The sequence below is a fragment of the Phalacrocorax carbo genome, chromosome 18, assembly GCF_963921805.1.
Source record: "Phalacrocorax carbo chromosome 18, bPhaCar2.1, whole genome shotgun sequence".
NCBI lineage: Eukaryota > Metazoa > Chordata > Aves > Suliformes > Phalacrocoracidae > Phalacrocorax > Phalacrocorax carbo.
Window position 1 is genome coordinate 489,687 of NC_087530.1, and position 144,179 is coordinate 633,865.

The window sequence follows — 144,179 nt, forward strand, 5'->3', positions numbered from 1 at the left end:
GGTTTTTGCACACCACTAAGGTGTCAGGAAAGATCAAGGGAATGCACTGGGTTCACTGGGAGCACTTCTGCTCACTGCTTATCAGCAGCTCCTTATCAATGTTAATCTGACAACACAGGTGTGAGGGAATGCCCCAGCTGGGACAGATCACTGGTAATCTGATCAGGAGTAACCCATTGTGTTCTGCTGGACACCGGTTTACTTGTAACCAGTTGAACAAAGGAACAAATTAAGCAAGCCTGATTAAGCAGTGTTGGTAACAAGGGAGGTGTGGTGGCGAGAGCTGCATGTCTCGGCTGTCTGTGGGTGTGCAGCTAATAACCATTACACAACACCCACAGACACGCTCCCTCAGGGGGAGAGGGCATGGTAATTGTAGAATGGGTGTTTAGAAGGAAAAGACATTTCATATCCCATGTTCCTCATTTTAATAATACAGAGTGCTGCGTTGTGAAACATCTTTCTTAGACAAGCGTTAAGCGCTGAGACCCACGTCCTCACTGAGCCCGCGCAGCTGCGTGCACTTCTACGCTCTACCTGGGGAAAGGTCCCGTCCCGCCTGGTGGGACTTGTCCCCAGGGCTGGGTTCGGCAAGGCCGCGGCTGAAAGGGTCAGGCTCTGGCTGGGTAACAAAGCAGAGGGCTGTTCTTCCCACGGCACTCCCCAAACGCCTCGTACAGAGGCAGACATCAGTGTAGTGTAGGGCGTGCTCTGCAGGCCCTGCCTCCGTCGCCCTCCTCACCCTCACCCCAGCTCCCCCAGGGGTCCCGCACGTGCCCCCGCGCCCCGCCGCCCCAAGGGAGGGGGCAGCACATGGGCCCTGCCCGAGGCGCCAGCTCTGCCCGGGTCCCGCCCGCTGCCGGCAGCCGCCCGGGGTCTCCTCCGCCGCCGCTTTTGTCCAGAGCAGCCGCTGCTGGCATGTCCGGGCCTCTGCTGGGAGCCTGACGGATGCTGCCGCTCCACCGAGCCCTCGCGGGCTGAGAAAGGGGTGGGCGGCCCACGTGCGTGGTCTTGTGGGCAACTGCACAAAGCCAGGCGGCATGTCTGGCTGCGCAGGGCCAGAGGACCAGACGGCATCCTCACCGTGTGCGGCAAGTCACTGCAGGTCTCCAGCGTCCTGGCCGCTGTCCTTGTGACGCCGCGTTGTTTGGCCACTACCATTACCCAGCTTCTCAACTTCATTTTGTCACCTCTGTCTCTTCACAGTTCACAAAACGACGTCTTGAACACTGAACTGAAGCAGCAGAAGAGATGAAGAGCGTATTTTGGGGAAGAACTGCATTGAGGCTGTGTCATGGTCCTGATACTGCAGAGGGAGGTTGATTGTTTATGCAGGAAATAATATTTCAGGTAGAAAGCTGTAAGAAATCCTTCAGCGACTTACCCTTTTCTACAGTAATTTGTACGGAAAATGGCTCAGCTTTGACAAAACCACTTGAATTCTGAATAAGCCTTTTTAGAAGTGAAATATCACCGTGTACGGAAAAGCGTTCCATTTTTGGAAGGGGAGGGACAGACAAGCACAAGACAATGAGAAAAATCTGTGTGTCGCTGACAGACAACACGAAGTGGTTTGAGCACTGGAGCCAGGCTTCTGGGCTCTGCTCACAGCTCCGGCCTGTTGCTCTCGGTGTCAGCTAGCAAATGGTTGTCATAGAAGCATTGCTTTTATCTGCCTGTCTTCCAAAAGCCTTCTTCCTTTGGACATTGACTATGCCAGGGTCCAGTCAAACCTTCACTAGCTGCTGCTGCTAGGAGTGGATCTGATATTCACTGACAGTTAACCGGTGGCTGGCTGGCACAAGTGGTGAGCAGGAGGGTTGCTGAGCGAGGAGATGTGTTAGTCGCCTTCATATTTCCTTGTGGCCACACTATCCAAAAGGCATACAAAAATATCACTCCATTTCCTCTTTTCGGCTAAAGACGAGAGAATGCGATGCCCTCTTACTAACTAGAGGTCAAAAGTTTATCAGTTAATGTAAACCCAGAGGGTAGAGAAGAGCAAAAGGGTAACTCCAGCGGGTAGAGAAGAGCAAATACTGCACCAAGAGCCAGCTAAATGTGCGTTGCTCTAATTCATGTTGTGTTTTACGTAATTCTCTGCTCAGTAGTATTGTCTCACCTCTGCAGTTTGGGGCGCAGCTCTGGTTGTGTCTGGTATCATGTCTTGCTCACCATGTGAGGCTCAGAGAGCCTGTGCTCTGCAGAAGCAGTGGTGCCAAACCCTGGGGCTCAGCGCAGCGCGCTGACGAGCTGACAGTGAAGAGTGAGTCCAGCCCCAGCCGCCATCGGAGGGACCTGTCAGCCCCAGGTGAGGACCTGCGGGCCGAGGAGATGGATATGTGCAGATCATTTCTGAATTTAAGGTCTTCCACAAGTACAGCCAATGGTGTGCTTTCGCTTCAACCAAGTGATTCATATTTAGTTCTCAAAGTATGAGAAAAAAACAGCTTGAGAACGTAAATGGTGGCTGTTGCTTTGATAAATACTACAACCTAAATTCATTAGTGGGCTTTCAAAGAGAATTGTTTTGTTTTCCCATCATAAGTAAACAAAGAAATAGCATTCTCTATCATCTCTCTCATTTCAGAACGTACCTGCTGGTTCTAGTGCTAATTACCACGTTCCTTCTGTGATGGAAAATAGCCCCACAGCATCTTAACTGCAAAATCTGGTTTTCAGGAAAGAACGGTTTTCTGAGAATGTAAAAATGTGTTTCATTCTTGCTGAGTAATTTGTTTATATTTGAATATAAATAAATGAGAAGCAAGTATGCTATTTATTTAATAGCATTTAATGTACAATCATTTTATACGGTGGGGCCATACTCATAATGTTTCTTTTATGTTATTGAAAATATTGATAAACCACTAGATATTCATTCGTTACACCATTTCCAAGTGCACAGAAGGATGAACAAATGTGTTTTCATTATAAGAGGTAATAATAATTAAGAGTGACAGCACCTTATCCTCAGGATCTGCCTCCCAGCAGCAGTTTGGCTGATAAAAAACCAGAAGTTAAGATAAGGCAGCAATTATTAAGACAAATCTTTTGAAGGGCTGTTTGAACTCCTGTGTCCAGCAGATAATCTGATTTTACAAGGTGCTCCGAGGGGGGGTAGGCTGCATGGGAAGCAGTACCCAGGTGCAGGCCTTTAGCCCTTTGCACCGGCATTTTTACCTCTAGCCATTTCCCTGGTCGCTTCTTCTTTTGTTTGCTACAGCTGTGGCGTATAAATCAGTCTTCATTCTGTCTCGCTGACACCAAAGAGAAACGCAGCACAAACAATGCAGAACACCAAGCCCCAAATGTATTAATCATCTTTTTTTTTTTTTTTTTTTTGCTGATCCCTTTCACCTATCTTTTTTTGGGAGATTCAGAAATGGCTATGGGCAACTCAGTAATTCTTCCTTCATAAATATTAGATGCACGCAGAGCATGAATATTTGAGTAGCTAACTCTGACTTAGGTGAAACCAATTGCTAATGGCAATTCATTTTTCCTTAGTGACATTCCACCAATAACAAGCGTGAGAGGGGACAGGATGATGCAATTTGGAGCTGGACAGCAAAAGGGAAAGGTGCCGACTGGGAACAAAGATGCTTTATTGATCAGACCTTCAGGTCGAGCTCTGGGCTATGTATCCTCCCTTACCTTGGAGAGAGTCTCAGGAGAGGGATTCATGCTCAGCAGTTAGGTGCCTATCCTTAGGAACGAAATACTGAAAAAAAGTTTTAAACATGACCTATTTTTGTTGTGTCTTTGGGCTCTTGACGTATTGTGCCCTGCATGATGTTGCATGCATGATGAGCGAACTGCAGTGGGAAAGACCAGGCGGTTCTCTGACAGCCTCCACCTGGGCTGCACCACATCCCCACTGGAAAAACTGTGGCTTGCCATGGGAAAGGGCAGCTGGGGCTCCTGCAGCCCAGCCCCAGTTCCTCGGTGCATTCCTTTTCTCCCACTGACCCTTGCAGCCTTGTACTTACAGCATAAGTCAGTCTAAGCAGCTGTTCCAGGGGAAGACACTGTCATTTTGGTCCTTAATGGACTTTCTCAAGCCCGATGAACTCACCCTGCCGCATAAGGGCTGCAAAGGATGTGCTGAAGCAGTGTGGCTGGCAGCGGGGGCTGGAAACAGGGCTGCCCCTTTTGGTGATATCAGGTTAGCTGTAAAACTGTATGTTCTGATTTTTTAATAAAAATTAGAAATTGTGAGTTTATGCCTGAGGCATAGAAGAGAAAGGTAGTGCTTCTGGACCTGGGGAATGGCAATGGGTAATCAGATATGACCAGTTCAAACCTCAGCTGAAGTTCACGTTCATGTTTACATGGCCCAGGAGACACCAACATGTATCTATCATTTTATATTGGTCTCAGATTTGCCATTACTAGAGGAATACTTTATAATCCATTGGCAATACTTACACACATCAGTCTATTTAGGCATGCAGCGCCCCTTGCACGCGTTTTGCCCCAGGAGAAGATCCTGTTAGCTCTCTCTGAAATCACCACAGCTGCCACACGCCGTTTTGCCAGGGCTTCTCCCGCATCAGCCGGCGCCGGGGCAGTGCTGGCGGCGGCGCGGGCACAGCAGATGCTCCAGGCCCTGCAGCGGGGCCCGGCCGGCGCCGGGCTGGCCCGCCTGCCCGCGCACACACGCGCTGCCCGCAGCCCTCGCCTGGCCAGGCTGGCAGGCCGCGCCGCCCGGCTCCAGCGTCAGTCCGCTTCCCGCTCCAGACCTGCCGCGGTTCAGTCGCCAGAGACACCAAGTACCGCCTCAGCAGGAGCCTGTACGGCAGCACATGGGGAGAGCATCATTTCGGAGGCACGCAAATACAACATGTGCCCCTTTGGCCATCGGAGGTGACTCGCTGGGGCTGCTGGCTGCACTCCTGCCGTCCGTCCTGGCGAGCCCCCCGACCTCACGGGCCTGCTGACACGCCAGGCAAGCCAGGGCGCTCAGGGACCCGCAGGGGCCCGGTCCTTGGGCAGGGCTCTAACACGAGCGTGGTCCGTGTGCTGCCTACACAGAAACACCTGGCAGCAGAGACGACTTTCTGAGCCCAACCGCCGAGGATACGGGCATTCAGTTTTCCAGTGCGACCGCGCTGCGGCCGGGCCCAGCAGAGAAGCACAGCTGCTCAGCCAAGGCAGGCTGTTTGGGTTGGCTCCGTGTCCCCCCGCGAAGCCAGCCTGAGGGGCAGGCCCTGCTGAGCAGGGGCCCAGCGCACCGGGCCGCGGCGAGGTGGGCGGCCAGGCTGTCCTCCTTCCCCCGCAGCTCTGCGCCTCCTCCTGCGCTGCTCCCCCAAGTCAGCAATACCACTGGCATTTCACTTAAGGATACATGGCGTTGGTTAAGATAATAGAATAATAACCACACACCCACTTCTCTGTCACTTAAGCGAGAAAAAGTGGTTAAAAACTTTGGCCCCGCTTATCTGGCTGCCTAGTTCTGGAGCTGGTTCACTTTCCACACCTGCGTTTGCTCTGCTTTTCTTCCTTTTAGAGAATATCTCTTTCAGAAAATGTTTTTTTCTCACAGTGTCTGTTGAAAACCTAGCAAGTTTTGATCAGAAATTTTCCATTTGAGACATTTTATTTCCATTTAAAAAAAAATAATCAAAATTTTGCTCTGGAAAATTAAGCATATGCTTTCTGTAGGCGAAAACCAGCTTTTAGCTGGAAATCGTATTTCTCAGCTTAAAAATAGTTTTAATGGCAAACTTTCAAGAGACCCTATTAACAATGTCTAACTTGCCTTACAACGAAAGTGGACTGACAGGAGCAGACCACGTCTCACCGGGCGCGGACCTCCTCTCTGGCTGTGGCCGGCGACGCCGCGCAGGGCGCGGGCGCTGCTCAGGGCGCGGGCGCAGCCGGGTGCCGAGTCAGCCTTTCCGTGCCAGACCACTGAGCCCTGGCAAACAGCAGGACCGTCGGAGGCTGCTCACCCGCGCTGCCGCTGCCAAGAGCAGCAAGCAGCCCTTGCCTGCCCAAGCTCACCTAGCTCTCGGACACCCCCGCAGCAGACGGAGGCAATGAGTACTGAGGTCTTCCCCTGAAGCAGTTCACACACCATCCGAAACACTGCTCATCCTCCAGACCCCTGCTACATAACGGGTGAAGCAGAGGGCCAGAGAGTTCTGTGTTCGTGGTGTAAGCTGTTTGCTGTAACGAACAGACATTTCCCTGGTTTCTTCTATAGCTGTGCCTGTTGCCAGTGGCTGAGGAGTGCTGCCCCCATGCTTGTCGTGACCCCGGGCGTGCCCGAAATGCTACTGGGCTTCTTGCAGTTGACCAGTCGTAGCCATGTGCTTCAGCATAAGCCCTCCTGTCGCTGCCAGGAACAAGTAGGACCTGCCCCATGCACATCTTGGCCCTGACAGAGCTCCATCTGAGTGGCTGGTCTGGTTGCACCATCCTTAATTCCTACAGACTTCTCCTGTCCTAAACTAGTCCCTGCAAAAATGGCTGAGGGCCGTGGAGTGTAAAAGACTGTCCCTATCCCTACAGAGGAGCTCTCAACCTGCAGAGGGCAAAGACCAGTGTGGAAGGAGGCCCTGCCATTGCCCTTGCCATGTCTGCCCTTGGAAGAAAGAAGGGCACCCACCCAGCAGCCTGGGCTACTGTTCCACACCACCCAGTGTGGGCTGCCACAGCCCCCGGCCTTCCTGCGCGCGAGAGCAGCGGTGCCATCCCCGGCATACAGGGAACACACTTTCAGTCTGCAAAAGCAAAGAAAGAACTGCACACTGAAAGAAAATCCTGCTTTGTTTACAGGTTGCTTTTATTTACAAATATACTGAAGTGTAATCTCTCTCTTTTTTTTTCTTTTTCTGTTTTTGTTTAGTGTGTGTGTGTGCGCGCGCACGCACGTGCACATGGGAAGGAGCATAATGTATGAGAAAGTCATGTATCTTAGCTGCCAGGCAATGGTGGCAGGAAAAAAAATGCAGTGAAATGAAATTTAAAAACACTAATAAATAATTTAACAATGACAAGTAATTAAATAAAAAAAAAAATCCGATCTACATACATTATGGTGGTTTGTTACCAACACAGAGGGAAAGGAGCAGAGAATCTACAGTGAGAGGCAGCTGGTTAAGTACGAGAGAGCATAGTCATATTTTTTACAAGTTAAACAAATTGTAACAGACAGCTACAAAATACTACATTTTGATAACATAAATACAGAATATATAAATATACAAGTAATACAGCCATACACAGCTAAAAAATAGGGTGTTCACTTAAAAACAGAGTTCCCAATGCAAAGTATCTGGCAGTCCCTTCACAGTCACTGCTGGGCAGAAACAGGGTGTGCAGAACCAAGGGGACCCGGCTGCATCCTTGAGGAGGGCAAATGGTTGTCAGTTTATTCAGATAGGCCTCAAATGAGCAAGACTGTGCCTAAATCCCACCAAAGCCAAAAGACTTCAGGTACCTGCCAAGAGGTAAGCAAGCGCCCAAGTACCCCCTAAGCGGAGAGAGCAGACGCCAGAAGCCCTGGCCACGCTGCTGCGGGTGCGGCGGTCGGCTGTCCCGTGCCACCGGGGCGAGGAGGGCAGGCTGGAGACGGACCCGCACGCACAGGGAGCGTCTGCTGCTCGGGAGCGCGTGGTGTGGTTGGGGCGTGGGATTGCGTAAAGCACTATCCTGAGCACTTGAGACTCTGGGTACCGTGGCTCCAGCTCCCATGGCTTTGATGTGCTTCAGAAGCCTCTCTGTCCTTTCACTGCTGTGACCAAGCTCCAGGCTTGCAAGAACCCCTTCCTTCCTCCTGGATTCTGCTGTCAATTTCTAGTGACTTTTGGGGACAACCAGAATTATTATGCCACGCTTCAACGAGGTGCTCTCGCAAACCTCAGCCTGCAGCGTCCCTAGCAGCATCACAGAGCCGGGTTCCCCGGCGCGCCTGGGGCGGCGGCTTGGGACATACTTCTGATCCTTAAGGAAACTGGGAGTCCTGAGCACAGTAGGAAGAGGTAAGTGGGTTCACATCATCCCTGGAAGGTTTGCCGGCATGAAGGACCATCTCCATGCAATGATGGCGCAGCGGGGTGGCTGAGCTGCTGCTGACAGCGCGGCAATGACCCCCTGAAAGGACCTGGCAATACCCATCCGACTCGTGCGGGGCGGGTCTGAGAAATCCACTCAGCGGCCATCGTGAGACTCTCGCGAGCCACACCTCAGGCACGGTTAGCAGCAACTGAGCCAAGCGGTCTGGATATTTTTGATGACAGAGTTTAAAGAAGAAAAGGAGATCAGAATGCCTAGGATGGCGTCTCAATCTTAGTGAGTGCGACTACCGCACTTCACTTACAGCAACGTAATTGTCTTCCACGTCGTGACTGTGAAACGCATTTACCACCGGCCCCTAACTGCTGACGATACAGGGTTTAACCCACAGTGCCGTGGTAAATGGGGGGCTGAGAGCAGCACTGCGTGGCAGGAATCGTCCCCTCGACAGTCAACCGTGCTGCTGCCCAGCCGAGCACCCAGCAGCGGGATCGAGGGCCACGCTGCTCCGAAACCTTTTCTGAATGCCGGGAAATCTCTACGTGCCAGCGCTACGACAGTCGGTAACTGCGCAATAAAGACCTCTGAGGAAGCTAGTACCTAGCATATTAATTCTGATCTCACAATCATCTTTTTTAAACGTTATTGAGCAAACACTGAAACCTAATCAATCATCTTTTACTTAATTGCATCTTGTCACCACTTTAGCTTAACATGTATTCCTTGCTTAGCCAAAGCAACATGATTGAAACTCCGTGAAGAGCTCACTTGATGCATTTATATTAGAGAGGGGTTAATTTCCTAGGGAAAACGATCACTGTAAGGTGCATGTAATAAACTGCTGTCATGACCTCTAGCCTTGAAGCTCCCATATGTGCAATCACTGTTTGTGGTTTCCGTGGAAGTGCCAGATGCTAAGAATTTTTGGCAAGAGTTTATCAATTTGACTCAGTGTAAGATATTACTGTGATACGGCCCATTAAACATTTTACTTTCACCTGATCGGTGACGTTCCCTTGACAATAGAAGAGTAAAGCAGAAATCAAAAAGGTCAGAGGTTGCTGTATAATCTTTTACTGCAGGTCCCAGGTTAAAACCACAATGATCACACTCCAGTAGGGTAATTCATTCCACAAAAAAAAAGTGACATTTATTTTGCTTTAATGAACTTTGGCCTTTGCCAGCTATAACGGGTCCACTGGCAGTCATTGGCTATGCATTCCTTCCCTTGACCAGCAGCAACCCACAGTGGCACGGGAGACATTACGCTTGCCAGAGGGCTTGACTGCATCGTGCACGTGGCACCAGAGATGGTAGAATACGGTGAACAAACAGCTAAGGCATCATCATACAACACACCAAGGGAAGAGGAGATGGTATGTACAAGAAATGGGGAAAAAAAAAAAAAAAGTGGCAAATAGTCCTCCAAAAAAAATCAGCAAAAGACTATGGTTACTTCAGCTGTAAAATGGGATATCTGATTCTTTCCTTAAAAATGGATTGGGTTTTTTCAACATCCAGCCCAGAAGCAGAGGTAGAGTTGGGACAAGGCAGTTCTCCAAACTATAGATCACATTATAGTTCTCACATAAATCCCTGTAAACACTAAAAATGCCATTTTGATCCTGCCAGTAATGAGGGATGAAGCAAGGTTGTGCCTATGTATAGAGTCTATAAACCCAGTATGTTCGATATGGTAAAGACGCTTTTCTACGACTCTAAAGCAGCAGAAGGGCGAGGAGGAAAACTTGATGAATCCATTGGGATTGGTGGTGACAAATGTTTATAATGTGCCATATGAAATCTGCTTCCCTTCTGCCCCGCAAGCAGTAAGGATCACCTGAGTTCGTTATAGATGTTCGCTATTATGCAGAGAGAAAGGAAATTGTTATTTGATACATGAGAGAAAAATAATTGAAGGGGGTGGGTATAAACAGAAAATTCTTCCAATTTCAAAACACATCCAGGGACTCACAGCCTTCAACCGAAAATTCACTCCCCTGTCAGAAAAAGTGAGAGAACGGTCGCTAGCAAAAGCGTATGGCTGCGACGGAGCCACCTCCGTGGGCGCAGCAGCCTGCAGCTCGGGCTGCCACCATGGAGGGAGGCGATGGGAACCTGCAGGGAGGGGAGCGTCGCCCCGGCATCTCTCAGAGGCATCGCGCCCTTCGCTCGGGAAGGGCTGCGTGTGTAGCAGGCAGCGCGTCCGCCACCGCACAGCAGCGGGAAGGGTTTGCCTTGGGTCTGCGCTTTGCGCTCCTGCACTGCGCACACACGGTCTCCTCCCCCGACGCCTTCCTCGCCTCCAGAGAATGGGAATGCACGCGCTTATCTTGCAGATAAAACTTTGCTTTCTCAAGAAGCCTCTAACACGCTTAGTCCACGTTTCTATGCTGGGGAGGGATGCGATCTTATTTTTTTCCCGCAGACCTATCACCTGATTCTTGCCATCCACCCTTCCGGGACGCGAGCAGGACCTCTCCCGATCCGCAAAGGGGTGGGCAGCTGCCTGCGGGGGTCCCCAGCAGGACCCCCAGCTGCGGCCATGGTGCCCCCTGCCCTCGGCGGGGCTGAGGCTGCAGGAGCCCCGCGCTGGCCCCACGACGGGAGTCCCGGAGAGTCCCGCGGCCCTGCAGAAGGTGCTGAGCCCCACGGGAGACTCTGCAGTGCTGGCCTGGTACCAGTCCTCAGCCTGGAGGAGTCAGATTAACCAACGCTTTGGACTTGTTTTCAGCTATTATGGTCAATATATTAAAGGTATTTATTTAAGAAAGTGCCTATCCTGCCAATCTTTCCCCATGAGCTCTATTTTGAACACACCCTATAATTACTGATATTACCCTGGCAAATTTTCCCCATGAAGTCTTCTCCACTAAGAGCCATGACCGTACTTGTCTGCCTCTCCACATTATAATTATCACCAGGCAATATTTATAACTATACTATTATTTATGATATTTTATGCCCTACAAAAACCTATATGACATATGCTCAAACTTCAGCATCCGAGACATTCAGACTTCAGCTGGGACATTCCCTTCAATTTGTGTACTTGTTCTTCTTACATTTGCACTGACAGGTTAGTTGGAGCACTTACTGTAAATAGTGGAGTCCCATCAGCGCGAGACCTGCAGGACTTGGGTCGGACTCCAGCTCAACATAGCTAAACCTCCCATTGTGATCTCTTTCATACTTTTTTTCCCCAGTTGGTGCACATTTCAGGACTTCTGATGGTTCAGGCTAGAACTGTATATCATAGATTCTTGCTGAGGCGAGATAATTAACTAAAGGAGTGCTTAATTATTCCAGATGGACAATGGAACATAGCACATTTATGCCTCATGCAAAACATAAACAAACAGAACAGAATGAACAACACATGCTTGCCAATCATGGTCTAGACTTGAAATTTGGCACTGTAATACTTACAAACAAAAGTAAATGTTTTATTCTCACACTTCAAAAAAAATTTAAATAAAACTCTGTCTTATAAGCACCTTTCGCTTTAATTATTTAAGATCAATACTAACCTAAATGCCTCTGTCCCTAACATGCATCTCCGTTCCAGGGTCATAGACCTTTCTTATTATGAAATCACTGGCTTTCTCCACAAATAGTACTGTTAACCAGTTTCCTCAGTATCATATGCATAAGGGCTATAAACTAATGAGCAGATCTAGGTTATGTAGAAAAAGTGTAGAAAGGAAACAAATGTTGGACGTCACATTTACATTAACTTCTCACAGTTCAAATGGCAATTTATCCACAACATAGTATGAATCATGCAGTAAGAAAAGGGAGGAATCTCCAGTTTCTTTTGATTTATTTGTCATATGGTCGACTGATGTCAGTATCAGTGGCTTTTAAAAAAAAAAAAAGTTTAAACATCCAAAAGAAAGGAAGAGAGAAAGGAGGAAAAGGTCTAGCTTTCCGCAAAATCCATTTCCTTTACAACGATGAGCTCAAACCAAACCAAAGGCTGCTGACGAGCAGGGTCTTCTGTTCCTTCCGTGCTTGTCTCGTGGTCTGGTGCAAGCTGGGAATCAAGGGTATGGGACTGGTGGATGCGTTTTGTTTATATATTATATATGTATGTATGTATGTAGGTAGGTATTAATATATATATACATACATACACATATATGCACACAGATATAGTCTTCCTAAAAATGCTCTTTGCAGTCCAGAGGCAGCAGGAGTCACTGTGAAGGAAGAGCTGGGCAACATATGGCTGTAGAGTCTGCACTGGAAAAAGTCACTGGCTAAATACACGCCGGCTGTTTGTTTTCTTTTATTTTCATGAGGCGAAATACGAGCTCTGCATAGAGTACAGCCTGTCAATGGGGTTTCCTACTCTAGCCTGCATGGAGTTAACTTCGGAAGAGGCAAGAAAACAGTCGCTCAAGCTAGTTAAAGAGGTATCACTGTCGATATCATGAAAAATGGAGTCGTTTCCTGCAAATGAAACGTATACGTTAAGCTGGATTCTGTGCAGCCAGAGGAGGACACAGTACACATGGATGCCCATACGTTGCACGCTGCAGCAAAAGGGAATGCTGCTGGCTTTGTTTTTACATGTTAACGTGATTTTGCTCTAAGGGTCTGACCTACAAAGAGGAAGGCTAGCACCAATTCCCAGCATTCAACTGGCAGCGGTGCCACTGAAACCTGCCAGGATTTAATTTATACTTCAGTCAGCAGCACAAAAGAGAGTCTTGGCTGACGACGGGAGCAAACAGTGCTGGGGAAGAGCAGGTCCCTGGCTCTCCGTGAGCTGGCATCCAGCACTCGCGGCACCGGGGCCACCGAGGAAGGTGGGACCAGGCACCGAGTGTCCGCGGCAGGGAAAAGCTCTCTGCGAGCCATAACCTGTAACGGTCTTCATTTACACACAAGGTAAAAGACAGATCTATGAATGCGACAGGACGCAGGAGGAGACTCAGCTTCCCTGGCCTCAATGGACTTAGAGTTGCAAACACACCTTTGTTTCAGAAAATTCCACTCTTTTGGGGCTGGTTTGGAACAGCACCTTTATTTCCCTTAGCAGCTAAGATTTCTGCTTACTTCAGCTCTTAAGGTACCCGCAAGAGCTCTAGCTCAAGTCCTGTGAGCACTAAGAAAGCGTTAGCCCGACTCTTTTTCCTCACACCCTCGTTTGAAATGGCTTTGTGCTACCTCCTGCACTGGTTTTGGAGTGCAGAACCTGCCTCCCAAGGAGTTTTGCCTAGAAAGCCAAACAAATTGTCAGCAACAAGATCAGAAGCCACCTAATGCTCACGGGCGCTTCAGATGTCCTCAGCTCATTACAGGATTTACCAAACTGCCTGGTGTGTATCAGTGGGAAAAGGACCACCACAGCCCCAGAGCAAATTTCTTGCTGGCCTGTGCACGCCGTGCTCATGCAAGTGACGTGCACGGGGACCTCCACACCGAAGCGCTCCTGGTCAGCGGGAAACAGCCTGACGTAACAGGCCCTTGGGGGCTACAGCAAGGCCAACAGGCACAGTTTGAGAAATCCTCTTAAATTTTATTTAAATGCCACACTGCAATGGTCCAGAATCAATTATTAGGCATTTAATGCTCGTGATGCATTTGGGGTACCTACCCACTTGATGGTGTGTGGTCAGGAAATCGTGAAAGCAAGCCACCGTCTTGATTTTGGGCAGAGAATAAAATTACTCAGGAGAAATGCCCTGTGGTGACACACCTCTTAGTAGCTCAGAACTGTTCTTTAACAAATCCATGCATCCAGTCTGAGGGATCTTAGAGAGGTGCTTATTCATTTTGGAACGAATAGATTAGTTCTCTTTATTAGACCACTTTTCAAGGCACTTTTTTCCCAAAGCTTCTAAGAAAAAGGAAAAACTTGTGAGGGAGCTAGAATTTGGTACCATTTATTTTTCAGTTTCTTGGGTAGTGGTTTAAAAAAGCGGAGCTGGAGATGTGATGTTCTTTGTTTTATCATTTATCAGAATTATACTGTGAAATAGTTCTGAAGGGTGTCCGGAGCCTCACGTGAGCTCTCTTCTACGTCCTTATCTGTACATGAAAATATACACACAAAACTGACTGGTGCAAGTTCCCTGGTACAAATCCCATAAAAGATATAAAAGCAAGTAACTCTACTGAACCTTTGGCATGTGAACTAGCATACGAACCCTGCTACTGCTGATGCGGCAGAATGATGCATGCCTTACCATAAGGGTTCATGTGGTCGCCTGGCATTTGTGGAGGGGTAAGACCCTGCTGAAATGGGTCTGTGCCATAACTGCTTTGATCCATTGCTACAATCTGCTGCTGTGGCGGTGCAAGTGGCGTGTAAGATGTCATCATCCCTTCCATTCGGTTGGACATCACTTCTGCAAAGCAAACAGGGCACAGTCACTGCTTGGGAAGGAGGAGGCAGCAGGGAGTAGCATCGGTGGCAATACTGAACCCGCGTGCGAGTGAACAGAGCTAGGTTTGTCCTCTTGATTAGAGCAGCCTTCCAAATTTTGCCTGAGAGTACAACCCTTAGCAGTAACTTGAAAGACTTTTAATTTCTGACTGTCATTCCTGGAGCTCCTGGGTGCTGGACAGTATCTTCCCAAAGTCTGTCCTGTCCGTGACATAGCCCTGTTATTCTCTAACTTCTGTTGGTACCAGTTTTTCTGTCTCTGTGTAAAGAGGATGATTTGAGGCTGCAAGGCTTTGGGAGTTGGAGAAGCTCAAGAGCATCCACAGAGCAGCAGGGCAAGCCCTGGTGCCTCTGTGCAGCTCCTGCCCCAGCCGCTGGGGCACAGGAGGGGCTCCCTGCGCCTCGGCTGCGGCAGCGATGCTGATGCCCTTGCAAGCAGCCTGCAGAGGCCGAGCTGAACATGGCCCTCCTTCAGGAGAAATGAACTGGAGAATCTACCTGAAGTGAGGCTCCTGGAGACTCCCTCCAGTGAACATGCCTCTGTACCGCACACCACTTCTAGAAAGCAGGTAACAGCTTCTGTGTAACACCTCCAGGTCTGGCCCCACGCGGGAACCGCGGACAAGCTGGGCTGGGCGCTCAGACGCAGCACCTCTGTCTGCTCCCACTGAGGGTGGCACGCAGTACCCACAGACCTGTGCATGCCCTGTATGGCTGTACTTAAGACGTTATGTGGGAACGGCACATGAAGAAACCTTGCAGATTCTTTTCCCCTTGCTTTGCCTTCATCACAAATCCCCTACCTTGCCCTAGTCGCTGCGAGTTCTGCTGCTCCTGCTGCTGCTGGTGCCTTCGTGCCAGTTTTTTCATCTGAATAAAAGAGGAAGAACAGAACAATCTCATGGCTCTGAATGCAGCAATTTTGTTTCCTTTCAAAACCCTCTGCAAACATCGAATCAATTAATACAGACCATTTATATTCATGCACACACCACTGTGGGTTCAGTTTCATTTCTAAGCTTAAACATTTCAGTTTCCAGCTCATATTTGCATGCAAAATTTACTCCCAACATCATGTTGTTTTGAGCACACAATCTTAATGTCTTTGTTTGAAAGTTGCCTTTCTTGTATGGATGCAGACAGCAGTGCGTGCAAAACACGTACAGCTCAGTCCCTAGGAGCTCCGTGGTATGCGCTACATGCAGGGGGAGGGGGAAGTCTCTGTTGGAGGGCAATTTGCATTTTGCTTTTGAGAACTCGACAATCAACCTACCTTTGCTCTTTGGTTTTGAAACCAGACCTGGACAACTCGCACACTGAGTCCTGTTTCAGCTGCTAGTGTTTCTCTGACCTACAGGAAGAAATGTTTAATGATGTCATTTTTTATATTTAAAAAAAACCCCAAAACTGCTCAGTTAAGTTAGGAGGAACATGCCTGTACTTACAATAAAAACTGCATGTACAAAATTACTTTTAAAAATTCCTTGTATTTTTGCATAGTTTTTTCGAGTTCTGCCCTTCATGTCACTACCACTTTCATAAGTACTGAACAAATAGTCTGAGCGGTGTAAAATGACACTAAGTCATTTCATGATTTTTATTTTACCCATAAAACAGTTCTGTGCAAGAAGATACAAACTTGGCTATGAACTTTTTTTAATATTGCTAAGGTACAATTTCATATTTTAAAATGGCAAAAAGGCACACTGCACTGTCTCACAAGACATACGTGTATGTCAGCAGGAGAATGTCGCTTGTTGCAAAAACAACAGCTTTCAGGATGCAACCCTATTTTTTTTTCCCAATCAAACTTAGGAGGAAACAGTTACCTGGGTTGGTTTTCACCTAGATTTGATTTTCACCAGCTTCATCAGTGAAACGATACCGCAGACCCTTCCCTAGCTGCTATAAACAAGATCAATGGCAGGGTTGTTCCATAGAAAAGCCAGCCCGGAAGGCCAAGCAGCGGGACCAGAGCTGAGCACCCATCTCGCTAGAGAGCGACTCCCTCTGTGCTGGGAAGGAGAAGGGCAAAAGCCGCTTGTTTACCTGGGCTCTGACAGTCAAAGACTGCTTCATGGTTTATAAGCACCAAATATTGCTCTTCAGCAGGAATCAGTCATGGAGCTGCTCCACCTGCTGTGGGTGAATGTCCAGAAGTACCAATGAGCTGGTCCTAAGCTGCTGATTGCTCCTGGCTGAGATGGTATTTGGGTGAGCATCGCCCTTTGCTGGCCTGGTTCTGCATTCACTCCAAGGCACCCGCTGCTGCCCTGGGAAGGGGCAGGGGGCTACCTGGGGCTGTGGCCTGACCCCGCCACCCCCGTGGCCTGGTGTCAGAGCCGACCTCAGGTCCCTGATGAAGCACCTACCTTCCTACAGGGCTTGGAAGACACTTCAAAGGACGCTTTGAATGCTCGTCTCTGCTGCGTAGTAAGTATTGTCCTTGGCCGTTTAGGTCTTCTTGGGTCCTTCCCATCATCACTTCCTTTTCCTTGGGTGACTTGTCCTTTGGTGGGCTTAACGTCTCCGTCTTCATCATCGCTTTTAACTGGTGAAAAATAAACACGATATAAAATTGTACTTGTTCCAAGATAACAGGGTGTTTCAGAACTGCTCTTCAGCTGCCAAATGAGCCAACAGGTTCAACTATTACCCCGTGTTTATTTGAATACCTAAAGTAACTACGGGCAGGCAGAGATACCTCAGATTTGTGTGCACTGCCTAAATCAAATGCCACAAAAGCATAAAAATGTCTTTAAGTTTTAACTGATGGCCTGGGACTGATCAGGAGATGGAAATTCAGAATACGCTTCAAAATTTCCAGGAATCGGGACAGAGAGATTTTGTGCCCTTCGAGCATCGCTCGGTCCCATGTGCTCACCTGCCGCAGCCACGCTGACCGACACACGCTCTTCCCTTCACAGCAGAGCGGCACCTTCTCCCGAAGCATTACCTGCAGACAGGTACTACTGCCCGCACCGCTACGGCAGCAAAACAGTGTGAATGCAAATAGCACAGAAGTACCTCAAAGTCTGTTTAGCTACATATAGATTGCAATTATAGTTCTGAATATTTGGAAGCTCTAGAGATGACATTAAATATAATCTTTGCCATCTCATTTCCACGCTCCACAGGAAACATCGGCATCCTCTCTCTGTGTATTTCAGGTGTCTCTATGTGCACGCACGGATTTTTCTTTCTTGCTAAATACGTACAAGTACATACGTGCTTGTGTGGGCCAAATCGATTACTTGTGTTTTGTACAGTTAAATTCTGAGGATTCATACAATCTGGTGATATTACGTGTGTTAGTCCATTGTACTGGGAAATCTCAATCGCCGTGGCGAAGGTTGGAGAGTAAGTACAGATTTTGTTGTGAAAAACAACTTCCCAACTCAGCATATTTTGTTTCGCCATACTACTGATTTTTCTTCCAGAAAACATTATTATTATAGCGACTTCAACATGAAGAAACACACTGCAATTTTTATATACTCAAAGATTACGTTTGGGGAATTAACAAATTAGACTTTAATTCATTTTAGGGTCTGATTATTACACACCTAGCAATCTAATCACCTTTTACTTTAATAAGCATATTTTGCCTAATGATTAAAGAGAAGTTCAGTCATTTTAATAACCATGACATTATTAACTTTCCCGCACGCCATTTCTAAGGAAAGGTTTGTGAGGATTAATATTGCTCATTGGAGAGCTACTTTTGTGTCCAGTGGATAAATATTTGATTGGAGAAGGACACACTCTCAGCCAGGGCTGTGTGAAATCATTTGCTCTCACACAGGCATCTGGGAGATCTGTGTTTACAATGTATTAGACAATGGGACACAAAACATCCCATTTAATTTGTCAACTTGTTTTTCAGGTTTGGGTTTGGCTAACAGAGAATAACGAGGGGGGAAAAAAGCATCTCCAGGAGTAAGAAACTACCCCTTAATGCCAAGGGGAAATGAAATTGAAACCAAGATTGTTTTGTGCTGTGCCGCCACGGTAGCTTAGTGCTGATCACAAACTATGAAATCTGGTCCTGAAGGAGAGCCCACCCGTGCCCGAAGCAGCCCTCCAACGCAGCCGGCTGGCAACGAGCGGCAGTGCCTGCGCGGCGAGGGGGGAGGCAGGGGAGGAGGATCCCCACGTCCATCGCCGCAGCGTGGGGACGCCCAGCTTCTCGAAGGGGGTTTGTCCGGACGCAGGCAGGCGGGCAGCAGGACGCCGAGGTTGGCGATGAGAGGATGACACGCTGCAGGGCAAGGAGGAAACCCGCGTGCCTCGGGCAAATTCACAAACAGCCCAAACCCTACCACATGAGATTTACAGAGCACAGCACTCGAGGTCCTGCGAATACAGTATGGCAATAAATAACATGCTGCTCCAAGGAAGGCCCTGGTCCCGCACGTCCTGCTGAGTCAGCAGTGACCTTTGTCTTGCAGCATTCCTGACACGAAAATATAAATTTCAGCAATGTGGAGAATATGGCTCTCAGATTAGAGATTAAAGATAATTACTGTTCCTAGCTAAATTAGAATAATGCATTTTCCCATAAACCAAAGGCAAACATTCATGTCATTTGTACGCTTAATGGAATGGTAATTGTTGATTTTCTTAGATATTTTCTTGGGAAACAAGTACGCAATTATGATGGCTGGCAGCAATTTGTGTGCATGCTGTCTCTAGCATGGGATCAGCCAGGGCACACCGGCAGCAGGATGTTTCCAGTCTCCTTGAGTGCATAAGGCACAGGCAGGAGGCATCCTGTCTCTCCTGGAAGTGCCTGAGAACCTCAAAGCCAGCCCTCGCCGTAACCACTGCTGGATCGCCTGGGGTTTGGTCTGCAGAACCCAAACCCTGTGCAGTGCTGTGTTTCCAGCCCTGGACAGACAGCAAGCAGCTCTTACTCACTCTCTTTTAAAACCTCCCCTAGGAAACGGGTGGAGGAAAGGACGTCTCCATCTCTCCATCACTGTGAAGAACTCGGGGAAGACGCCCATCGGTTGCTATCAGGTGTGAGGGCTGCACTGTCACCTTCTGGAGAAGGCAAAAGCTCTGGTCACAGAATGGGGACCCCCCGCCTTAACTCCCAGGCCAAGCGGTGCAGACTCGTGCAGTCATACTGTTGAAGCCCCAGCACCCTCTCAAGAGAGAGGTCACACTGCAGAGTAGTGCATTTTAGTAAGATCTTGAGCCTGTCCTCCCTTGATCCTGAACAGTTTGCATTCATCAGGAACAGCACAGTACCTCACGGACACTTCTGCAAACTTCGCATGTCCCACTTCCGTACTGCGCGTAGCATGCAAACCATAGGGGAGCTATCCTTGGGACCACGCAGAGATCGTCTCCTAGGTTGACACCAGAATGGGGCTCGGACACAAAATAGCAGGTAGGCAACAGAGATGGTCAGAAACTAGAGCCTTAGTAGCACAAAGGAGACGTACTGCCAACGGAGAAGCCTGGATGGAAGTCAGGAGAGCCAAGCGTTGTACCTGGCCTGAAAGCATCCAGAGACAGACTCCCCTAAACTCATTCAGGTTACTGCTTTTTGGTCTTGTGCGAGCCCTCCTGCCTGCCTTAATGGGAGCGGATACGCAGGCGGCTGCCCCGGCTGCCCGCACCGCCCGTGCCATGGCTGCAGCACAAACCCGCTTCTCGCTGTCTTCCAGATTCTCCTCAATGCTTCTGTGTCGTACTTGTAGTTTTTCCTGAAGTTACCATTTCTGATTGGCAGACGGAATACTCCTGAAAATCATATTACTACTTTGCTCTTTTTCCTAGCTCAGTGCTGAAAGTGTGTGTGCAGAAGAGGCCCTGAAAAATACGTTAAGTGGATGGAAAAATGCCTATGGAAAAGAGCACGCTTTGAACGAGGCCTCGGGTAACTGAAGTCAGCCTGATTCACGTTTTGTGATCTTACAGAAAGAATACCTTGATGAAAACAACAAGTTTTTGCCCTTTGCTAATCAGCAAGTTAAGGAAGGGAGACAAGTGAGGGAGAACTGATTGCGAGCAGGGATTTTTCTAGCTGTCCCTCCTAATTTGCATGCGCATACAGATACAGTGGATGTGTAAAGGGATATACTTTTCTATAAGAAAGCTCTACAAACCCTCGTGGCTTTTCCAGTCGGAGCAGGTGTGGGAAAAGCTCACCTGAGTCTGAGTCGTCTGGGCTGACTGAGCTCAACAAGTCTTTCTCTTTTTCATAGTCACTTTTGCAGAGCAACTGCCCTTCCTTAAGAACAAATTCGTCCCCTTTCCTCAGCTGTCGTTCGCAAACACAGCAGCAGAAGCAGCTTAAGTGGTAAACACACTCCAGGGCTCTCATGACGAATTCTGTTGGGGCGATCTTCTCCATGCAGCCACTGCACTTAGCAGCAAACAGCCTGTAAGAAAGAGAGGCAGGGAAGTCAGAGAGAATGTCAGATCATACACTGCATCAATTTAAATACAGCAAATTCTTTAATTTAACTACAGATCAGCTTGGCTCATGCTTTTGCACACCGGGAGACTTGCATCCTTAGTCTTGGAAACATCACAGGCATGCAGTTTATTCAAATCTCAATCCCTTTGGTCTAGAGATTCCCAAATCACCTTTGCTGGATAAAAACCACTAAGATTTGTCCTTATCTCACTGTTTTGTTCCTCTTCAAAAAGAGAAACAAAAAGAAGCTCTCAGAGTTTGGATAACTTGTTCAAAACCAAATTGACTTAAATTCACCTTTTAGAGGAAGGGCCAATTCACGCTCTGTTTTATACAGGCTCTCTGGTTTCAGCACTTAAACCCTACTCTGAATGGATTTCATGACTTTCCATTTTTGGTATTGTCTGTCTCTGAGGAGGCTGACAAATGAACACAGAAACAAGCACGAAAACTTAGTGCTATTGCTGAGGAGAAGACGACACACACACACACGCAATCGCACACATGCAATTGATAAAGAGAGGAGTGAAATAACACGGCTTTTCTTTGGATGTTGAGTTATTCCAGAACAACCTGTCTCTGAAGGGAGTACTGTGCATTTTAAATGGTGTGAAACATCCTTTGGCAGAGAACAGCAGTGATACAATCTGCTAAATTACCACTATAATCACAGGCTCTAGAATATACACTGTATTCCAGACTAGTTCTTATTAAACCTTCATAAACCCCCTCTTTCATCCATCGTTAATTTTCTAAGATAAAGTTAGAATGATTTAGATTAATTTTATTTTGCTTTTCTAATGGCAGCTGGGAATATCCCTAAGTGAGCTTTTAGGAAGAGGGTTGCTTCAAATAAAGATGAATAGCTAAGTGACGTCCCTGTATCACTCAGTGGGCTTGGGGATTTGAAATTCAGTGTCTTTTATGGCAATGCATCAAAGTGCAAGGTGCATTAATATTTAGATTTTGGCAATCAAATTAACACGACTGCACCCATGTGTTCACAGGAAAAAAAAAAAGGAGATTCTGCCTTTTAGGATGGAGTACGATGATTTTTTTCCATCCTCAAAATTACCTCTTTTTTTATAAAAGGTGATTATCTGATTTTAGAAGGCACAGGCTGTGGCAGTAACTGCTTCCCCCAAAGCCTCCATTTTGTCTGAGCTGAGAAGTACAGCAAAATGGCAGTCGCCAGCTCCTCAGCAAAACGATGGACTCACGGAGTGGGCAGGAGGGAACAGAAAACGTAAATACATTTGCATGAGGCACCCAAAGAGAGGCTGAGCGCCCAACAACTCGTGGGGTTTCCCCATCTGTATCTTTTGATCTAATAAGAGATCTACGCTATTAACCTCGCTGGCTCGGTGCGTACCTTTGCACGACCACAGCCACGAGGTAACAGCTGTGCGTTGTACAAGGCACACGAGGTGGGCTCGGTGGCTCTTTTTTGGGTACATAATGAATTAAATCTATTAAAGGGACACTGATGCCATGCAGGACCCATGGCCACCGCTAGTAAATAGGCCCTCTTATTTCATTGAGTCTATTGGGTTTGTCCGCAAGGTTTTTCTTCTGTTAGGTGCAAACTTTAACAGAAAGAAAGAAATATGACTTTGCGTTCTGACTAGTAAACATCACAAAAATATGACAACGCTTTAGCTAGCAAATTCCTAAGCAGGAAATATTTTTACATAGACACAATAACATATCTGAAAGGATTAAAACACAAAGGGGAAAGAAGAGCAAACAGACTTTAAGTTGTTTCTATTTAACTGCTTAAACCTATTTGACTCAGTTTAATTAAGCTTGTATCTTTTGTCTGAAGACTGTTGTTACGATGGAGCGCACTTAAAGACCGAAGATTAGCAAATGTGGTGTGAAGGCATCCGGCTCCCCTAACCGGCACCGGCTCCCCTGCAGCAGCGCGGCAGCCGGCCCGCGGACACTCGACGGCCTCCAGGAGCGACGGGACAGAGCCCGGCACCAGCTCCGACGGCTCCAGACGTAACAGCCCGGCCGGGAAACGCGGCCGCCGGCTCTGCAGCCTCCCCGTCCCGGCTGCATCCCGCATCAGTGCTGCTGCCCCGCGAAGTGCGGAGAGAGGCGCTCCGGAGGGCGGCGGCGGTCCCCGCCGCTACGGGCACCGCGACCCGGCCGCAGACCTTTGCAACGCCGCTGCAACAGCCACGGTGACGCCCCCGCGCCGGGGTCGCGTCGGAGGGGGCTCCGCGGGGGGCTGCGGGCTCCCGGGAAGGGGCAGCCGGGGGGCATGCCTGCTGCAGCTGCCCGCGGGTCCGTCCTGCGGAGCCGAGCCGTCCCCGCGGGCAGGCGGCCGAACCTGCGCGCAGCTCCGCGCAGGCAGCGCGGGGCGCGGACGGCCGGGCAGCCGCGGGAGCAGCCGCGGGCAGCATCGCCGGGCATCGCCGGGCATCCCCGGGCAGCACCCGCGGGCAGCACCCCCGGGCATCGCCGGGCAGCACCCGCGGGCAGCACCCCCGGGCATCGCCGGGCAGCACCCGCGGGCAGCACCCCCGGGCATCGCCGGGCATCGCCGGGCAGCACCCGCGGGCAGCATCCCCGGGCATCGCCGGGCATCGCCGGGCAGCACCCGCGGGCAGCATCCCCGGGCAGCACCCGCGGGCAGCACCCGCGGGCAGCACCCCCGGGCATCGCCGGGCATCGCCGGGCAGCACCCGCGGGCAGCATCCCCGGGCATCGCCGGGCAGCCGCGGGAGCAGCCGCGGGCAGCATCCCCGGGCATCGCCGGGCATCGCCGGGCAGCACCCGCGGGCAGCACCCCCGGGCATCGCCGGGCAGCACCCGCGGGCAGCACCCCCGGGCATCGCCGGGCAGCACCCGCGGGCATCGCCGGGCAGCACCCGCGGGCAGCACCCCCGGGCAGCCGCCGCCCACCTCCGCACCCCAGGCGGGAGCGGCCCGGCAGCCTCCGGGCGCAGCCGGGGCCCCGCAGGCCCGGCGCGGCGGCGAGGGGAGGGGAGGGGAGGGGAGGGATGCGCTGCGCTGCCCCCGGCTTTCTGCAGGGCAAACCACAAAATGTGCCCCCGTCCAGTGACAGTGGAATCACAAACGTTATGCGGTTCACGAGTAACTGTAAGTAGGAAGGCATGCACCCCCCTTCACATTTCTCCTAACGGGGACACAAAAATATCCCGCCTTCTCCTCGGCCTTGTGCTGCCCAGCGTCCTGTCTACCTGCGCGGCACCTTCGTGTCACGCTGCTTTCCTGAGCGTTCGCTTTCTTTTTCTTCAAAATAAAAGGTTTCTAACCCATACACAGAAAATATGTTGTGTTACTTATCGGCAGTTGACTATTGCCAGAAAGACGGTGCTTTCACAGCAATATTTCCAAAGACAGACTTTTAGTTATAACCAGTTACATTGTTGTCTCGCAGTATTAGCTCATTCAAATTAACATCAAATTGGCCTGACAATGCTGCACGGACTTCACATCTTTAATTTGCCCATCATCAACACAAGAAAACGCCACACTCCGTACTCGGGTACTCTCTGCATTACGACACGCGCTCACACAAATGCACACTGCACCATGTTGGATGAGATTCTGAGATTACAAAATCTTCATTAAATCTATCTTATAAAGTATTTATAGGTATTCCTTCAGTTTCCAGAGAGTAACCCAAGGTTATGCACTTTTTTTGCACAAGGCAATCTCACAACAGGAAACTAATCTTGACAAATGACCAGACTTTGATATCTGTGATCTAAAACACTGCTCATTAGACTGTTCATTTTATAAACGAATGGTAATAAACCTGTTGAGAAGTGTAGGATAGCAGGAATACTTTACAGATCACCCCTTTACAGGTTTCAATCAAAGCCATAAATTTGAAGGGGAGCACGCAGATATTCTGTGCCGAGACAAAGGCTGTCCCACACCAACCACATTTAAAGACGTTATTTCTTTTGCTTTCTATACATTTTACAAATAATTTGCATAACTCTGACTTTTTACCCCATGGCTGATTATCTCCAGCTCTCTTAAGTTAATGTCAAACCTCAAAGTCCTTGGACTTGTTAAAGTATGTGGAGAGTGGAAATCAAATGCCTTTATTAGAAGCCCCAGGAAATCTCCGACTCCTAAGCACAACGAAAACATTCCAAAGAAAATTGTTCAAAGAGGACAAAGCAGAAAAGCAGAACAAGAAAACCTTGTTTTGAATCAATGATTGCAAGAGTTTTATAAATAAATTCTGTTGCCTGGACAATTTTGAAAGACAACTCAATAGGTTTAGGAGTTTTTAAGTGTGTTTGCCTCTATGCCTGAAACACTTGGGGGATTCAGCCGAGCTAAAGCTTGGAACAATGGCCTGTCTGTCCATCTGAGTATTTGTAATAATCGCTGTGAAGCAACTTTACAGTAGTAGAGAGTTAAAAAATCTTCAACAGCTAAAACTGGGTGAATTCAACAAATTAATTTTGCATATATATTAGGGGCAATGAAAACGCTAAGACATGTGGTCCTGTCTTTAAACAGTAGATGAAAATGTTCACCAGCGGAAGAGGCCATAAAGATTTTATTTGTTAGGATATCCCTGTGAAGTCAGGCTGAATCAGTAATCCTTAGAAACAACCACAGTTACATGATCCATTGTGCCTTCCTGCATGGGCACAACCATCTGGTGTTTAATACGGACTACTGATTTATTATCTCTCGCGCAGTTATCTTGCAGTAAGTTTGACCCTGCTATGCTCCTGAGAATCACGGTTCTGCTGTTTACTCTTCTGATGTCCTGACAACCCACCCTTTACCTTTCTATTGCTCACCCAGGTCCTTCATTTCCTCCCGTCTGTGGGCAAATAGATTTTAATTGTTTTATTATAACTAATTTAATCTGTGCTGAGAGATTTCCGTGTGCAGTGTGAAATTTGCTGTTCATATTAAGTGTGGTTCAAGAGGTTTGTTACACAGGACAGAGGTATAAAAATAGACTAATTCAGTCAGGTTGTTTATTTACTGGACCTCTGCCGTGAAGCAGTAAATAGGAAGTTATTAAGCTGTGTTTGATATATGCAAGAGGACAGATGCTGCTGCCTACCTATCAGGGGCGTTAAATCATTTTCCTTTCCCTGTTATTCTGACATTATGTGTTGCAAGAAACCACAGCAGGTACCTGGCTTTTCTTCATTTAATAAATATGCAAAGAAGGTGGTCACACGCTTTTGTAAATACTGTAGGTCTAGTCTCTAGCTCTGACGCTTTTCTTTCTTGATAATAGCCTGTATGCAACATCCCTCTCAGGCATTTATAGCCAGCTGGGAGCTCGCACTCGTACAGTGTGAAATATGTCAGAGCTGAGGTAAAATATATTATGCTTTTCACACAACGGAGTTTTATTAAGAGAAGAAATTAAATTACTAATCAATGACACCTGTTACTTGTTCTTTGGAAGAAATTTTGATACTTCTGTCTTCTTTAGATGACATAGAATGGCGAAAACACTATGCATGGGGGTTTTTCCAGCATAGGACTTGAACATTTTTGTAGCGTCTTACAGCTCATGGGTGCTTATAAAAAAGAAAAACTGTTGCTTGGTTACACTGAATCCTGAACATTCAAAACATCTCAAATGCACTAAAGCAAAACAGAAGTATTATAATTTTATTATTTGGAAAAAAAAGGAACCCTAAAAAAAGAAACAATCCATTTTAAATATTTTCCCTGCAGAAAAAATAATTACAGTTTATTAAAGCCAATTTCATAGCTGAAACTTCAGTAAAAGAAAGTTAATTCCCTTTCACCGAGTAGTAATAAAACACGAGCAAAAATTAAAAGTTTCTAGTAAAAAAAAAATGTAATATTTAGAGAAAAACTAAAACAAAGAAACCTTTTTCTTCTTCAGGGAGAACTGAAGAAAATATTTATTAACCCTCCAGCCACAGGTGCTGTAAGAACACCAACTCCTGGTGAAAGCTTGCGCTTAAAACTCTGCTTCGCAATGTGGAGTTGGATTAAAATGTACCGTATCTTGGTACTGAGTCACTTTTTCTTCCTGTGAACACTTTACCTGTATTTTCATGGGAAGCGCTGTACTGCCATGCAAAGGCAACCCGATGGATAAATAATGACACAGACCACACGTTATCCCACGCTAAGTGAAATCTTGCTCTGAAGCTGGTGGGAGGTTGGCCACAAACTCCGTCAGAGCCCCAAGCTCAGGTAACCGCTCTGTCCCCCAAAGACGGACCCACCAAACAAGCTCACGTAACGGCTCTGCCCACCAGACACGGGCCCCAGGCAGCATCGCAGCGTGGCCGTACCCAGGCGATGGCTTGCGCCACGACCACATCCACAGAAATATTGCCCTTTGTCTGATTTCCTTCCCAGTGGAATGAAAGGAAAAAGTCCCATTTGCCTTGACAGGAGCAGGGTTTGGTTCATTTTTAGGCTCTGCTTCCCATCAGCGGCAGGGACGGCAGCGCTGTGCGTGTGTCTGGGCCACGTGGCAGTCCCAGCCGGACCACCGTCATTGACCTGCACCGCAACAGAAATGACAGCTGCCAAAGTCTCCTGCCCTGTGTTAATTTTCTCTCTTTACACAGACACAACAAAGGAAAAAAGTCATCTATGGAGAGCAAGCCGGCGTCCCCTCTTGAGCAGAGCTCAGGACCCCGCAGCCGCCCCACCAGCGAGGGCCGGTCCAGAGGGACCTTGGTTCCCAGCTCCCTCCCGACACACCGAGACAGGTCTTGGCTGCCGCCTGCTCCGATGGGGCAGGGGTTTGGCAGGGGAATGGACCGAGACAGCCACCCCCTCCTCTGGTGACAGGCGACTGCTCGTCACCTTCCCGAGAGGTCCTCAGGCCACCGCGCACAGGACTCCCCAGCCGCTCGGCACCCAGCCCCAGCGCCGGCAGCTGAGGCATCTCCAAAGCCCTTCCGCAGGCGGGCCCGGCATTCGCTGACCACACCAGAGCTCTGGGCACTGGCTGTTCCCGGGTCGGAACCATGATGCTGAGAGAAATGGAAAAGACCCAATGAACGGATTCAGCAAAATGCACAAAGACACCCAATTCAAAGCGGCCGTCCTAATGTTACTTGCTCGAGTGTGGACAGAATGACCTAAAAAGTTATGTCTTCCTTAACTGTAAAGTAAAACCTAAAATGTAAAGCGCAGAGGAGTTTCTTGCTTCAAGCAGAATGTGACAGAATGGATTCTTCTCTTTGCTTAATTTTCATCCCCTAATTGACCACTTTGTTCAACTGTCTTCCATCACTGCCATGCAGCTCTATTTTACAGCATTTTTCCTTACAACACTTTGATGGAAAAATTTATGAAGAATCGAATTATTGCTGTTAGAAGGGAATTAAAACAATTTTTCATTTACAAAGTCACTGATATTGCTCTACTGTGCTCCACCTTTGGGAATCCAATTGCTCTTCTCAGCTACTCCCATTCCTCTTTATAGCACGGCAATTGCACTGTACAGATTATGGCTGCAATTTTCTCCTAATCTGTTCTGTAGAATAGAAACTGTTATAAAAGTTAAGGACACCAATTGAATTGATAAAGCCAGGGCTGCAATTAAGAAGCCTAATGGATTAACAAAACATGATTATTTTGTTAGAGTTATATTTTTAGGCAGTGCAAACATTTGGGAAATAGTGTTGTTTTTGTCTATGAGTTTAAAAAAGGCTAAATGGGCTTCTGCTGTTGTGCTTTTTGTATTGCTTCAAATTATACTGAAGCGCTATAAAAGCATAGTACGTGTTGGGGATTTTGTTCTTCTGCTGCAACTCTGCTGAGCTAGGCCGTTACCAAAACCCAACGTTTCTTTCATTTTCCTTCCTCTGGCTTTTTATTCAGTTACTCACACGTATTAAACTAAACCCACCCTTATTTCCTACCTGTACAACCTCGCAGGTTTCCAGTGGGCCAAGCGGTGCGTGCTCTGTGTGTGTGGGGGGGCCCTATTTCACAGCCCAGCTCTGCCCGAGGACCTCCCGTCTCCAGCGTGCTGAATATTCACCAGTCTGATGAGACGTCTTATCCTTCTTGTTCACTAAGTGGCATACTGAATTTACAGTTGCCTTTGAATTTACATCGCCAACAACACAGGGAAATTCTTCTAATACGATTTTTATATGAAAATTCACCCTAAAGGCCCTATAAGCAGGGAAATTGTACTGTTGGTGATTCACTGCCCTGGCCTTCACTTTTACAGAAAAAAAATAATCGTGTGTCAAAGCAATTCAAACGTAATTTCTAAGTTATTTCTTGGCTGGCAAGAATGACTTAGGGAAAGAATTTACACAGGGCCTTTCCTCTCAACTAAGAGCATTAAGAAGAAGAAACGTTATTTGCCAGTATAAAACAAAATAGCTTCCTGTGCCTGCTGCACTGACGCTGTACAAGAGCTTGTGCCCAAACCCATCAGCACAGCCAATTTAGCAACTGATTTGCAAGGGAAAGATACCTTAGTCCTGTGGTGTTAATGTCTTTACAGTGGGGGGTCTATTGCCAGCTTCTCCAAACTCATCAACACAATCTATTATTAATACCCAGAAAGGCTTTATAGTATCTTTATAGCACAAGGCAATGAAAGCTCTGTGGTGTAATCTGTTATCTATATTGCAAAAACATGTGAAATAAAACAAAACATAGACACTTCATAAACAAAATGTTTCATCTGTTACATCTCTCTGCCTCTCCTATATATAAAGCAGTAGGGTGCAGGAAAGGCATTCAGAGAGATTTGCCGTTAGATGTGGGACTGGCTTCTTTTTAAATTTTATTTGTCATGTGACAAACTTTAAAGTGAATGAAAATTTCTGCTTCTTTCACAGAGATGAGAATGCTCGGGTCTTTGCAAAATTAGGCTGCGTTCGACTTGTAGAGCGAAGGGTTTTAGAGCAAAACACAGCATCCAGAAATCATAAAGGTAAGCGCTTCCTGCCACAGCGACGAGCTGGTCGCACAACGTAAGGATGCAGCTGCCGTGGGGTGAGGGGGGGGCGCAGCCTCGGCTCCTGCGCTGGCCGAGCGCAGTCCCCAGGCAGCAGGACCAGGTACTTATGTCAGGGGCATCGCCATGGTAAGAGCTGAAGAATTTGTCTCCGGTAAGCGGCAGCAAAACCAAGTGCCCGCTGGCATTTTCCTGGAGGCAGTTATTTCTTTGGAAAGCATTCAAGAACAGAATCTGAGCAGAGTTGGATCTTTTCTTCTGTTATTGACCTACGTGTCAATATTTTATATGCAAAGCCCAGAATTACCCTACACTGAGACGCAATTAGAAATATTTAACAGCAAATACATAAACACACAGTTTAAAACCCAAGATTTTGTTTTGAATAAACAGATTGTGGCAAAGGTGGAACTGAGAAGGGGGTATGGAGTAAGTTTTGTATACTTGGTGCGTGTTTGCAATACAGTGAGAAAACCAAAAAAGCCCTCAACACAGGGCTGTGTCTTATTTCCCAGATGCCCTTTTATTTTCTTTGCCTGTTGAAAATAAATTGTTCTTTTGTAGTGTTTCTCTTTTCAGTCCGACTGTCAGCTATTATTTTTCTATTTCCTCTTTTTGTCACTTTGCATTATTTTTGGTGCTGTAATTCCCATTTGTTCCCACTCCTATCTTCCTGTCTCCCATTGTTCCATTTTTTAATCCCCAGTTTTACTCTTCTTCGGCTCTTTTTTGGCCCATTCTCAGTAGGGTTTGAGAGAATACCCAGGCGTGACTCCCTGCTATAGCAACCACACCTCCCCAGGAAAGCCACAACAATCTCTTCGGGAGGAGGAAAGTCTTTCACAAGCTGGCAGCAAAAGTAAATCCTTCTTCAAGGAACAAGAAGGATTAGCAGAGAGCAGTGGGCTGCAGACTTAACCCTACCCCTCATTTCTTTAGAGCACCAGTCACTCAGAACCCTGCTGTGATGTACAATTAAACAGAACCCAAAAAAATCCTGAATGACACAAGAGCCGGATTGTGTAAAGGTTTAATTCCACTTTAATACCTTTCCAAGTTCAGAACTCAAAGATAGCAATTTAACCCAAGAATCCCCATCTGAGCATGAAAAGTTGCTGTTTGTCTTACAAAAGTCCCCGCTATATTCTGCTCTAAATCATGCTCTATTAGCCTGACCTTTAATGGATGAAAATTTCCCCCCCCCAGTCATCTCACAGAGTTTCTCTTTACTGTCCTTCTTTCAAAAACTTTGTTCTTCCGATAAGACAGAAGAGTCTGTAAGAACCACTGAAAAAGGAGAAGCAACACAAAACACCCCAAACCAAAACCCAGAACTCGGGCAACTAAAGGTGTGTCCTGCAACGTCTAGGAATGATAATTTATTCTTGTAATGTGGAGCCACTCTTATTAACACCACGCCAATTACTTATTATTAATATTACGATGGAAAATAAATCGCTCTCTTAATACAGGCCTTTCTGAAGACTCCAAACTCTGATTCATCTTTTTTTTACATTAATGAACAGACATCTGATTCATCTTTTTTAAGTTAATGAACAGACTAGCCTAGTTATTTAGTATGGACTATTACTACGGTTGCTCTATAAACTGAATTTTTAGATTAACATGGAACTACCAAAATCTCCTAGCTTCTGTAAAGCTAAGTATGGTTGTCAGAGTCCTAAGGAGTTACCTATCAGCATCTGTGTTTGTGTTCAGGCTTTGGTAAGCTAGACTCTCCAAACCCGTACAAGAAGATTTATCAATAAGCAAGGCCCTACAGCATGGCCAGACCCTCCTTCTGCCTGGAACATTAGCACAGGTTTTAAGTTATTCCAGCAGTTAAACATATATCACACAGGACACTTCCACATGTGTGAAAATGAAATCCCATTAGGCACCAACAACATCATTAGGCATGCAAAGAGGATTATTCCCTTAAGCTCACAAGACTGAAAGGTTTGTCTAAACATTTTATTAACTTTTTCAGATTATTTTTTTTTTTAATTAAATGAAAACTTGTAAGTAGGTCAAAGCTAAAAAATACTACTAAACTTTTGGTTATGTGTATGTATATATATTATACACACATGCACATACAGAGAAAAGAGAGCTGCCTGTTAGAGGGAACATGTACAAAATCCCCACCACATCATATCAGTACGGCATTCCTTTCTTTTGGCAAGAAAATTTGTACGGCTTGGAATTGTTCTGCAAAAGCACAGAAATATCCCATGCTATTCCTGAGGGTTCCAGAAATGTTTCCAAAAATTAGGTGCTTTGTTGACTATCTGGCTGAAAAAAGATCCTGCTTTGACTGTACTGTCCTTTGCAAAGTTGACAAAGCACTTTTTTTTTTAAACAGAGTATTTGCTGAAGTAGAATGAAGTTTGCTCACCAGTAATTCTGAGGTTCTTAAGATAAATAAAGGAGGAGAAGCCAGTTTTTGCTTCAAAGTAAGTGAAATGAAGCACTCCTTTGACACCATCAGGAACAGGATTGGGTCCTCACTCACAGGGAATAAGACTTTAAGAACGCTTAGCTCCATTAAGAGTTCAGTCCTAAATCTGTTTTCTACCAGTCCTTCGCAGACTCCCCAGCTTTGACATTAAAGTGCTGTTAGCAGTGTCTCAGTTCGCTGTTGGAAGGAAAATTAGTCCTTTTTTGGATTTCACATCAACACGTGTAGCAACTCACAAACCAGCTGGCACTGGAAACATTGCGAATGCCGCGGGCGACGCTCCAGCACATGCTCGCATGCGCTGCCCGCTGGTTGCGATGGACACGTCGGATGGTCGCGTAAGGGGCACAGCGGATCTGCACGTTTCTCTTGTTCTCATTTCACTGACAATAGGCATTAAAATATTCAAGATTTGCTTCCAGCACTGCACCAAGCCGGCAGGAAATGTAGAAGCTTGGGTGTACAAGTTAATGAAGTATGGTTGGGTGAACATAAGCTCTTCATTTAGACAATAACAGTTACCGCTGCAGTTTCTTTGTACCCGCTTTATGAAAGTCATAAACTCTCCAAAGAAAAGCATGAGCTATTTTACCCTGATGGTCTTTGACTCTCTCTCACTACCTGCTGGCGCACTTAGAAAGTATGAACTGCCTTTGAACAGATTAGGACCAAGTTAAAGTGTGACAACATCTTAAGCTTTCTCCACATGTTGCCAATGATTTCCAACTAAAGATGTTACCCTCATCACTTCTGCCACAGTGATAAGAATCTATAGCCCACTCACTTGAGGAGATAAAAGCGGTTTAGCTGGGAGTATAAAGTACTCTGACTTGCTAAGCTGAGTGGCTGGCTGTCCCAACCTCGCTGAATTTTTCCTCTACAAAGCACAAAATCCTTATCATTAGGGACTTAAGCTGCTTTTTATTTTGAGACAAAAAGAATACTGTTTATTGGCATCCAACTCAAACCAGCTGTAAACAGTTGCTTTGATGAAGAAGCAGCTACAACTCCAGTATGCCTGAAGGCACATACCCACTGAGTGTCAATCATTAAAGGAAGAATGTAAGGTGTATACAGGGTCAAAAGAAGGCCAAGGGACATTTAAGACCTCAGGGATCCTGGATAGCCCGGTTTGCCTTTAGAACCAAAAGAGGATTTTAAGCTATTCTGCTGTATGACCTTTATCTCAAGAGGCAGCTCTGCAGCTAGGCTCAGCCCTGATTTACCCAGGGGAACAGAAGGCTCACAGCGTTAGGCTTTTCTCCCCAACGTGACTGCGGAAACAACGTGGTGAGCTTTGATTTGACAGACCCTGAACGGCTCCAGAATGTTGCACCTCATGACAAACTCAGGATCCACACAGAAGACCGACAGCAGAAGTCCTGATTGTTTCTATGGATATTTGAGTCACAGATGTGCAGGGCACTAAATTTTAGTTTTTGTATCCACCCTTCTCAACTTAATTCTTTCATCAAGAATCATTTTACTGGCTGCAACAACTATTTAAGTTAGAGACGCCCCACCAAGAATTTTGGTGTGAGAAGTATAAAATTGTTATAGAATTAAAGACAAAATGGCAAGATAAAAAATTTTATTAAAAATAAGTTTGAGAACCAACAGCAATAGCTCTGTCATGAAACGTGTCTCTACAGTTATAAATCCTCGTGTAATCAGATACACCAGCAAAAGGCCCAAACCTCAGGACAAGTCTCGAGAGTATAGTTGCTCTTGGATGTGGACTTGGAAGGGTTTCATAGTAATCACAAGAAAGCCAAATAGTCCCATTTTTGTCACAAAGTTCACTGTGAAAATGCCAGCTCTCTTCTGTTCCCTGGAGTGGGCTAGTCCAGTTACTTCTGTCAGAGTCAGATCAGGTCTCAAGCAAATAAATGCACAAACGGTATAGGTTTCCTACACATCCCTGCTTGTTCACATTACACTTCAGTGTCTTTATTTGGGCAGTAGGACCTACTAAACACTTTCTAAACACAGAAAATATACAACTCCTGGCCCCAGAAATGTAAATTTAAGAAATTGACGTGGTTTGAGAGGTGAAATGGCTCAGTTGTTGAGGAGCCCCTGATTTCTCAGTTGCAAAGTTCAACACAAGTTGGGGGGGGAAGCCCACTTCTTACAGATTGGCCATAATGACGTTCACAGTGTCTCCATTCACACCAACATACAAAAAAAGGCTAACTGAGGGGGCAGCAAAGCTGCGTTGTGCTGCCTGGCACGGGGGCTCGCTCCGGGTGCTGGTGCGGCCTCCTTCGCACCCTTCGCACGGAGCAAGCCGCCGGGGTGGAGGCTCCTGGGGTCCCCACCTCATGGCTGCAGCAGCTGCCTCCGGGCGTCCTCACAGCCCTGCCCTGCAGCCCACCATCCCCCAGCAGCAACAGCAACACCCATCTGATGCGCAGCCACCTTCCTGGCCCCATGTATTGACACAACCTCACGCAGTAGCATTTACCCCAAAAATGCTGGTCTGAAACACGCAGCAACAAGGAGTGGCAATGCGTTCGCTGCTCCCCAGGACTCAGGGAACTGGCACTCCCCAGTGACAGCCAGCGCAGAGAGGGGACAGTGCCCACAGCCCACCGCTGGCTTCAGGGTAGCCCTGGGTGAGCCTCACACACCTCCTGTCAGGGTCTAGGAGCCAGCTGGGTAATTCAGTGTACGTGGAATTAAGTACTGAGGCCAACCTGAGGCCCCTTTCATGGAAAGCTCCTCCCTCTTATGCTCCTGAGGGACCCTTTTATAACATTTAAGTAGAAAGAAGCAGTTTTTGGCCACCCCACCCCCAGTCCGATGCTGAAACTACCTGTAAACCTGCGCCACGTTTCAGGCTCAACCTCCTCTGCAAGGCCCCACCTACCAGAAGCACATCCCATTCCAACAGGGAATGAAGGACTGAAGAAATGTGCATGTGAGGCCGAGGAAGGGCATAAGAGAGCATCGCTGACAGAGGTGACACCTCGGGAGGGATCTGCAGAGTAAGGACAGCCCTGGGGGTTGGTCTCCTGCAGGGCTCCAAACCTGGGGGAACCCTGGGGCACGGACAAACCCGGCACACCCGGCGCGGGGCTGCTGCTCAGCTCTGCGCTCCTGGCACCGTGGCGGGGCATAGCTGGGACAGACAGTGCTTCGGGCAGATGGTGCCTCACTTCTGCATCCCTGCAACACTCGCCAAGTCCCCTGATGTGGCTTCTGTTTGCAACCCTGCTTGTCTTATGTGGCTGCCTGCAGCCTCCCGGGGCTCACGCAACTCCTCCCTGCAGGAGCTACGTAAACGTTTGCAGCCTGCACAGTTATAACAGACCCAGCCCACGGCCCACACCGGCACACGTGCCAGTCTCGCAGCCGAGACTTGGCTCCCATAGCCAAGAGATACAGAGGCCTCAGGCCAGTCCTAGGCTCCACCGCTGGTCTCCTGCGGGCGGAAGGAAAGCAGAGCTCCTGTTCTGTGGTGTGCTAGAGAGAACGGGCTTTCTGAAGACCAGACGCATGAATGCAAATGTTCCCTCGTCATGGGAGCAAAGACACTCGGGGAAGCTCAGCCACCCGTGCCTAGAGTTTCATGCTGCAGCCAGACTGACACAGACCCTTAAGGTTAACGCTCTGGGCAGCCCATGAGGGTGGGCTGGATTCAGCTGCTGGCCCCTGGCCACCTTTCCTCCTCATGGGACCCTCTGCCCGGTGGATGCTGACATCCTACAGCTGGTCCAGGCTTCCTCCCACTCCCCACCCCTGGCACAAGAGAGCTTTCCCGAAAGGAGCAGTACAAAGGGTTTCAGCACTGAACGGCAGCGCCGGTCATTGGGTCCCGGAGTTTATGCCCCTTTAGAAGACCAGAGCGACTGTTTCAGCATGAATTCAAATGCTAAGTTAACTTAGCTACCAGGTGGGCCAGGCTACCCAGATCTCATTCATGCCACAGGAGCTGGAACAGCTACATACTGTATAGGAAAGTGTTATTTCTGTAGAAGGCCCTGGTGCCACCAGAGATGTGGCTCCTCTGGGCACAGGCTCAGCACCTCCTCCTCCTCCCATGGTTGGGAAGATAATCACCAGTTTTACCTGTTCCTCTGGCAGATACAGGGCGCATCTCCCTGCCCACATCCTCGCAGATACCACAAACAGATAGCCTTGTTTTGGGTATTCAGCTCAAAATTGCTGCCCGGGCTCAGAACCCTCTCCTGAGCTCCCGCCAGCCTCACAGCCTCTCCCTGTCCCTGGCCGTATCAGTACCCACAGCCCCATCCTCCCACCACCCACTCACACAGTCAAACCAAGAGCCAGGCCTCCGTGCAGCCGCCGCCGCTGCCCCCCGCCTTTCACAGGCTGCACCCACAGAAGCACCCCTGGCCCCTGCTGCGCTGGTACCTGCCTGGCGTTCAGCTCCTGAACGCCCGATGGATGCAGCCGCTCCGCCCAATCGCGCCTCACGCTGCTGCAGCCGCACGGATTATTTTGGGCTTGCATGACAGGCAAAAGACAGTAGGAAGTTCGTGGTGCCGTTACATTATACAACATTACATATATAGTATAAAAAATTAAGTCTTCACAATTTATTCTGTTAAGAAATTTTCCTGCATAAAACCTCATAAAATCTTTTTTAAAAGAGACAGTAGTTCATCTTTATTGCAATGTTGATATCTTTATAAACTTACTCTAGTGATCTATAGGAAAAGCAAACCAGACAGCTCTGTATTTATGGGCATGTTTAAAAAGCCTCTTATATTTAACAACTGCATTTAGCTGCGTTAACTGCAAGTTGCAGTAATAAAGGCTCTGCACACTTCGATGCTAAATTAAAAAAAGTTCTGCTGTTCAATAATACATAGATGCTGGTTTTTTCATTACTCTTTAATATCATTTCCATTTAGTTTATAAATAATTGTAGCTAGCTAATGAAACGAAATAAAACCTGCCTCCAACCCGTTCCCTAGAGCAAACTAAACTCCTCTTTTTAAAGCTTCTTAATCACCGCCCAGTTCTTACAAAATTAGCATAGTAATGGGCTTTAAATTGAGCCTCTTTGTTTTTTAATTAAGCTCCCAGCAGGTAAAAATAAAACAGATTATTGAAGAATATGCCAACACTAATAGCCTGAAACTCTTTTGACAATTAAAAAGATCCCATGTTAACCCTTTTGAGGAATCCTACATGCTAATTAGTCACTCTGAGGCCCAAATCCATCAATATTCCATCTAGACACCTTGTAAAACTGAGATGGTGAAACCGACCTCTGTCAATACCTGCTATCATTTCCAACAGAAAGGTGAGGCACAAGCTCTCTGCGGCAGCAGGACTGCGCAGGACGGCAGGTACAGACCCGCAAGCCATCACCCCGTAGGTGCTAATACGGCGGTTTGGCTGGACGTGTGGGGCAGCACCCACCGAGCCTGGGCTCCGGGAGCCGTCGGATGACGCATGCTTTGACGCCACTGCTGTGTTCCCATTGTCTTCCCATTGCCGGCCAGGCTTGCCATCACTGCCTTCCCATTGCCTTCCCTTTGCCGGCCGGGCTCCCCACCACCACGTTCCCTTTGCCGGCCGGGCTCCCCACCACCACGTTCCCTTTGCCGGCCGGGCTCCCCACCACCACGTTCCCTTTGCCGGCCGGGCTCCCCACCACCGCGTTCCCTTTGCCGGCCAGGCTCCCCACCACCACGTTCCCATTGCCGGCCAGGCTCCCCACCACCGCGTTCCCTTTGCCGGCCAGGCTCCCCACCACCACGTTCCCATTGCCGGCCAGGCTCCCCACCACCGCGTTCCCTTTGCCGGCCGGGCTCCCCACCACCACGTTCCCTTTGCCGGCCGGGCTCCCCACCACCACGTTCCCTTTGCCGGCCGGGCTCCCCACCACCACGTTCCCTTTGCCGGCCGGGCTCCCCACCACCACGTTCCCTTTGCCGGCCGGGCTCCCCACCACCACGTTCCCTTTGCCGGCCAGGCTCCCCACCACCGCGTTCCCTTTGCCGGCCAGGCTCCCCACCACCACGTTCCCTTTGCCGGCCAGGCTCCCCACCACCGCGTTCCCTTTGCCGGCCAGGCTCCCCACCACCACGTTCCCATTGCCGGCCAGGCTCCCCACCACCACGTTCCCTTTGCCGGCCGGGCTCCCCACCACCACGTTCCCTTTGCCGGCCGGGCTCCCCACCCCCACGTTCCCTTTGCCGGCCGGGCTCCCCACCACCACGTTCCCTTTGCCGGCCGGGCTCCCCACCACCACGTTCCCTTTGCCGGCCGGGCTCCCCACCCCCACGTTCCCTTTGCCGGCCGGGCTCCCCACCACCACGTTCCCTTTGCCGGCCGGGCTCCCCACCACCACGTTCCCTTTGCCGGCCAGGCTCCCCACCACCACGTTCCCTTTGCCGGCCAGGCTCCCCACCACCGCGTTCCCTTTGCCGGCCGGGCTCCCCACCACCACGTTCCCTTTGCCGGCCGGGCTCCCCACCACCACGTTCCCTTTGCCGGCCAGGCTCCCCACCACCACGTTCCCTTTGCCGGCCGGGCTCCCCACCACCACGTTCCCTTTGCCGGCCAGGCTCCCCACCACCACGTTCCCTTTGCCAGCCGGGCTCCCCACCACCACGTTCCCTTTGCCGGCCGGGCTCCCCACCACCACGTTCCCTTTGCCGGCCGGGCTCCCCACCACCACGTTCCCTTTGCCGGCCAGGCTCCCCACCACCGCGTTCCCTTTGCCGGCCAGGCTCCCCACCACCGCGTTCCCTTTGCCGGCCGGGCTCCCCACCACCGCGTTCCCTTTGCCGGCCGGGCTCCCCACCACCACGTTCCCATTGCCGGCCGGGCTCCCCACCACCACGTTCCCTTTGCCGGCCAGGCTCCCCACCACCACGTTCCCTTTGCCGGCCGGGCTCCCCACCACCACGTTCCCTTTGCCGGCCGGGCTCCCCACCACCGCGTTCCCTTTGCCGGCCAGGCTCCCCACCACCACGTTCCCATTGCCGGCCAGGCTCCCCACCACCACGTTCCCTTTGCCGGCCGGGCTCCCCACCACCACGTTCCCTTTGCCGGCCAGGCTCCCCACCACCACGTTCCCATTGCCGGCCAGGCTCCCCACCACCACGTTCCCTTTGCCGGCCAGGCTCCCCACCACCACGTTCCCATTGCCGGCCAGGCTCCCCACCCCCACGTTCCCTTTGCCGGCCGGGCTCCCCACCACCACGTTCCCTTTGCCGGCCAGGCTCCCCACCACCGCGTTCCCTTTGCCGGCCGGGCTCCCCACCACCACGTTCCCTTTGCCGGCCGGGCTCCCCACCACCACGTTCCCTTTGCTGGCCAGGCTCCCCACCACCACGTTCCCATTGCCGGCCAGGCTCCCCACCACCACGTTCCCTTTGCCGGCCAGGCTCGCCGCCCGGCAGCAGCAGGGCAGAGCCGGGGGGAGCTGTGTGGCGGCAGCGGGCAAGGGGTGGCTGGCACGGGCATCGCCGGAGCTGCTCCTCACGGCCAGGCCGCCCTGCGCTGGCCGGTGCCCGCTGAGCCCGCAGCCTGGACAGGGCCACAGCTCCAGAGTCCGCTCGGGTCCCCAGGCCTGGGCTGGCAGCCTCCCACCCCCAGGGCCTCCGCTTCAGGCTCCTGGCTCCCTCGCAGCTTGCTCTGGTGCTCAGACAAAGAGCCCCTCTTTCACCCTTTTAACTCCAGAGCTGACTTGTTTGGCGATGCCTCCTTGGAGCCTCTGCTGCATTTTGTACAAAAAAAATTAACTGGATGCCAGAGGTAGCAGTGCTGGTCGGCATTTCAGCCCCCGAGGCTTATTTGAAGTGTCTGCCTAGCAGCACGAGTGCCCCAAACATACCGGAGACACAGCTCCTCTTTTTTGCTTAGCAACACGAAACTGCCCCAGAGGCAAAGGTAAACCTTGAGCAGAACAAGGGGGTTAAGGAAGAGCAATGTTGAAGCCGTGTCATGGACAGCAGCGATTCTCTGGGAAAATTTACTAGATATTGCTGGCAGCCTAGAAATAGGAATAGCAGTGAGTTTCACTGGTAGTTCTCTGTTAAATATTTGGAAACCCCCTTCTGAGTCCCACACGATTTTCATTGTCTGATTCAAGCATCAGAGTGTGAAGTGCTGGCTGTGCTCTGCTTGCATCCAGCCAGGACTATTAAGGCCTCCCTTTCGGGAGTGCCGTGTCCATCCCCAGAAATGAAATCAACGACATGAAAAGACCATTCATTTCCAAGAACGCTGATCACTCTGCATCCTTCAGAGACCCGCAATAAATGGTACCGAATGCTCCTGTGTACTCAGTAAAACCCTGTCAGGTCTTAAGCAGCTGCAGTAACTACTGTCAGTTGCTGCTTTATATTACACCTTATACCACGAGGGTCACAGTGATGGAATTAGGGGCCGACAGAGAATGTGATCACATTTAAGGATAGACTCTAGCCATGAATATATGCTGCCTTCTCTCACTGAAGCATTTCGGAGCCTGTGACATGTGTCCTAACATTCCATTTTCAAAGATAAATGACATTTCTTGTGTCTCTTAACTGCTACCAGATAATTTGGAGAAAGAAGGTGCAATTTGCTTATAATGGAATATAAATTCATGAGGCAAAGACCTTCACTTACCCTCTGTGCAGGGACAAGCATTACAGACTTCACCGGGCACCTCTGGACCGTGCCCTGTCACAAATAAGTATCACCAGCAGAATCACTCAAAACAACGTAAATCCATCACAACCAAATTAACTTCTCCTGAACTATCCTGGAGTAGATCATATAATTTAGATAAGAGCTAGAGAGGCTGGGCTGCAAGATGGTGAAGATGGTGAAGGTGGGATCCTCCTTCCTGCCACCCCTCTCCTCTGCTGGGCCTGATGGAGAGACAGTCTCTGTGTACAGAAATGCCAACTCCTCCTGGGGCCATTTCAATTACAGGAACTCTCCAGGAATATATTTTCTTTAAAGCAAAAAGCCACAACGCTGAGAATAAGCTTGCAACGTTTTCAGCGCACGGGGCTGAGAACAGCCGGAGCCGCAGTGTTCAGTACGCGCTGCTTTACCCCGGCGCTTGGGGTTTGGCAGCTATTGGTGGGGCTCCAGGGGGGCTGGAGAAGAGGGCAGCAATTCGCGAGCGAGGCGTTTCTCAAATCCCCACAGAACTGACTTTGGAGAATGCAGAATCCACTGCAGCAAACAACTGAACTCCAACCATTTCATACCGAAAACTTGCCACCGGACTGCGAATAATAATCCCCGATGCCTATGAGATTTATACTACAGATGTCAAGCTGGAAGGCGTGCATACACACATTCTGCATTACATACCTTGTGCCGTGTCACATTAAACAAGCTACTCTATGAAACGGTGCTAGCATAACTGTTTTGGAGACAAGCATTCATCCCAGTGCATCTCAAGAACATGGAAATACAAGAGGAGCTCAGCAAATGGTACATTTAAAAATACTTCTGCCTTTTTTGACAGTTTTTACCAGGCCCAGAGACATTCCTTACTATATGAATAATCCTTCTCCCACCACAGAATCAGTCAAAATGGAAGAAACTTTTTTCCACGTCTAATCCTGATTGGTTTTCAGCTGGGGCTGCAGATAGAACTACAATGAACCTACCAACTTTTGCTCTGTGTGCACAGGCTGCTATCTCCACCAGCGCCTGACCTTTTGCAAATGTGATCCAAGGTGACCTTTTACTATTATTGCAGCAGTAAATGCAGTTTTTCAAGGAATTCTCACTGGAGCATGTTTTACATTAGTAGTTGGTATGCATCAGAAAATCCAGCTCCTCTGCTGTGTAGGGTTTATTAACACAGCTATCTCTACAGAGGTGTACAGTTTTATATGAACCTTATATGAAACTAGCATTATTATCACCCGACCGCTATCAAGCAGCTCCTTACAATGGGCAGTGCAGCTGTCCAAACAGTGCCTGTTCTACCTGGGCAGCATATAGGTACTGTTTACTCGCTTGGAGAGGAATACACAGAGGTAATTCTTCTGGATTTCATCACTGCCCCTTGTTTTATGCTTTATATTCAACCTCTCAGGAAATCAAAGAAAGGTATTATTCCCTAACAAAAATATCTGTCATCTGATCGCAGCTGTCAGCTTCAACCTCCCTCCCGCCCCACCCAGAAAAGTGCTCTTGTTTAATGTCTCCTTGGCAGGAGTGTGTTTTATGCCGGCAATAATATGGTGTAATATGGTTTCTTTTGGATAAAGAATATCAAACCATCGCTTGTTGAAAGTTCATACCATCCTTTGTCTCATAATGAAGCTGGACTTCTTGGTTGTTCAGTAGGAAAAAAAAAATAATTAAGGTCACACATGGATTTTTTTGTTTGAAAATTAGGCTCTCAACAGACCAAAAAGCCAGTCCAGAACTAACTCTGCTGACCCAGGCAAGGGGCTCTCTAATAACTTGGAATTACATTCAGAAGTTACCAAACCCAAATAACAACAATAACATGAAAAGAGCAGTGTTTGGATCCTAATGGTCTTGGTAAGAGTTCAGGTATTGAGAAGAATACATCTGCAAAAGACCAAAATCAGAAACCGGACAGCAGTGCCACAGACTTCAATTTTTCACTGCACCCTCCTTCCTGCACCCATCTGGCTCAATAAAAAATTGCATAGCCTTGTCCACACTAGTCCACAAATTCAAAAGCGGGCATAGAATTTATTTCTTCCTTCATGGCGCGCTTTTGTAATCACTTCCAGACGGCACCTGTGAAGCCTTGTGGGACCCCAGGAGTCCTCACACAGCTTTGCTTCACTCCTGCTCCACCAGCCACGGCGGGCTGCCCGTGACAAGATCTTTTTCACCCACCACCTGGGGATGGTCATATTTCCCAGGGGTCCAGAGGGGCTTTGAAGAGCACTTTGCAGGCACGTTGCTGCTGCAGCCGCAAGCCGCTGCCGCATACAGCTATCAGGTGAGACACCTCCAGCAGCTCTAGCTCATGCGTCTTACCAAGAAGTAAGTGAAACTTGACAGCAGCAAGGAAACGGATCGGCCAGGGCCAGCTCTGAGCCGGCTGCGTTTGCTCCTGCACGTCTTCTCCCGTGAGAGCAACGTGAACCACCACCGGTTCTTCCCCTCGTCTGGAGGGGGGCACCTTGATGCCCCCGGGCAGATGGTGACCTAGTACCTCTGCCCTTCGGGCCCGCGCACCATCTGCGCTCAACAGGGGAGGGAGATAAAACTCACAGAAAGGCTTATAAATTTCAGGTGGGGATGACCCCAGCACTCCCAGTATGAGAGTCACCTCTGCCCCGGTGGACACAAAAAGCAGTGAAGATCAGACAGGGACGTGGAGGAGACAGTTGTCACCTTGGGAGGGACCGAGGCGTGGCCATGCAAGAAAATAGTTCTTGGCAACTTGGGCATTATCTGTGCGAGGACAGGAGAGGGCTGATGATTTAAAGATCCCTGAGCATTTACTTTGCCTGAAGACAGAGCAGCTACTGGTGGCTTTGCTTCCCACTTTGAACGCCTGAACATGTTGAGGGAACCTCCTTCCAGTTCCTCATCTTGGGACGTTTCACAGTGAAACACAGGCATTTCCAAGGAACATTTGCATTTTCTGAAAAAGTACAAATTCTTTTGACCAGGAAGACATTCTCTCACAGTTGCATGCTATGAAAATCTGTGCTGGCTAAAGCAAGCAACTAAATCTACCATTGACTAAATTCATGAGCTTTAATGAAATCCACAACTTTCATATGAGCAAATCAATAAAGTAAAAATAATTTAGCATGAAAATAGTAACGGCAAGCCCAATCAGCCACTCTTCCACACTCTGAGATACATCTCTAAGGGAGACGACAGACCTGTTGAACCACTGTATTTTCTCATTTGGAAAATATACACGCGTTTTTATTTCCAAATTCTGTCAGAACTGGGAGGAAGACTGTACAGGTTTGATTGTCAATAGCACAGCAGAAATCAGCATTTTCCCACCACAAGGCTCTGGAATGAAGTTGAAATACCAAGACTGTGTGCAACAGTCACCTGTAGAGGTACTCCTGGGCCGGTCAAGAAAAGCTCATGTCCCTTTGTGAATAAGTACAGGATGAGCAGATTATCAGGGCGCCTTTCCAAATGAGTCCTTATTGACAAACATTAATGAATTTAGGAGAAGAATATCACGAAAGCTACCGACAATGCCGCCAGCAATCATACACACGGAGAAGTCTTGGGATGACACTGGCAGAAAAAAAACCAACCATAAAACAGGAAGGGGAGCACCTGATTCAGACACCATGAAGATGAAGGCGCATGCGGCTCAGCACAAGTCTGTGCATTTGCTGAAGCTGGTGCACACCAGGTAACAACCTGCCTTAAGCTTCTATCACCTGTCAGTTCATGAAAAATTAGAAAAGGCTCATCAGTAACTTTCAAGAAAAGCCCTAGCTTTCTTGATAAGGCTCTGCTCCTGGTTTTGTTAAATCATCATATAGTGAAGACTAGGATTGACTCATAAATGCAAAAAGATGCAACGCAATCAGAGTGGTTTCTGCAGTGACACAGGGATGCAGAAGTGAATCTCGCACAGCTGACATGTCCTGTGTCCTGGCATTAAACACACGCTCTGGAGCAGGAAGATGGCCCCAGTGCTCAACTGCGCAGCCTCTACATACATCAAAACCGGAAAAATTCCTGCCATGCTATGTTTACATTGCACTGAGAAAGGGGAGATCACAAAGCAGGGAGGAAAAAAGGGTGTGGGTTGGTTTTGTGGGTTTTTTGTTTGTTTGGCAGGGTTTTTCTTCTGTTTTGCCCCTTTAGGAGACTGCAGAGACTTGATGTGCTGCTGTTCTGTTCCTTTGCAAAGAAATGGCCCTATTGTCGGTGTCTGTTGAAGGGAGGTAGATGGTCGGAGGGAGGGGGATCGGTTCTGGTTGCCTGTGTCAGAGCGCACCACAGGTGAGATACTGCAGGAGAAGGCTTCAGAGTGCCCCGCCGAGGGCGATGGTTGCTGCCATTGAAGTATAACTGCGTGGAGAGAGAGCGAGCTCACCTACACAGCAGTGACTTATACTCCCACATTAAGAAGGGGCAGGGTCTCAGCCTCAAAATATTAAGAAGGAATAAATAGGTAAGTGAAATTTTGGTCAGTTCAGGAGGAGAAACAAGAGACAGACCTTTGTATTTTATCAAATATTACGTTTCCTAGAGAGGGTTCAGAGATACGCATCCACAGTGTGTTTAATCGTGCAGTTTTGCAGGCTGCACAGATCTATAAACCTTGAGGTGTTGATGTGTGTGTGCACATCCCAACTGCAATGCACCTTCCGAGCCCTGCCGCAGGGAGCTCCGCGGCTCCCAGGCCCGCAGCACCTGCAGACCCCAGGCCGTTCTGTGGTGGTGCCCGCGGGCTCACCAGGGCAGGCTGCTCTGCAAGCCTACGTTAGTCAGCAGGGATCATCCCAGTCCTGCACCGCTGTCGTTACTTGCTCACAGAGACAGTTCTTTACTGCCCTTTATTTAAGGATCGTCCGCCACTCCCCAAGCGGGCACAAGGGAAGAAGCATGACTTGTCAAATTTCTGCCGTTTAACTCTATTCAGAAGAAATCTTTAATTCGTTATTGCCACATCTTGCTTTCTCACACCACCGCTGTGTCCCCTCTCACCTTCCTTTCCAGCTGTGCTCCACCCCACAGGGCGCTGTGACTCCAATGCAGTGTTCACCTCGCGGTCACTGCGCGCTCTGTGCCATTGCCTGGCTTTTCCATGCATACTTGTAAGTTCTTCATGACAGCAACTTTACCCTTTCTTGTGCCGCGCGGTGCCAAGCCCAGCAAGCCGGGATCGCTCTCACAGCCATGACTAACAGAACTGACCTCACTGAGCAGCGAGTGCGGGAAAACCAAGGCTGAGGCAGCAGGGCTGCTGCCCGCGTGTTTGAGAGCAGCGCGCGGAGCTGGGGAAAGGCTGGAAGAGCAGCTCCGCGGGAGCCTGCCCCACTGGCTTCCCAGGGCACAGCGACCAGCTTCGCTTGCCCCGCGGATCCGCAGCCGTGCCCCACCGACGGCTACATGGAGCAGGGCTACAGCTCCTATATTTTTCTTCCTTTTTACATAAGCACTGACTGTGGTCATCAGCTGCCAAATGGCAGAAACAGAACAGGATAAATGCACGTGGAGCTGAACACCAAGCCCGTAAGTGTCATTTAGCCCTGTGGTTTCTTTTGCTCCCACACATACTTCGTTCAGTATTTGACGCTTCACAGAATGTATCAGTCAAAACTATCGCCTCATTGCAGTAACGATCTCTTGGTTAAGAACAAACTGTTGGCAAAGCCTCAAGCCCTAATCATTTCAGCTGAATCCAACTGCAAGAAAACAACTACCTTTAAAGCTGTCATTTCTTATAGCGTGACCGTTACTGCCACCCCATGAAGCATACATGCCACATCCTCTAAGTCCATCCTCGAGCTGACCCACATCAGCCCTCGAAATTCCAGTGGTTTTGTGATTCCCATTAAAAAGACCAAACTCTGGACAGTTTTGTGCATAAGACAGACCTTTACCCAGCAGTAACCCAGCAAACAATTTTGTGAATCTGAAAAAGATAATAAAATAAAAATTAGCAAAATACGTCTCCTGCACTGAAGACATTGTATCTGATTTTTCTCTCATTTTTGAAGCAATATTTTCCAATTTAATTTTTGTCTATCTTAAATTATCTGAAAGTGAGATAAGCTATCCATTAATATTTTATTAGAGCTGACATTATGCAAATGAGAGAAGTTTGGACTTAACCATAAATCAGCACTCAGTCCCCCAGAGGGCTGCTCGCATGATTTCCCACCTACTAAACACTGACCCTCAGCATTCTTCCGCTCCAGGGGAGCTGAACAGGGTTCCTGACTTGACCCTGTACAGGTAGAGAGAGTGAGACAGGTTAGGGCTCTAAAAGCCAGCCTGGAAAGGAGACCTCCTTCGGCTGTTGATGGAAGTGTAATTATTTTTGAAAACCTTTCAATGTAAGTGACGTACAAAAGAGGTATGACCACTATTTATATGATTTCCATACTCTGAAAGAGTGATTTTGATTGGGCTTATTGCACTGTAGTGGTTTACTTTGGCAATTCTGCCCACTCATCTCACAAAATAATAGGGAAATGCATAATTAAAGGCAGATTGAAATGCTGAACTCAAAGTCTTCTGACTTGCCAGTTCCTCCCCTGCAATGTAGGACCATGAATTAGAGCACCTAAGTTCAAGTACAGCCCTGCAACAACCTCTTGATCCAAAAGCAAAAGAAACAAAAAGGTATTTCTTAGGGAACTCTTAAAATGATTATTACTTACAGCACACAGTTTATTTGCAACTACCAAAGCCTACAGGCTGGATGACTCTCCAAGCTCTTCTTTTTGTTACCCACCAGAATTAGAAGTATGATATGCTTAATTTAAACCATATTTCTCAAACCTCTAAGTGGTTTAACAGAGCTGAAAAGCTTGTCACCCTGTAGAAAACCATTTAATGTCATTTTTCTATCAAAAATTCACAAGCTCCAACAAGCAAACTGAAAAAATAAATTACGAATGCGTTCTTCCCAACACATACATTCTTCCTTTAACACACATTTTCTTGAGCCCGTGGCAGACTTTCTACACGGCACGTTGCAGCATAGCAAGACGCATTTGCTACAGGTATGTAACTTAAAACTGTTTGTAAGAAACATCCTAAACATGTCCCTTGCTGTAAATGTGACATCTTTACAGCACATGCTTAGTAAATGAAAGCCCTGGGAAAAGGAGGAAAGTCAGGATACCTCCCATATAACTGATTGTAAATTCTTGGGCACCAGGTTTATATTCTTAATAACCTACTAGTTAGACTTAGTGTGTCTGTTCCATCTAAGTCAATTTAAATGAGGTGTACCAGATACAGTACATAAAGTGTTTCATACTTGTGGAGATATGTTTAACTATTGTTTCTTTAGGAAAATCTAATAGCTAGCTCCATTTAATCACTGTCAGATGTTCTACATGTTGCAAGTGGTAACTTCCTTGACACAAACTGCTTTTAATCAGGAATCTCCAACATATCTTGCATACATCTCAGACTGACTTTTGTGATGCATTAAAAAGTTTTTATAGTATTTATTTTTTGGTCATGTTGCCCTGGTTTACTTTTTGCTTTACTGGGTACTTAGGAAAACCCTACAAGGTAACTTTTTCCTTCTCTGGAAAGGGCCATGAATTCCATGGGGTTTCATAAAAATTAAAACACAAATGCAACAGCCCCCACCTCCCCCTCCCACGAGCTCTCACCACGCTTACTTGGAGTCTAGGTTCATACAATCAATTCCGTCAAACTGGTGCAAAACCCAGCCTTGGGCCCAGTGCAGTGTTACTGTGCTCCCTGATCTCAGCGCTTGTTTGTAAACACATCTTGGCTGAGAGCACGCGGATGGAGCGCCGACAATAAGAGCCTTCAAACTATGTTCTTTAACTTCTCTGACTCTAAAAAGGCAATCAAAGCCACCCCCCAATGCGTGATTAAATACACGCAGGGGATAATCTCACCTCCGAAAAGCTGGAGAAAAGGTGGTGTCGAGACTGGTTTGAAGTGGCCTCCTTAATAGAAAAGGACGGTCCCTTTCTGTGTACATCATGATTTGCTTTGGGATTTCTGTTGTGCCCCGTAAGCCTACAGGATATTACAGCAGCTTTTGTGTCGCTGGTGACCCAGCTGTTCATTATTGAAAAATTCCACTGCTTGATGCTGAGGGCAGGAAGGCTGACCCCTCATCTTATGGACGTTACTATCTTTCAAAAGATACAGGATTAAAGGGCCGAGCAAAATCTGGAGAAAAGCTATGTCTGGTTCTCTGTGTTTTCGTTGTCTTTCGCTATATTGGCCCAGAGAGGGATGTTTGTACAGGATTTAATTAGTTGGAATCAGGCTGAGATTATTGTTGAGACTATTTACTCAGCAAATCTCCAGTCTGAGCCGGAGCTCGAAATGACTCTGAATAAGAAAACCTAGGAGCGCTCAGTCTTACTGCTCATATTCTGTAACGAGCAGCAAGACATGGACGTGAAGGGTCTGATCATGTGAAGTGCCGAATGCCCTTCGTTCCCACTGGGATCAATATAGCATGGGGGATCTATCATTATATCACATGACTGAGCCTTAATCAGCTATAAATAGCAAGTGAGAAGATCACAAAAGCCCCTGAGGTTTAAGAAGAACTTTGACTGCCTTCTCTTGGGGAGCACGGCTGTAACACTAGTGCACGATACAGCACAAGAAGCAATAAAAGGCATATTGTTACCACTGCTACAGTTGTGGGGATTGGTCATTCCACAGAGATCAGCTTTTTATTATAAAAATGGTTAGGAATACAATTAGGGTTTTTTTTTACATATTTATTTTTTAAATTCAAGCATCAAGATTTGGACATAAGACACCGGACCCATCAGTTTCAGTGGAAAAGAACATATTGCGTCTTCTAGATCCAAGTAAAGTAGCTGGAGGGGCAATCAGTACGGGAGAAGGCAAGGAATACCTTCTGTCTGCAGCAGGACATGAGCATCTCTGAGAACACAGCACGCTCACTGGTGGGCCTCCCCTGGCTTGGAGGAGGAGGAGATGCTGGCAGGAGACTGCCTGGGATTCACATCTTAAACTCAGTGATTCAAGGCTCTGAGCTCTCCACATTTCAAGGGGAAGGCAGTCACTACCAGGACAGGTTTGTAAAGGTCAATAAACTGCTGCTCATACTTTGTACAATAACACAGGTGCTTCAGCCACCATGTACCGATGCAGAGATACTGATGTACCTTCGGGAAGGAGCGGAAGCAGTCCCGCCACTAGCCTTCCAACAGTGCTCCCCTGTGCAAGCGTTCAGGTGGAATGCCACTGCAATACACACAGTCGTCAGGCTACATTCCCTTGCAGGAGGACCTCTAACAAAATTACAAATAGCTCCTTGCAGACGGAGGTGGTCATTGTCCAGCGTATTAGAGGAGGCACTAAGATTGCTAGAGCGGAGAAAAACGTGTGGCGTCAGCTCCCCTTAGCCAGGCACAATCCTCAACAAAAAAATTACTCCTTGTGATTTATTAGGCTTGAAATCTTGACGATGACCCAGAGGTAGCCACCAGGACCTCGTATCTTGAACACCAAACGAGTCCAGCAGTATTACAGCAGCAACATCCCACATTAGGTAAGAGAGCATGGCAACCAAAAGATTTCTGCCATGCAGAAGGATGTTTAAGGTGAGGCGGCCGTTGCTTTGGTTGCACTGGTTACTATGGCATGAAGCTGGCCCTGCCTGCGAGGGGACAGGGAGCTTTGCAGGCACGTTGCAGATGTTACCATTCATGAAGCTGCTCACCGTGGAGGGGAAAAGTCCTTCCCAGAGGCACAAGGCCCCTTGTTGCCTGGCTGCACTATTTCAGTCCAAATAATATTGTTTTAAAGTCACACTTGCCAGACTGAAGAGCAACAGATACAGAGAAAGCAAACACAAACTGCAGCGGATCCTCACCAGTCAGACACCAGTGACCACCCGTTTCAAAAGACAAAAGCACCCTCTGACTCACGCCTCAAAGCAAAAGGCAGCAGGCGAACTGAACATCTCAACTACTGGAAAATTACAATAAAGCAAGGAAGTAGAGGAAAATTCTGTGCTGCTCTCAGATCCCAGCTCTGACTTTTTACCAGTTTTGAGCAAACTCTTGGCATTGGCTCAAAAGGCGTCTGTGAGCAAGCATGTTGTCAGCATTTTTCCTTTAAAGACATATAACCTAAAGTTAAAGAATAAAGCCAGACTGAGATTTATGCTGCAGCTTCCCCCCCCTTTGGTAAATTCTCCAAGATGTGGGCATATGACTTCAAAGGCAGAGATTTACCCTGCCAGAAAAGACAACAGGACGGACCTCTCCAGTGCCAGGGGTGCGGACCCTGCAGCTGAGCAAGGCAGAAAGGCATCTTATCTGTAGCTGCTGTGTAGCACTGGGAACTTCCCCAGACCTTTGCCAACTGTTTCTCAACATGCCTGACAGATCACAGGGCCTACGGAAATTATTGCCATGTTTATATTACATGGTTATATTATCTGCTTGCAGAAACCATAGCCCCCTTGTGCACTCAGACTCGTCTCTCTAAAGAAAGGAAGAGAATTTGAATAGAGTCTGAATAGCAGCAAGATGCAGCAGACAATGAGCAGAAAAAACTCCCAATATTTTGCCAGTGATCCTGTATGAAACAGCAAGTGTGCATTCCTCCCTGAAACACACTATGAACTTTCATAAATAAATGATTCTTCTGAAAGTTAAGATTTTATAAAATTCAGGAGCACGGAGGAAAAGCAGCACAGCTCATAGACCGAAACCCCAGGGCGCTGTGCAGAGCGCTCCCAGGGGTGCCTGATCCAGCTCTGCGGTTGGAGGGGGTCAGTCTGTGCCTCGGGCTTTGGAAGGAGATGTCTTGACTGAATGGCCTCCTGAACTACTCAGCAAGGCTGAGTAGGTAACGTGTCTTCTAGAAGTGGGTAAAATGTTTATCTCCTCCAGGAAGAAAATTGTACATATTCACCAAACAATTAGTTAGAGAAGACAGAAACCTTCATGGTTAATTTCTTAAGTGGTAGGGAAAAAACCTGATAATTTTAAACAAGGTAAAGCCCTGTGATGACCGGTTCATTTAAAGTAACCATGCCACAGAGATTTACCTATGTCCAAGCTGCAGCAAAACTCAAACCCTTCTGTTTTAAAACTGTGAAGCACAAAGGAGCGCCGCAGTAACAGAGCGCAGGCTGCGAGCACCTCCGCAGCTGACGCTGGACTGCCAGCACACGCACTCACTGGACACAGCACCACCAGAAAGTGAACCGAGAGCAGGTTTGGGGCAGGAATATGTGGGACATGGGGTTTCTGTGTGCTTTGGCAGACACAAGGTAGACTGGGGACACACAGCAGTACAAGGGCAAACCATCTGAACCCTTTACGAGTGATGCAAAGATACCACTGAGCATCCATGAAGTACCACAGCTACACCACGGGCTCCAGGCCAACAGGGCTCAGACCTTCGCAGCCTCTCTGACGGGCACATCACCCCACAGCACGGGCAGCATCAGGACCCTTGGAGTTTTGGGACCCCCGCCCCGCTGGGTGGGTTCCCTGCGCATGCCGCAGCACCGACGGGGGAAGGCAGGGCGGTGTTGGCAGCCAGGCGCCGGCGTGCGAAACACGACGGGCAGGGGGCACCCTGCGTGGTACCAACACCCACCCCGGGCCACAGTGCTGCAGCAGCGTGGGCGCAGCCGCCTCAGCCGCGGAGGAAAGCGCAGGCTGCAAATTCAGCGCTGTGGCTGCGTGGTTATTCATCAGGTGACCAGAAAAGCACTGCAGCAAACGCCCATTTGCTTGGTTCTGCAGCCACTCTTGCTCCTTTGTTGAGCCGGCGCGCACAGGAACAGGGCGCAAAATGACAGCTGAAGGCGCCCGGGCCGGCACACAGGCGTGCTGTGCTCACCAGGAGCTAACGAAAGCCCTCCCCCCTCTTTTTTTTCCTCTCTCCTTTCTCCTCCTTTTCACAAAGGGCGGATGGATGGTTAAACAGCCCTGATCTGATAGCCTCGTCCAAGCTGCGCTGCACCTTGAGAGAATCGACATCCGAGCTGTCGACAGCGTGATTTCCCCGTCGGGTCATCCTCCCATGGAGAGTGACTAGGGCCAACGTTTTTGGTGATTTATAAAGAAAACCGTTTTCACAGACAGAACATGAAAGACACAAGCTCTAGATTACCACTAAGATTAGCATGCAAAAATGTATTTGAATTTCTGATCAGCAGGAGGCTTCAAAGGGACCAAGTGCAGATTAGCAGGTGTTACGTGAAAAAAGAGAGAGAGCTTTTGTGCTACAAAGTTGCACGAGCAAAACAAATATGTCTTTCACTTTGAAGAGCTGGGGAGGAATTTGTGGCCATTGCCATGGAAACTCAACAGGCCTTACGCTGTAAAGCCAGATTTTGGAGACAGAACTGCTGTTATGTCTGTATGCTGCTGAATACAAGGTGTCTTTATCAGAAGACTGGTGGGGAAAGTTAGATGAAAATGTGACACCATTACAACACCTTTGTTTGTTTCAGCTGAATTTCCATTATCTGAAACAGGAAAGAGCACAGCAGGCCCTTGCTTTCAGTAACAGACCCCCAGAAATTACATCAATTTGGAGAAAAATTTCAAGGTTCCAGAGGACCTTGATTGCCGTTAACATCTAGCTAAATTTTCTGGGCTAATATGGCCCCACCCAACAATTGTGTAGGGTCGGTCTTTGGCTGTATGTTTTAAAACTCTTTTTCCACTTCTTTTTTCAGTCATCTCATCTCTGCCTCGTAACCGACCGGCATTCACGTGAACCGCTGGCCCCGATGAGTAGCAGCGGTCTTTATCCAGACCAACGCCGCCATTCGGAGAGCACGCTGGAGCTGTTTCCAACACCCTCAGCGACCACGCTCGAACCGTTACAGCTCCACATCCTCAGGGCCCCCAAGCAGCGCTTCACCCTGCTGCTGGCAGCAGGCACAGGCGGCCCCGCGGCCGCTCGGGGGTACCCCCACGCGCCCCCCCGGTGCCACGAGCAGCTGGAACGTCCCCAGAAGGGACGGGAGCCGAGGCCCCCCCACCCCCCAGGGCAGGAGGGAGCGGATGGGAAAGGCAGCACCGCAAAGGGAGGAGCTGGTGAGAAAGACTCTCTCCAAGGGACAGCGATAGGAGGGCAACAGGCTCAGGCTGCAGAGCTTCTCCCGCCTACCCGCGCGTGCCTTTGGCTGCCCAGCGTGCCCGGCCCTGGTTACAGGTATTGTTTTATAAACAGAACCTGTCCACAATTAACCAGTTAGTCCACCACTGACTCGGCACCATCAGCACACTTAAAATACACAATTAACTGATGCCAAGATATTATGCTTAAAGGTTACAGTATCCCACAGCCTTCTCCACGCTCCTCAGCCGTTCCTTACCAAGCAGCCCGGCAGGACCGATCGCAGGTTTTATGACGGGGAGCCTGCTTGCAAACCACTGCTCTTGCGGGGGAAGACCAACTCTGAGGCTACAGACCTGCATTGCCAGGACCCCCGTCGCGAAGAGCCCCCCTTGGGCAAAGGCCGTGGCGAGGCAGGGTCCCCTGCTCACTCCAGCCGAGGCCGGCAGGACGCCGCTGCCCGGAGGAAGCGACCGGTGGGGCACCCCGGCAGCGGGGCACCCCTCTGGCGAGGGCTGGGGGCGGCCGCTGCTGCCAGCGCGGGGCCGTGTGGGCTGCGGGAGGGGGACGCGGGCAGGGGGCGACGGCTGGCGTCAGCCCAGCGCCCAGGAGAGAGGTGCTGTGCCTCCTGCCAGCCGCCCCCAGCCCCAGCAAGGGGCACCATGCCAAGGAGGCCATCCCTCTGCTTCGGGTTATGAAAAAAGACCGTTCTCCCTGTGAAAGCGTATCCCCTCGGTGTGCGGTGGTGGGCCGCAGGGGCACCGGCGCTGGGGCCACGGGGCCTCCTTCCCCGGAGGGCACGCAGCTAAGGCCCTGCGGCCGCGAAGAAGGTTGCTTCGCGCACGCTGGAAAAGGAGGCGCCAGCAGAGGCAGGGGCTGTTTGCCACCGGTTTGGGTGCCTCCAGAGGGAGGGCATGGCTGCTGACACCGCGCCTACGACCGCCCTTACCGCTGGTGCGGGGCAAGCGCGCGGGGTGCCGGGGAGGGCCTCACGTGGTCTACAACATACAAAGGAAACAAAAATTACTGAAGACTTGAAACAGCAGGATTCAGAAACCCCTCTGGGGCCAGGGGTCAGCAGGGGACCAAGACAGCACTCTGATGCTGTGCTTGTGTTTCCAGCAGCAGAGGATCCTGCCTCCAGGCACCTCTGAAGCGTGTTCAAGGCTTTGTGCAACCCTCCTGGAGGACATTTTACTTCACAGGTTACCTGGGGACTTTCTAATTCTAGGGAGCTTGGAGGGCAGGTTGAGGGCAATAATTATTAAGTTTTGCTCCATTTACAACTGGCCTGTCTAGAAAACCCTGGACAGAGGGATCCTGGCACCGTGTCAGGCACGAGGCCAGCTCAGAGCGCCCTGGTAACACTGAGCGAAGCTGCTTTCCTAGTTCCCAGGTAGCAGCGTCAGGAGGTACCTTCCTAGACACACGGGGTTTTGGTTCATTTTCTTCCTACTGAAAATATGAAATTTTTTTTTAAAAAAAAAAATCCACCGGCACTTGAGTGAGAGTGAGCCTTATATAACATCTTAAAATGCCCTACTGCATTAAATTAAGAACATATTCTGTACGAGGCAGAAGCAGCGGCACTGTCCAGACATTAGATATCAACTACCTGTGAAAAGAAATGAGTGTAACAATAGTCACCGGGAGTGCTTGAAACCCAGTATACTTGCTAGAACATGTATTCCCTGCCTTAGATCTCATTTTTAACTTCCACAACTACTTGCATAAGAATACTGACTTCCTTTCCAGATTGACTTACCTTAGTCTACTTCATTCATATTTGCAAATATGCATTTTGCCCCTGAGAAATCTGGCAGAAAACGAAAGTGCTGTCCTTTTCTAGTTGTTGGCTACTTATGAAAAGACTTACAGTATTAAAACCTAAAGAACTGGTTCCACAGAATTCCACAGAGATAAAGCATACAATTTGTTGCAGATACTGACTGAATTTCAGTATCATTTACATTCAGCTAAGAGGGAGCAGACCTTTGTTTTTAATAACTAGTCACATGCCTGTATACAAAAAAGTAAAAGGCAAATAACACTTGCGTGTGAAAAAAGAAGCATGCTTTAAAATAATAATTATTGAAGCATATTTCATATGGGCAGAGCACTTTTAAATTAATTAGTTACATCCAGGTTTGTTGTCTTTTTTTTAAAAGCTAGGAAGGGAATATTTAGATCTTTCTCCATGCCATGGGTTTCTGAAAAACTACTCCTTCAAGTGTAAGCATACAAGAAACATGCAAACACATCATTTATCTGAGTGAAATTAAAAAATGCAGTCCTTACATTTATAGCCTGTTTACATTTCTAGTAAAAAATATGTAAATTCATATTTAATTCTAAGATAGATATGACACAATAAAGATAATAAATTCAAAACAAATGAATATAATTTCAAAGTATGGGTTGGAAGTGCCCAAAGATTATTCTGAACAAATGAAGAAAGAAATTTTATGATATAGATCTAGAAGTTGAGGGAATAACTTACAGTCAAATGCCAAGGTTTTACACTGTCAGTTATGTAAAACAGCGAAAGACAAGGCAGCTGAATTTGTAACTCACAAAACCCTGACAAGTGTGGTCAACCTCCTGAAAGCAATAATTTATTATCAGAAATGTCACGCCTACACAATAGCCTTATTGTTGATTCATTAGGTAATTTCCCTTGAAGACCAGCTGTTTCTAGTGTGGTAGGATGAATAATGAGGAAGATATTCAATGTTCAGGGTACAAATGACAGACATAAGGAGGTTCTAACACCACCAGCGTCCCACCGCCTACGGCACCAGCTCTGTGCTAGAGGGTAAAGGTCCTACACCTCCCACTCGCACAGCAAACCTCCCAGGTGTCAGATATGCTCAGAGGGCAGGTTGCCATGCAATACCTTCAATAGAATCAGGAGACCCATGTGATATGGCCAAGCAGGCCTTGGGCTCATTGTCACCTTCTATTTCCATTGACATGCCCAGAGGGTAGATACTTTCTCCTCCCAGCAGACTCAATTTATTCCCAGGTGCTCCAGTGAATGTCTCGCCACCAGTATAGCTTGCAAAAGCAGTCCCGATGGCTGCGCTCCAGGCAAGCTCTTATCCTATTTTCCAGAAGTGCCTCTTTTTTAACCTTAAGCCAAGTACTGTCTAGATAATAATTATTAAACTATAATTTACTACAGCTAGTAGTACTATCTGCTAGCTGCTTGGTTTGGGCTTTTTTTTTTAATTTTACGCAAATACATTATTCGTCCCTCAAATGATCCCTCTGAGGGCTACATCTCCATCACATAAGTAACGCTGCAATTAAAGTGAGTTAAATTCACCAATAAGCAGACAAGCACCATGTGCTGTATGGTTGGTGTTCATTATGCTCAGTACATTAATGCTAACAGTTTGTCAAGTCTTTTCATGCTACAGCCACCTAAACTGCATTAACCAGGAAAAAAAGGAAAACTTGTCTAAAGCCTGCCATTTGATCAGCCCTTTAAAGTGCACCTCGAACGCAAAAATCAGATGGAACTATTTCTTTGCCTTTCAGAATGTATTTATTTGGAAACATGAGTGCATGCGGAGCAGCACTACAGGCAGAAGCACAAACACAGCGCAGAGCAGGATCTGGTTAGAATTGCCACAGCTTTTGTTGTGTTCCTAAAGGCTGCGGCAGGATGGAAGTCTGGACATTGACAGTCACCCCTATAGCAGATTCAATCAACATAACTAGTGTGCTGACACTCACGGGCTGACAGAAGGCACAAATATGTTCATCGACAAAAAAAGAAAGGAAACCACTTTGCCTAGCGATGGCTTAAGCTTTGAGATGATGGAAGAATAATTCAAGTTCTAAAGGCTTGCCATTTGCAGCGTCCCTATTCCTGCTACACTTCAAGCTGCAATTATATTAATGCTTTCACTTAAACATGGCTTTATGAAAACCAAAAGGAAACCCAGACAGCAAATATTCCTGAAGTGTTTTCTTCTGCAGTAAGATGCACCTACGTGGCGCTCTGCTAATGGTACATAAAACACCTAATTGTTTTTCCAGTGGAAGTGCTGTATAAGAAAATTTAGTAAATACCTTCTGCTGAAATCTTGAGCTGCAGCTGAGATCAAAATTAAGCTATTGTCCTTACCCACCTCGGGGGGGCGGGTAGAAAAGGAGTGTAATAAAACCCTGGATTTACAGTTAATCAGATCTGCTGATTTTGTGACTTCTGTGTGCGTTTTAGTACTTCACCATAGTTGAGTAACTGCATCCTTAGACACCAGAATAAGTCTTCTCCTTTACCACAACCACACTGTAGTAATTCTGTTGCTTTTAAAACTCTACCCTTTTACACTTCAATTGAATACAGAACAGAATATTTTTATTATCAGGAGAGACGTGTAACTACTTTTCCCCCTAACAGGCAGGAACGCCAGCCCTTAATGCAAGCTCCTCACTCTGAGCTCCCCGCCGCACCCCATGGAAAGACAGCCCATCGCTTTGGGTGTTGTGGCCCATCTTGGCAAGCTTGAAGAAACCTTCCTCCACATTTGAAATCTTCAAATTTGAAGAGTGGTTTCCAACAGTCATTAAAACATTTGCACAGTTCATGGCCTGATCATGTTTTCCACAGCATGATTTTAAATTTGAACTCACTCCTTGTCTAAATGTAAGTAGACCTGAAAGAGTTGTTTGGGATTTATATTGCTAGAACCTTGCCCTTGTATTCCCTTCAGTCAGCCTCTTTAAAACACAAATTTAAATCCTGGTTTACTGAATTCACAGCTAACATCACAGCTGCTCAGGAGAGGGTGGCACTGCAGCTCCCGGCATGCTCCCTGGGCTCGCACCCTCCACCTCCTTCCCTCCAGCGAGGGTGGGAACGTGGTCCTGTAACGTGGCAAAAGCTCAGTCTCTTGCCGAAGCTGCTGCCACAATAAAATCTTGCTGCAATTGGGATTTAATCATGCACTTCTTTATCAGAGAAAGCACGGCACTGGCATTAGGAACCTGCTTGCACTTCAGAGGAGCCTCCCACAGCAGCAGCGTCTCTCCCATCTTGTTGCGGGACTCCTTTCCACGAATTATGGAGTATACTGCATTAAAACCAGGACGCTTTAAGAGCAACCAAGAGTTTAAGAACTCCTCCCTGGTCTCTCGGCTCAGCGGTCCTACTGGACACGAGCAGTGCCAGTGGCTGCTGTGAGACTTCAGTGTTGCGGAGGAGGGGACCCCCTTTCCTACTTTTTGGCCTCTCGGGCGTTCAGGTCCAGACGCGGAGATGTGCTCAGTACTATTTCTCCATACGGAAATCTATGAACTGCGCCCTGCTACAGAGAGTTCCGTCTGCAGAAGTGGTTTTGCAATTAACAAAGTCTTGTCCACGGTTCAGTTTTAGAATCTGATTATTGTTCTACATTTATCTTAAGCAAACTGGCTGACAAATAACTACAAAATAATGTGATAAAAACCATTTATAATGCCAGCTTATTCCAGGTCTTTCTCCCTAACTAGTTATGACAAGGTAATAATGCTGGTTATGCATTTGTCTGACTTTAAATTGGTTACTTATAGCCATGATGGATGAGGGGAAAGATCGCCTTATTCTGAAAAGCAGCTCTTGATTTCTGATCTCATTTTTGCAGGTAATGAATTATATCTAATTAGTAGGTTCCAAATCTAATCAAGAGGTTGAGATGTTGACCCAGAGACAGCAAGAGAGTGAGGAGGCCTCCTTTTATGTTTTTTGCTTATCTTAAATAAAGAATGCTCCATAAATGCAGTCTTCAGGAGAGCACTGACTGCCCTGGCTAAAGGAGGAATCAATTTTAAAAGTCACTGTTTCAGTTAACAGTTTAATGAAACTCATCTCCACAGATGTATTCTTTCCATTGGGAATGTAAACTCCTTATTCGCCATTATGGTCTATTTATTTTATTATTTAGGAAAAGTATGAGAAATTGTTGTTGTTATTCTAAGCAAATCAGGCTCCGAGTGAAAGAAATTACTTTTGATGAAATTAAAAAATTCTGTGAGTTAAGAAAAATTTCCATCTGAATTCTTGAGCTAAACAATTATTTAAAAACTTCAGGAAGCTGGAGTGAAAAAATACCACAGATAAAAATGTTTTTCTGTTTTACATCATTGTAGCTGCAAAACAAGCAAAGCTACGTTTCTAATCACATTTTGCTCTTACAAGTGCAATTTTCCCCACCAGAGCCAGCAAAGTAAAGTGAATATAGGAGTACAAAATCTACCCCAAAAGTCAGTCAATTAGCTAGTCACGTTTGTTATTCTTTGGCTTTCACACTAGACCCAAACCTGTTGTTTTACACCTGAAAAGGTTCAAAGGTGTCTTTGCGATGTTAATACGAGCGCTAGGGTCCCTGCAATCTGCGCAGCCCCAGCGACCAGACTGCAGGAGGGTTGGCACCGCTCGGAGGCCCTGAGCCGCCGCCGTACCGGCACGCAGAAGGGCCTTCCTTCGCAGCTCCTCTCTTACTTTCCCTTTAGGGCTATTTTTAAAATCTATGTTAAGATCTTTTAGGCAGCATCGGTTATTAATATAAAATGGGCATTTAAAAGACAAGTATCTTCTGAATTAATAACGAGGGCCCATGCCATGTGGTTTATGTTCATTGAAAAAGACAATATATTATACAAGTTCTTGAGACGCTAAAGCTAGAAAAAATCCCTTTTTTTAACTGAAGCCCTAAACAGACCTAAAATTTTCCCAAATATTCCTAAAATATTGATCCAGTTTGTCTACCTAAAACTTACACACCTCCCAAGTCTAGCAGAATAGCTTAGTCTGAAAAGGACCAAATCCTAAACCCTTATTTATAACTTGTGGGTCTGTCCCTACCCACAGACAGCTCTAGCTGAAGATTAGAGCACCGACCCCTCACAGCCCCCCAGCACACAGGCAAGGGCGCGCTGGCAACGACACCTGCAAGGGGGAACGCTTCGGAAGCCAGGGTGGAGGGCGATTTCCAGAAAGTAAAATGACATCGGGAAAACCCCGCCGAGCGTTCAGCCGAGCCCGGCGCTTTGAAGGGAGCCGCCGTGCCAGCGCGCACGGGCCACGCAGGTTGCCTCTGCTGGGGGAAGGGCACGAGAACAAGCTCCTGCTGTGCATCCCAGAGACCGCCACGGCTTTCTTGCTTCTCCAAGGGCCTTTTGCTGTGTGGATAAAATGGTTCTCCAGAGAAGGATTTTGAGTGCAATGGCCAGCTTCCCCAAGTCTGAGCCAAGGTGAGAAAGATAAAAGGGCTAAACACAATCTGCAGCTCAAAGACATGACAGGGGTTGTGCTGTGCCTGCTGTGGCAGGGGTGAGCTTCTTACTGCTTTGGGGTAAGAAGCCATCAGCTTTCAAAGCTTGCAAGAATCAGAGGACGCGAGACAAGAAAGCTGAGGCAGTACACTTCTGATTCATTACAGGAAAACTTCTCTGCAGCAAGCCAGAGATGTACTCGGAGGCCTTAAAGCGTACTGGGGCGATCTAAATTCCTGCTTTTGTGTGGTGGCACTGTGGGCACAGAGAAGCTCAGAGGAGACAAACTCCCTTCGTGACCTGCGCAGACTGCGTGCACCAGTCTCAAAACTGCTGACCAATCTTTGCTTTCCCAGGAGCAAGCAGAATTTTATGTGATCTATTAAAAGTGAAATAATCATCAGTCTTCTGGTATTTTTACTTGCCAGAGGCACGACATAACTTATTTCTTGCTTTGATCATAATTTGAGAGTCTCTTCAGTGCTCGGCACACAGCATTCAGATCACTGCCTTTCCGAGGGTGTTCTGTCAAGCCACAAACCAGCTTTGTGCAGTCAGACTCAATGCAACGAGACACTCAAACCCCCTAATGACTGCAGAGGGAGCGCTGGACTGAATAAACGTGAGCCATCCAGTGTCCTGCTTATGCTTAACATTGCTAAGGTGATGCTACCTCTCAATTAGTACGCTACTGAAAGGAGCAGTGCTTTATTTTTTGATACTGGAGCACCCTGAAAGCTCTTGGTACTTTGCTTGGATTTGCCGAGTGCAAAAAGAGAGAACGTGCTCTTTTAAAATACATTGGTAAGACACCTGGATCAGGAGGTCCCTGGGCCACATATTTACTGAAAGGGAGACATTATTCCATGTTGTACTCTCGTCATTTCAGCCTGCCCTGCTCTTACGCTCTTTCTGATCCTGCTGTCAAGCACTTTAGATCCTACCGTAGAAAATGTGATGAAGGATCATCATTATAATTTATAAGCACGTATTGTACAGCAGTGGTAGCTGAGGTGTTGTTTACTGCAATTCCTTAACTAAAGGAAGGGCTTAACAGACCATTGCAATGTTACGGACAAGGCAACGGCAGCTGTCCTGTTATGAACCTCAAATTTATAGCTGGGCTGCAAAAACTATTACTGCCTTAAATCCATCTATACAAAATCTCAGCATGGAAACTTTCTCAAGCATCTGAGAAATACGGCAAGATAGCCATAACAAGCTCTGTTAGGTTAAACTGGATATTTTGAAAAAACAAAAAAGCTGTAGTGAAGTCTCTGGCAGATAATGGTTGCTTCACTTCTATCCTTTGCCCTTTACAGTTACAACAGCTAGATAAAAAGAATATTCTTCAGAAAAGGAGGATTCAGACATCCTTTCAGCTCTGTTTCTAACACCAAGTTTATTTTGATTTTAAAGAAAAATTTCTTACTAGGCAAGTCTACTTCTTTCTCCTGTCTTAATATGTTAAACCGTGCCTAATGGCCCTATGCAAGAACAGCACTTTTAGTCTCAAAGCTTCTGCGGGCAGGCAGATTTCATCTCCATGTGCTCTAAGCAGCTGGGTGCCCCAGTGCCCAGAGTTGTCCTGCACAGGCTGTGATGTGCACACTCATCCACCCGGCAAAGGTCTCCTCATCCTTAGATTTTGTGGCCTGGAGACAGTTCTAAGAGAAGTATTTGATCTGCTAAAGCGAGTGCATGAGCAGAGGACAGTCTCAGGGGATCCACTGCTGTTCCCTAACTCGCCGCCCACCACGGGCACTCCTGGACTTCAGTCCGGGTACCGCTGCTTCAGAGAAACCTGCTCATCTCTGAGCACACCCTCTTGTACATGCTACTGCTTTGGGCTGCCAAGGGTAGGCTTGTAAACCCTGTGGGTGAGAGCAGCAGAGTCTTAAGGCAGGGGCAAGGAGGACTCTGAACTCCCGGGCATTAAGTGGATAAATGACTGTGTGAAAGGCGTTGAGCGCTGTCACTGTGAAGGGTTTTAAAGGATTGAAATGAAGTGTCAGGAGAAAGGAATCCAGCTACGTTGTTGGGGACACTCAGGTTTTTATTTTAAATGAAGAGGTATGCTTTAAAAATCTGCCAAGCTATTAATGCTTATTTTCTGGAAATACTCCTAAGACCTCCCAACATTTAACTCCTGGAACCCAACCACCATGGAAGGGCTGCACAGCTCACCTTGTTACAGGGCGCTGCAAACATGTACTGTACGATACCCGTTTAGGAAAAGAAGCATTTGCTTGCCAAGCAGACTAGTAAAATGATGGGTTCATAGAACTATGTCTTTCATCTGAAGAGGTTAAGTGACCAGTTCCAACTATGCCTGTTTCTCAGGCAATACCAGTTTTAAGAGCTCATTTTTAAAGCCAGACAACTCTATTTTGTGTATTTATCTACTTATTTATGCATTTCCAAAGTTCACCACAATATTTACTCTCTTATTAAACTCCATGTGTCAGGTACTAATGGCCTGTAATTATCTTTGAAACTGGATTTGATGTTGCAAAGTTACATAGTGCAGACAGTGTCTGAATGATGAATGTCAGTGTCAGGGCTGCTGTTCAGAGTTTCATCGTGAGAAACACTGTTCTGCTTCTGCAGTTTACTTAGAAAACACACCTGCCATGCAGAGCACATGAAAACAGATCAACAACAAGCCTTACTTAAAAACTACACCAAACCAAATCCCAAATGCCCCAACCTGTATATCAATCAATTTCAAAATGCCCTGAAATAACAACGTAGAAAAGAAAAGCTACAGTTACCAAAGCTCATATCCTGCAGCTCATACTCAACTGCACAGGCCTACGTGGACATATTACTACTTTTTCTTATTCAACAAGATAGTTCATAACATAATTCCAAAAAATTAGCATAATATCAAATGTTTGTGAGTGGTATTTCTTTTGTTCCCCTTGAGTTTGGCCAAACCAGCACATTCTATGTCATTATTTTTTTTTGTGAACGAATGGCTGAGAGCTATCGCTGCCAATTCCCCATTATGTCCCTCTGCCCTCACTCATTCTGTCTTCATAGAGAACAGAAACCCCCCAGCAGCAGGAACACACTGCCATTAATTCAGTTACCCAGGGAATTTCACACCTTTGCCAGGCCCTTTACAGTTCTCATTTTAGTGCAACCTAATCTCAAATGGATGCAGAAAGCTGTGAAGAAGGGCAGCTCAAGCTGAAGGCAGCAATTAAATGATAATTAGGGCTTTGCTTCATCTTGTGATTGATAGAGGCTTACTGGGCCCAAACTGCATCTTGTCATCTACTAATAGGCTAGGCAAGATACTCCACTCGAGTCTGAAGGATTTTGTCTTATCTCAAGAGAGATAATCTACTCAACAAGTAATCTCCTGCCTGTGGTAAAGTGCCACTGTATATTTACCAGGCCAGTATTCTTCATGGGTCTGCTCTGAACAAGCCCTAGGACTTCCTTAGGAGCAGGGAAGCCACAGGTTTTCTTTCCCACTTTCAGGCTTTTGGGCGTCTCTCCCAGTTCAATGCCAAATGGGAATCGGCTGCTTCTCCTCCCCCAAGCGCAGTTCCTCCCAGCACGGACCCTCACAAGAGCCACCACCTTGGAATCTCGGCAACGGAAAAACTTCTGAACTGTTTTTAATCTTTACCATTCCTGAGAAAGTTGACTGCATTGCAAAGATCAGCCCCCGTGTCAGATCCAAGGCAAACACAATCTGGGCAGAGGCACCGCAGTTGGGAAGCAGGAGCTAATGCACACGATCCAGGGCTGCAGCTCCTGTGCCTCTGAGCTTGTGTACTCGTCTGTGTCATTTGGGCCTTTGTAGACCCAATTACTTATTATAAACAATTCAGTTTATCTTTATCAGAATCATTATCTAAATTGGCTACATGACACATACTGTTTTCCTAACTGCACTCCTGGGAAAATCTGCTATAAAATCTGTGATTTTGTACTTTGTAATTATCCCTCTATGGGCTATAAAACATTACACTTGTGTTTAAAATAGGTATAGCTAGCATTTTCCACCACCTAAAATGGAACATTTATTCTACCTCAGAAAATAAAATGCAGCAAAATATTTTTGCGTTGATTGCACCAGAGTTTTTGCAGCAGCCATGTTGTGGCTGCTGATCTGATTCCAAATGCTAAGGAGTTTCTCATGATGTGCTCCATTTTTATTACAGAGTTTCGATCTTTTGCTTGATGTTTCTCTTTCTCTGGGCAAGGCAAAGATGACCTAAGTTAGTGTCAAGTGAAACATGGCCTTAGCTGGCATTTTAGCCTGGAAATGATGAGGTGTCAACAATAACAGCTAACAGGATCATACTCCCAGTGTCATTAATTTTCTCTTTGCAGTATCCTCCACATTTCCTGTTGTAAAAACGCTGGCCAATTCTTCCCTGTTGCTGACTTTTGTTTTCCTTACTGTTTTGAGAAATTCCTCCTTCCTCAGGATTTCTAAATCTATTTCACACAGTGCCAAGCCAGCAGCTCTCCCCATGATTAAAACAAAACACTTTAGTTCTAAAGAGCAAAGACCTAACCTCCCATCTCGCACAACATGAGGTGTCCCTGGCCTCCCTTTTTAGCTGATTCTGCTTGCTTGACGTACTTTCAGAAGTTCAGTAACTAGCAGTGGAGGGGTCATGTTTGCCCTCAAGTTGCTGCTTTTCATGCTTGACATGTTTTTCTACTGTCCGGTCCCTTAGCTGCAGCAGGGTCACGAGGATGGAGAAAAGGGTGGGGGTTACAGAAAGGGTATTGTATTACACAAACCCCAAAAGGTTTCGGTTACAGAATGTATATTGTCCATGCCTATTGGGCTTGTGGAGAAGTATCAAGTTCACCACATTCTCATTTGGGGACTTTGATCCTTTCAGTTAAAAAGAAGCTGCTTAGAATTACTCTGCAGAGCAAAGAAATGAATCAGTTGTACTCACTCACCCAGCACTGAGGAATGCCAATATTTCTGTTAGCCAGCCCAATCCTAGGGAGATTTACCCAGCTGCAGAGAGGCTGGAAGGGGCTTAAGTCTATCAACACAACCGCAGGCTCCCCCGCTCCTTTCAGAAAGGCCCAAGCACCTTTTATGTCGCCTGACTTTCAATGATGTGGAGCCCCTTTACGCTTTTCTAGAAATGCATGTAATGTCACTCTGGGTTTGAGTATTTTTATGCTCCTTTCAACCTTGAGTATTTTCATACTCCTGTAGCTAAAACAGCAACGGGAACTGCAGCCACGCATCTTACCTTGTCTCTATTTCTCTAGGTTATCCATGAATACCCAGGTATTCCTGCTTAGGCAGTTTATCAGATAAAAATATATATGGAATCACCACAGCAGTTGTTTCTGCTGCATTAACTCTCCTGTCCCCCTCAGAAAGGCTGACATGTCTCAATGAACTTTTATTCTCCCAGAAAGCATGAAATTCCATAATTGTCTTTTCCTATAGGAGTCCCTACAGTTTTTGCCTGGAACATATTTATGCACATACTGACTGTGCTTTTGGTTGATTGTTTTTGTTTGTTTGGGATTTGTTTTTGTTGTTGGGTTTTTGTTTGGTTTTTTTTTTTGCATTTACATGTATAGTTCCTTTGCTCAGTAATCTTTGTTAACCTATTTTTTATGGCCTGATGAGCTATGTGAGGTACATACTATCATACTCTTTCTCATTGCTAGATCAGGGAGACCTTATATATAGGGTTTTTGTCTGTATTTTGCTAAAAGTAAGACTCAGACCCACCAGGTGTTTAAGGGTCCGTGTCTAAGCTTTTATCATCAGGACAGCATCTAACCATGATCTAGACAGGGCCCCCAAACTGCCATAATGCAAAGAATAGGAGGAGTGATAGACACTGGCTTTCCTTTTGCTACGCAACACGTCCTTCACTGCTTAATGACTGGGAGCCTGGCTCCCAGTTGGCACGACCCTGCAGGTCAGCACCCAACGTGAAGGGCAGTGCTTTTGCCAACCCAGCACAAAACTACATCATCTACCATAAGGTGAAGTGTATTCCTGCTTCAGCTACAGATCCTTCTCTCACTGCTGCAGCTCAGGTGACTCCCTTAGCACCGACTAAATCGCCAAGTGACGCCTGCGCACAGAACACGCCGATGCCAGCCTCTGTGGAGGACCCCCTCCCAACACCCACGCGTTCCCCCTTTGGTAAAGCAGCTGCTGCAGAACGGCGGGCAAGGGGAGCAAAAGGACCACTGAGGATCCCTCAGTCTGTTTCCTCCCGCTTCCCCCGACCAGGGCACTCGACTGAGCTTTCCCAGAGAGCTGCAATAGCCAATGCAGCGTTTTGAGTGACTGTAAGAGCAGCTTTTCAGCGTTCCTTCCTGCTGCAAGAGCGGGCGATACCAGGGAGGGTCCGGGGAGGCAGTCACAGCCGAGAGCAAAAGCAGCGCCTCTGAACCGCAACCGTTCTGTGGGAAGTGGTGCACCTCCGAACGGGGTCAAAAGGGACCCAGGAAGGCATAATGAAGCGTTAGCTGATTTTTCAAGGGGCTCTCTTTTGTTGCATTAGCAATTTTCTACAGCATTAAGCAGTTTCATGGTACATTGTACTGTGTTGCCTGAAATGGCATACAGACTATTTTCGGCCCAGAAAGCTGAAACAGACTTTAAACATTGTGCTAGGCAGGGAGACTGGTAACAGAACAGCAGCGACCCACATAAGCTTTTTAGTGCAAAACTGATCCATCTTCCCAGGACTGCAGCCCCACCAGGAGTCCTGCTCCAGCCTTTCAGTGAGCTGCTGCACCAGTGCCTGAGAACGAGCCCACATCTTTATTAATCACTACCTATGGCTACCTAACATGTACTCTCCCCTTCCTCCAACCCTCCCCTTCTTTCTTACCTTTTCTTTTTAAACAGTCTTCCTGACTATCCTTCTTCTCAGTGAAATTGTCAAGATAATAATAACCACAAACAGAACAGCCTAAATAACTATGGGGTCAAGAACTCTTTTTATATAACAAATGAAATATATGTATTTCAATCACTATTTTCATTTAAATCTAGATCTCTACTTGTCCCTTCCAGTTACATGAGGAAAACAGCACGTTATTGGCATGTCCACAGTGAGAGAAGCTGTACAAAAGGTGTCTTAGGATGGTCACACTGATTTTCAGAAAAAAGTTAGGACACAGGGAAAAAGAAAACATTACAACAGGGATAGATGATATATCACCTGTATGCCAAAAGCAGCAGCCTTGGCTTTCAAGAAACAAACCGGACCACATCAGCCATGGCATTTTACAAACACAACGCTCAAGAGTCGCAAGCAACAGGACACACACACACAACCCATCTAGACTCCGCTAAACGGTGTGTCACGAAGGGTGACGCCAACGCACAGGAACCGCACTGCGCCTGCCTGAGCCTCTTCATATAGGACATGAAGGAGAACTTGGGAGTATCTGCAGCTTGAAGGGAGATCAGGAATACTGCGCGGCTATTGGGGTCTTTATTCTTTAAGATCTTGCCTTTTAGAATCACATAACATTTCTAATACTAACAACAGCAATAGTTTTTATTGCTGCTTGATTTCCAATATTTGAATCAGGTTGGAACCAATGTCTTTGGCAAGCAAAAAATTCCATAATATGCTCTGCAATCTCTCCTTTTTATTTATGACTATAACCCTAAAAATCAGTCAGCTCACACTGGGAGAGTAAAGGAGCAAAATGCTGTAAAGCCAGCTTGAAAAAAGGAGAGCTCATCTATTACAGGGAGTTCCATCCCACTTAAAATGTCATGAATATTATTAGAAATTATGGTTGTGTATGTGTCACTGGAATATTTCTCAACTATTGTATTAAGCTTCATAGATCAAACTACATGTAGTTTTTCAAAACAAATCCCCAAAATAAAGTCCAACCAAGTGCTCAGCACCCTTTGCACATGCTGCTGAGGGATCTGTCCTGCGCCCTCGTGGTGGCTGAACTCAGACTGACTTCAGCTATGGGGGGACCTGCCTAGTAACCCCAGGATACATCCCTTTGGATTTACAGCAAGAGAGAGAAGGATCTCTTTGCTGAGCATGCAACGGTCACAGCCAAGGCGGCTGCTGTGTGGGCAGACACTTAGTGAACCTCACAAACCTGCTCCTTAGCATAAAAGCATCTCTAATTTTGTGGAAAACATGTATTCTGATGCTACCCCTGCCACCAATGGGGAGTCACGGAAACAGGGATGACCTGGAGGTCTGGATCCACTTCCAGGACTCCTCACTAACCTTCTGCCAGCCATTCACAACCACCTCCCAGAGACATGCCTCCTTGCTCCCAGAGGCTCCCAGTGCTCACGTGAAGCAACGTTTATGGAAGAAGGTCACAGCTTGGGTCCAACAGCCCAAAACACAGACTGAGGGGAGGATGGGAGGAGAATGGAGCAGGAATTCTGTGACTCCTGCCTGTTTTCCCCAGTCATACACGCTAAAGAAAGGAAAATATTCATTTGAAGAAAGAGATTGCACACATCCCAGAGAACCAGAGTAACGTCCATGCTCCAGGGCAGCAGAGGAGAGGGAAGAACCACGCCAGTGTTAGGGAACTGCTGATCTGGGCGAAATGGCAGGCACGGTACCCAGCAGCGTGCCAAGAGCACAACGGAGAGCGCTGCTCACGGAAGCTGTGCCTGCGTGGAGGGATGGTGAGCTCCACTGGGCTGCCATGGGGCTGCGCCTTGAGCGTCTCCCAGCTGCTTTCTGGGATAAGACCTGGAAATGAAGCATCCTTCTCTGCACCCTGATCTCCTTTGGAAAGGAGCCCAGACACAAACGAGGAGATGCAGCCTGGCTGCTCCAGGAGGGGCATCACCAATCCCAGCTGCGCAGTGAGAGCACAGCAGTGCTCTGCACCCAGGGACAGGCTCTTGCACGCATCGAGGGCTTCCCCACCATGGTATCCCATAAAGTCTGCACGGGAGTAACCAAGCAGGGAAGCTGGCCTGGCACCATCAAGTCATCAAGGGTACGTTCTGGTCAGGACTGAGCTGTACAAACATTTATACTTCAGAGTGCTTTCTGCTGCAGCACTGAGTTAATCCCCTAGGTGCACCTTCTCCAGCCTCAACATCCAGCCTGCAAACCTCTATTACAATCCTGAGGAAGTCAAGGTGCTTACACAGCTGATTGCCTTCTCACAGCAAACTGCTGTGCATTCAATTGCATCTGCTAATATCCTCTGTAATCCAAACTATGTGGGTGAAAGCAATCAGGAAGGCTCAGATTAAACAGCAACAAAGCTGGATGTTGTTTCTGGGCTGCCCTGTCCTAGACATTTACTCAAAACTGCACTTCAGTTAACATGTATATTATTGTTTTTTCTCCCTAGGAGTACTTTTCTGCACCTAAAACCAGCAAATACTCCATTTCTTGTCACTTTCTAGAAAACAACTCGACTAAATGGAATTAGCCAAGACCGAACTTCCACTGGGGAGAACTAGAAGGCTGCCTTTTTTTGCTGATCTACATAAATTCTTATGGAAGGGACATTTTTAACAGGCCACCTACCCTTCTCAGTGAGATAAAGTTTGAATAACAGAACGCATTAAAAGGAATATAAAAGTCCATGTATGAATGAAGAGCTGTCTGCTGGAAACAGCCACTGATAAAAATCCCTGGAATTGTCATCATGCACTGTTTGTAGATACAGCTGTACCCATATCTCTAAATTACAAATGATAATGAGGTGTAAAGATTTTATCAGATACCTAGCCTGCTTGAAAGGCCTTTGTGTGTTGACTGGTGTAGTCTCATATTAGGTGGTAGGAATTTTGTTTTCTTTTCTAAGTGGAACATCAGATTACACAGGTCTTATTTCACTGCTGATTGCAGTCGTCCACTTAACATCCTGACAGATATTCAAGAATGGAGCAAGGCTGGTGGCGCTGCCGAGTGAGGTGCACATTCATCCATCATCTGCTAACAGATCACTTGGAGGGCCAGGCCTTATGTCATTAGCCTGCCGCACTCCACAACTTGGTGGGTTGTTGTTTTGTTTTTTTTTAATTCCTGCTAACTAGGTTTCTCAACAATTTTGTGACAGCCTGTTAACTTTCGTTCCTACAAACAAAGGCATCAACTAAAACATAGGCCAGAGCTTGATTAATATGGTAGGTTTTTTGATCTATTTGTTGGAGGTAACACAGTTGTGTGATGCTTTGGCCTACTTCCAGCAAGCATCGCCACTACACATCTGTGTATTGCCAAGTATTCTTCAAGCGCTTTATTTTTGCCCGTTGTGCCCTCCCCCAGGCTCCTGTCCCAGTCCACTCTGGTCCCTCCTGTGGAAGAAGATGGGCTCCCAGCCGAGCCTGTGACTCTGCTGAGGGTCAGGCTGGCAGATCTTACAGCAAGAAGGGTCGCCCTGGGGCCCAGACCGATGATGGGCACCAGCTCCGACAGAGGAATAACCGACCAGGACCCAAATGCACCACTGAGCCCCAGGCACCGCATCACGGGCTGCTGCAGCAGAGCAAGCCCCATGCAGGATGGCACGCTCGGCAGTCCCGATCCCCAACACCCTGCTGAGGTCCTGTGGCTGCTCTCGCCAGCACTTCGGCTTGGCTGAAGATACCCAAAGAATAATCACTGCCCGCGATCCAGTCCCACCCGGTCTTTGACCTGTCTTCCTGACAAGCAGTTTTCCAGGTGGGCCTGTCAGAGGATCTCCCTGACTCCAGGCGACCTCCACGCTACCGCTGGTGGCACTGGCAGACCAAGTGCCGAGCCTTGCCATGACCCGTGGGCACCGCGTATCAGTATGGGACAAAACGAGGACCCGGAGACGGACGCCCCAGGCAAAAGGAAACGTGGCAGTTAACAGTTTCTCCGCTGCATGATTGCTGTCACTCTTGCCATCTAGTAACTTCAGAGAAAACTCTCTTTTTAAGGAAAAAATTATTTGGGGGAAGGAACTGAGATGAGTTACAAATGGAATCGCTGTGTGTTGCTGTTGCCAGTGCAAGCAGCAGGAGCATCCACGCCACCACTCCGCGGAGGGGCACTGAGAATCCGTGGGTCAGTACGAATCTCATCCAAAAAGCACACTGATCCGTCAGTCCAACACGACTGCCGAAACCTTCTGTGAAACACAAAGCTGGTTGTTCTATATCCATTCATTAGTGCTTTTGGCACTTTGTTCAGCCTCCTTTATGACTTCTTATTTTTGTCGGCTTTTCTGCTTGGTTATATTAGAAGAGGAACTCTCTTGAACCTCTTTAATGTTCTTAAACTCATAAACCACAAAGCATGCTCTATTTCTGGCAGCCTTTGAGATTTATTACGCTGACTGGCCTTGTGTTCACACCTCTGTTGAAAGACAGAAACAAACTCTTCAGCATTCAAGAAAGAGAATCCTTGCTTGTCAACATGTCACTGCGTGGTTTGACTTCACCGGACCTACGAGCAGGGTAGGGTTTCTCTCTAACACTGTTGTCTGTGAGGGAGTCCCTAGCAGGAAGCAATGAACACAGAAACTTGAAGCTACCTGTATACATGAAAATAGTTATCATCCTGCCAGCTTTCATGTAACACTCAGTTGAAAATGCATTTGCTTCTATTTGGGAAACACGCCGTAAAATCATTAAAAGCCATGGATGGAAACCATATAAAAAACAGATTTGTGTTTCCTTGTCCCAGTATACTCGACATAACAAAGGGCATATACTTCTTAATGTAAATATATCGCGCTTGCACAACACTATTCTAAATAAATCTGGGGCTAATGTAGTTTATGAGATACACTGAGGAGGTTAAATTGTTTCTGACTAGGTGGTTAATTAAAGGATTTATTTTGCAATTGCAGAGGACCCATAACTCATGAGTTACTGCACAATAAAAGTGTTGTAGATGTGTAAAATAACACCACGATTAACTCCCCCAAGCCACCCAGCCCCACACAATTCTGTGTGCCCCTTCTTTGTGCCAACGGCCCCAACCCAAAATTCAAAACTTCTACCAAACTGTGGCTTGGGGTTGGGGTTTTTTGTTATTGTTTAGGGGTTTGGGGTTTTGTTTTGGTTTTGGTTTTTTTTTTTTAGTGAAATCGATGCATCTGATGAGCTGGTTGGCTCAGGGCTTCTGCCAGCTACGTCAGAGGAGAAAAAAGAATATATGGAGGATTAATTACCAAGTGAAAGTGGTCTGGAACAGAAGAGAGAAACAGCCCGATAAGACTTTTTAATAGATGGTTCTCATTCTGTTTCTCTCTCAAAAGGCTCCTGAGGATCTTTGAGCTCTACATTGAAGTCTCCATCAGAAGACATTGCATTTGTATTTCATTTGGCAAGGCCTAGCATTTGTTCTACCATTTCCTCAAAGTAATCTTAATGTTTAATGAAAAGTGACAAAGAGGAAGCATGAAAAAAAATAAAGCATGGTTTTCCTTTTAGTTAAAACTCTGATTGTTTTGGTCCATATTAAAAAAATTATTTTCCTATATATTTAGCCCTCTAAAATCCATGCCATTCGGCCACCAGCATTAATGACGTTAGGGTGAATTATAAAGAGAAATCAAATTTTCCATAGCATTTGAACGCCATTAAAATGCCAAACAATAAACTACCAGACTGCAAATTAGATCAGTGGAAATATCAAACACATTGCGGTATAAAATCCATAATTGCATTTAGCGCTTTGGCTCCCAGGGGACAGGCTGCTAAAGATCATCACCGTGCCACATATGAGAAGCTATTGACAGAACGATAAAAATCGACAGGCTAACCAAATAAACACTGCAGGCTTCATTAAATATTCAGCAACTGAAATTTGACTATCATACGCCTTTCTTCCCCACTAGATGCGTCCTGCTGCAGCGCTCGGGATTTTCACTGTGACAGCAATATGGGACGCTGTGCCCTGCAGGCCTGCGCGGCACGAGCGGCGGCAGGACACGGTCAGTGCCGTCAGGTACCGGCGCCATCAATAAACATGCTGCAGCTCAGACAGGGTTATTATTCTTCTGAATACATTATTAGCCCTGGCCCCAGGAATATCTGGCTCCAAAGACTTTAATTAGAGGAAGTGTAATATCTACAAAAGTTTAGCGCTGCTCCTATGAGGATAGGGACATCTCGTCCCTAACGAGGGGCTCTTTGAGGAGCTGAGCCCGACACCACCTCTCTGCCGGATGGGCGATGCAGTGACCGCCTCATCCCGCACGCCCTGAGAAAGGAGAGGGCCAAGCTGCTCCAGGCTAGCCGATGCTCACAGGGCCACCTGCGTTTCAAGAGCTGCAGAGCACGCTCTTCACTTGAACGGCTCTCCACCGAGGCCATGAGGTGCCTCTGGCTCGGGCGCCGGGATGCTCATCTCTGCACGGCTCTGACCTGGGCCAAGAGCCCCTCGCTTTATGTAGCTCCGGCTTTTACACTGCAGAAGTGACACAACAGGAACGAGTGTCCCCGGCAGAAGGCAGGACCATGCTAATTCTGAATTTTATTAACCGCTTATTTCTTGTTGCTCTCTTGGTTTACCTGCTGCCAGGAAGAGCGTGTCTGTGGCTTATGCAGCGGTTCTTTCAGGTCACAGTGAAATAAGTGGAGCTATATGAGAGCCTGGCACAGGCAGAGGGCACAGAGCCACGCCATGTGCTTGTGGAAGAAAAAAAAAAAAAAAATCTAAGAAAAGCCAGTTATGTCCTGAGGAGTTCTGCAAGCAGCACAATACTTGCTGCTCGTGGACCTGGCCTGACTGAAAGGGTGAGAGACTGAGACTTGGGACAGAGTTTGGGTACCAAACAGTTCAAAATATTTAAAATATACTAGCGTATGTCTTAAAATTACATTGAACATTTCAAATCCTGGAAATTATTCCTGATATTCTGTCAAGTTATGTTTTAGCCTGCTTGCACGGTCATGCGTGCAGAGCAGCACACTTACTGCTGCAACAGAAAAAAACCAGCAACAACGAAAAGACTGCACATTTCCTCTCTCTGTTCCTACAGGCCTTGAGTCTGAAATTAGAACAAATAAAATGTATAATGCATGCTCTGGAAGCACCCAATAGGGTTATAAGCAGCCATTCCCTCTTCATGGAGAAAAAGTTTATGTAAATGACTGATGACAGTGTTATTGTGTGAGGAATATCAATGGAGTAATTACAGTTACATAGCTTGCTGCTGCACTGCTGCTCTAAGCCTGTGTTAATTTTTCACACCACTCCCTTGGGAAAGATCGCAGTGTGCTCCTAAGAGCAGAGCTAATAATCGGAGCTCTGAGCCACTGCCGCTGAAACTAGCCCCAAGGTCTTTCTGAGCAGACTGCTAAACACTGACTGTCTCCCCAGAGAGAAGAGAACAGAGATAAAATGATTAAAAACTGCCAAATTGGACTGGCAATCACTTGGCTGTACTGTCAGCCCAAGACAAGACAAATCTCAGTTATTTTTTCTTTTGTGAGCTGGAGAACTAGGATAGCACAAAGCAGCGTGGCTGCAAACGGAGCAGCGGACTATTCACATCTCAGGTCTTCACAAGTACTGTGTCAACATCTGCAGACACAAATGACGTGTCAGTGATTGTATTTAACACCAACACAAATCAAGAATCTGAGAAAACCAATTTCTATTTAGGCCTATCGGGACCCTTATTATTATGAGTCAATTCCACTTGTTTGATCCCAAGAATAATTTCAGGACTGAACAGATCACGGACTCAATAACGACATCTTACTCTATATGAGCAGTTCCCTGAGGTTAGATGCTGCTGATACTGTTTGTCCTAAAATTTTAGATAAACGACATTCTCTGGTCAGTTCTGTATAGTGAAAGGCAGCACAAGGATTAAGTGACAGAACACATCCCAAACTTTGTCCAATAAATGCACTTTTAAAAAGTAAGATATCTCTGCACCTCAGCTGCGTGAACACTGCGAGGATCTCAGCGAAACAAGGTACTGCTTCCCACCAGTTGGAAGAAATACTCCGTATCAAAAGAGAAAAGCGTGCTGCCATTAGCCTACCAGCTAGAAAACACCAGCCCATAGCAAAGCAAGCGTGCAGTACACCCATAAACCACTTCAAAAAGGTGCATCAGCCGTTCCTGGTGAGGGGACGTGGAAGACCAACAGCCTGCAGTGGCTGTGGACAATCCCACTGACCAAACCATCGCTGGTCCGCAACCCGCGTGAGCTGCATCTCCTGCGCGTTCGGCCAAAATCGCTCGACGCAGCTCCACCCCCGTAAAGGGGCAAAAGGGTGGCAGCCATAGACATCCTCTACCTTCCAACCGCAATATTTTTAGCTTGAACTAATGCCATGAAATTGTAAGTGCAAGTGTCAGCATTCACGTGACCACCTATTCAGGCCCTTTACTGGAGTCTAACCGCCAAGTGGCTTGTGCATAATAATGGAAAAAGAGTTCTGTCAGTCTGGAGCTGGGGCTCACTGGCTCCCTCCTATCCACTGAGAGAGAGATGACACGAGGGGTTTTCTCCCCCGCCCTGTAAATTTCTCAAACATTTGTTTGTGATTAAAAATACTTCTAGCCTGTTCCCTCCTGAAGCAAGAGGAAGAAGTCTGGCAAGACTGTACGCTGGCAGCTGGCAGGGAAAAAGTTGGGCTACAGGAGGCAACTTGCTTTGATAAATCCTCCAGTGTTTCCAGTTTTCACTGAAACATCCATTGCCATGTCTACTCCCCAAATATCACATTTACAGGACAACTACTGGAAGCCTCAGACAGGGTTTCACAGGGGCTAGGATGATGTCTCAGCTCTGACTTTTTCTTTACAGGACTGTACCAACCTTCCCTGCATAGGGCTGCCCAGGCACTGACATCTGCCTGGGGACTGCAGTCTCCTGCCACCTACACAGCGCCCATGTCTTCTGCAGCGATGGAGGGTACCCTGCACATGGTCCTCCGCCAGCCCTGAAAACCCTGCGCAAAACCAGCCTCTGGTATGAGCAACAGCTGAGGGAGAACAGACTTGGTGTTCCTGATCCTGAGAGACGTGCATTTTGGAAACAGGATACTTTGAAAACCTGCACACGAAGGAGGGAGGGAAGCAAAGCAACCCCAACGCAGAAGTTATTTAACTTTGTTTCTGCCTCGGAACAGCCCTGTTTTAACGTTTTTGCTCTCAGCTCTGCATCATGTATGGGGTGGCTAGAAGGGGGATTTGCCACAAGCCAAGGGATCCACGGCGGGAAGGTCTGCAGCAAGTCGTCCTCTCTCCATCCTGGAGAGGGAAGCAGAAAGAAGTCCCGTGAGCGCCATGCCCGGGGGGCTGCCCTGAGGTGAGGGGCATGCAGGGACACTCGGGGGCCTCAGGATGAAGCACCTCCCCACAGGACATCAGCAGATGCTGTTGAACTCCCGAGTACAGTGTCTTCCACAGGAAAGCTGCATGCTGGGACTGGGCTCTGGATTGCTGAACTAAAACCACATCTAAGGCAGAGTATACTGCAGTTATTTATTAAGTTTTAGTTTATTTCATTGATAGCTCGTTTTTAGCTGATTCTTTTTGATCTGTCTCAGTGCCCTGTCCAACATGTCCTGCAGGCCCACCCCAGCTCGCTCAGGCTGTGTTGAAAAGCGCCATCCCTCCCTTTAAACCTTATGGCTTTTGCTTTTCATCAGAATAAGACAAGCAGAATCCCTTCCACCTATTCCAAAACTGACCTTGCACAGAGAAACAGCAGAACCATGACACAGAGCTCTGCAAAGTCCCATTTATTACCTCCCAGTCATCTATCAGTTAAAGCTAATGTTTCCTGCCTGTAAAAGAAGCTGTTAGGGTGAGTCTCCAAACAAAACTCAGGAATGATATGGCTGTATCCATAACCCCTTTCCACTCAGCAACACACGCTGATATATTCACACACAAACTACTCAACTGGGAGAGTCTTAATAGGCGTATACGTGCAGCCTGGTGAAGTTTAAGTTACTGGAGCTCTCTCTGTAGGGAGTTTGTGGAGTGGAAACACTTTAGGCTGCTGCAGCTCGACTCAGCAAGCCCGGTCTGTGCAGATGTGACACAGCCCTGCCGGACAGCCCTTGTCTGTCTTCAGCACAGCACAGTCGTCTTGCCAGCTGACAGGCCTTTGCCAGTGGAAACAACTGGGTTTGCTTACTGTGTTTGTTTTCTCATTTCCAATCTTAAAAAAAACCACCAAAACTTTAACTTTCATACACAAAAATACACCTTTTTCACACACTAAATATATAGTCTACGCACTCAAGACACACACTTACCACGCACTTAAAGAACATTATTATGAGCAGAGGGTCATATTGTAAACAGAAAAACAACTTTCTACTTCAGCTGCTATAGATCCAGATGCTTTCTCTGTTCTGCAACACTCCAGACACATATTATTAAAAAGAACATACCAGGTATTACAACTATTAAACTGTTAGATACAATTTACAATGGCAATAACCCACTTGTCGTTGGTCTTTGCTAAAGTTAACCAGAAGTTTGTCAGATATTTAACAGCCCGTGGAGCGAACAGAGTTTGTGACTTGTTTCACAGAAGTTTGTTCAGTTATTTCTTACATTCACTAGCTTTTGTTTTAACTCAGTTTTCTCAAGTTAAGAAAAATATAAGGCTAACTGATATGGGGTTTTTTTATTTTTGGTCCATTTACACAAAGTGTTCCATTTCATTCTTATTCAGGGAAGCTCAGACCCAATTCCTGCCCTGTACTTGCAGAGGGCTGAGGACTGAACCCCTCCCGGTGCAGGCTGACGAACCACACCGGGGCAGCGCCAGAGCCAGGCAAACGCCTCAAGGACCCGGCTCTGGACAAAATGACCGCCGAGCCTTAAGGGCAGAGGCTGCTGACACAGGTCTGGGCACCAGGGTGCCCGCAGGAGGGCCACCCGCCTGGCTCTTCTGGGCCACCCAGCCCCACCCATGGACGCGGTACAGCCTGGCCACGCGTCCCACGGCACGAATACGGCGGGGAAGGTCAGCCTCGGTCACCCTCCTGGGCGTTCAGAGGCAGAGGTGTCTCGTGGACTGTTGTCTGGAGCAAATGCAGGAGGCGGCATCAGGCTGAGCCGCCTGATGCGCTTCCCTGGCCCTCCAACAGCGCCAGGAGGTGCAGCACACCCGCTCTGGCATGGACTTAGGTGGACAAGGGTGGTTAAGACAGGCCAAAAGGCAGGAGGGGAATGAGCATCTGGCAGTGTACTCATTTTATGGGAAACATTATCAACTTTGGTGGAGATGTATGAACCAGGAAAGCTGCCGGTGCTCATTCACTGAGTAATGAGGTTTGACAGATTTTCCTCAAGGATTATGAGATATAGGCTCCCCGACTCATCACAAGCAAGATGTTGCCTGGGTAGATGTCTATCTTGCCCACAAAATATGAGCAATTTAAACATGTGAGAGCATGTACAAGTCACCATAAATATACTGTGTTATTTGTGTCCCCACTGGGGTGAGCACTGCAAAAGCAAACCAGCCCGGCCTCAGAGCAGCAAGATGCAGCGTTGGAAAGGATCAGTAAGAGCTGAAGACGAGACAATGCCCAAATGAACACTTTCACACCACAAGTCATAACCTCAGCTTGTTGCTGCCACCTCAGGCTCAGTTCAGAGAAATTTAGCCCCAAACCTCCCTGGGTTTTTAGCTTAACAAAGGATCCCTGGGCTTCGCAATTCTGCCAGATGATAAGACCAGTTTACAAAATGTCTTAACTTTCTAAATTTATTTCTGGAGAGCCGATAATTTAGGGCCTGACACCACGTGCAAGTCTTGCCTGAGCAGGAACCCTGCGTGGTGTAATCGTTTCCTGCTGCGAGGGCACGGTGTCTGGATCAAGGCTCGCAGCCGACACGCTTCTGCCTGACATCAGGCTGGATCAGCTGCTTCTCCGTGCCATCAGCACAATCCTTCAACCATTCCTCACCAGCCAACTTTCTCTTTCAGTGGCACAAGTGTTGTCAGTGTACAAGCTGCCTTTTTTTTTTCCTTTTGCTTCGGTTCTCAGGGGAATGAACTGGGAGGTGCAGATTTTATTATGCTAATGAAATAAGAACACAACAGCCCTCTGAAGCGTGCAAGCCAGAGTCTAGGGGCAGTGCTAAAAACTTCTCCCACAGGAAAAACAGATACAAGGCTGGCTTTGAAAGTGGGCGTCTTCTACACTAACCACCGCATTGTCAGAAAACCACAGCTGTCCACCACATGAGCAAGCTCAAATGCAATTGCGTCGGGGCGTGCTGACAGTACAGTGCCCACAATGCAGCGCGCCCAGGGTGCTCCCCTGCAACAAGGAGCAGCTCCTCGGGCTTCTTGCTGCTCCATGCCGACGGCCTCGCAGACCAGCACTTGTGAGAAGTTAACAGGGCACGGCTCGTACTGGGCACCGAGTCGAGCCGTGCCAGGCTGAGCTTTCCTGTCTGTCTTCCTAAAGGCGAGGTGCAGAAAGGCCTCCCTGCATGTTTCTAGCATAGGAACTTCTTCCTCCCCCACCACCTTCTTTCTGACTCTTCTATACGCAACAGATTTTATCGGTGTGTATCTTGCAGCACATCATCAATATTAGCCTGCAGCATAAATCTTCAGCCGAGAACCTGCACGATTCCTGCTGGATGCCTGATCTTTTGAGATGCTGAACATAAACCCCCTCTAGATCAGCTGTTTGCCCTGTCACGCTCTTAGAGGATATGCAGAACAGCTTGGGTCTTCCAGAAGGAAAAAAAAAGCAGTCCATTATTAAAATGAGTTTAGTAAGCAATAATCATAGGAATAGTTAATAAGCACAGCCTTTCTGTGTTAAGTAGGAAATTAGATCCGCTGTCCCATTACTATTTTGAGTGAGAAAGCAATGATGCCTTTAATTATGCATAGTCTGCTTTATTTGAACTGTATTGGCTGTTGTGAGGGAAATAATCAATGTAAACGCCTCCTGAGGTCGCTCCTGAGGCAGACGTGAAATGAACTAAGTGAGCCGAGCAGTGCGTATAATCATATCAAGCAAATCCCCAGGTACTAGCCCGAGAATCACACATACATATGATTTATACACTCTCAACAACTCAACACTGACACCCCGAGCCATTTTAACAGCAGAGCTTGCATATTGCTTTGAATTCTTACCTGCACATGACAAGTCAAATTTTTGAAGTTGGAATTAATTCTGTGCATTTTAAAATTAATAGAGCCTCCACTGAATTCAGGGGAAATCCTGCTTGATTACAGATCATGGAACACAACTCATTTATAAAAACAGTTTGTAGTCTAGGGTTTTTAAGCTGAACTCCCTGCAGAATTTTTTCAGACTAAAGATAATCTTCAGTAGAAGTTCAACATGAAAAAAGTTTAGAATCAAACCCTACGTTAGAGAGAGATGCAAGAAGCAATCTGGAGGTATTATCTTTTAATTTCCATATTGCTGTACTATTTATCCCATAACAAACTTTGATCTGAATTTGTTTACACAGCTACCCAGCTTTTTTGTTATTTTTCAGGTTTTTGAGATCCAGCAAATATTTTAAACAACAGTATCTATTTTTAGTGTGAATCGGCAGCATGTGCATTAAAACTGTGAAGGAGAGAGATTACAGCACCTGAAACAAGACTTTCTGGGTCAGATGCTTTTACCAATTGTCTTTCAGTAACTCAGATGTCGCAGCGGTGACACGGTTCACCTTTATATGCTCATTTTACCACTGTAGGAAGCCTTCACCAAGAAGATTACTCAAAAAAAGGAACAGTGTTGCAATTCAAAGAATCTATTTGGCTGCTATGGCTTGTAGGAAAAATCGCAGCGTGCAAAATCCAGCCCTGGCCTAACCGCTGAAGCTTCCTCCAGCTCTGCTGGGAAGGGATTTGCCTCACAAGTCCTCAGAACCTGACAGACCCTCCCCAACGGCTCCAGCTCCCCCCCCCGCCAGACCGGCCCCGCCGACCCCCGGCCCGGCGGAGCCCCGCGCCCGCGAAGCCAGGCCGCCCCTCACGGCTGCCGGGCTGGCACCGGCCGGGCCGGGCCCGGGCCCTGGCGGCACCTCAGGCCGCGCACCCCGCTCCGGCCGCCCCCGCCTCACCTGGGCCTGGGCCTGGGGATGGGGCCGGGGGGCTCCCCATGTCTCTGCGGCTGTTCCACCACCTCCAGCACAAATTGTCTCGCTACCAGCTGTACCTGCTGAGGAGAGTCAGTGATGGATCAGAGAAGGACAAATCCTGACTGATTTACATCATGTGAACCTAATTGCTTCAGTTTGCACCCTGTAAATCATACCTGCCAGTGAAATAATCCTGCCACTCCCTTGCACGCAGCCCGAGTCTGTGATGGATTTGGCAACAAGACTCAGGTATCGCAAGTCCCAGGTCAACACATCCATCATTTATTGGGGATGGCACAGCAGTCCTACACTAAACCGTTTTTTTACAGCTGCTTGCCGCAAGAACTCTTTCCAGTTAACCCTGATGAGCTTTTCTCCCAACCCATCTGCTGCGGCCAACATGATGTTCCACCTGCGACATCACCTTCATTGCCATGGAGACAGACCGTGTCCTCAGCAACACGGAGGCCCTTCTTGAAATGCAAATTTCCGTACAGCAGAAAGCGCGCAGGACGCTGCTCCGCACACACAGAAGTTGGACGTGTCCGAGTGGGGACAGCTGGGTCCCATGGCCGGGGACATGTCCCGCTGCCTCCAGCACAGGACACAGTGGAAAGGCCTTTCTAGAGACCAGGAAAAGGCTGTTCTAGAGAAGGTTGGGCCAGTCTGGCCTGCTGAGGGGCACCAGACTGAGGCGTACTCGAGGGGTCTGCACTGTATCACCTGTGAACGGCACCAGATGCTCGCTGCTCACCACAGGTTATCCACTGCTGGCACTGCCTGTCACAGGGAAGGCTACGCTCACCTGACCAGCAGGTGTGCAAAGCAAGACATTTTCTGCCCTGTTAAACGTTTTCCTTCTGTCACAACTGCATCCTCACACAGTTTAGAGACCCCGCTCAACTGTGAAATTTGTGTAATTTACCCCCTGCCCCAGAATAAAGCTTCTAAGCTGTCTCACACAAGGCCACCTGCTCCAAAAAGCACAGTGGAAAGGTTGTTGGTTTTTTTTTTGCTCACAGCTGAGCTACCATAGCATTTGCTCAGCAGAGTTTTCTGAAATCTCATCACTGCTGGTGAAGGGACTACATCGTAGTTATAAAGAAGTTTCTCAGTGCACATTTGGGTGTTTGTGTATGGACATCTGCTCTCCACTCCAAGTGCAGGATTTCTGCAGGTCCCTCATCCATGTGTTAAAGGGAGTTTGATCTTTCACAGAGACATGCACTGGCGTGAACTTCACCCTAAGGAGTTAAATCAGCTTTTGCTATGGAAATTCTCATGATATAAATAGATCCTCCTGCTCTAAAGGATTTGTACTGTGCATGATTTAAGGGGGCTTGTTGAACTATCCTGTGCAGTTTGTTTTGTTGCACAGAAATCATATTTGTCAAAAATGGCTTGCTTTCACCAAGATTCATTTGACTAGGTTCTGCTGTACTGGCCATACTATGGGAAAATACTAGCATCTCCTCTTCGAACGGAAAGGCAAGCTTATGCTTCTTAGCATTTTGGCTAGAAATAAAAGTTTTACAGAGTAAGAGCATATAGTGGCCTGTAATTATTATACATAATCCTCCAACCTATCCCTAAGCATGTTACCATAAATCTTTAACAGTAAGTAAGTCTGAATAGCAGTATCCAGGATCACGAAGAAGTAGCATTTTGTAGACTTCAGACTTTGCAAGTCTACAAGCAAAACGGCTATCTCAAGCATGCTAAAAAAAAAAATCCAACGAGAGACTCTGGGCTATTATTTGTGTTCTTTGCTGGATTTGACTATTTAGTGCTCTTAAAATTGACATGCTGTAATGGTGATTCTAGAAAAATATATTGAACCCCATGTTTTCCGAGAGTTGGGTAGACATAGAGTTGGGTATTGGAAGCTTGTTTTAAGATTATTAAGATATTAAGATTATTTGAATGCAGAAATATCATTGATTGATTTTAGTTTTCTTTAAGAAGGCTGTTCTGGTCGCCTGAAAATAAATTGCAAGTGTAAAGGCCCATCCAGTCACCACAGGCTTGGCAGGCCTGGAAAAAAGTGACTGGCATGACTTCTGAGTGAGGCTGAAGGCAACGATCAGATGAAGTACCACCTTACTACCTCCCTAGGTAGCACCGTGCACTGAGGGTATGATCTTTTTGAATAAAGGGTATAGTATTTCTAATCCCAGCTTCTCACTTGCCCCTACACAACACAGACAAGACATAGAAGTATTTTCTGAACAGTTTAGGAACTGCGAGCACCAGCGGAACGACGCATCTCGGCACTGCAATGCTTTAGCACAGCTGCCAGAAGAACTGTAACAATGGGCTTTGTCAGTGCGCGCAACCACAAAACGTGGAGATGCTCCAGGAGCGTTGAATAGGCTCCTATGCCACACACACAGCTGGAATGACCTGAAATTCCTGTCCCCTCTCTTGAAATAATACGGGCAGAAGCAAACAAGGTTTCCAGACCAGGGTATGATCAAGAGGCCAGCCTGCCTGCGGGACAGTGTGTCACAGGCAGCGGCAGCCCTCCTCCACCTGTGGGTCTGTGCTGCCCAACTGCAGAGCAAGCATTCCCACAGGCCTATCCTTCAGCAGAACTTGGGGGATCATGCGGCCGTACGCACATGTGCACACAAACACATCTGCACACACTCACATTTTCCAGCCCCTTAAAGAAAATAAATTGCATGAACGTCATGCATATTTTAAGCTGATACCCTGGGGGATTTTCAGACCAAAAATGCCTTAACCAGAAAACTTTGTATTTTCCTTGCTCTCAAAAACTCAGAAGAATTCATATACAAACGATGACAAATACTTCATTCAAAGAGACAGTTACTCCCAGAGCAAAGGGAATAGGGCCAGCTGAAGTAGTTAGAATGGCTGCATGCAGCTAGCCCCTTTGCTTCAAGACCACAGGAATTGTTTATCACTGAGACTCTCCCAGGCTAATTGAAACCAGCCCTGACTTTTGAACCTGCCAGCACTAAAGAAACTTTAAGTGTTTTCTCCTACTGAGATTTGGCCTATGGGGACTGCTCATTGCTCACCCCTCAGTCATTTTCAGTTCATTTTATTTCCACCTTGAATGAATCCTTAGTCTAAAAGATGCTTAAGCAATTCTCTGGTAAAACACTTCATTTATAGGACAATGAAATTTTGAGACTGTGTTGCTCATGTTGCATCCTTCTAAGGACAGTGATACTAAGTAAGTTTGAAACTATACATTAAAGACCCCTATTAAGAGACAGTTTCAATAGGATCTTTGTGGTTTTCATTTTACAAATCCAACTTACTGACATTTGCAGTGTACATCCTGCTCTCACTTAGGATCTTCACAAGCTCTTGGAAACAGAAATTTGGACAGGGAATTGGAAAGAGGGTCCAGTCAACCTCAATCTGGTTTAACATTTGCTAAAACTAACCTGAAAAACATTACCATCTCAAGGCAGGCTTCCCTAGTGGTACATGCTGTACTAGACAGGTATGCTGGCTGCCCTACACACGAATGGGGAACGATTTTTTCCCAGTACATGCCTTCATTTGGATGCTGCGATAACAAGACACCAACATGTAAAGCCTCCCTTAAAAAAGCATACGCTGGAAAACGTTGCGACCATGACGCTCTACTGCTAACATGCAATCCACAGCCTTATCATTGATGGAGAAACCGATACAGGTCACATCACCAGGTCCTGGCAGCCTGACATCCCAAGCTCTCTTCTAGCTCTCCTAATCCCCCCAGGACACCGCTCAGTGCATCACAGATTAAGTCAGGACAAGCAGGCAGGCAGCAGCACATTTATCTTCTCTGCAAACATCAGTTCCAAGAGAGATTCCACAGATAAGACAAGTTCATTCAAATTCATTCATCTGAGAATAGAAACCTGAGCCAAAACTAACATGCATTTTATGCTTATTTACAGACCACCAGAGACTAAAGGATTCACCAAGAAATTCACAGGTACCTTCTCTGCAGCCATAGTGAAATGCCATAGACTCGTTCTCCTGGGAGGTTTCGCTGCACACCAGCCCGAAGTTCAGCTGCTTCCCATGGCTCTTCTTCTCTGGTCCTGCCCGCATCCTCAGCCGTGCTGTGGAGCTGACCTTTGCCCACGCAGCAGTAAGAAGGACGCTCTATGCCTGTTGCTGTCTGGACAGATGATCCACCTTGTTACCACCGCAGCCAAACAACTACTAGCCTACAGGCCCTAAGAAATGCTTGCAACTTGACTGCAAAAATAACTTCTCTGCACCCCTAGAGCTGAGCACATTTATCTGCCCAGAAGCTTGGGGCACCCTGAAGAGCAGCCCTACTCTTGTGCCTACAGCTGCTCTAGCCCTGCAGCCCAGCACAGCCCCCAGGAAACACCCTGGAGGACAAGTCACCATTTTCAAACTTCTGGAGAGCTCGGCAGCATGTGAAGCTAATAACGAGGAGATACAGACCTCACCTGTGGGTCAGGGAGGAGTAATAAAATGGTTTAGATCTTTATCTCCAGGAAGATTCCAAGGCACAGTGATGATATGCTGCTGGCTCCCTTGCTTAAAGTCCCTGCAAAGATCAGCTCCTTCTCTGACATCTTCTGTATGTGGTACATGCAGCTGTTATTTGCCTCTGTATATGGACTAAAGTTGATTGCTTAGAAAAAAAGAGGCCAGTTAAGTTAAAAACTTCGGTGTGTTGTGTCCAGAGGAACCTGGTGCTCAGATGTTGTCAGTTCACAGACAGTCAGTAGCCAGGTCACGTCGTACATGAATAAGATAGGGGTGATGTCAATGAAGGAGAGAGGGAAGAATAAAGAACTTTCTCAGTGAACCTCTGTCATGATCTCCTGTAGAGAAAAGGACCAACCGAACCCTCGTTTTCTCATTATATACCTTTTCCCCACCTTGCCTCTTTTGAACATGTAGCTGGCAGTCCAAGAACCTCATCAAAAGAGGACACAGGGCGGCCATGCCTCTCCTTGTGGGAAGGACACGGGAGAGCGAACAGGATGTGACAGGCGTTAGTCACAGTGCTTACACGTAGCTAGATGATGTTCAGGTCTGGACACTCTGCATGCTGAGACATTTAACTATGAAAATCAGGAGGGCGAGAGGACTATGTACCTTAGAGCTCCATGTGGCCTGAGCCTCAGCCACCGCAGTGGTGAGTGCTGGAGCGAGCAGATGGTCCGGGGATGTAATGGGGTGCATCAGCTGGGCTGAACTGATACAGCTCGGGTGCCCGCAGCCAGGGTCCTGCTCGCTGCTCTCCCAGACACCAGCACACACGTTCAAACAAAGAGGTTGATGGTTGTCCTCTGGTCACCTCACCGGGACCTCTTCTAACAGGCTGCTGGCGACGCTGGTGTGCACCAGCAGGAGTAACAACTTCCAGGAGCTCTGCAGGCCACAGCACCAATATTTTCCACACATGCCAATACTTTCAAACTGTGGGCACTCCCTCTTGACAGGATGCAGGAATGCTTGGGGGCTTTGGATTAACTCCTGGAGCTGGAACAGCCGTGTCAGCATGGCACTGTGCCCAGGCTGAGAAAAGTGGGGGCGTAAGAGTCAAGTTCACCTGGAAGTGGGACAGGGGGTAAAGCAGCTTGGGAAATGCTGACAGAGGCTGGTTGACACTCAACCTGTCCTGAGGAAGCCTCAGGAATGCCTTGGTGCTCAATATCATGCAGGGATCAGCCTGGCAGGCTCACACGTGCACACCAGTTGTTTCCCCTGGGACCGAAGCACCAGCAGCAACATCCCATCACCCCACGTGTGGGAGCAGTCCCAGTGCAAGCGTTGATGCAAGTGGAGAGTCACACCCAGCTTGCACAAGGCCAGCCTGCCTGATCTCCTCCTCGCAGCCTCATGCCCTCAGCCCTTACGAAGGGAAGAGCTTTACACCACGCTACTACTCCCTCTCCACTGTGGGCACTCGTGCCCAAGCATGTGGGCGTGCGCATATGCCATCTCACAACATAGAGCAAGTTAACGCTTCCTCGCCCAAGATGATGTTGCCTTTGTACCACGCGCTGACAGTCACACCACAGTCCTGAGAAGAGAATGGTAAAAATGGACTGCTCGTGCCCTCTCTGTGCTCTCAGCCGCCGCAGGCAGCCGAGACGCCCAGACTAAAACGCTCAGAGCAGCTTTGCTGGCGGAACCTGGAGATGTCCTTGCAGGTGCTGAGGCTGTACAGGACATGGCTGCTTCCTTTGTGGGACACACATTAATATATGCTATCCTAGGACAATGCAAAAAGTAATTAGGACTCAACTGTACGGTACGATGGAGAGGCCTTCACCTGAAGGCTGCAAAAATGAGATTGTGGGCTCCAAGTTCATGGGTTAAGGAAGTGGAGATGTCAGTTCAGCTCTCTCCTCCCCTTGAGGGGGTTCACACCTTTCACCACCCTGGAGAACACCCTCACCTGCGAGCTACAAGGTGTCTGGGGCAGGTCCCGTCTCCACCCTCCTGCAGATCCGCTGCACCGCGCAGAGCAGTCACCGGGAGAGCGTCCGGGGGGCCGGTGTGAGCTGGGCACACAAGCAGCGAGGGCGCTCGCCCAGCCAAGGCCAGCCGGTGCCAGCCCCCAGCCAGGACTGCCCGCCGCTGCTTCCAGGGTGCTGCCGAGAGGAGCGGGGCGCAGGGCTCCCCACGAGCACCACGGGCTGTTGCAGGGCGGGGGAGAGGGAGAAGCACCACCAGCTCCTCCTCTGGCTTTGAGAGAAGGTTTTGGCTGCCGCTGCATTTTGTGCGAAACCTGATCTTGGCGGCATGCGCGGTGTGCTCTCAGCATGCCTACCGCATCGAGCCCCGCAGGGCCCGGGCGGAGGAGCACCTCCTTTCTGGAGCAGAGTCAGCTGGGTGCGAGCCAGAGCCTCTGGAGAGGACAGGCAGCCCCAGCGCCTGCGCAGCGCTGCCCCGGCAGGCAGAGGGTCTGGGGGCGAGGGGAGGCAGCCCCTCACCTCGCACGCGGATGCCGCAGAACACGTGGCCTCTGAGACCTACTTTACACCTTTGGCTTGGCGTTGAATTCGGCCAAACTATCCACCTCCACCGGAGGCTCCGCTGTAGCTGCTCTGCCGGATGCTCCCCTGCCATGAGCAGCAGACAGGATGACAAGCCTCATTGCCCAGACCTCCCCGCCTCCTCCAGACCCAACTGCGTTCTTGGTGCCTGCAGAAAGAGCACCAGGGACTGCGGTCTGCCCCAGGGCCGGTAAGTGCAGTGCCACACAGCGTAGCTCACGCTGCCCCGCCGCATTGCTGCTGCCGAAACCACCCCATCCCCTCAGTCCTGTGCTAGAGCAACAAAATGACACCCGGGGAGGCAAGCTCAGATTTTTGGGATGGAGGTAATTTTCCCCAGAGCAGCCCTCGTAGTGCTGTGCTTTGTGTTCGTGGCTGGAAAGGTGCAGATAGCGCACCCGTGTTTTGGCTACTGCTGAGCAGTGCTCCCACAGCATCAGGGCTGTCTCTCCAGCGTTCCCCCCTCACCAGGAGGCTGGGGCTGGGCAAGATCCTGGGAGGGGGCACGGCCAGGGCAGCTGACCCCAGCCATCCAAAGGGATATTCCACACCATATGACATCTGCTCAGCAATAAAAGCTAAGAGGAAGGCGGGGTGGGGGGGCATCTGTTATTATGATGTTTGTCTTCTAGAGCAACCACTACACGCACTGAAGCCCTGCTTCCCGGGAAGTGGCTGGACATCACCTGCTGATGGGAAGCAGAGAATACACCTTCTGTTTTCCTTTGCTTCTGCACGTGGCCTTTGCTTTTGCTTTATTAAACTGCCTTTATCTTGACCCACAAGTTTTTTCCACCTTATTTTCTCTGCTGAGGAGGGCAGTGATAGAGCGGCTTGGTGGGCACCCGGCATCCAGCCAGGGTCCACCCATGACACTCAGTTTCTTTGCATTATTTCTGTTGGGAATAGCGTACCCTGACTATTGACTGCATGCACATTCTTCATGAGAATGTGATGGAAAAAGGGATTTGAATCCAACCTTTAGAATAAATATTTAAATATTGAAACTGTACAGGCCAAAGTTTCTAAATACTCGCTCCCCTGCCCTGGAAGTTCCTGAGTCACAAATCCCCTAAGGCTGGCAGAGGTCGTGGGGCGGCATCCCCCCACATGCCCCGTCGCACCGTCCTCTCCTCCTGAGCAGTGCGCCTCGCTGCTGTCGGAGCACCTGCCCCGCTCCCACCCTCGCAGCCACTCACACTTTTTATGTTCTTCAAGTGAATCAAGAAAATCCTCTGCCTTCAAAATGGAAACACAAAACCAGCTTCTATTCATTTTAAACAACCACACACGTTAATTATAGCTATTAAAAGCTACTCTGTATTTATACTTAATAACAGCACCTTTACTGGGGGCTTGAGAGTTCACACTCATCTGACAGCCCTTTTCTGGAAGGTCTGAGCTAGATAAAGTTGCATAAACTTCGCACTGGTTTTGCTCTGCTTCAGTGAAAGTACTGTAGATTTACACTGCTGAGAGACAAAAATTTGGCTGTAAAAATGTGAAATTACAAATCTAACCTCTACAACATCCCAGCATAAGACAAACTGAGCTCAAATACCAGGCACAAAATATTTTCTTTTAAAAATTCTTGCGTTTTGAAGCACGAATTCATTCCAGCCCATGTGACTCTAGCTGGCAGCCAGCTTAGTACTGCTCCCTACTGTCAGTACTAAAACAAACAGAAATTTACAGCCTTTCTTCCATTCAAAATTGTCACAGAGCAAATTGCTAAAAACAAGCAGCATATCTGCTGATTACACCCTTTCAGCAGGTGAGAGGGTTCTGTATTTATTCATCATGGATAATCAGAGTAAACACCCCCTTTGTAACCTCTCTTCCTTATCAGAATTCCTCTCTATCCTTCTTTTTTTGCACATTTTCCATATTCTAACCCCAGCACTTCTACTCTGTTGATTACCCACCATAAGTCACAGCATGGCGCATCCATGCATTGCTTTGGACAACTTCTGTTCCCAACCATCGTGGCATTTCTAAACGCACGTTGTGAGACTCATTTTCAAGAACAAACAGGAGTTGATTTGTTTTGTTTTTCACAAACATGTGTACAAGTAAAGCTTACTTGCCAGGCCATTTTGGAACGGATATGCAAAAGCATATTGAAAACAACAGCTTTAAAATAAAAAGTCAAGGGAAATGTTTCTCACCCTTCCCTGCTCAGAAGACACGGTGAGTGCTGCCCTTACACCCCTCGGGGAGGGAGCCAGGAGAGCATCCCTGCCTCTGGTCGCTTGCTTTCTTAAGCTGCAAGTCTTTGACTTGTCTGGAAGAGCGGAGACAGCGAGGAGAGAGAGAGAAAAAACTAGAGCAAAGATGCTGCACTGCAGCAGAATGGCCAAAGGAGTACGCTCACATCTGCCTGCCGAGCCTCAGTAATGCAGAAGATGCGCACGGATTCACTCCGAGAGGAAGATTCAGTTGTTTCCCACTCCTTGGCACAGCAACTGGCTAAACGCGGCACTGTCCTGTACCTGCGCACCTTGTGCATATCAGCTAAAAGGAAAGATGCACCCTTTAGTCAGGAAATGTAGGACCACGGTTTTGGGGGGGGTTGTTTCCTCCACAAAACAGCCGTTCGGGTGTTTCAGCAGCATCCCAGCCCCCGTTCCCTCACCCGGTCATCCTGGCAGGAATGCTAGCGTAGCTAAAACACAAGACGGCTCTGAGCCGTGACTGACCCCGGCTTGATAGTCCTGTTTTTTTCATGGGGTATTAGTTCATAAAAGATTCTGCAGATCCACCTAGAGCTCCTTCCTCTCTGAATTTCCTCATGATGCAATCCATTGAAGTTTCAGGATGGCCTTTATTACAGCATATGCTGAGGCTTCAAATGTAAGGCAACATTTTGAAAAGGCAGCATCTGTCTCTGCAGGCAGGAAAACCCTTTTGTTACCATATTGAACTGTTACACATAGCAAGAGATGCAGTTCAAGCAGTAAACTCTTGATCTTCACTCAAATGTCTCTACTTTCACTTATCAGCCTGACATCTCACAGTGGGGCCACCTGACCAGACTATGGGGCTGGCTCCAGGGCTCGCAGACTGGAACCAGACCTCTGAGGGAACAGGGGCGGACGGAGGTGGCCAGCTCCCTGGGACCCTCCAGCACAGTTCAAAGTGACATGTTTCAAACAGTCCTTTCCTCCGTACCCCATTGCCTTCAAAGCACAAACAGCTTTATAGCCTGGAGCATGTAAAGTACTCATTCAGGGATGCACGGCAGTTGCCCTTAGCGGAGGAAGGAGCGTGGCTCTGCAGAGACGTTCGCATCCTGCGTGCTTCCAGGATATTTTCTAAGGGAGTTTAAAGCCGATTCCCTTGCTCTAGTCCATTCTTTGATTTCTGCCACCCCAATTCTGCCAGATCCTCGCGGTCCTCTGTCAGAGCTCACGCACGGAGAATTTTAAGCAGAAATGCAGTAACCCCCAAAAAAGAAAAAAGAAACAAAAGCTCACCAGCACTTGGACTCCAAAGTTCAAGACAAAACTTCTCTGAAGTAGAAAATGAGTTAACACATAATTAGGGGTTTTCCCAAAGAGACTGAATAATTTATGGAAAGTTACTGACATGTTTCTGACATGTTTAGTCCAGTTACGCCTTTGTACAATATTAGGCTGTGACATCACAGCACTAAAAGACAATGTTTTCAAAAGAAAAATCAGTTATTGTGAAGCCAACAGAGTAGAAGCTCTAGAAACTGCTAAACTTAGACCATTTTCCTAAATCGCTATTTTATAAAAGGAAAAGGAAAACATTCCTGACTGTGTGCAATGTGTGCTGAAGTCACAGGATCCCACTTGTAACAACTTTCCTTCCCCTTGTCACAGCTTAAATTAACTGCACTCACAAGGAGGCAAATGAACAGAACCAGAGCGCTCTGCCGGAGTCGTTCAGCAATTTGTTACAAAACCCTTCCCGGAGCAGAGACCTACTCACCACTGGGCAAAGAGAGTGACTCTAAACCCAAACGGACAAATCTTCCGTATTGATACATGGATTCATGGAGCACATATTTTGCAGAGAGCTGCAGGAAAACAACTGTCCTTAAACAAAGAGAGGGTGCTTCTTTCGATGTGAAGATACAGACACTGTTTATCTAATGGTTGGAAAGTTTACAAGAAAACAGCAAACTTCGTGCTGTGGTTGTTGAACTGAAGTAGTACTTTACTAGAACCAGGTTTTTTCGGTAATTTTGCGGTTGTAACAACTATTTTCTTTACATACTGCTATAGAAAAGGGACTCTTTTTAACTTAATTGAAGACACTATCAAGAGTAAATATACTGGGGCTTTTAATAAAAACAGTATGAGGGGAACATTCAAAGCTAAATAATCAGAAGCAATTTGTGTTCATGAGCAGAATGATGTGTCTTTTTTTTTCCCTTGCAACGCTCTGTACTGGATCAGTTTTGAGACTGTGGCAAACTTTAAACCTATCTTAAAATAATGAACAGCAGTGAGGGTTGAAGATAGTTTGAAAAATACGCTGGAAAGAGAAAACATATGCCACAGAGTGTGGTGCAAAAGTCATATTTCATGCATGACTTTAGAGAATGTTAATAAGGATTAGAACCATACTTCAGCAGAATAACAATCAGTCAAAGAAGTGTAATTAATTTTTCTTTAGATCTCTGTTAGACAAAAATACAGGAGAGATAGCATTGTTGCCTATAGATTTCGCTCCAGCTAAGAAATATAGCCCTTAAATACACGTCGTAATTGTACACTATAACTGGAGTGTAGTACATGACTCATTTGCTTTATAGTTGTTGGTTTTATAATATTATGAATCCAAAAATATTTTAAACTTCAATTTTTTTGCTTTGGCCAATAAATATGATTAAGATAATACATCCAAAAACATATGTAAGCTGTGTATGTGGGACATATGGAAAGCAGATGTGTTCTTAATTTACATATGACCTAAAAAAATCAGCTGATTACCAGAGATGGTACTTTGTGAAGCTGTTTCGGACTCAGAAGCATTGTTGCTAGCTCAGCACCATTTTAAAGTAGGCAGTTTGCTCCGCTTGTGTCTGAAAACCCAAACTCAATGCTGCAGGAAGACGGTATCCCTGGAACTGCGATCATTTGGCTCCACACAGGACAGCCCAGAAATGGAAAACCAAGATCATTTGTTTCTAAACACAATTGTTCTTGAAAACTTCTCTTTAATATTTTAAGTGTATGTTCCAGCATATGCTTACAAAACTTCAGTCGTGCCCCTAAATAATGCTCTTTCAACCATAATGATAATAAAGGCCATGCTCAGTTTCCATTATAAGCCCAAGTCTGGATGCCAAAATCAAAAGGCAAAGCTGTACCCGTCTCCCTGGTGAGAAATCATGCCGAGGCGGGAGTCACTTTTTAGAAAATCACAAAGTCACTTTTTAGAAAATCACAACAGATCAGGGAAGCACTTTCTTAATTACAGCCTCTCATGACAGAGGTTCTCTGGGGACCGTGTTCTGGCGTTCATTTTTTAGCTATAACCGATAAGAAAACAATAACTTACCATCAGATACAAAAGGCAATGAAAAGCTTCGCTTACGAGGCTCTCTCGGTAGCGTATACAGCCAAGAAGGAAAGTTCCCGTGTCAGAACAACATCAGAAGAAGTCAAAGCTGGGCTGCAAAGTGAGGCACCAGAAATAAGGGGTCCCTAAATCTTTACAAAGCAAAACATTTTCTAGCCTTTTTCTGAGAAGAGGTGGTTCAAATCGCGGGGGGAGACCGCCAGAGGGACGAGATAGCTTTTCCAAAACATAGGCTAATTGAATGCACTACTGGTAAATAAAGACACATTTTTTCAGGCAGGCATTTGTCACAGTTAGGAAATTCTCACTCTTCTGCCAGGCTCCAGCTTGGCAGCGTCCACAGGAGTCGCTCCAGCCAGAGTCCCCCTCCCAGAGGCGCCAAGATGCAAACGCGGCGCTCGCGGCGTTCCGCAGCCGGCACCGGAGCCGCGGTGAGGGGCTGGGCAGGACTGGGTGCTCTGGTCTCGCACGGAGGGCCGCAGCAGGAGGCAGGTCCGGCCAACTCTGCTGCGGCCCCTTCTTCACCCCCTCCTGCAGCACACAGCGGACACGGGGAGCCATCCTCCTTCCAGCGAGGCAGATGCGGGAAGCTCTCGCACAGCCTCTGCACTCCCTCAAGCCAACAGACACTATTTTTTTTAAAGCAAACAATATTTTAAAATCCGTCTCCTCTCTCCTCCCTGCCGACATGTAATTTGGGATTTGCTAGTGCAGCCGTGGCTGGAGCGGACCTGGTGAAGTGAGCCCATGCCCAGCTGCACTGCTCACCCTGCTCCGGCAGCAGCGCGGCACCAGGACCGGGCTTTCCTCCATGACCTCGGGGAGCCCCCCTAGGCGAGGGTGCCCACTGCTGCTTCCAGCCATGGTGGGGACTGCCCGGCGAGGGCACGAGGTGCCTGCTCAGCCTGCGCCCCCCTCGGTGCCACAGGGCGGTCCCCTGGGTATCTTGCCGCTGGGCTTCCCGCTGGGGGCTGAGGCCATGGCCCCCAGGGGATGAGAGCCGGGAGCCGTCCTTGAGCCCCGCGCAGCCCTGGGCGCTGGGGACCAGAGCTCTGCACTGGGGCCCGGGCATGGGCAGGGTCTGCCTCCAGCAGAGACCCCAGCACGCGCCCAAGCACAGCAGGACTGCTGTCTGCTGTTTCTTGTGTATTAAGCTTTAAACCAGACACAATTGGGGTTTTTTTCCCCAACTCAGGCTCCGCAGCGTACGCTGTTCTCCTGTTGCTCATATATATGCCATGTATGTAAGGCTGGCACACTTTTTCACAGCGGGGCTGAGGTGTAAAATTCATACGACCCTGGCCCAGCAGCTGTGATGCCAAGATGCTTCGCCCTGGCTGTAACAAGGGTCCAAATCCACGCATGGGGACTAGGTCCCACAGCTCCCATCTGCAGGGTTTGGTGCTGCCCCACGGTTTCTCTCCCCTCCTCCTGAGCGCAGGGATGCTGAGGCCAACAGGTAGGCACCCGGCAGAGAGAGCCGCTGTGGTGAGCAGGCAAGTGTCACAGGCGCTCGGCAGACCTCCTGCTGAATTAGGATCCTGAATGATTTCTCCTCCTTCTCCCCTCCGCCAGTATTTTTCTCTCCTTGTCCCAGAATATGTCCTCTTTCCAGGAAATTTCTGTTTATATCAGACAAGGCAATGGGACATGCAGTTATTGTTGGACTCTTGTCCAAAAACTGTTGCTCCTCTGGCTCTAGTCCTCTGCAGACAACCCTCCTCCACGGGTCGCTGCCAGGGCTCGCAGCACACACAGCCGCTCTGGGTACCCCCGCCACGACCAGCACACACGGGGCAGAGCTTGTAACAGGCTCCCCAGGGGGAAAATAATATCCCACCCTACTTTTCAGAGCTACCTAATACAATAAGCACAGAGATTCTTCCATGATAAATCCTAAAAACGCAATCCAGTGAGATGTGCCATCACTACACCAAGGAAAAGGAAAAAAGGCTGTAGAGAAGAACCCGGCCCATAGGCTGCTGGGGGCATTTTCTCGTCAGAGACCTCATGATCTGAAACATCTGCATTGTCTTACGCTGGTCATCAAGACCCACTGTCCCTCTGAACTCCAAATGTTTCCCTTCTCTGCTGTTCAATGCCTCCCTGGGTCACAGGCCCTCGCACACAAATCATTTCAGCCCTCGGAGGGGGCTGAGAGGAAGGCAGGGAGGCTCTGAAATTCAATCCCCAAAGGTTTTTTCTTTTTTTTTTTTTTTTGGTCCAAACAAAAGTTATTTTTCTTTCACTGAGAACGTTTAGCATCAAGTGCTGCTAACACAGAAACAGCACCCCGGACTCGCTGTGGGTGCATGGTTGTTTCCCCCGATTACTGGCCCTCCTGCTCAGAGGAGGGCAGGACGTGTCAGGAGGAGCTGAGGAGCTGTTGCGTGAAGCTGCCGGGCACGCCGCGAGGACCTCTGGAAGGCGCAGAACACGCTGCGTTGCTTACGTCCTTCTGCAGCAGGCCTGTTCGCCCCTCCTGCAGGACACCCCACGCGGGCACGACCGCTGCGGGAGCCACTGCCTCGTACGCACCAGCTGCAGCCGTGAAGGGCCCCGAAGTTTCGCAACGTTAAACCCAGGAGATTAATGGGATCCCAGATCACTTCTGAAGTCACCTTTTCTGAAATACACACAGCCTCATACCGCATCGCTTTGGTTTGCATTTAACGTTTCCGACGTGTTAAAATACTCCTGTTCTTGCATTTCAGTGAGGCTTTCATTGAGAAGCCTGATGTTTTGATGGCTGTTTACAGTTTTACTGAACCTCATCCCCAAGCACAACCTGACATCGCACTGTCTGCCATAATTCACCTACCAGTTAACTGACCTTAAAAGTTTACAGACGCTTTATAGGCTCCTACACCAGCCTCACCGATTAGCTGGATATTTAAAGCTGTTTTCAGCTCACGACATTCAGTCCTGTCCTGGCTGCAGAGGCTGCTGCCAAACTGGTACCTGGTAACTGATCCTGAGATTCATGCGCAGCTGAGTGTTTAACGCAAACACGCTCTGCTAAAGGAAAGCTGCTACCTTGCAGATTCCTTCCCTTGCTGTTGCTTTTTAAATAAGGCAGCGTGTATGTTCCCTTGCTTGCACTGTATGATGGCAGCCACTGGTGCTTGAGGTGGAAAAACAAATCCAGGTGAAGTGGCAGCGACCTGCTCTGCACGCCCCAGACATGAGTACTTTCCCATCCCGGCTCCTGGTGCAGCCCGGTCCTCAGAAGACATGGGAAGAAACGGTGTGTCCCAGGGATGAGCGCGCCCGGGACAGGCCCCAGCCTGCAGGAACCCTGGGCAGGTCGCTTTGCAAAGGACTTTGATATCTGCTGGAGGAAAGGTGCCACGAGAGATGCAAACACCTCCTGAGGATGAGATGTGCGCTCAAACTGGGGAGCACGAGGTCGCCAGGAGACTGGGCGGGGGGACGGGAAGGAGAAAGGGGAATTCCTGAAAGGTAATTTCTTAAAACATTTAATTAGCACTGACTTTTAACATCTAAAATTACTTTTAAAATGTGCATAGAGATGAAAAATACAGAGGAGCTGGACACGCCTTCTAAAACTAGGACTGGTGAGTAGTGCCGACTGAACCAGCTTGTGGCAGATTAGTTGAAGGAGGCTTTACGCAGTATCTCTACCAGTAGTGCCAGGCTGGATGAAAGGAAAAAAATCTTAAAACTTTCCCATTCCCTTGCTTTTGATTACAGCTTGAAAAAATACTTAACACGAGAAAAATATAATTAGTCCATCCCCCAGAATGCAGCATTCTCTTAAAATTTCCCAGACTTCTGTTTCAAAAATTACAGCAACCGGTATAAACTTCACAAATCCACCGAGGAGGCAACTCTTCAAATACCTGTGGTTTCCCACATTTTCCAAGGAAAACAAAAAGATTTATAGTTTCTCATGTTAAATCTGAGAGGCTAAACTTTGAGAGACATACTTGCCCACCTGCTGCATGTGTATTAGTTCTAGCTGAAGAGAAGTCAATAAAAATGGAGAAAGAAGAATTTGCAGAGCTGGTTAAAGTAATAAGATTTGTTTCAGAGCATCTGATCTTTAGACTAACAGACTTCCAAACAGTTGGACAAGTAAATAAAGCACCACAGGGAACCGCTAGTTGAAATAGGTTACCGCAGGGATACGCACAAAGGAATTCCTACAACTAAGAAAGGGCCGGAGCTATGAAACTTATAATACCAGCGACCGGGATGAATCGCTGACTTCTGCGACACTTGGGAGCGAATTCTGTAGGTACTCACGCTTTGAGGAGGACAGAAAACTCTGTTCTGAGCTTCGGGAAGTATTACACCCAATCACAACTACCACTGAGCAACAAGAACGTTTTGCACTTCGTGTTGATCCTGTGCTTCTGAAAAGATAGGGCTTTTTTGGTTCTTTTTCTGGATGGAAGTTTTGAAGACGCTTAGTGATACGTTTCGCTACAGGGCCTTACCCACACGACGCAAAAGGAAGCACTTCATTTAAAGGCCTTGCTTTCTTTAGAGAAATAAAATGAAGATCCAAACAAAAGAAAGGTAGCCTGTGAATCCTCCTACCATCCCCCTGGGATTCAGCACCACGTACGCAGCTTCCCCCGGCCGGCGGCAGGACCGCCGCGCCCGCCGCGCAGGGCAGCGCAAGGCACCGTCAGTGGAGCCCGTGCAACAGCCCCAGCTCGCAGGAGCCGGGAGCGGGGCTGTGTAATGCAGCAGGCAGCAGCTCTGCTCTGACAGGGCAAAGCGCAGACAGCGAACAAAGCGGGAGATGTCCCATGTCCACCCAGCGACGAGGGGGTGGAGGTGACACTGTTGTAAGGTGCCATCTGATCAGGACTTCTTTTCTGTGCTTGACATGAATAAGGGGATTAGGATGGCAAGTTTCCGTGAGCTCACTCTATCGGACAAAAGGCCCTGAGGTTTAGTGTCACACTGCCTGATAAAAGTACAGGAGGCTGTCAATCAAGGGCTCCTAGGTACTTGTGTCGGTGACATAATCTTATTAGAAGATAAACCAGTGAAATCCTTTTCATGATGAAAAGTTACATTTAATTGCTCCTTTGCTTTCTTCTCTTTCTTTTGTTCATTTGTCCATTTAACTTTGTTAATGTTAGCTATTACAAGAATATAACGGCATGAAGATGCGAGCCATCTACCCGGCAGCCGTGCTCATAATACATGAATGGCTACAGATCCTGAAGGATGGCAGCGGCTGTGCAGAAACAGCATCAGTTGAGATCTTTTAAACAGAGGGTCAAAAGAGTTACTGAATTAATTAGCAGGAGTGCTCATGTGCAAGGATAAAGTTAAATGTTATGTCAGTTGCTTTAATACTGAAGTACGCTGACAAAGAGGCTAAAAAATGCCAAAGCTCAGTCTCTCTGCAACAAACAAAGGGAGACTTTTAATATCCTCTTACAGGAGCAAATCCATATTGGCCTTAGTAATGTGACTGTTTTGGCCAATTTCAGGTTGTTTCTTTTTGGTTTCACAAACAGGCAGCTGATGCTGACAGCATGAATCACCGCACACCGCCGGCAAAGGATGAGGAGAAACTTCCCCGGAGCCCGGAGGGGCGAGTCGGGAGCGTCAGCGTCTGCATCCCCTTCCGCGGCGCCCGGGACCTGCGCGCTACGCGTGGGCTCGGCCCGGAGCAGGTCAGGACCCAGCCCGTGTCACGCAGGCCGGGGCGGCCGGAGGGGCCGAGCGCGAGGCCTGAGAGGTCACACGTGAGGTCTGCGCAGTACTCTCATCTGGGGAGAGAGGGGAAGGACGGGACGCTGTGCGACCAGAAGACCCTGGTGCGGAGGAGGTGGCCCGCCGCCGCCGCCGCCGGGCGCCCTGCAGCCAGAGACCCGCGTGGCCGCGCGGCTGCGGCGCGAGCAGCCTACACGCATGCACCTGCCCCAGCCACACCGAGCGCGGCGCCCGGGCAAACGGGACTCGCACCTCACCCGCGGGCCCCCGACCTTCCCAAGACGCCCCAGCCACCACCCGGAGCCAACGGAGGCCGTCGTGCCGCCCGCCGTCGCGTTGCACGCGTTGCTGTACGGCGCGGGTGCTCCCTCGCACGTGCACGCCTGCGCCCCGCGCCGCCTGGCGTGCGCGTCTGCAGTCGGGCGCTCAGGAGCGACAAGGCCGGCAGCGGGAGGACGAGCTGCCCCCGCGGCCGTCGCCGCCGGGCGGTCACTCTCTCCGCACGCCCGGGCGGCCGCGGGCAGCTCTGCCCGCAGCCGGGGGCCGGGGGGGTCAGCGCCGCTGAGCGGCAGCGGCACGATTTGGTCTGGCTCGAACTACCCAGCAGTGCCAGAAGCAGCAGAATATCAGGAAGCCGTGCAAAGTTTTAAAGCTGTTTTCCAAATATTTTCAGTTTGGGAAGGAGAGCTTGGATGTGATCTCGCTTTAGCAGGACTGATCCAACAAAGACTAAACTGAAGGTCAAGAAGCGTGTCCTGCAAAACCCAAAATGGACACAAAGATTAGCCGAGCCTTTGCCAGCACAGACGAGGGGAGCTGCTCAGGTTACTGTGGCCCAGATTCCCCCAGAAAATGCCCCTGGGAAGTAAATGAGCACTAGCCGTGCCGTTTAGTTACCCTGAGGCCCCCAGTTCTTCACCTAGCTGTGCATGTAACCTTACCTTGTAAACAGCTACTGAAGAGACTGAGTAAAATCAACCACCTTATTAATGTGCAGGATCACAGCCCAAGCTAGAAGGTACGCTTCTCAAAATACATGTTTTTAGCGCATCATATAATTGCCACAATTAATAAACTACAGACGTTTTCTTAGCAAACGACTAGTGCCATTTAGCGCCACGAAGTCCCACTAAAATAAGTTTTACACGAAGTACCGGAATGTGCACACTATCCAAACAATTTAGCTCCAGAAATGTGAAATGTTTAAAGAAAAAAAAGAATTCCATTCATTTTACACATACTGTTCCTAATTTTATCCAAGTGCCTGCCTGACTGAGAACTAGCACTTTAAGCTGAAATGCTTTCAGAAATTAAATGTGTAATTCTCTCCCATAACTCAGATGATCTTAAAGAAAATAAGTCCTCTAGAGTTCTTCAAGAAAACCACGTTTTCATTGAAGGACTAACAAAAAAAATTCTGACAAATGTCTTAATACTTTGCTTTTTTAGTAGAAGTACAGATGAAAAATCATAAGAGAGAAGGATCAGAGGGGTTGGTGGCAGAACAAAAGCAGCTGAAAAATGTGATTTAACATTGGTTAAATCAGTGGTAGTTGGTGTTTTAGTGAAAAGACAATTGTTACATTACCGGGCTGCTGATCACATGTCACTGGCATTCCACAACCGCTTTGCCAGTGGAAATCTAACTCCAGCTTTTGGGAAGGCAATTTCAAAACAGTGCGACATATTATAAATTAATTACCCGACTTACTGTTTTCTCTCAAAACAACAGTTTCTACATTATGCACGTTTACAAAATCCTTTATTACATTTTCAAATATTTAATCACACGTATTTCATACCTGCCAGTTCTGGGTTGGACTCTAGAGACTCCAGTTACTAAACCAAGAAAGCCTGTCAAAAGTACTTGCGTACAAACTATCTGCTGCGCACCCAAATGTCTCGTACGTTTCTTCTGAGATCAGCGTGAGCCGCGGAGCAAGATCCGCCGCCCGCTCAGCGCGCCCAGGTGGCTGTGCCGGCCGCCTCCGCTGGGAACGTCCCACGGCACAGGCTGATGGAACCGAACTCCTACAAGCGACTGAGCAGAAGCCTTCAAAGCAGCGACGAGGAAAGAACAATGGGTGAGCTAAGGGCAGGAATTTATTTTTACTGATCGAACTTAAGCAAATCCAAGAAGCCATTAGGAAGTGCTGTCAACTAAAGCTTGAAATCTAAGAAAGTAGCCATTCAAAGCACAGTAGGCCCTTATAAACAGTTAATCCACGCAGCTGCAGTAGTTAAAGCAAACACGCTACCCTTCACTGCGCCATCAATTACACCTTCCCAGAAAAAATTACACAAACTTCGTAGGATTTTTCAGAGAGAAGATGGATTCTTATGGAGACTTGAGGTCAAGACTGGGCTGTTTAAAGTATATTATTAACAAATAAACATTTATTGCAAAAAAAACCCTATAGGCCTTTGGGGAGGAAAATTGTGTTATTTCTGGCATCAAATGACACAAGCCATTTATGACATGAATGGCTATCACCAACAGACTGATGAAATGGCAAATGTCTCCCACTTAACTTCCCCTGGCTTCCTGAATAAACTTTTTCAAACACTTTTTTCCTTCTGAAACGGCAATAAACTCCATGTAATTTTGGTTTTCTCTCCGTTCTAGCTATTTCAAGATCCGTAGCTGGAAAGGGTTGAAGGTACTTCCAGATGGAAGCTGAAGACTCCCCAAAGACTGGTAAGGCGATGAAAATCACATTGTTAGGATCCGGGGCTATGTACTGCCCTTGTTTGTATGTATTCTTGCTTGAGTGACAACTCGCAATTGGCTTTCAGATGGCTGGGTGAAAATGCTGAGGTTTAATTGTGGCGTCCAACAAATTGAATGTTATAGCTCTTGTCATTGAATGTATCCGCTACGCTCTCAGACAAAACCCTGCCAAAATATGAGCTGAATTTTTAAGTAAGAAAAAAGCCACAAATGGAACAGGCTTCAATTATGCTAGACAACCAATATTCATAGGACATGTATGAAATGAAGACAGCTTGCTTGCCTTGGGCTTGTTTTCCAACCTTTCTGTAAGGCATAGATCAGCACAGCACACCCCGCTCCGCTCAGTCCCATCGCCCCAGGCCAGCCGTGGAGCGCAGTCGCTCCCGGGGCCGTGGACCACCCTGCTCTGGCGTCTGCCGTGGGGGATGCTGCGGGCGGGCGGGCGGCTGCGGGGAGCGGGCACTGCCGGAGTGCCGGCACTGCTTCGCTGCGTCCTCCCATCTCCGCGGGGATCGGCGGCTGGATGGGGAGGATGCCACACTGGGCAAGGCTGCTCTCCCTGTAATTGCCCTGGAATCTCTGGGGATTCTCCCACATAAAATTAATGCAGGCGCCATCAAGGCTAATTTATTCCACACCCACAAAACCATGCTGGGGAACTGGCCCAGGCATGGGTAGCGAGGCCGAGGCAGCACGACTCTAAGGACGAAGCTAGCAGGAGCTACACACCCCCAGAGCACCGCCTGCTCCCTCCGGCGCGGGACGCCCAGCCAGGAGCTCAGGGACCCCGCAAAGGCCACGCGTGCCCCCGCACCCCCCGGCGCAGGACATGATGAAAAGCTGCCGCTGAAATGCCAACTCTGCCCGCTCCATGCAGGGCTGTGACAGCCAGGAGCAACCAGGGTGCAGGGGCTGCAGTGGGGGATCCCCCCAGCAGCGGGATTCTGCCTGTTCCTCCATTAACGAAGTAGCTGTCGGTTGTAACGCCTTCTACTCCCATCAGCTGAATCACTTTTTTGTTGCAGCTCCAACCACCAAGCCTGGCAGGTTCAAACCAACGATACCAAGTAGAGATAGTATCACTGCAACATTTCGCATGCCATTTATTCCCTCAAATAGTTTTACTCCATTTGTACTTTTGCAACATTTCATATATTGCTGTTAACAGTAACCTGGTTTTTGTACAAGTTCTCCCATTGCCGCATCCCATCTGTAACAAACCAGAGCGTTGCTTTTCTTTTTACACACACACACACCCCAAAGGCACGCAGGACACCAGTATCTGCTGCGAGCATCGGTGCTCGTGCAAATGCCGCAATGAGCACAAACAGCGCGCGGCTACAGCACTGTCGCTGTCACCCATTCGCGGCTCGCACAGGGAAGATGTGCGGACAGCTTCCTTGCAGCTTGGGACGACGTTGGTGAATGAAGTAATGAAGTAAATAATTTGTCGTGTGTGTGTGTAAGTAAATAGAAGTGAGAAAGTATCCAGCTACTGCAAAGCTTCAGCATGTTTGGCCGACAAGAAAGGGAATCATTAGAAGAGCAGCATCACCCCCGGGGGCAAAGCGATGCCCAGAACACGGGAGCTTTTCTTCCCCAGACCTCAGGGAGAATCAGGCTATGAAACCCAGGCTGGTGCTGCCGGTACTGCCTCCCCCAGCCCTGGGCGGGCAGAAGCACCAGCCCTGCAGCAAGGCTTCCCAGCCAGCTCTCGGCACCGGTGGGCCACAGCTGGGCTCCTCCAATGGCAGGGCAGACCCTCGCCAAGCCGGAGCCTGCGGGCACGTGGCAGCATCTGCCTGACGGCGGGCAGCACGACGCGAGCCTCCAGCAGACGCACACGCCTGCCCGCAGCGAGAGCAGAGCGGGTGCTGCCACCCGTGCTCCCACCCTCTCCTTTCCGCAGCAGAGAGCTGGAAAAGGGCGCTACGGCAGTGGAAGAGCCAAGAGCTGCCACCTCGCCGCCAGGGCCGGGACCCTGTCAGGCGGACGGGCTGCACCGGGTGTTGAACCTGAGCTCCACAGGCGCACGCAGCGTCACTCCAGTCCTCTCACCGCAGCGTGCTGGGGACGTCTGACAGCAGCTGCCCCTGAGCCCCGCCAGTGCGCGGCGGTATCGCGTTCCCCGCTGCCCGCCGCCACAGGGTCTGCGCCCTCACCCGCAGGGCGGACAGCAATCCTGGAGCCTCTGCACTTATCCCTTCTCAGGTGCAAACGCAAATCCTGCTGGCAGGATAGCCTGGGGGGGGCTTCCTCTGTACGGCTTCGGTCCCCCGAATTTCACTGAGCCTTCCTTCATCACCTCTGCCACTGCTACGAAGTAGAGATGCTGAGTCTGTGTGATTGTTTGCACGAAATAAAAAACAGACTGACACGTAGTAAAATTAATATCAATAGAACTGCTTCAGAAAATGTTTTCTCTTAATATTTCAAGAGAGCTGCACACAATATGCAAAACTCGATCACTAGGGCTTAGGGCAGACTGGCGCTGCGCTGACCTCTGCAGAGAGGTAGGTCTTGCTCACTGTCCCTTTCTTTCTCTCTCTTCCCTCTTCCCTTCTCACTCTGGACTGTAATTATTAATGATCAGAAGGTGACTGGGAAGCGCTCAAAATACAATATTTGCATTTCCCCAGTGCAGCCATAAGCCAAGTGGCTTGCAGAGGACCACAGAGCCACCAGCGGGGTGAGGAGCACATGCTTGGCTCTGTCAGCATGCTTAGTGAAGGGATTTCTAAAGCCTCACTGCTGGTACTAACATTCATAGGGGGCCCCACCACACTTTCCTCATCAACCCTAGTGTGAGTGGGAGCTGACCCACAGGGTTACGCTGCACATGTGAAACTTTCCTTGCCATCAGATGAAGCCCATGCCAAGATCCAACTGAGAAGACAGCTCAAAATGTTAAACTGCGACTTCTCTTTAGGGTGGGTTTTGCCTGTGAAGAGCCCCATCCCCAAAAACTTCCGTGAGTGGCTCCACTGAGTTCTCTCTAGACACTTGCTGTCAGGTAAGTAAACTGACCTTGCATGACACTGCAAGCCAGTGCATGCCAGGGCAATTGGCTTCTATGGCATTACTCATGGGAGCCCTGGGAGCGGGGATTTGCCGGCTCAGGCCCCCGACGGGGCCCACGAACTGGCAGCGTCAGCCCCTCCACGCAGGCAGCGCTCCCGGCGCTGGTGACTGCTGCAGGAGGAATGTGCTGCCAACCTCCGCGAGCACTCGCAGCCCGCTGCACGCATCAGTAATCTGAAGATTGCTCTCTAAAATTATAACAGTTAGGTACTGACTCAAGCCTGCATGTACATACAAACCTTCATGGAGTGGATACTCGGTCTGCAAACCACGCTTACTAATGGCGGGGGGGGATGAGGAGGGAGGATCAGCCCTTCCTCTCCTGGAAGTCAGAAACACAAACCTCTCGATGCGCAGGCAGACCCACCCGAACAGGTAAGCCGTGTGATCCCATCCCAGTCACGCAGGGAAGCCCAGCTGACCGGCCACACGCCAGCTCCCGCTCACCCACCGCAGCCGGGAAGAGCCCGGGGCTTTTGACCCGCGTGAGCTCACGAGCAGCGCCCGCAGAGCTCCAACGTCCTGAACGCGCCATTTGACTCACAGGGAGGATGGAGCAGGTAACCTAGATCCCCAGCTGCTGGAAGAGGTAACCAAGGTGGAAACGGGGCTGTGTGCCCGGCCAGCTCCAGCAGACCCTCGCTCCCCCCTGCTCACCACCTCCGGCAGCTCCCTGCAGCACCGGGTACCTCTCCCGTGGCCCCGACCATCTGAAAAGCTCACGGCGAGGCTGACGAGCTGGGCAGGCCAGCCTGCCCCCAGCCAAGACCTACCCCAGAACCGAGGACACAGCACCACCACGGTAAATAGCTGAAGAGCCGCTGCACTAGAGATGGCTTAGCACAGATCATCAACTACAAAGAAATGTCTGCAGAAGATCCTGAATATTTATGAATAGCGCTGGGGCCACCAGCCTGCCACGTACAGCTGGACCTTGTACCAAAGCTTCCCCCTAACCAAAGGTAGCTCATCTCTTCTGCGGTCATTTCAGTGTTTTGGTTTGCATTTTTTGTCTTAGTTTCGTGACTTACTACAGCGCTTTATTGTGATCTGCCAATAAATCTCTTTGCACAATACAGAATTAAATACTTACTTCACATGCATTATCAAAAGAAACCTCAGCAAGCACACCCGCATCCTCCCCGCCATAAAACTGGATTAAAGTTGTGACATAAGAGAGAAAATGGGAAACCAGAGAAGCTGCTTGAATGGCTCTATCAGGTGACAAAATGCTTGCTATAGGCAAGCTGATTATGTCAAAGGATAGGATCCCACCGGCTGAGAACGACTGTTCTGTGGAGTGGATGTTAATGAGAACTGTAACCTTTCCCACTGATGAGTTTTGGCAGGTATCGTGCTGCAGCCCAAGGGCCCCGTCCCGCGGAGCTCCCAGTGACCCCAGCTCCAGCTGCGGCAGGCAGCGGCGCCCAGCGCTCGGCCGAGCCCCAGCTCCGGGGAGCAAACGCCATCCCCAGTCACACCGTCCACGTCCACGGTCTGGAACAAACGTCCTTTCGCACTGACACGCGAGGAATGCGCCAGTGCTCAGTTTGGGAGGAGAAACTACTGTAAGAAGCAACGATGTTTCTGTCAGTCAGAACGACAAGTAACCACTGGCTGTAATCAGAAATGCTGTAATACAATATTAAAAATTTCTTCTGCAAATTCAAATTTGCTTGCTTCCTATCACAATAATAACCTATAATAAAAGTAATAACTGCAAAAAATATTGCTGGTGTAGACTACCGTTCTTTTTTAGGTTTGTTTTTTGTAATCAGTGAATGGTGATGCAGGTTACATGAAGGAGCAAACGCATGAAAGTAAACTTCCTAACAGCTACCAGGAGGATTTGGGCCTCAGCATGTGCACATAAATTCCATTAGCTCTTACTGGGAGAGTGCACGTGCACTCTTGTACATTATAAATAAGACACTGATTGCAGTAAAATCAGGAGCCAAATTCTATCCTTTGATGAGCGAGGGTGGCTCTCACTGAAGTCAATGGGAATTGCATGTTCACAAGTTCATGTCAACATTTGCAAAGGAAAATTTTGTGCATATTAAAAAAAAAAAATATTGCGTTTTGGAAGCCAAGCAAATGACCTCCACGACAAGTGTTCCCTGTAGATGTATCGGCTTGTTACAGGAGCATCACAGCATAAACCCTTATAAAGTTCCCAAGAAATACGTCGTTCCTTGTTTATGTCGATATTAAGGGCATTTAATCCAATTGTGCCGTAGCAGTTCTGCTGTACCTACAAAGAAGATCGCTGTAAAATTCCAAAACCAACAAAATAACAAACTGGAATTAATCATATTAATGATTCCTTTACGGTAACACAACCTCGCAACTGTCTACTTGTTCAGTTGCCCACGGGCAAATAGTTTTTGAACGGTGAGTAAAATGCCCCGGCTCTGTATGAGCATCGCGATGAGAAGCTCGCAGGTGGGTTTAGCGGGGCTGCCAGGTTTCCATCGCGGCCGCAAAAGCTGGTGTAGCAGATCCCGGGTCCCTCTGGTAATACTGATCTGAACGTTTTACCTTCTCAAGACAGCGGATGCTTAATGTTGCATGCAAGATTCTTCATTTTAAGGGTTTTCCTTCTATATAATCTGCAGCATAATATGCTGCACATGGTGCTTCCCACTTATAAGGTATATTTAGCGTCCAATAAGGGGCAACAGCAACACACGCATTCTGTGTATGTGTTGGTCATATAAAAGGAGAAAATATTTGTTACCAGTGATTTGTTTGGTAACAACCAGAGCCTATTTTGCAAAATGGCTGTTCTGAGAAGAGCCTGCCCAGGCCCGGGGAACAGAAGTCCCCGTCCTCTCCTCACACCCCTCTCACCGCAGTAACTCGCCCTCGCTGTTCGCGGCACCCGCTGAGCGCGGCTCTGCTCCGGGGGACTGCGTTAGTCACAGCGACTGGACAAGTTTGCCAAGGTATGTTCAAAGCAACTGCAGACATACCAAAAAGTAAAACAAGAGTAAGACACTATTTCATCTGAGGAATATCAGTCTAGCTGAAGCAAGTCCAGGAACGTAAAGTAAGGTCAGCATTAAAAAAAAAAACAAAAAAAAAGAAAAAAAGAGTCAAACTTCTGCTTCAATGTTATGTTGAATTTAAAGAGACATCTAGAAACAGTGAATAATTTGCCTGAGCAAGGCATGCAAGATTTAGATCTATGTTAGCATGCACGTTACAAACACCACAGAGCATTACCTTTAAAACTAAAGGTCAGCTCATTTTACCTTACAAGTATTGTCATTTTTTTCTCTCTGACGGTCTCTATTCTTAAACTCAGAACTCTAGCTTTACTTTCAACAATTATTTTCAATTATATATTAAATTGTTCACTTTTGGTTTTTTACCTAGTTACTAATGGAGAAAAGTGGTGTCTCCTTCCCTAACTGTACCAGTGCTGTTAAAGCTCCCACTGCTGCAGAATAACCTTATCTCCCTGTTGCATTTTTAAAAATTTCTTAACTCAGAAAACACCTCTGCTTCCTAAAAAAAAAAAAATTCTAATGCTTTTTTATCAAACAAAAATCAGTTTTAATTCATAGCTTTAGATGTAGCACAGCAGAGTTACACAGCCTGCAAGGTGTATATTCGATAATCATTCCCTGCCCACTTGATATATTTATTCCAATTCACTTAAAGGAAATTTCTGCTCGTAACTGCACCCATCTAGACCCGAAGTAACTCCTCTAATTTCATTATTTGGCTGCTAGAGACTCAGCTGTCAAGGTTCACGTCACATTGTTACTTATAACTAACCTTATTCTTTGTTTCAGAACAAATGTGGAGTTTTTATATTTTGTAACGAACAAGAAGCTGTCATTTCATTATGAGTCAATCTTTGCCTCGTGAGTAATGCAATCATTGCCAAATCATGCCAAAAAACCCTTTCTGCCACACTAAACCATCCAAGAGCTATACCCGGTTTGTTTACCTTTACTGGAGGTTACTGGACCATTCACTTCGCAGTTTTATTTGTTTACTTGCTTGTTTTCTTACCTCACTTAAGCAGTGACATGACATATCACGCGGGCAAAAAACTGTAGGCAAAGAGAAGCATTTATGCCTGGTTTTTTCTGCAAGTACGTCGCTTGACCTAGCACACCCTCCACAGAGGATACTGTAACGGTCATTTTCCACCTCGCAGGGGCTTAAAATCCACAGCCTTTTTGTGAATCTGCATTTTATGCAACTCCTAACATGGTCCAAGCCAGCCCAAGCAGTAGAAAATCCCTCTCTGATATTATCACGAAATATTACTGTTGTATTTACACACCACATTCTTCCAGAACCGCCACAAGAACCGACCGGCGCGAGGAGAGGTGTGCAAGCCAGGCAGACGTAAAACGCACTTGCCTGCTCTTAGCCTAGCCATGATAAGAAACATGACGTGTTTTGCTAACCCCTCTCTTTCCCCCCAGATCACCCCACCGAGCACGTCCGCAGGCGCCCGCGTGCGGGGCGGGGGGCGCCCGCGCGTGTCTCTGCGCCCACGCCCGCACCCCCCTCGCTCCCCGGCGCGGGGCAGCCGCGCGGTGGCTTCCAGCCTGCGTTTCCGCACGTCCAGGGAGGCCCCGTCCGCTTCTCTCGTGCGCGGAAACCTCCCACTGACTTGCACACCGAGCACGTAGGGAGCTCCAGCTCTCCTCCAATAATTGCCTGGATCTGCTGCACTCTTCGTTCCAGGAGAAGGAGATATGAAATCAAATGAAATCACTTCCCATTACAGCAAGAAGTAGCGGATTTAGTACAAATTTAAATTTTGTCTGGAATGAAAAATAAAAATTACAGCTGTGTTATGAAAAGCTTACTCCTTTTCCTCCTGAATATTTCTTCCCAACTATCTGACTGAATTAAGCAGCCTCTAGTTATTACTAAACATGCGCCCACCCTTCAAGCTCACCAGAGTAGTAAGCATTTTAAGATGTAGCACGCTTTACAGGCTGCCCCACAACGGAGGCAAGCCGGAGGGGCATGCATTTACAACTGAAATAAGGACAGACATTATAATCCAGCTATTTTATCACGACAGACGATTGATAGTTGAAAAGGTGTGATGCATGCCTTCGAACCGATTCAGTAGTTTAGGCCAAAAAATAATAGCCATGATTTCTAAACAGAATCCAAAATGTTCCCATTTGTTGCATATTTCAGTGAAGAAACTTTTGCAGTGTATTTCATATTTATTGGTTATTTTTTTCTCAGGTCAGTAGTTAAGCATTATAAATTATCCTCTTATTAATCTAATTGCATATCGCCTACGTTGCAGAAAGATCCTCCCTATCATTCTGTACCATGGATTGGTGCAAATTACGTATTACCATTGCAATTATTTTGTCCAATAAGGTTACCGTGATTGCAGCAGAAAACCATAAATGTCTCCCCAAATTCTCAAAACACGTTCCGTTCCAGATCCCCGCGAGCATTTACTCCGCCTGACTCCTGACGAGCTCAGGGCTCGTGGCTGGCCCCGCCGGCCGGTGCCGTTCCAGCGCCGGTGCCATTATCTGCCCCGCAGCCTCCCCACGCGCTGCAGGGATGAATTCCTGCTGACACAGGGGGGACCTGCGGGGGCTCTGCCCGATCGCGGCTACTCTGCTGACGTCATCGGCAGAAATAACAGCTACATTTCCTCAACGGTCCCGCTTTTGGAATGGTTTCGAGGCGCTGCGAAAGCCTGATCGTACAGAGAATTTTTAATCGGGCTGATGTGTCTGATAGCGCAGGGCCGGCCGGATTTTCAGCAAAAATGCCAGAGTATTTCAGCGACTTTTAAAAGCATTTTTAGTGGATGACATAACTTTAATTATTGCTCCATGTCCCGGGCATGTGCTTAGGCTACTCCTCGTCTCTAAGTTTGAGTCAGTTTTTATGCTGTTTCCTAATGACACAGGCACACGGACCAGCGCCAGTCTGACACGAGAGGCAACCGACACGGAGGGGGACACCACTGCCCTACGCAATTCTGCCGAGTTCAGATGACGAACGGTCGCTCTGACGAGCGTAACGACACGGCTGGTGCTCCTCGGTTAAAAAAAAAAAAAAAAAAGGTAGAACTGAGAAGAAATAAAACCTTCCTGTTAGCAAATAGTTATTACCCATTCTGCGTGTAGCAGAATCTGGGAGCTCAAGTCACCTCTTGTACCACGGATCCTGCCTACATTCCACAGCCTGCGCTCACGACAGACAGAGGCTCACGCTCTCTGGAAGGAAAACAACATTCACAAAAATAAGAGACATTCACTAATAGGAAGCTTTTGTCTTATTTCAAATATAAAACGCAACCGAACTGGGAAACATCAGCCTCGGTGTTACACTCATGTGAAAAAATTCCCAGAATCTGGAGAGGGTAACATTTCCCTGCAGCAACGAGCCTTCGCAGCGTTTTCTTTCCTTCCTGCGAGGTACACGCTGCTCCGAGCTGATTGTACATAAAAAATAAGCCCAGTCGCTGACAAGAAAGGACTCAGAGATGAAGAACAGTATAGAGACATACCAGAAATATACAGTAAGTCTTTTTTAATAGCATCCAATAGTGATGCTAAAACAATGCCTGCCATGTCTTGAAGAATCTAACAAAAATCTAAATATTTCTCTTTCCCAGCCCAAGCAAAACTTTGAATGCATTAATGAAAAATTGTGAAATAGCAACTGTGATTGTTGGCTATCCTATCCCTTGCACAAATGGCCTCTTTTACAGCCCTTATTTCCAAAGCTAGAACAGGAATATGGATCTTTCTAGAAATCATATGCATTTCTTACATATGAAATATGTAACCTGAAACGGTTATTTTCCATAGCATATCTATTTTTAATATCAGCAATAACTAGGGCAAATTATTACGTAACGCTGAGCCGCGAGATAAAAACAAACCAGAAAAGCACAATCACAAAAAAATTAAAATATACAAATGGGAAAGAAATGTAATATTTGTAAGTATTAATGTTTTATAGCAGGAAGCACTGTTATGAGTGGTACAATAAATAAATTCATTTAAGCAATGAACCGGAATATAACTACCGCAAACCCCCTGTTTTTGAAAAATACTCATTCTGAAGGTTTCAGTTTGCCAGAAAGAGAACTTCTTTTAAAGAAAAAAAAAGTGTGTAAATATAAGGTTCCAAATGTGCAACAATCCTGCAATTTGGCACAGCTCTCATTAAAATCAAAGAGATTCTGTCTGACTTGGGCTTGCAAGAGGCAGCCTCCCTGGTGCCATTGTACTGCTCTGGGTTTTTTTCCCCCCTTAAAAGCCTTGTGATCAAATGTACCTGTGACCCTTAAAAATCACAGATTTTAGCAAAATAAGTACTTTGCATTAAATCAAAAGATCAGGATGTACTCGTGCAAAAGAATTTGTTGACTCCCTTGTATAGAAAGGTTCTAAAATACATGCATAGCTTGTCCCACTGGTCCCACGGATGCACCGATGATATTTTTATGATAAATTACACTTATCAGGCACCTATGACTACTTCAAACTGTGCTTGGGCCACTCTAATCCATCTCCCCCAGGATTTATTCTAACATTCCAAGCACAGGGGTAGCTTCAAACAGCCAACATTTTTATTTAAAAAAAAAAAAGAAAAAAGAAAAAAGAAAAATGTTTTCACCCTTCCCCCTAACGTGAAATGCCCCCATCCAAGGATGGGCAGTAATCATTCCTGACCCAGTGAAAGGTTTAAGGTCTGATATCTGACCCATCAGAAGCTTGCTTTCATTAGAAAGACGAGACACCAGTTTTCCAAAGATATACACACAGCACTTGATTATAGTCCTGGGAGTTCTGGAGAAATCTGACCTTTAAATTACATTACTATGTACAGAAAAATCTATTTAAAACAAATTTCAGTAACTAAGATATTTAAGTAATCTTTATTCTCCCTGTTGTGGTTTTTTTTTCCCAGAGATCTGTAAATAGGACTCAGGATAACAAAAAGCCTCTGATTTTACTGATGCCAGTCTTCCTCTGTGCCGATACCGCTCCATCTCGCTCCTCCGAAGCGCGCTCACGTAGCGTACAGGCATTTCACATCCCGGTACGTTACAGCGCAGATGACGGCTGTAGCAGCACGCGGGAGATGACTCGCACGACTTGCTCGTGGCTTCACTCCTCCCTCCACGCTCCTACTGATAATACTGATCATCTGCATTGCACAGCCCATGAGCACTGCCTGCATGTATGAACAGCTATTTTTATCCTTCAGCTATCATAAAAGAATATTTCTCCAAGTCTAAAAGGCAGCAGACAGGGAGAGCACACAAACACCGTCAGCGTAGTTTCACATGTTTGCTCTTTCGGGCTAATAAAATTTCAGAGAAAACAAATTTTGATTTGCCGTGTCTCCCCTCCCTTCTCCACGAGCTGCTGCTGCTGTCAGTCCTTGGGGGCACACACAGCAGGTTACCATGTCATGTCACACTAGGTGCTGGGATTCAACAAAGGCTAACATGTTGATATCTTTTTATTGCTCGTCAGCCTGGTTACCCCATTTCCCCCCTATACAATTGGACACCTTTGATAATACGGAAAGTTCTGAAGCGGTGACATTTCTGTTTCCAGTCAGAAAAGTATTTTTGTTTTCACAAAGCGATAGCCTACAATCTCGCCTTTTAAGTCGCGAAGCACGAACCTTTATTTTACACAAACTAAAGATGAGACTCGGAGGGTACATTTGTGTTAACCGAGATAAATATTTACACTGCCAGATAATGCTTTTTCCTCGGGCAGCCTAAAGACTATTCTGAATTCCTTCCTAATTAACAAAAGTATCCACGGCAGTGCTACCTGCAGAGGCAGGAGTTTCACCGACCTGCAACTACGGCTACCACGAGGCGTTTTATTTTGTGCAGAACTAAAAGGCAAAGTCCGCGGACGTGCTCCCCACACAGGGGTATGAGAAAATACAGATAATGCCGGAGCCCCGGCCCCTGCGAGGGCAGGATTGCGGCGGCCCAGCAGAGGCAAGCTCCGGGTTATTTTCACGTGAAGTGCCCCGGGCCTGCGGAAGGCTCCCTGGCAGCCCGCTGGTGAGGGCTGCGGTGTGAAATAACGCGTTTTGTTGTAATTCCTAAACAGGGGGACATTTATCTGGGCCATTTATACAAGAGTTATAACCCCAACAATATTTATACTCAGCATGTCATGTTAGCATTTACTACCAGTTTCCATGGAGATGGATTTTCATGCTGTAGCTATGAAATGCACATTGTTGCCACTAAGCCACTTCAGGCCTTTCTGGAAGCCTGCTGAATGCCTGACAAAAGTTGATGCAAACCAATAGTTGTTGTTCTTTGTTTGTTGCCAGACTTCTAGCAGAGCCATATTATGTCCTAGTGATTGAAGTGCCCATGTTCGCCCCCCTCCCGGCACAAAAAGGATCCTCAATTTCGGTGACAAGCATGAAGTGGGCTTCTGCAGGGGCGGACAACCCCGGCGCGGGCTGGGGCTCTGTCTCCGCGCAGGGACGCGGCGCGGCGGGGGGCCGCCTCCCGACAAAGCCTGACATTTGGGGATAAAGCCGAACTAAAATAAAGCGCGGGCGGGCAGCGCCCGGCCCGGGAGGGACGGAGCCAGCGCCGGGCTCCTCCCGCCGCGGCTCCGGTCCCCGCGGCTCCGCCGCGCCCGCCCGCGCACCCTCCGCGCCCGACGGCGGCTCGGCGGGGCGGCGGCGGCCCCGCGCTCGGGCCCGCGGCAGCGCACCGACGGCCCCGCCGAGCCCCCGCCGCCGGGCCGCCCCGCTCCGCCGGCGGGTCAGCGCCCGGGGCCGGCCGCGGGCCGCTCCCCGAGGCTCCCGGCGCGGCTGCGGGGCTGCGGGCGGCGGCGGCGGGCAGGGGCTTGCCGCGGGCAGAAGGGCCCCGCGGGGCGGCGACGGCCGCGGCGGGCCGGGCCGAGGCGAAACGGGCCGACCGGCCACCGCCCCCCTCCGACGGCGCCGCGGGATCCCGGTCGGCGGCGGGTGCGGGCGCTGCGGGGCCCGGTGGGGGGGGGGGGCAGCTCCCTGCCTGGGACGGGCGCCACGGCTCACGGTTCCTCCGGTCTCGCCCGCTGCCGCCCGGCACCGGGGTCCCCGTTCGCCGGGGCCGCCACCCGCGCAGCCGCCGGCCCCGGCGCGGTGTCACCCCGCTCCGCCGGGCTCGGGGCGGCGGCCCGCTCGGAAACACGCTCCGAGCCCGCAGCGCGCCGCCGGGCCGGGCCGGGCCGCCCCGCCCGGGCTTCCCCGCCGGCGGCGGCACCGCGCCGGGCCCCGCCGCGCCCCGCCGCGCTCTTACTGTTGGTAGTCCTGCTTGCAGTAGAGCTTTCGGTCCCGGAAGTAGCAGCTGGTGGTGAGGGCTTGCTGACACGCCGCGCACTGCAGGCACTCCTCATGCCAGGAGGACTCGTTCACCCGCATCAGAAACCGGTCCGAGATGGGCCGCTGGCAGCCCTCGCAGACGGCCTGGTGCTGGCAGTCCGACCCTGCGAACGGCACACAGCGGCGTGAAGAGCCTGTCCCGGCCCCGCTCCCCCGCCCCGAGCCCGGCCCCGCTCCCCCGGCCCCGCGGCACCGCAGCCCGGCCGACCCCGCCGCTCGGCGGCACCGAGCTGGACGGCCGCCGCCGAGCCCGCGCCCCGCAAACGTCGGTGGGAGAGATCGGCGCCCGCCGGCACCCGGGGCGAGGCGGCCGCAGCCCGCAGCAGCCCCGCCGGGCCCCGCCGCAGCCCGCAGCAGCCCCGCCGGGCCCCGAGCGCAGCGCGGGGGTCGCTTTTGGCGCAGCCGAGAAGCGAGCGGCAACTCACCCAGCAGCACTCCTAACGTGGCCGGACCCGAGCGCAGAGGGTGGTCTTCCATTTTAATACCGTCCAGCATCTTTGAGCAGTCCGACTGGCCCCGCGTAAAGCACCTTTCCAAGGACTCGGGACCTGTTGCGATGTCCATGGGGCGGGCGGCGGCGCTGCCCGGCGCTCCGGGCCGGCGGGGGAGAGGCGCTGCCGGGCGGCGGGGCCGGCTCAGCCCCGCGTCTGGCCGAGCTCGGGGACACTCTGCGGCCGGGAGGAGGGAGTCGCTTTTATTTTTATCTGGGAGACATGAGGAGCGTTTCCTGCCCGGGCTTCCAGAGACGGGGGGCAGAGGGAAGAGCCGCCGGCGCCGCTGCCCATGAGGGCAGCCCGCGCTACACGGGCGCGCACATGCCGCGCACACGGCGCAGGGCGGCCCGCGGTGTCACCTGCTCGCCGGTGCCCCACGCCCTCGGCGGAGGGCCCTCCCGGGGCCGGGCCGGGCGGAGCGGCGCGGCGGGGCCGGGCGGGGCGGCGGGGCTTCCCCGGCGCTCCGCAGCCCATGTGCCATGCGGCGTCCCGAGGAGCCGCGCCGTTTAGAGCAGGGGCCGCGGCGGAGGAACACACCCCCCGGCGCCTCACCCCTCCTCAAACTTGCTGACATTTGAACTCCATTGGTGCGCGCCGTATCGCTGCGCCGCGGTGATCCGTCTCCTCGACGTCAAATAGTGCCCTGGCCCCGCCGGGCCCCCGCGGCCCCCGAAGCGCGGCGGCGCCCGGGGCGCGGGGCGGGCGGGCTCCGCGCACCCAGGGGCGGCCGAGCGGCAGCGCGGGCGCGGGCAGCGCGGGCCCGGGGCGCGCCCCCGTGGGCCGGGGCCGGGGCTGGGGGCGGAGGGGAGAGCGAGCGAGCGCGGCCGCCGATGATCGCGGCGGAGCGGGGCCCCGGCCGCGCCGCTCCCCGGTCCCCGCTCCCGGTCCCCGCTCCCGGCTCCGCTCCGGCCCGACGGCGGCTCCTGGCTCCTGCCCTGCCCGGGGTAGGTAGCAGCGCGCGTCCCCCGCCCGGCGCGGGCAGGTGGCGGCGGCACCGTCCCTCGGGGGCTGCCGACGCCGGCGGGGACGCGGGTCCGTCCCGCGGGCGGCGGCGGCGCGGCCGGCCCCGGCGGGGACGCGGGACGGGGCGCGGGGATCGCACCGCCACCGCCCGCCCTTCGCTGCGGGGCGGCCCCGCACCGTCGCGGCGGGGCTGCCCGCGGGAGGGCCCGGCGGCGGAGACGGCCCCGGGGGAGCGGCCCCGAGGGATCGGCGGCGCCCCCCACCCGCCGAAGCCCGGGTCGAGCCGCGGCCCGAGGGCTGCGGGACCCTCCCGCGGCGGCGGCCCCGCTCCCTGACGGGGGCTCCCGGGAGCGCCGCAGGCTCCGGGCACGAGGCGCGCCGGGCTCGGCCGGGGGGCGCCGGGCTCGGCCGGGGGGCGCCGGGCGTGCGCCTGCACTCGCGGCGCGGGCAGAGGGAGCCGGGCCGGCCGCGCTGCGCGCTTGCGTTCCCTCTTCGGAAGCAAAGCAAACGAGAGGAGCGGTACTCGCCATCTCCCCGTGCTGGGGGCAGCGCGCCCCAAAGCCCGCGTCTCGGGCTTTCCTTTCGCTTTTGTTTTTTTGCCGATACCGTTAAGAAAATCTAAATCCGAGGAAATAAAAATCCGGAAAGGATTCCGTGCAGAGTTTCTTAATGTGACCCGTGATATGGTGTGACCCTGCCGAAGGAAGGGAGTTTGTTTTGTAACGCTCCCAAAATATTGATATTTAATAAGCAGGACAAGTGTTAACTTAAATTACTTAATGCTTCTTTTTCTGGGTCTTAAGTTAAAGCCTTATTTTTATGGAGTTTTCGTACAGCAACATCGCTGAAAGAAATTCGTCATTATGTTTTTAGTTAAATGTTTTGGAAAGGGTTTTCGGGAATAGAGCTTGTTTGGTTTTTGTTCTGGACAGTACAAATCTGAAAACCTTTGTAGCTAATGCTGAAAAAATAATATATGATTATTTAATCCTTAGATCAAGATAAAAGCTGCTTAGATTTCAGAGTTCAATCAGTAGAGAAAGAGCTTCTCGTTTACATTAATTTTTTATGTTCCCTTTCTATTTTCGCGTGACGATTCAGTGTTCTCCATCACGCAGGGCTTCCGTCAAATTATCTCCTACAATTGTGAGGAAAATTAGAGCCCCTCTTTCCGCGGTAGTTTTCGTAACTTCTCATTAAAAAAGAAAAGGGGAAGGAAAAAAAAAAGCCTCTCTGTGCGGCGGGACAGTTGAGCGCGGAGCGGGAACCCTCCCAAACGCGCACCCGCAGCAATAATTTCATCTTTGTTCGTGTGCTTTTACTCACAAATATCACACCAAAGATTTGTTTCTTCTTGCCTCGTGTGTGTACGAACACTGCACCGGGTAATTGTTATCCCTGCCTCTTACCCCGAGAACAATTCGATGAGGTGTTAGATTCGGTTTATGTAGTGCTTTTAACGAAAAACAAAATACAATTAAAACACCCACGCGCAAAACCATCGCAGAAATAAAACCAAACCAAGACTAACGCAACCCCACCTCCCCGTGGCTCGGTTCTAATTCTCTATTTATTTGCAAGGCAAATATTTTTGTTTTGAGGTGTTTTGTTTTAATTTTGAGACTCGAGCGAGAAGCGCAGCCAGTCACAATTCCGCCTTTCCTAAACAAGGCAGGGAAGAACGAGGCACCGGACTAAATCGCGGAGGGCTGAGCCCGCCTGATGAGCCGCCGCGGCCGGGCTGTGCTCGCCCAAAGCCCCCCGCGGCGGGCGGCACCGCTCGAAGGGACGGGGCGCCCCGGCCCCTTGCCCTGGCCCGCCTGTGCCGCCCGGTGCGCACCCACGCCCACGCGTGTGCCAGGCGATGCGGGGAGCGCCGCAATGCTCAGCCGAGGGTGCGCGGCGAGGCCCCCTCCTCCGTGGGTCTACACACGTGTGCGTGGCACAGCCGCCGCGCTCGGTGCCCGTGCGTGTACCCGCTCGGGACGGCGAGAGCTCGCGGGCTTCTCGACAGCGAGAGCAGAGGAGCTCCCCGTGGTCTGTGCGTGAGCCCACCGTCCCCGGGCGGGCTGCGTGGGTATGCGTGCATCCCGGCTGCCTGCATGCGTGTGCGTTCCCGGCTGCCTCCATGAGGGCTCCCCGCCGTGCACCGCCCGCTCTCCAGCCGCCGCGGGCGCGTCCCCGCAGGAGGTCGGGGGTGTTGCCCCGGGTGCCGTACCCGCACCCCGCGTGCGGGGTTTGCTGCGCTGGTGCGGGCCATGCGGCGCAGCCGCACAGTGCCCGCGGGTTCGCGGGGTGCGGTGCCACGGTTGCGGGGGTGCACCCGGTCGCGGGGCAGGCGGTCACGGCGGACGGCCCGGCTCGGCTGGGTCCGGCTCGGCTGGGTCCGGCTCGGCTGGGTCCGGCCCGGCCGCCCGGTGCGGCGGGGCCTCGGGCGCAGCCTGCCCCCTGCCGGCGCGCGGCGGCACGGCCGGGGCTCCCGCGGGCGCGGCGGGGCCGGGCCGGGAGCGGCGGCGGGGCCGGGCCGGGAGCGGCGCCGGGAGCGGGGCTGGGCCGGGGTCAGCCGGGGCGAGCGGCGCCCGCGGGGCCGGGGCCCGGGCCCGGGGCGGGCGGGAACGGGGCCGTCCGTCCCGGGTGCTGCCCCGCGGGGAGCCGCCGGCGCTGCTCGCCCCTCGACGGGGCGGACCGGCCCCCCGGCTCGCCGTGCGTGGCCGCCGGCCCCCGGCTCCGTCTGGGGCTCCCAGGGGGGAGCTCCGCGGGGCAACCAGCTCATTCTGTCCTGTTTTTCTCCACCCGCAGCTGGACTCCGCGCCTCCTTGCCCTGCGGAGCCCAGGCCTTCCCCGCCCGCCAGCGGCCAGCACAGAAGCATCGCTGCCCGGGAGCCAGCCCGCTGCGGGCGGCGCTTGGAGAGCGCGGAGGGCACCGGCCCGGCTGCACGGCGGGCGGGTGCCGAGCTTGTCGCCGGTGCAGCCGCCGGGACGAAGACCGGCGGGCGCCCCTCAGGCGGCCTCGCTGCCGGCGACCCGCGGAGCTCCCCCCGCATACCGGGCACTCCCCAGACCACGCGGTGCCTCTCCGCCGACGGCCCTCTGCCCCGAGCCGCCGCCGCAGCGCCCAGCGGGCCGGGCCGCCGTGCGGGGCGCTCACACCGCCCGGCCCCGCCGGCCCCGGAGCCTGGGCGGAACGGCCCCTGCCCGGGAAAGGCCGCCGCCGGGTGCGCTCGGCGATGACTGCTTCAGCCCGCTCTCCCTCCCTCGGAAGGATAAATGTAAGCGAGCTGCAAAGTGTAGTTACTAATAACAATAACAATAAATTATCGGGCTGTTGCTCCGTAGCGCAAACAAACGGTGCCGTGAAGCACGCGGAGCCTCCCCGCGCCTCGGCCGCCTCCCCGGGGACCGGCCTGCCCGCCGGCTCGGCTGCACAACGGCCCCGGGGGGGGGGAGTCCCTGGTCGACCGGCCCCTCCTGAGCAGGGCACCAGGCCGCTCCGGGGGCGGACCAGCGCCGGTGGCCGGGGCCGGCCGCACAGCACCGAGGGCACCGAGGTGCCTGGCTGGGCGCGGCCGACGAGTGGGTGGGTGGATGGGCCGGACCCGGCGGGTCCGCGCTCCGGGCCGCCGCGGCCCTTCAAAGGGCTCGACCCGCTCCCGGGGAGCCGGGGAACCCCCGCGCCTCACCGGGGGGGAGCGGGCCGGCAGACCGGCGGTCGGAGGCCGCGCCGCATGGAAGGCGGCGAACACCGAGCTGGTATTTTAATTAAGCAGGGTCTCTTTGATATAGGCAGCCTGATGCTATCTCTGCGCGCTGTTCCCTTCACGGCAGCTTTTGGGTAGGAAAATTGCTGAGAAAGCTGGATCACACGGAGCGCCGGAGCCGCTCCGAGCAGCGCCAGAAAGCCCCGGGGAAGGCGGCGGGTGCGTGTGTGAGTGCGCGGCGCGCTGGGAGTTCCAGCTCTGCTGTGGTGCGGTGCGCGCTGTGTGCATTTTCGGGGGGCCTGGAGGAACTAAAGTCAATTTACCATGATTAAAGGCACAAGCAAGGAGGCGCCACACATTTGCATGCGCCTTCATCTTTCCTAAGTGGATTTTTGAGGGCAGCGCGGCAGACAGACGCGGGCTCCGCGTCCCCCTCCGCCGGCGGAGCGCCTCGCCACACGGCCGCGGGGACCGGAGGTGCCGGACCACCGCCCGCCCGAGGCGGCCGCGGGACGGACCTGGGCACCAGGGCGGCGTCGCGGCGTCGCTGCCGGGCAGCGCGGCCCCGACGCCGCCCGGTCCTTCCCGCGGCGACCGGCGTGGCTCCGCGCTGTCCGCCCTCTCGCCGCGGGCCAGCGACTCGCCCGGCGCCGGCCACGACGCGCAAGGGCCGCGGCCGCGGAGGGGGCTGCGCTGGCTGCGCGCACCGGGCGCCCGGCTGAGCCCCGGCCCGCCTCCCGTGGCCCCGCGTCCGGTCACGGCCCGTGGTACCGGCCCCGGCCAAGAGCAGCCGCGCTGCGGGGCGCGGAGGCCGAGGCCCGGGGTCGGCAGTGCGGACGCGGGGGTGGGGCCTCCCGGGTCGGGTTGGGCCCAAACCCACGCGCTCCCGCTCCCGAGCGGCTCACCTCCCTTCCCTCCCCCACCCCTGCTCGCCCGCCCGGGGCTCCAGGCGCGCCAGGCGCGGGCAGGGACCCGACGGGGCGGCCGAGCCCCCGGCTGGCAGCGGCATGGCCAGCACATGTGTCCCCGCGGCGGCCGTGCCAGGTGCAGGGCTGGGGGCAGAGTTTACCGCCAGGCTCTGACGGCTCCGCGGGTTTCCCAGCCCGGGGGGCTGGGGAGGACGAGGGGGTGGGGGGCGTCTTTTCCCAGTTCAGGGCAAATACCTTCGTTTCACTGGGAAATTTAACCTCTCCTTGGAGTTGGATCCATTATACGGGTTTAATATCCGCTCTTTTACAGCTCAGTGTTGTAAAGGCAGCAGCCAGGTCTGTGAACTCTGACATGTGCACCCGCGGGGGGGGACGGGGACCTGCCGGCGCGGGGCGCGCCTGCGAGCGCGGCCTTTCATCTGCGGGGCCGCCGCACCGGCCCCGGCGGCGGGCAGCGGGAGAGGGCGGCGGCGTTCCCCGCCCGCGCCCCCCGCCCGGTCCCTCAGGGTCCCGCAGCCCCCCCCTTCCCCGCGGCACGGCAGGTGCCCCGGGGCCGGGAGCCACCCCTAGCCGGGCCGGGCGCCGCCGGCGCTGCCTGTCCCGGGGCTGTCCCTGCCCGCGGGACGCGCTCCCGCAGAGACCCGCTCCGCAGAGCCGCCTTTCCCGCACAGGCGTGAACGGGGCGGTGCGTCGGAGGGACGGGAAGGGACAAGGCGACCCCGAACCCTCCGCTTTCTCTCCCGCGAACTGACAGGTGCGTGGGGCGGCCCGCGGGGGCACCGGGCCAGCGCCGACCGCGGGGCCAGGCCGGGCCCACGCTGGCCACGGGAACGGCGAGCACTCGGCGCCGGGCGGGCGGTGCTGCGGCGCGGCGCCGGGAATCTCGCCGGGAGCCCGCTCCGCGCTGCCCGGCAGGATCCCGGCTCCCGCGGGGGAGGCCCACGGGGACCGCGGGTCCCGCCGCGCCCCGAGCAGCAGCCCCGGCTCCCGGTGCGGGCGGGCTGCCTGTGCCGAGCGGCTCCGGGCCCGTCGGGCCGGGGCGGCCGCGGGAGCGCCTATGTGTCTGCCGGAGGCGGCGGGGCCGCTCGCCGGGTGGGGAGCGGGTTCCCGTCGGAGGGGAGGGAGCTGGCCGCTCCTCTGCTTTTCCGACGCGTTGCGGGATCATCTCTGTACGTTTAATCGAGGAATCTGAATAAAACTCGATTTTCAGGGAAAAATAATCCCCAAATTCCAACAACGAGATATCCTTTCCTCCTGGGTCTAGGCAGCCTCTCGGTCACGACTAACGTTTCCCCGCGCCGTGCCGACGGGAGCACGGGCCGCGGCCGCTCTCCTGCCTCCCCCGCAGCGCGGGCGGGACGGCGCCGGGCCCCACCGAGACCGGCTCCCCCGGCCGCAGCTGTTCCGCGCCCCCCGCGCTCCCGGGGTGGCCCGGCCGCCGGCGCAGGCTGCGCTGCGGGGAGGGAGGGAGCCCCGCCTGTGCCCGCGGCCTTTCTGCGCCTCTGCGCCGAGCGCGGGGACAGCGCGGAGCCGTGCCCGGCCCGCCGAGCCGCCCCGGGCGCCTCCCTCCTCCCAGGCCGTCCCCGACTGCCCAGAGCCCCCGCGGGGCTGCTGCGGGTGCGTGGGCCAGGTGGGGTCGCGGCCCGGCCCGTGGAAAGCAGCAGCCCTGCCCCAGGTCCGCGGAGCCAGCGGTCCGCCAGCGCGCCTTTTGCGCGCCCGCGCAGCTTCGCGCTCCCCGCGGGCAGGTTTCGGCCGGGAGCCTCCACCGGGGCAGCATCCTCCGGATCGGCGCTGCCCCCGGCTCCCCCGCCATCCCGGGGAGACCGGGCCGGTCCCTTCGCCCCCCGCGCCCCGGCCATCCCTTCCCGCGGGAGCCGGGGGCCGGGTCGCAGCGGGGGCGAGCGCCCACTCCCGAGGGGGCCGACGTGCGGGGGGCTGCGCTGCAGCCCCCGGAGCCCCGGCGCGGTGCCGGCATGGGCCGAGCCCCGCTCCCCCCGGCGCGGCTGCTCTGCCCCACGCTTCCCGAAGAGAGAGATTAAAAGCAAATTGTTTGGAGGGAAAGAGGAGAGGGTTTTGCCTGCAGGAGATACCGCTTTTTTACGTAAAGTTATTAATAGTTAGCAGAAAATGCAATCGGTATGTAATCGTGTTACATGATCTGATCGGGTTGTTCTGCCGCGGCTCCCCTGAACTGTCTTTGTAAATAAAAAACGATCACGAAAATTGGGAAATATCGGTAGCCGCGCAAATAAATAGTGCTGTTAACCTCGCCGGGCTGAGCGCTCCCCTGAAGAGCGGAGCAGAGGGCTCCTCTCTGCTTTGTGTTAGTGATTATTGCACTCCCGTTAAGGAACGCAGGGGTGGAAATACTCGCTTCGGGACTCCGAGCATACGCCGTACTACAAGGGGAGCGAAACGCTGAGGCGTGCGCGGGCACAGAGAGCGGAACAACGCTGAGCACATCCCCGGCAGGAGAGCCTGGGCGGGGAGGGCCCCGCGCCGCCGAGAGCCCCCAGCCCTGCGGAGCCGCTCCCGCCTCTCTGCGCCTCGCATCGTCTTCCTTGCAGGCTTCTGCTTCCCAGCTCCGCGGCACACATGCCTGGCAGCCTGTCACGCAGGGTGCTTGCGTGATGTAATTCCCCAGCATGACATGTTCTCACCTGATGCCAACTGATCACTCCGAAGATGCGCAGGAAGCCCCACGCTCTTCTGGCAGCATTTTCTTGTCCTCTCTCTTTCCCGTGCGTGTCTGTTTTCGTCTGACAAGCCGGGTGTTGGCAAGGCGAGACGCGGAGCAGCCCGCGGGGGTCTGCGAGGCATGGGGGCTCCGACTGCCCGGCCAGGCTTTGGGTGCCCTCGCTTGCTGTCCCCAGTGCCCCCAGCTGCCCCTCCGCCTGCAGTCCTCTCCCGTTCTGGGGCACGGAAGAACACCGTTATTTTTTTTTCTCCCATTATCAGCAAGCGCAAAGCTTACTATTTCTAGTTATCTCGGAAGGTAAGTTTATATACATTCAGATGCGGCGTCGGATTGAAGAGGAATCCCTTCTAAAGGTGTTTTCCTAAAAGAAACCCTCTGATCCCGGGGCTCAAAGGTTATCGCGAACAATAAACACTTTCACCCTCAGACTCACTCGGGCGGTGAGGGACGAGCCGATCTGACACCCCTCCCCGCGCTACAGACTCGCTCCTCTGATTGTTTTAGCAAGTTGATTTGGGGTCAGAGAGGGGCATCTGCCCCGTTTGCGCCGGAGTTGCGGCGCCCGATTTTGCCTCTGTTGCACGTTTCGGTGTTTTGGAGCTCGGCACGTGGAACACGGGGAAGGGGGTGCGAGGGCCACGGGGCTGCTCGCCCCACTCGCCCGCGGCTCGGGCTTGCTCTGCCCGCAGAGGCTCCCTGGGCACTTGTGAAGTTCGATAGTGGCATAACACGCGGGGAAAGGTGTTCCCCAAGGACAGTCAGGTTATCTGATAAACGTGAAACATATATATGTATGTATATATGTATGAGATATACTGAAACGGTCACATTTACCACAGATATGGAGCACCCTTTCGACCTGGGTGAAAAGGGACTATAACGCAGATAACTGGAACAGAGGATGGAGAACTTCAAAGTCTGATTTTGAAAGGGATCCCTGCAGACGTGAATGCATTCGGTGGCGGACTCCGTCACCTGAAAGCTTGGGGGATAGCTGCGCCCCCATAGTCCCCCTCCCCCGATGATCTTATGCTTCTGAAGCAGCGAGTTTCATAGCATAAATTCTGATTTATTGAGTCTCTTGTCCACACACAGAGAGAGTTAAACTCTTGCTCAACCCGTAGCATTGTTTAAACCCGGTTTAAAAACAAATAATTAAAAAAATCCCACAAACAACAAAACGAAAAAATCCCCGCACGCAACCCGAGAAGCCCGTCATATAAACTAATCGATAAACGCGTTTCCATTCCCGATTTTGGCTGCAGCAGTTCGATGCGAGCAACCGCGTGTTAGACCAGAGCAGGCGCTCAGCTCCGCAGCCGCAGGCGAGCGCTGCACCTCGGAAAGCCCCCGCTCGGGACCCCCGGCCCCGAACGCGGCACTCTCGGGAGGGGGAAAACCCAAGGAAAGGCAAGGGGGAGCGTCCCCCCGCCGCCTCCTCCCTGGGCGGGCTCCGCGCCCCGTCCCGGCGCGGCTCCGGGGCCGGCGGTAGCCCCGGGCCGGCGGTGCCCGAGCCCCGGTAGCCCCAGCGGGCTGCTCCTGCCTGCGGCACCGGGCTCAGCCCCTCCCCGGCTGCGGAGCCAGGATCTGCTGGGACAGAGACTTAGGCTCAGATTCTTAAATACCAACAGCACACGAGCGCCCGGGTCTTAATTTTTACTAGTGTCAAGGAATAAACCCATTGCTCATAAAAGTGGGGGAAGACTGAGTATGTTGATGTGTTGTTATACCGGTTTTTTATATGACAGGTTATAAGATTACTCAGGAGGCCAATACAGCACGTTAAAGGGGCTCTCACGTCCTGTTTTCCTCAGCTGTGAAAGTCGGTGAAGTGATAGGATTAGGGGTCATACGCATTTAGAGTCCCTTTATCACACGGAGGAATTTCACAGCAGAACACAAGGAAAGCCTGAAACCTCAATTAGCTGGTTTCGGGCTATCACCATGCACGGGTGCAGCGTTTTTAAAATTTTGTTTCTGACACCTTTTATGCTAGAGATTCTTTTCCCTGCCTTTGTGTGGGAAGAAGGAGCTGCAATCAAATATGGTAAGGAAAGTGTGGTCGATTAGTAAAATAATATTAAAATAAGATTTAATAAGATGTATTAATATAAGTTATTGATAAGGTGTTAACATGCCGCTATTAAAATGGGAAGAGACAGTTGTGAAGCCCATAAGTCTTTAAATTTTCACGCCCAGTTTGCCAAAGAAGGTGGAGAAATGCTGCACAACGTTAACATTTTGTTGTGAAATCCTAAAGCATCTCTGTTCCCAGAGCAGCGCCTGCTCACTGAAACAACTGCTGTTAGCTCCGAGCACCTCCAGATCCATCAGCCAGGACAGATATGATGACCCCGGGGCCCGCTGCCCCTGGAAGGGAAGGGGTCTCTGCTGCAGAGGCATGGGTGGGCCAGCGCCCGTGGAGGACTGGGCTCTGTGCGAAGAGGCAGGACAAAGGTGGGCTGAAACTGCCCGAATTTAAACACTGAAAAGTCTGGGAAGAGGCAGGTAACAGGATGTACGAAGGGCAAAACACAGTAAAGATGAAAAGGAATTTTCAGGGGAACATTTTGTTTCCTTTTGGCAGGTGAAAGATGTATGAAGCTGTTGTTATTGGTGCTAAAGAGAGTTTTCGGCGCTCTGAGATACACAGCGGAAAACATCATATGTCCACCAGCAAGAATGTATGCTTCTAAAATATAATTACCTGGGAAAAAAATAGCATTTTAATTTCGATTACAATTGTTCTATGAGAGACAGATGTGAACTGCTAAAATGTTTATAACGTGGCTTAAGAGTAAAAAAACCAAATATTAATGAAATGTGTTTCACTGATGGGATTTGATTGGCATGCTATATTAATTACAGGCTTTTCACCTCTGAAACTGCTGTTCTAATCCAGTTAGTGCCCAGGGAAAACAATTTAAAGCTTGTTTATATATTCTAAAATAATATAGAGTCATATAGGCATCTTTAAAAAAAAAAAAAAAGGCTGAATTTCAGCCTTGGTTTCACTACAGTGAAATATTTAAAAAGAAGCATCTGCCAACATATGCATTCTGGTCACCATCCTACAACCCTAATACACCTCAAATATTTACAGACACTACTACGCTCAAATAATATCTGTCTGATCCATAATGTGGAATGAAAATTAAAACAGTAACCAAATTTCGCTAGCAGGACACAGCCGAGCCCTGTAGGTCTCCAGCAGGTGGAGACAAGAACACTGGCGTCCTTTATTTAAATAATAATAATAAAATAATCAACGAAGGGCAGCTGAGTTCAGTGTCACTGAGCCACGGTGTTAAAAATCCATCATTTAGCTTTAAAAATACCATCAGAGCAGTTTAAAAGCAGGGGATCTTAAGCCAACCTTCGCTTTCATTCCTAGTGGCTAAAGCAGAGGGTACCTTCTGGTCACATTTGTAAGTTTTTCTCCGCAGCCAGAAGAAGAACGAACTTTCTTAACCTCAGGCTGTACCCAGGGAAAAGCCAAACTTCCCTCTGCCGAGCATCCCATGTGGATTCAGTACAGACCGAGAGAGGCGACGGGGCCAGAACCAACGCCAAGCCCTGCACTCACGGGGCAGCCTCGCCTGCGCAAGCCAGGGCGCTCCTGGCTTTGGCAGAGACACGGTCCCCTGCCAGCCCCGCGCAGCTCCCTGTGCGCCCACGAGCAGGGCGGCTCCGGGCCCTCTCCTTTCTGTGCTGGGTAAGGGCACGTGCTGCTCCGCCGGGCTCTGCGCCGCCCTGGCGTCTGGCAGACCACAGGAGGGGACAGCCGAAGGAGCCTCTACCAAGGGGAGGGTGTTTTAACCCTTTCCATAAGTAGGAAATGCAAATAAAGAGAGAATAAGCCATTTATTTAGAGCCCAGAGAGCTTAAGTGCAAAGAAGCTCTTTGGCCCTCAAGCTTCCTCCAAGCTAACGTTATGATACCCTACACACAAGAAAGCAGAAGAGTTAACCAGCATGGGTAACTGGCACGGCTAACTGGCACGGTTAATCAGCACGGCTAACCGGCACGGCTAACTGGCACAGCTAATGCGCGGGGATGAAAGGCAGCACAAGCAGCCTAAGTCCTGCGGTAACCCGCTCCTCAAGACCGTGCCCCCTCCCTACTTGCACTGGGGATGGCATCCCGTGTCTTGGAGACCCTCACAGGTGACATCAGAGAGCAAACGGTCCATCAGCTGCCTGCTGAGAAATCCTGCGTGGGACCTAAAGTGATCACTATAACCTGTGGGCTGATTTAGGTAAATGAAGATAATTAGTGCACAAATAATAAGGATGTGTTTTTCTCTGTAGCAGCACTAACATTTAAAGGACCATAACGCAGTAAGCAACCCAGCCCCTGTGTCAAAATGTAAGTGGGAAGAAAAAAAAGCCTAATAGGATAATATTTTGAACTGTGAGCCCCATTTTAGTCTATTCTACATGTTCTATGGCAGGGCATTTTATGTGATTTGGATACAACTCCGCTAGCACATTAAAGTTTATTGGCCTTGAAAAAATGGATTCATCACTGATGATAGAAGACTTGGTGTTATACTGTCAATGCATATTTTATTTGATCTCTGTCTTAAATACAACTCAGACCTTTGGACTCCATACAGAGTTGGACTTTAGCCTTTTCCTGTAATTATTTGGTGTCTTGTTAACATTTTATGAGCATGTCTGTTTAAATAAACTTATTTGATGTGCATTTATTTTGGCTGTAGCCTGCTGTATAGGATGGATGTGCTTTTCTCTTTGTCTTTTAAAAGAAATCAAAATAAAGCTGAACAATGGAACTGCAAGGGGAATAAATTTAAATATAGTGTTTGTTTCATTTAACAACAATACAACGCAGTTGAAATCAAATAGACCTGACAACATTATTTATGGGGATTTAACATTTATATGCTAAGTGTAGAACATTTGGATAATTACAACTGTAAAGCATCGGTTTGTTTGCCAGTTGCATTGACTGACTTGTATTTGAGCACTACAGGCATAACTTGTTTGCACTAATGGACTGTAAAAAAGGCTGGAGTTTTAGAGGGCTTTTTAAAACCTCTCCTCCACTCTTTTCATTTTGCCTTCTGAATACTTTTAGAGAAATAGAATATCTTCAGAGTTGTTACCTGTTTGCATTAAAAGATCTTTCTTATTCATTCCCGTCTCTGAAAATATCTCAGCACGCAGGCGAGAGGCACCGAGAAGAGTGAGGCATGGCCAGCCCTTCTCAGCCCCTGCACGGAGGCCTTGGCCCTCCCCAGGGAATCCGTGAAGCGAGAGCACTCGAGCATCCTCCCGCTGCCCTGCTCCTCCTCCGCAGAATGCCTGCAGCCCGACGCACCCGCCCAAGCGCTACTTCAATTGCTCGTTAGGGTGTGTAGGTTGTGCACTCTATACCTTCTTGAAACATCTGATTCATCCCTTTTAGGTCTGTTGGTACCATTGGTCATAAACTGAACGTGTAGAACTGTGTTGTATGAGGACTAAGACACGCCTGCCAACCTCTGCCCTTGAACTTCCAACCTGTGGAGCGATGCTGGCCTTGCCACACCCGGTGCAGTCTCGGGAAGGGAGGACAGGCAATAGCAGAGGAAGCTTGGAATAATGTTAAGCCATTTGTCTTTCTCTATTCTTTACATGCAAAGCATTCCCGGTAAGGTTTTAAACTTCAGATACCGAAAATAAAACAAATGCAGAAACAGAAAGGACCGTACTAAGTTACATCTCGCCTGCCTTTATCACCTTTCACCATACGGCATTCAAGAGAACTCGCAGCCACGCAGAGATGTGTTTGCTGACCACTAGAATGCAGCAGCTTCCAAAGTAAACAGCATCTGCATAGAGCAACATCCAGTAAGAGTGAAAAATAGTTAAAGACATTAAACAAAGACATATTCTCAGTTTCTTTGAATTGCGGGGAGGGTTCGATACTACCTCCTTTGTCCTTTACCGTTTCAGCTCCAATACCAGCACCTTAAACAAAGTGCTGTGCATCGCTCGCAGGCACGCAGGTGCTGACGGCCCTCGCCCTGCTCAGCCATCCTCCCGCTCCGGGGCGCAGACAAGTCCTGCCTGGCACAAGGCCATCGCACGGCGCGGGCAAACGCCGCCCTTGGTTCTGCCGAGCTCTCGCCGGGCATTCACCGGCCCCGGTGCCCTGAGCTCGGGGTCGGCCGAGCCGGCCGCGCACACCGGCCAGCGCAAGGCAGGGGGCCCTGGGCTGGGAGGGGAACGGCCCTGCTCAGGGACGTGCAGCTGAGGGCAAGCGGCAGAGCCCTGGGAGTCCATCAATTCATTTAGTAACTACCCGGCAGCGAAAACAGAGGCTTCGGTGAGCACCAGAGGTTTTTTTTTTCCCACTGGTTTTCCATTTCTCCTGGTAAGTAAAGGGTTTTTTTTCCACAAACATGGAGATGGTTTGGTGTGAGCAAAACAGCACATATTCTAGAATATGCCCTGGGCAAAATGTTACCATTCGAGATCTTTCTTAATGAGCTAGGCTGATTGTCAGTGTGGATGTGGCCTTTCCTTTTGGTGTAACCCACACTGATGCACTGTTTACTCAGTGTGCGAAAGCAAATTTCCTCTGGTTTTCCAGCAGTTATAATCCCTTCTTCTCACAGATGACTACTGTTATATTGTAGCAGAAAGCAGCAAAAGAAAAGGCTTCACAATTCCTGGAGCTCAGTCATAACTTTCCTGCCTGTTAGTCGTCGTGCCGTCTGTATTGCGCCTTGCACACTGGTATCAGGGGCTCCTCCCGGGTTCCTGTCTGATGTTTTCATATGGTCAATATGTGAAAACAACTGTGCTGTTGAGAAGGTACAGTCAAATAAAATCACCGTCATGAGGTTGGAAAAGATTATCAGACATCACAAAATATTACAAAAATGATGGATGACTTTGGAGTATAACTTTGCATGTGATCGTCCTTACCGATGCGAGCGGTGTTAAGAGTTCTCAGATCCCCGTGCCTTTTGCAACAGGGGCTCGCTGAGCACACCGCCTGCACTCCGTAGCTCGGTGGCTCGTGTGGTCCGCGGTTAGGTAACGTTGCGTTACCATTCATCAGCCTCAGTTTGTTCAAACTGGAGCTCCCCATAGCAAGCTTGGGGGAGCCCACTGCAGAGGATGAATTCCACCTTCCATGTACGCCTCCTGCTGAGAAGATAGCTTCTCGGGGGAAGCTCTGTGGCAGTGGGTAACGGCACTGGTGCTGCACCTACTCTCTGCCTCTGCTTCCCAGGTTTGTCACATCAAGAATACATCCTCTAAGGCACTGAGGATAATCAGTGCCCAGCTGACTAACTTTCCAGGGCTCACTGAAGAGGAATGAATATTTCAGTGCTCACAACCCTATCACCACGCTCACAGGTTACTCTCCTCATCCCTCACCTCCCAGAAAAATAATACAGCTATCCTCTTTCCCTTCCGCTGTATACTTCGTCCCTCAGGCTAAACTGCTTCCGAGTCTTTACTTTTCCAAAAGCCACCATTTTCCACTGGGTATCGTGCTGGCAGAGCTATACGTAAGTATTCCCTATATTACTTTCAAAGCATCAGGAACTAAATGAGAGAATTTTTCCTAATCGGGTCAAATCAAGAGCTAAACCTGTACCGTGGGAGAAACACTCAAACGCTCAAATCTTTCTTTTCTCCCTTAGCTCCATCTACTGATATTACAGCAGATTGCACATGGCTGCAGAGCTGCGCTACACATACCAGACATGCTCTGTCTTCCATCAATATTAATTTTAAGGTTAATTCTTCAAGAGATTAGGAAAAAAAAAACCTGCTATCAAGCAAAAGACAAGTGCTTGTGTATGTTTACCCTGCGGGGTTTTTACATCAGAAGTGTGAAGTGAATTGCAGGGTATGATAACCAGGAGGAAAGTTAGCTGCTTCTTGGCAAAAAGCGTTTTGGAGCCAGTTCAATAAAGCCCACCATGAGACCACACATCAGAATTGTATTTATTTAGGGAGCTAACTGAAATGCAGCCTGTAAGGAGGAGCCGACATCAGAGGCAAGATGCAGTTAAGATCTGAGAAAAGGCGGTGTTTGTGGGCAGAAACAGCGAAGAGTGTATTCAGGGCCAAACCGGGTAGCCCTCACCCAGGCAGAGTTCCCACTGCAGGGGATGGGTTGAAGTCACGAGGTGGGCTGCCACGGAAAGGCTTGTTCGCTCAAGCCTCTGGGTGATTTTCCCGGGCTGCGATGCAGGTCTGCTTTCACAAGTGCTGGCGCTCCCGCTGCCTCTTGGCTCTTCCGAGTCCCTTCTCCATTTTGCTAAGAACCCAGCCCCCGAGCCAAGCTGCGCCCCCCTCCCGGCGCGACCCGATGGGAGCGTGGCAGCATTTCACATTTGCTCTAGTGGCACTGTTCCGTTATCGCTATTTTGCCGGTCTGTGCTGCAGGACGTCCTAGGCTTGTTTGTACCAAAGGAAAAAAAAAAAAAGAATGTCGGATTGGAAAAGCCTGTCGTCATTTAAACTTCAACGAGCATTTGGGGGCAAAATGCTGAAAACCTTATTCAGAAGAAAGCTTCAAAATCAGGCTCTTAAAACCCACTCAGGTGGCTTAAAACTATTAAGATCCATAAGTAACGGTTGAGTTTGCCTCCTGCCCTCGGATTATCATGAGTCCTGCTGTCAGCTCTTACCTGTGAGCACAAGCACTAGAATCTCACATTTTAAAGTAAGTGCTGGGAGTCCCATGTAGCCCAAGGGCTCCAGGAGCCGGGGCTTTAAAGGCAATTCTGAATGCCATGACACCGATGATAAACCCCAATGTTGTATATGGGGGTCACAGTCACCCAGTTAAGAAAAGGCTAAATAAAAGTGTGGTGGGATCACAAACAGTTGCATTTTGCAATTTATTTTCACTTCAGAACAGCACTTTGAGGGGTCATATTTTGCAGAGATCAGTTAGAAAACCCACAGCTGTTATGAGGGCAAACAGCTTCAAGGAGAAGCAGACGTTGTCAACCATTTCCCTCCACCGTGGTCCCCTCCTCCTCGCACTGGGCATATACTCCAAGGTAAAACTTGCTCTACTTAGGTTAAACTGATAGTGTAAGTAGTAAAGTCTTTTCCCTTTTGGTTTAAATGAATCCTTGCCACTTATGTTCATGTTTATTTTTATAATATGGACTCTCTGTCGTTTATTACTCCCAAAGGGACTCCAAATACCACAATGGTTATGAGTGAACCTGGGAATAGACTTCTGAATTGCTTGTGATTTATCCTGTTTCTGATGCACATAATAACACAGCTCTTCCAAAGCCTGTTCAAGGTTTTTAATTATTAATTTCTGTACTTTGTGTGGCACCATGTGACAGTTATTGCTGCTGTGGGTGGGAATTACTGTGTCTATGCTTTCTAGTAACAGCATTGTCATTGGGAATTTCATATTTCAGGCTAACTGCTGAATGGCTTTGGAACAGCTTGAACCTGTCCCCAGCAATGGTACAAATGCCATTTAAAACTAGGCACTTTGCAGCATCGGGATGCTGAGGAGTGCGGAGCTCAAGGGGAGAGATGGGACCAGCAGGAACCGTGAAGATCCATGGTGGGAGCAGAAGGGTGACTTACTCTGTCAACATGTGGCATGCCTTCCATGCCACCCCAGACTTCACTATACCTCTTACTAAAGATAACACAAGAATAGGATGGCTCTACACATAAGCAAATTTTTATCCCTCAGTGCCGGTTGCCAACCGCCCTACCCCCACATAACTTTGACAAAGCCAACGGATCCAACCAGGTAACAGCCTGACGATTCCGGCGCGCCCATCTGCTCTGATGGGGCAGGCCTCGCCCCCCGTTCGGGGGCCTTCGGCAGCACTGCGTAAGCAGCGCCCGCTGGTAGAGCGTTTCTCCTCCTGAGCAGCACAGGACACTTCCTATCACAGTCTGGGTCGCCCTGTGTGGTAAAATGGGTCTGGGGCTCCGTCCCACTGCTTGCTCCCCCCTCTGCCTTGAGCACCCGGCTTTTCTCAGGAGAGGCGGAGATTTTGCCACCCCAGACGTGCATCATGCCAGGTGCTGCATGCAGGGCCGGACCCTTACCCCGAAGATGCTGCAGAACTGGGTCCATGCAGAGGACCTTCAGCAGCGACCAGAGGAGAAGCCCTCCATCCCCCCTTCCTCCTCAGTTACTAAATCTGTTTAAACTAGGGGAGAGGGGTGAGGAAGTGAGACCTTTTGGAGAAGGCACATAGATGTTTGTTTTCCTTGGGGGTTTATATCAACATTGGTCTTGACATTTTGCCTCTTATTATGTGTGGCTCTTTAAAGGGTGAAATAATATTTTCTTTTGCTTGAGAAAAGGACAAAGTTCAGACAAAGCGCTCAACCCAAAATCATTTTCTTCTTTCCCAACAGTTTACACATTGTCTACACTACGGCTCTGTGTAAAGCGCCACTCTGCAAACAAAGGGAGACTGGCAGGGAGACGCTGCTCCTCGAGGCCCATCGAGCCCACGTGGAGCCGGTGCCCTTCCCCGCTCCGCGTCCCTGCCCGCTCCACAGGCAGAGGGCACGCCGCGAACCCGCTCCGGCACGCTTCCTAGCGACTGACTTTAATAGGTTTCGTAACTGGCAAAACATGCTTTCAAGCTTGAAAATACAGTTTTTCTCTCTGCCAATCCAACCTCCCTTCATCTAGCAAAAGCCTGTTTCCAGCACAGGCTGTTTACTTGTGCACCCACAGTGCTGATGAAGTCCCCAGTCAAAGCATTTAGTAGCAACTAGGGCGGCATCTTCTTCGCACGCTGCCCAGAAGGAGCTTCCTCTGCCTTTTCCAGCTACGGCCTCGAGCGACGCAGGTCTGGAGGGGAAGCAGCAGCAGGGACAGGGCAGGGTCAGGCATGAAGTTACTGCCTCTGAGCAGAGTTAGAGGATCAGGAGGAAGCCTTCCTTAGCCCGTATTGATGTTTAATTAGGGTCAATCTAACTCATGTGACTCTTTGCTTGTATTCCAAAAGGAGTAAAAGCAAAGTTTAGTTAAAACGCAGGCTTTAAAATTATTTCTGTGCTGCCCCTCACAAAGAAAAGAGAGTCATCTGAGCAGGAAACCCTGGCAAAGCATGTTAGTAATGGCAGAGGCTCAGATATGATTGAGAAGCAAACTGAGTGAGTAACATGGGAAATCTATCTATCTGTATAAAAAAAGACAAAGATGTGGGAAAAATGCTGGCTTCAGAAAGCTGCCAGAGTTTTCAGATAACTTCTCTGGTGGTTTTAAGTGAACAGTCAATAACGCATCCTGTCACAGCTCCACAGCCCGCCCCGACCCCCGGTCCGGGAGCCCCGTCCCTCCCTGCGGACAGAGCAGGCTGCAGTCGGTGCAGAAGGGAGGTCGCTCCCTCTGCACCGTGCGTGGAGGGAAGGAAATGGGGGATCAAAATTAATTCGGTGGGGGAATTCATAAGACAAAGATGCAAAGGGCCTAAGCCAGAGGAAAGCAAGTTTGGGAAGAAGGATGCTGCCGGGCTCAGTGCTGCTGGTCATGGTAGGGACACAAAGACCCATTTCCTTTGCTAACCCACCAACTTAAACGTCAGAGCTGTAAGTTGCCGGACCAGCTCTCGTCCATGCTTTGCTGAACGTGCTGTTGCAAAGCAAAGGGCTCCTGACTCCAGCAGGAAGGAGGGTGAAGTATTTTCCTCACTGGCACTGAAAGGTGCTGAGGCCAAGCAGACACACCACGGTGCGCGAGAACCACCTTGCTGTGGCTTCGGCTGGAGATCAGGTGGGCGAACGGCTCATGGCAAAGGGCTGCGGGTATCCCCACGGGCGAGCGGGACGGGGGCAGGCTGGGAGGTGCAGGGCGGACGTGAGGAGGAGACTGGGCCGGGGCGAACGGTCCGTGATTGATGATGCGGATGGGAAATCAAAGACAAAAGCCCACCCTTGCCATAACATCCTCTGAACACGGATCATAGCACATGTACCTACCAGGGCACACTGCCTCTTGCACGCTTGAGACCTAAATAATGCCCTTTTGTTACGCACTTCCCTAGGTTTTTAGTGGCATTGTGTCTTCCAGTCTTATCTGAAGCTTGGAAGTGCTAACGCTTGGGTAAAAAAAATATTTTCTACTTTGAAAGGCTGGGGTTGTTTCTTATTAGTGTAAAGTTGTAGGTCATTTTTGCATTAGATAAGATTAGCCACTTCTATTGCCCTTTGTGGACAGATTTTATTTTGTGGAAGATGCTGGAATTTGGGGTTTGATTGCATTTAGTAGAAAGCTAAATATAATACTTAAATTGTAACATACTAATTGCTATAGATACAGAGCATCACATTACACACACAGTACATCACTCATTTGCAGAATTATTTAACCCCGATATTTAATTGTAATCTAAGAAATCTGCATAGTGTGAAATCAAGTGAAAACAGACCCAAATAATAATCTGCAATCCTCTGGTAGTAAAATGGTGTTTTTCTGTAACTCATGCATTTCTACTTCAGACATATTTTTTTTATTCAGTGTTCTCTTTAGGAATGTATTTCACAGTCAGTCTTCAAGCAATACAAGCCCATAAAATACGTACTAACAGAAAGTTAGCAAATATTTTGTAGAGTCACATAACTGGTTGTGATAAGAAACAAGCACAGAGGCGACGCCGCACTCTCTAGGTGGGATGGAAGAGGTCGCCCTGCTAAGTTCACTCCATGTGATGTAACCTACCCAAGCGACTCCGAAGTACGTGACGCGTTACCACTACCTCAAAACAGCTGTTCAAATGCTGTAGGACATGCAGCGGACCTCTGACCCGCAGGTGAAGAGGGAATGAATGCAAATCATAATTCCCCAATTATTTGGGGGTGAAATGTGACACTGGAGTTAGTGCTCACCAATCAGGTTAACAAGTTAGCTGAAACTTTATCTTTCTGTACTTAAATTACTGGGAAATCATCTTGCTGCCCTGATCGAAGAGATACCCATCATCCCCTGTTTACAGAAGGGCTGCGGGGGCCGGACGCTGTCCCCGCCGGAGCTGCAGCGGTCCCTGCCCCACGGCGCTGTGGGGCTGCGGCCGTCCCGGCCCCGGCGCCCTCGCCCTGCCGTCCCCACGCGCCGCACCGGGAAGCGTCGTGCGGTTTGTCTCACACACGCGGGAGCTGGAGCGAGCATGGCAACACACCTCTGCTCTTGAAGCCTCCCAAGCAGTTACGTGCATAAGGCATTTATCTATAGCCAACAAGAGTAGCTGGCCGCAAAACGAGAAGCTCGGGAGCTCTCCATGCCTCTAATGCCTCCACGCCGCCGGCGCAGGGTCACCGGCCTTGCTCGGGAAGGGGTGGGCGAGACCAGGAGCGCTGCTCCAGAGCGCCCAGCAGCAGCCCCGCCAGGAGCCGGAGGCCGAGAGACACGGATCCCTGCCCGTGCCGGCGGGCGCAGCTGTGCCCCCGCGCCGCAGCGCCTGGACGGAGCGGCGCTGGGCCAGCCGGGACCGCGGGCGCAGCCCAGCATCCGCAGAGCAAACCTCTGCCCCCCCGACAGCCGCACAGTAATTTAAGGGCCCCGTTACAGCAGTAATGGTATTCTGGGTGAAGGCTGATGCTTCTTCGAGTTTAACAACTCATGGTAAATATGGTGTACGTTGTCAGGGCAAGATTTATCCTTTCCTTTCATTCTACCAGCTGTCAAATGTGTTTGATTTTTCTCAAGCTTTGAGTGTAGCAGGAATTTAGCCAATAAATACAACTGATGATGATTTTCACTTTGGTTTCAAGCATCTGCCATTCATAACGAAGCCTGATTAAAAATGTAAGATGATTATTTTTAGTTTTAGAATGTGGCAGAGCCTCGCTGCAAAACATGGTGTGAGGCATGAATAATTAACTTTAAAAAAATCAAGGTATACCGAGCTCCATAAAGCAAACGAGTGAATCGTCCCTGGAGCGCTGCCTTTGCTGTGACGTATCCTGAGTGCGGAGCACAGCGTAGCAGGCGTGCCTCCTGTGCAACAGCCCCCTCCTCAGCTTTCATTGAAATTTCGGTGCTTTTTTTGTGTCTTACTGGCAAGTGAGTTGCAAGTCAGTGACTCCCTGCCCTGTGAACAACTTCGGCACAGTTTTAGAGCCTGTGAATCCTTCAGCAAGCAATGGGGGAAATGCAAGAGCGGCTCTCCAGGTGGTGGCAGGAGCAGACAGGACTGCTGAAATTCAGTTTTCCTTCTCTCCATAGGGCTCAGCGGCTCTGCGCGTGGAGAGAGGCTCCCCTCCCTGCTGAGCTGGGCCTGCAGAGATGTAGCTTTTACACTGCATAAACCCCTGCCAGCAGCAGCATACACACATCTAGCGTCTCCCCGAGCCCTGCCAGCGTCTCCCTGCAGCGGTACCGGAGCCCATGGATGCGCCTCCAGCTCGCCGCTGCTGAACCTGCTGCTGGAACCTCTCTGCCTTTCTCCGTGTTCACAGGGCGAATGTTAAAAAGAGCTTTTCCTAGAAACTGTGCAGCAGGTAGGAAGCTGCGGTGCAGAGCAGGGACTTGCTCTGTTACCCCCCGTGTGTGCCAGGAGCCGGTGGGCAATCCCGTGGCGGGACACAGGAGGTGCTGGGAGAAGGCGAGGGAAGGTGATACGGCCGTGGGCCCCGACGCCGGCGGTGGGTGCTCTCCTGCCTGTCATGCTGTTAACTCCCCGATGTTTAGTATATGAAGATGTAAACAATGAGGATTGGTTGTTTTAGGGATTCGCTTACTTTTACTCACATTACAAAACCACCTCTAGCCTCTTGGAAGGAATTGACACTGACAGGACCGAATTGTCTGATAATAAATTTATCAAGATGTTAATGATCATCAGCTTCTCTGTGAACTACTTGGCAAAATCACTACAGGTCTTCCTATTAGCTGGAACTGCTACCCATTTAGGGCTTGCTTTGAAATTTTATCTTTCCATCTTGTTTTCTGTTTCCTCCTTTTTTTTTTCTTTTTTTAGAGACCTCATCTGTTTGCCAGCATTCTCTGATCAACATCTCTCATGTGTTTCCTATTAAGGCTATGATGTGTCTAGCCATTTTACTTCTCCTGCCCTTTTAAGTGGTGTCAGTCTTTTTGCTTTGCTACTAGTTGCCTTTTATCTCTGCAGTCTCCAATTCTCAGCGCACATCATTACCTAACTCTTGAACTATCTTTTTCTTACTCACTATGACAAACCTCAGAGGCCTGTGGCAAGCCCTTGCCAGGATGTAGCTAACGACTCCTGACCGGCCGTCAGGAGAGGTGGCTTTCCGTGAAAAAACAGAAACTCCCTGCTTCCGTGACCTCAGCTGTGGCCGCGGGCGCCTGCCAGGCATCTCGGGCGCTGGGCACAGTCTGAGCACACGGTGCTCTGCCAAACTCGAGCAGGTTTCTGTCGGAAGCACAGCACAGAAACCTGCGCTCCTGCTGCCGGAGCGAGGCCCTGGCAGACGCTGTGCCCGGGACGGCGGCTGTGCCCGTCCGCGGCGCCGGACCCTGTTCTCGGCTCCCTGAACTCCAGGGTGTCGGGCTCCGCCTTGCCGCCTGCGGGGCCGCACGCACGGCTAGCTGGGGAGCCCGAGGGGCACCCGAAGGCTGCTGCTGGAGGTTCAGAGACTCTAAGACCTTGCTTAAAAGGGGAAAAACCCATCAAATGTTACCCAGCATTGCTCAGGGTGTTCCTTACGGTCCCGTGAGCTCTCTTTGAGCGTGAGAATTTCCTTGTGAGGACTTGCGGTGTCTATTTTGGCTAGTCTCTGTGCTTTCACAATTATTGGTTTTCTTACAGGCTTTTCTCTTCCTAGCTGTTTTCCTGCATGGTGTACAGTGTATGGTCATCTGAATGCCTGGCTTATTTATTTGTATTTCATGCTGCATTTAATCCAAAAGTGGATGTTGCTAATGATCCACAGACAACACCACAGAGTACATATAACCTCAATCTGTAACTAACTATGGATAGTGTTATCCTACACCGTTACTAAGAATAGCTTCTAAATATATAACCAAACCCCAGACTCCAGGGCCTCCCTCATCTCGAATGACTGGTAACCTTTCCATCCCAGTTGTCACAGCCCTTCTACTGGCATTGGACTCTGATGCCCTGCCAGGGACTGTCCCTGAGGTCCAATCCAGGGGTAACGGATGCTACCTGGTATCCACAAGGACAAAATTATTACAGGGCTCATTTGCAGGCAGTGGACGTACATCACCCAGCCGCTGCCTCTGCAAGTCCACGGGATAGACTTGCCAGAGGAATCAGACACTGGCATCCCGACCCCCAAAGCGACGTGAGGCTGGCTAGCCAGGAGCTCATCGGGCTGGCTGCTGGCACACGGCAGTAGCGTGGGCGAGAGGCTGCATCCATAGTCCCTCCTGGGGCTGCTGCACACGAGGTCACCTTTCAGCATGCTGGCAGAAGCGGGCAGGAGGCTCAGAACCACAGCTTAGAGTTAACGCAGCAGCGTTTCACGTGCCCTTCGCAGCAGGTGCTGCAGGACGAGCAGCGTGCTCTCCCAGCACGGCCTCCCTGGTGCGGCGCCGCTCCCTGGGGACGCCCAGCGAGGCACCGCTTCGCCCCACGCCGACCCTCGCGCACCCGCCGAACGCCCGTCCCCACGGGGTTCCTGCTTGCCCTCGTGCTGAGGGGTGCCGGCGCGGGGAGGCAGGGGGGCGTCGCGCCCGCGCTGCCCACGCGCCGGGGCTCCCTCGCTCTCGCTTGGCGGCGAAGACAAGCGGCCAGATACGAAACCGAAACGAAGCGTGGTGCGGCCAGTGCAATGAAGCACATACGGTGTGGTGCCCTGTCCAAGTAAAACTCCTCAGGATTGGAAGAAATATAATCTCTACTTTTGCCCATGTCCAATTTTCCCTATGAAATACATGAATAAATTAAAAATCCTCCTGTGAAAGTTTCTCTAACGCTGTATGAAACTGAAGAGTCAGATTACATCTGATCTATATGAGTCGCCTGTAAAGTCTTAATCTACTCTGTGCTATTTTATAGCAAAGATCCTGGATAGCACACAGGATCAGCTAGAATTCAGTCAAAATGGTTTTTTTTCAATTCAAAAAGAAGAAAATCTTCATTAAGGTCATTTCAGCATAAACCCATTGTTTTTTCTCACACTAAATTATGCATTAAAAAGACATTTTGAATCCAAATGCAACAACATCAAAAGTTTTAGAACTTTTTTCTAAAGGAAATCGTAAAAATCCCATCTGAACTGACACTTTCCATAATAAAATTAGTTTAAAAAAATATTTTGCAAAACCCCCACTTCTGGCATTACTTATTTCTAACAGCTCTGTTACAAACGCGATGTCCGATTACAGAAAATGAAGAGAAAGCATTCTGTAAACAAGTCCCTTTTCATGCTTGTACTTGCGCTTGCCTCCCGTCGCAAGAGCCGGCACTTTCTGCAGCGTCCGAGCACCTCTGGGCAAACGAGGCGTGATGGAGCTCCCGCCGCAGCTCCCACCAGGGAGGCACAGGCTGCCGACTCGCAGCTCCGACCTCCGCGGGGAGGCCGCGAGAGCGCCCGGAGGGTAGCTGCCTGACGGCGGCGAGAAGCTTGCACCGCTCTGGGTGGGTAACGGCTTATTTGCACACTTTGTTCTGAAAGCAAGGACTTTCCCCTCTGTCTATAGCTGTACGGGAATTCTGCCCCTGTGAATGGGTCACCAGTGAGGCTGTCACCACTTGCCCCTGCAGCAGCTCCAGGCCACGCTGCACCCGGGGGAGCCACTGCAGCGGTGTTAGCACTTGTAACTCTCAGCAATACCCAGCTGCTCCTGGGAAGGGCTGCTTCCAGGGCCTCCACCCCCTGCGCCAGGACACCTGCACCAGGACGAGCCCGCAACGCCCCGTCGCTCGTGGCCAGGGACTGAGACGGCTGCCCCGTTCGGCGGGGCGCTTTGGGAAACCGACGGCCTCACCGACGCCAGCGCCGGCACCCCGCCTGCCGTGGGAGCCAGGCCGGAGCCACCCCCGCCCAGGGCCCGGCGGCACGCCTGGCCAGCCGCTCGGCCGGCGTGCGCTCGCGGCACAGCCCCGCCGAGGAGGCTCCTGTGCGGGTCTGCGATTACGCCGCCCGCGCGGTCCGAGCTGGCGCTGGCATTCCCAGCTCCAGGGAAACCTCCTCTGAAACACCTGGAGCACCGCCACAACGTGCCGTTCCAGCCGGCACCTCGCGCTGCCGGCACCCTTCTCGTGAACTTGCCAAGCTTGTGCTTTAGGGGTTCACAGATACTAACGCGGTAATTGGAGTAAAAGCACAGACCTGCTTTCGCTCTAGCTGGAAGAAAATCTGCTCCTGACTCCTTGAGAAAAACCAAAGCTTTCTATTTTTGTAAGAATAAGAGTAGGTGAAGCCGAAGGCAGCGGATAGTCTCTTTGCACGGCTCTCTCTTTAGTGGGCAAGTACTCCTGGTTTCACCACGCACCTGGGCGTGCAAAGCCTCTGGCATTTCTCACAAAATGCCACAGGAAGGGCTGCACAGTGACACCAACAACGCTGAGAAATCACAAGACAGTCCTCATTTTTCAAGTGCAAAGTGAGTGATAACTGTTTAAGAATTCAGCCCCATACGTTGAACCAGAAAGGTGTTCCAGCTCAGTTTTCCAGGGGGTATGAAAAGGATTTCCTGCAGTGTGGTTCGTTCAACTCACTTT

General features: G+C 49.8%; 1 protein-coding gene across 1 annotated transcript; it reads right to left on the reverse strand.

Annotated features, from left to right (window-relative positions):
* Window positions 1-6,796: 6,796 nt before the first annotated feature.
* On the reverse strand, window positions 6,797-117,690 carry LMX1B (LIM homeobox transcription factor 1 beta). Its single transcript, XM_064468818.1, has 8 exons — window positions 117,171-117,690; window positions 116,663-116,849; window positions 20,585-20,817; window positions 16,795-16,973; window positions 15,696-15,773; window positions 15,226-15,292; window positions 14,223-14,384; window positions 6,797-12,480 (listed from the first exon to the last, which is right to left on the reverse strand). Exons 1-8 carry the CDS (start codon window positions 117,307-117,309, stop codon window positions 12,323-12,325), a joined length of 1,203 nt encoding a protein of 400 aa, XP_064324888.1. The 5' UTR covers window positions 117,310-117,690; the 3' UTR covers window positions 6,797-12,322.
* Window positions 117,691-144,179: the final 26,489 nt, after the last annotated feature.

What these genes read in the sequence shown, in the direction of transcription:
- LMX1B (XM_064468818.1), bottom strand. Translation starts at nt 117,309, where the DNA reads ATGGACATCGCAACAGGTCCCGAGTCCTTGGAAAGGTGCTTTACGCGG. An exon ending in CACGTTAGGAGTGCTGCTGG is followed by an intron (nt 116,850 to 117,170) that starts GTGAGTTGCCGC and finishes TGCCGTTCGCAG; the next exon opens with GGTCGGACTGCCAGCACCAG. An exon ending in CGACCACATGAACCCTTATG is followed by an intron (nt 12,481 to 14,222) that starts GTAAGGCATGCA and finishes TTTCATTTGCAG; the next exon opens with GAAACGACTCCATTTTTCAT.